This window comes from Aulonocara sp. 'chitande type north' Nkhata Bay, linkage group LG4, assembly GCF_057382095.1.
Source record: "Aulonocara sp. 'chitande type north' Nkhata Bay isolate Kocher_YH1m ecotype deep benthic linkage group LG4, A_spYH_male_GT1.1, whole genome shotgun sequence".
NCBI classification, from domain to species: domain Eukaryota; kingdom Metazoa; phylum Chordata; class Actinopteri; order Cichliformes; family Cichlidae; genus Aulonocara; species Aulonocara sp. 'chitande type north' Nkhata Bay.
Window position 1 is genome coordinate 37532643 of NC_141347.1, and position 137863 is coordinate 37670505.

Genomic DNA, 137863 nt, shown 5'->3' on the forward strand with positions numbered 1-137863 from the left:
ATCTTGGAGTGAGTGCACACACTCATGAAGTTTAGTAACTTCAGGTCACTGCAACAAGCCCAGGTACAGTTTACCGCCGGATGGGTGCAGGACCTTGAAATGCACCGTGTAGAAAGTAAAGACCATCGTACGTATCATAAGTTTACCAGTCTCACAAATCGTCTTCATAAATACACATTCCTTAACCGTTTATTAATATAATCTTTGAGCTCAACGGTAATTAATTAGTAGTGGAAATAATTTCTGGTTCATCACAGAAATGTAGCAGTGACAATAATACTGTATGCTGTAATCGTACTGGGCAATTAGTGAGCAGACTAACCTGTGAGCTGGAGGGTTCTAGGACGTTATATTTGATCTTTGAATGGCTGCAATCCAGACCATCCGTCGCCTCTTTGTTACTTCGGAAACATGGCTCGAACAATTTCTCTTCAACGACGTAATCCGATAACAACCGATCTCTTTACCCGTCGGCTTCCCGTGGCTGTCATGCGACCGGCTATTGCAGTTAATAATACAACAGCTTCTTGACATTTTTGTGTTTCTTTTTATCGCTGTGTGACTGATTTCAATTGAAAGCCTGCGTGCGCTAGTACCTCTTGCCACGAGTTCCCAGAATCCTTTGCAGTTTTACCCCTGAATGACGTCACATTTTCAATCTCTATAAGACGCCGCGCAAATTATGTGTCACTCCAAAAAGTAGTTCCTGTCCACCACAAGGCAGCGGGGCAGATCACAACCCTGAAACCTAAAGGTGTATCCCTCCTCCTGTCCTCTACCTGGACGCAACGTTTACATCTCATGTGCTTTTGGCGGCAAAATCACGAATCCCCCAAAACGCGCCCTCTCACGTCCTCACCAACTAATGCTACGTGGGGTTTTTTATATCGTGTTTTGATTGGTTCATCTCTTCCACAGCGTCTTTCTCCTGTCTTCCTTCTCTCACCCCAACCAATCACAGCAGATGGCCCCGCCCCTCCCTGAGCCTGGTTCTGCTGGAGGTTTCTTCCTGTTAAAAGGGAGTTTTTCCTTCCCACTGTCACCACAGTGCTGCTCACAGGGGGTCATATGATTGTTGGGTTTTTCTCTGTATGTGTTATTGTAGGGTCGACCTTACAACATAAAGAGCCTTGAGGCGACTGTTGTGCTTTTGCGCTATATAAATAAAGTTGGATTTGAGCGCTTGTCGTCATGAATCGATCATGTGATCGTGACCCCGTCCGTGAACAGCAGGAGGTAAAAGTTTAAAAACGGCAGTGTGGACTTTTCTGTGTGATCAGCTGTTAATACGACACAAAGTCAAACAGGAAACTGAGGGTGAAGTCACCGCCACCACATACAGGTCGCCTCAGCAGCAGTGTGACGTTTGGAGGCGGAGCTCTGATGCCATGTACGCGGTCTGCTGACCCCTAATCACATGACAGCTTTTACTTTGAAATCCAGTTTATCCTGTTTGGAGAGTCACAAAGTGAGCGAGTTCTTGGGGTGAAGAGCGCCCCCGTGTGGTAAAGAGCTGGAACAGCTGAGAGCGCACCAGAGCGAGTCTCACACACACATTTACATCCATGACACACTGACCTGGACACACTTAGGCTTCTGTGAGATGATTACGTGTGTGCGCGTGCGGCTCGCGTCACGTTCCCGTACATGCTAACGTTGACCCTGCTCTCTGTCTCCAGGTTGCTGCATTACAAAGAGTTCTGAGGGGCGGAGCTTCGAGCAGGAATCAGACTGTTTCTGTAAATACTGAAACCTGCAGAGGACCAATCAGCTGCAGGAGGCGGAGTTTGTTTTATTGTTTGTATGATGTGATTTCATAAAGACTCAAAGAGGATCCCTGCAGTTTCCTCCGTTTGTTCCAAACCAGTTTTATGAAACGCTGACGTCGTTCTGAACAGTTTCAAATGAAACTCACTAAAAATCATCAAAATACAAAAATGTCAAAGAAAAAACGTTTTGTGTGGATTTGACGAACTGTCATCGTAGAAATAATGTTTTTGTTTGTCTTAAAAAGTTTCATTTTGAGTTCAGATAAAATATTTTATTGATAAATAACATCGCAGTGAGCTTTAATTAAAGAGGAAGAATTTAAGCTGCAGGTTCGTAATGATTGTAAATAAAAGTCTTTTGTAGAATCTCATCACAGAAATCACTGATTAGCTCTCATCGTGTAATAAACACACACACACTGTATAATGGGTCATTATGACACATACAGGTCGATAATAATATTCTACAGTCTGTCTCATAATTCCTCGCACAGGTGACGTCTCCACTGATCGACTGGTTGGTTTGATTTGATTACATCAAGTGAATTTAGTGATTTTTGAGCTGTTTGGCATCATTGAGCTTCGGTACAGCAAACAGCTGTCTCATGATCAGTCAGCATTGAGGAAGTTGCAGAGGTGACCAATCAGATGACAGGAAGATAACCGTCAGACTGGATTTGCCAGCTCGCTCGCGCTGCTGCAGGAATGTCCTCGGTCCTGTCCGTCCGCCTCCTTCAGGCTGAAGCATGAAAAGCTCGCGTCCCTCCCAAAAACTCGTCAGCGCTCGCTTCCAACCGTCACGTTAACTTGGCCCTCGAGCCAGGCATCACCCAACCTGCTGCCATCACAGTTCCAGAGGTCAAAGGTCAAATTCTTGTCGAAAATAAAGTTTGAAAGATTTTTTCCTGTTTTATTTAAGCTTTTATTAAATGAATAAATAAATCTAATAATGTTTTCATTTCATGTTTATTTTATAACATTTATTAAATACGATTCTTTACTAATATTTGTTTCATCAGCTATAATTTAGATACATTTTTGTTGTCATTTCATTTAGTTTGGGTTTGTTTGAAGTCTGATGACATGATTGAAGTTATGAGAAGATCATTTTAATGTTTCTTTGTTTTTAAACTTCGGGACTGAAACATTTTTAAAAACCAATAAAAGGATTCGATCTGATCGATCGGATGTTAAAATGCGTCTGAAAGTGGGAGGAGCAACAATCTCACCCCCCAGCTGCATAAACATCCACCCACCAAACTAACCTGACCGCTTTCTGCACCTGTTGGCCCCGCCCACGCTGACATCACAGAGGAGCACTAACCAGAGTTTCAGGATCCAGAAACGCCTGACCTGACAGAGAGGAAGGTAAGAGCTTTTCCCTGTTTCACGTAGAATGATCTGGACTCACAGACTGATCTTAAATCACAGGAACAAAAACGTGCGGGTTTGGCGGTGTCTCTGATTGGTCAGGTGAGCACACCTGTGCAGGTGTTCCTGTGAGTTTGGCCTCCTGAGTCCGAGCTGCAGGTGGAGCCTGCTGTAGGTTTGATTCCAGACGTCTAACCTGACGTGAGACAACAAAATCTTTACAACCAAAGTCTCAACCTGTTTGTAATCGTGTGGCGTCTGAGCACCTGTGGAGAGGCTCACACCTGAGCGCCAGCTTTTACTTTCAGTCTGGACCAGGGCTGCCCAATCCCGGTCCTCGAGAGCTACCGTCCTGCAGCTTTTAGATGCATCCCTACTCCAACACAGCTGAATCAAATGGTGTGATTACCTCTTCAGCATGTCATCATGTTTGGCAAAGGCCTGATAACAAGCCATTCATTTGATTCAGCTGTGTGGGAACAAGGATGCATCTAAAAGCTGCAGGACGGTAGCTCTCGAGGACCGGGATTGGGCAGCCCTGGTCTGGACTAACACTGGGCTGCAGACACGCTGATGTCTGAAAGTTTGAAGTTTCTGGGTCATGGAGAGGATCTGATTGGCTGCTGTGACGAGGTGTTTCTCTGCTTCCTGTTCCACCTCGTCGCTCACTGGACACGAGCAGCTGTGGGAGGCAGAAGTGAAGCTGTGGTGCTGCCGGGTTAAATCCACACAGTTAGTCTGTGTGCTGGTGGAAGAGCGGCGCCTTTACACCGAAACCAACAGCTGCCGGTTTGTCCTGACTGAGTGGGACGCGTTGGTCCTAACCCACCGGTGGCGTGCAGACACCTGACGACGTCCCCCGCCCCAGTGGAGGCGGTGTCAGGCTGGGTGGCTGACCCGCACAGACGCCCCGAGGATGGACTCGGGTTCAGATTTAGCCCAAACCGACCGAGATGTGCAGAGATGCTCTGACGGCTGTCTCAGGATTCAGTTACATGAAGCATTTTTCACTCTCTGCTCGTTTTGACGCTTTGAAACAAACAAACCGAACTGATCACATTTTTACACTGTTTTCATTTCTCTGGCGTTCTGTCCGGTTACAGTCATTTAAAATGACTCTGACTTGTTTCCATGTGCTGATCTTATCCCAGCTCTGACTCACTGCGACGCAGAGCTGCTCGTGGTGAAACACGTAACAGGTGTTGATGCGTCTGAATTCTCCGATGTGCGTGCAGCACTCGGGGCACGCGCAGCCTTTTATCGGTCGCGTCCACGCTCCCACATGTTTTTACTCGGCTCTCACTTCCTGTTCTGGAAATAATGGAGGAAATTACATGGTCTCGAGTGGGGGGTTATTAAGTCGATTCGGCACAAACATGTAAACGCAGAGCGTGGCTCGTCCACAGACGCAGTTTCTGAGCTGCAGGTTTCATCACTCTGACCAACACTGACTGAACCAGCAGCAGAAGATCAAACTACCTTCATGTTTGATAAACATCATCATCATCACTTCCCTCTGACTCTGGCTGTTGCGTCCTGCACGGCTCTCTCTCTCTGCACTCAGAGACCATCAGATCTGCATTATTCTCTGCTGCTGTGTTCAGTGCTGTCGGCCTCTGACAGCAAAGCCTCATCTCTGCTGTTCACACTGAACAAATGTAAACTTCAACGATTGCTCAGCTGTGTCTGTGACTCTTCTTCACTTCCGCAGCATCAGCTCATCTTCACATGTTGATTCATGGTTTTATTTTAAATGGTAAATGGCCTGTGTTTGTATAGCACTTTACACCACATCCAGTCATCCACACATTCACACACTGGTGATGGAAAGCCACAGCCACCCTGGGGCGCACTGACAGAGGCGAGGCTGCACTGGCGCCACCGGGCCCTCTGACCACCACCAGTAGGCAACGGGTGAAGTGTCTTCGGGCCTCGAACCGGCAACCTTCCGAATACAAGGCGAACTCTCACCTCTTGAGCCACGATCGCCCCAGGTTTAAGGTTATCTGCTTTAAAAAGCCAGGCCAGGAAACTCTGCTTCATGTGTTTCTGCTTTAGCCTCAGTGACTTTGACACAAAGGCCTCTGCTGTGATGCTCACACCTCTGATCAAGTCTCACAGTGTCAGCTTGGTTTTATACACAGACACAAAATATGGAGATGAACTGATAACTGATCAGAATTAGAATATTTCTGACTGACTGAGTGAAAACTGAATCGAATCAAAGTGAATCGATACCCAGCCCTGGCCTCGAGGGTCAGCTGTGGTAAACAGCCCTGTGATTGGCTGGTGACCTGTGCAGGTGTGGCTAAGAACAGGTGGGCCGTTTAAGTCCATCCTGGTGCTGCTTCATCATCAGCCGTTTGTTTCTCTGAGGTGAGCAGGTGTGGGCTTTATACTTCACAGACGTCATGCGGACGATTCGGTTTTTATCAGGATTCCTCCGAAACTTGCCGATGGATTTGTTTTACATGTTCCGGAGACGATGAACTTTGTCTGGCTCTGGATCAGGGAATTTTTGGAAGCGTTCTTTCAGACAGAGACTGGACTTTTGGATCAGCTGCTCTCTGAATGTTTTACAGTGTAGATGTGCAGATGTTTCCAGATGTTGGCGGAGCGACGCTTTGATCCTGACGGGAATGAAATCAGCTGAAGCTCAGAGTGAAGATGAGATGAGTTTGTTTGAAATGATCTCATCACAGATGAATCGCCTCAGGCTCGCTGCTCGGCCTCTGATGAAGAGGAGTGGTGCGTCCTTGCTTTGAGAGTGATGAAGGTGAGAGGTCATCCTCTGGCTGAAGCCCCACCAACTTCTGCCTCTAGGGTGGAGCTGCTCGAACAAGCCGGAGGACCCGAACGGTTGATACTGTTCGTCTGGAAAAGGGCACATCCAGACGAGCAGCATCAACCTTTCGGGATTTCCTTACCTGGATGACTGAGCATGAACACAAACTGGAGGATCGCGGTGACGCTGCAGCTGAGGCGCTCGTGCTGCTATCAGAACCAGTTCCTCCAGCGCAGTGACGCTGAATAAACCTGCTGCCGATCTCCTGTGACCAATCCAAACTCAGACGTCACGGAGGAAACGGGCCGAGGCGCAGCAGCCCACCCGACTCGCTCGGCTGCCTCTCCATCAGCATCCAGAGCGTCCAGTTCAGTGGGAGCTCACGCAGCGTGATGCTGCAGGGCGCCGAGGCCATGCCTCTCCTCGCAGACACGCCTCTGCTTCACTCTGAACTGCAGTTTCACGTGTCGGCTTAAAAACACAGTTTTAATCTTTTAAGGCCTGGAAGCTTCACCTGTGACCTCACGGGAACACAAAGGAGCAGGTCCCTTTAAACAGCTGGCCCCGCCCTCTCCACCTGTCCAGGCCTGAGCAGGTGTGCCATGTCTGTCCCCGGGCTCTGACTTATTGCTGTTTTTTTTTCTGGGTCAGAGTTCAGTGCGGTTTGGCGTGGGCATCCTGCAGGTCTGAGCAGATAAACATCGCCTCCTCATCCTCCGCCCGCTCCACCATCGCTTCACCGCAACGCTGCTTCATGGCCACCAACCTGACACCACTGGAAAGCCGGGTTATTGATATGCAGCAGCATCTGTGGGTGGATTTGATGATTGAAGAGCGTCGAACACCAGCAGCCTGACACCACCTGCTCCGTGTCACAGCTGTGGGAGACGCCCACAGACTCGGGTCTGCTGCTGCGCCCACAGGTCTGGTTGGTGGCCATGAAGCATCGTCACGGTGAAGCGATGGTGAAGCAAACCCAGATGTTCTGACTGAAGTTTATCAGTCAGAACATCTGGGTCGCCGGGCGGTGACGCTCTGAAAGGTTACAGATGTTAAAGCGCCTGATCCTAAACCCCGCCTCCTCTGTGTCCTCCTCCAGGAGCAGCACGATGGCGGAGTCGACGGAGCTGTTCACAGAGCAGGAGCTCACCTGCTCCATCTGCCTCGACCTGTTCACCGACCCCGTCTCCACCCCCTGCGGACATAACTTCTGCCAGGTGAGTCCACCTGCAGGTGTGAGCACAGGGGGCGCTGTGCGTGGAAGCTGCTGCTGAAGGTTCACCCAGCTGTAATGATCAGGAAACGTAAACAAATCTGTGATCATTGACGTGTTTCTGCTGCTCGGCACGTCCTGAAATGCTTCATTTGTACAAGCTGCTCTCGATTCTGAGTGTTGTTGTTGTTACTATGACGACGATGGTGTTGATTAGCTGCTGTTTTTGGCAGGTCAGGTATTCGTCCTGCTTTACAGCCTTTTAAGAACTAACCAATCACAGGGTCTGCAGCAGTGTTAGTAATGCAAACAGAAAACTACCTGGGGGTGCGTTCAGGTGCAGTGGGTTACTGGTGCGTCCTGTGCCCGCAGGCGTGTATCGGTGGTTACTGGGCGTCCAGTGCCGTGTCCACCTGTCCACTGTGCAAACATCAGTTTGAAGGACGTCCTCAGCTCAGCATCAACAAAGTCTTCGCTCAGATCGCAGAAAAGTACAAACAGACTCACTATGCACCGTTACCGTCGCCCTTCGGTAATGGGGCGCCCGGCGCCGCGATGGCAGGCGCCATGAACACCAACCCCTTCCTGACGCCTGAGCCATCAGTAGCTCAGGCGAACGGGGACGTAGTGTGGTGCGACGTTTGTACGGGAATCAAACAGCCCGCCGTCAGCTCCTGTCTCACCTGCACCGCCTCCTACTGCACTGAGCACGTGCAGCCACATCACACCACGCCATTCTACGCCAAACACCCCCTGATGGACCCCCAGGAGGCCCTGAGGGGCCGCACCTGCTCCGTCCACCGGCGCCTGATGGAGGTATTTATTTTTCTCTATGATTGCTTGATTTGATGTTTATGTAACATTTAAATATTTGAATGTTTTTTTATTTTAAAATGGTCAGTTTCAGATGTTACAATAATTTTTTATATTTTGAACAAATTCAAAAATAATTAGTTTTATTTTAATAACTGGTTTTATTTTATCATGTAAGTAAAACTTTTTCATATCAGTTCATGTTCTGCATTGATGAGCGGCTCACCTGTGCAGGTGTACTGCAGGACGTGTGAGAGCTGCATCTGTGCCATCTGTGTGCTGGAGGAACATCGGATGCATAAAACTGTCTCCGTGCAAACTGAGAGGCTCAGCAAGCAGGTACAAATATCCCAGATTCTTCCCGGGAACGCCATTTATTAAAGTAATTTGATTCTGTTTTTTATTTCATCTCATTTTGGTTGACTGTTATGTTTGTTAATGCTGCTCATTACATTTCATTACAATTCATCATTTAATTTATTATTACATTTATTATTTGTTGTAAATTTGTAAATTTTATTTGAAATTAATGAATTTTTGCAATTTTTGCAAATTTTTTTTTTGTTTCTTTTTGATGAAAAACAAAGATTTTAAAATGATGAAAAAACATTCTGGAATGAAAATAAATCCTTGGAGATGGATACAAAAAGTAAATTCATCGTTTGGTCCAAAGTGATTTTTGTTGCGGCTCTTTGACTCGACCGTGTCCGCCTGCCTCTTCAGAAACAGGTGTCCAGGACGGAGCAGGAGATCCTGAACCGGATCAAGGAGAAGGAGATCCGTGTGACGGAGCTGAAGAAGAAGCTGGACAGCCTGCAGGTGACTCACCTGTTTGCTCCTTATGTAAAAACCTGGCGGGGCGGGTGGAGCCTGTGGAAGACGATGGCGTTGTCGCTCTCTTCTCACCAAACATCTGAACCCGTCTGTGTTTCAGAGCCATGCTGACAGAGAGCGCGGCGAGGTTGAACACCTGCTGAACGACCTGTCCGGCTCGTTGGACCAGATCCGGTCTCATGTGGTGGGCGGGATCGTGACCCAGCTGGATGCTGTGATGACAAAGGGGGACGGGATGGTGAACCGCCTGGAGGAGGAGCTTAGCCAGCTGACAGAGAGGAGAGCCGCGCTGGAGGCGCAGGCTACCAGTCAAGATCACATCGCCTTCCTGAAGGTGAGGACGCCTGCAGTCACCGATCCCAGAATCACAACAGAGGCCTGCTTCATCACCCCTCTTCATCACCCCTCTTCCTCCCTCAGACATACGAGGCGACCACGGCTCCTCTGGCCGAGGATCTGCAGGCCCAGGCGGATGACGACTCGCAGCTGGTGCTCCACTTCCATCTGGGCGAGGTGAAGCTCGCTTTGTCCGAGGTCAAGGAAAAGATGGAGGAGATCCGGACCGGGGAGATCCGCTCGCGAGGACTGCGAGGACCCCGAGGATCCCGAGCGGACTCCTGTGAGTTCCAGATGTTACAGCACAGTCTGCAGATGTTGGGTTCCAGATGTTTCCTCTGAGTCGTTTCTTTCACCTGTTTCAGTTTCAGCCGGTGACATGATGGCGGCCGAGAGCATGCTCAGTCTGAGAGCCAGCACGGCCAGTCTCAGGAAGAGCCAGTGGTCCCTGAAAGGTGAGAGGTCAGAGGTCACTTCCTGTATCTACCTGCAGGTGTGCCACAATCCGATCATTCCAAGCTCCTCTGTGGAGCCCTGCAATAAAGAGTGACTCTATTCTACTCTATTCTCCTTACTGAGGGAAGAATTTATCCAGTCAGAATAAGCCAGAGAAGCGAGCTCCGTCAGAGGCAGTTACGGCCACGGTGTTGGATGGAGCGCTGTTGCAGACACTCAAGACACCACCCACGAAAACACACGCTGATTATAAATGTACATTATCATCACCTCACTGCACTCTGTGTACATATGAAAAAGGAAACTATGGAGCGGTTCTTATATAGCCCTGGTCTACTCTGAGCACTCAGAGCTTCCCGTCCTCGTACGTGCACACATGTCCTCGCACGTGCACACATGTGGACATGAGTCCACACATGGACACTCTGATGGGGTCAGTATCATGCCCAGTGATATTTGGCACGATTGAACCACAAACCTTCAGATCAGCAGATGTGCATGCGCAGTATTTTGGCTCTTTTTGTACTTCACTTTTCTTCCTGTGCCCTGTGAATGTCCACAGTGTCTCTGCTGTGGGAACATGTTGCTTACCTCGACAGGTTGACTTGTTTAGGGAAGTGCTGCTCATCCCACAATTTCTTATGTTGAGGAAATGAGTTACAAGTTGTGGGGCTTTTATTGTGAAAGAATAACTGAGTGTTTTCCTGTCTACTTTCAGACCTAAAGAAGAGCAAGCAGGTGTCAGGTACGTACCTGTGTGAGTGTGCAGCAGACATGGATGCTCACCGTCAGCCTTTCAGACACCGATAACGAAATTATGACTCAAATCAAAGATGACAGATTTTTTTAAATGCTGGTCGTTTTTAAACGACACAAAGATGAAGTGAAAGGATAAAAACGCTGAGTTGTTAGAGAAGCTGTAGCGGTGGGAGGTTTGTGAAGAGATGAGAGCTTGTTTCTGATTGCTGATGAAATGTGTTCGTTTGTTGTTGCAGGATACAAGAAGGCCCGACTCTACATGGGTGAGGTTTTCAGCGTTTTGGTTTCTGGGTGATTCGGTTGATGCAGGTCGGGTTTGGTTATAACTGCATTCACACAGACAGACAGCTGCCAGCTAATGCTGGGCAACATCCAAGTAAAACACTCTGGCTCCGCCCCCCAGATGCTCTCTTACCATAGTAACCTCACAGCAGCCACGTTACCGGTCACATGATCTCATTAAACAGCCTAAACACGGTCCAGAGGTCCAGCTCAGGTGAAGCTAGCCACCTGTATCACCATCCACCTTTCAGTCACAGAGGCCACACCCCCTAATAAAGCACATTTTAAATGATACACAAACAGTTTCAGGCTGTAAACGTTTGTTTCTGCTGTAAGTTTGAACATGCGGGCTGACTCACTGCTGCCTCTACTGGAGGAACTGCAGGTTTAGCCTCATGGTGAGGTCTTCACATTATATATTTCTAAGCAAAGATACGTAATAGTGCTTCATTGGATTCAGCGTTGTTACATATATTTGATTTCTGGACTGTAGAGGAGCTTTGCATGATTCACAGTTCAAAATAATCCTCCTGTATCAGATACTGGGCCTCAGCGCAGGTCCTCTCTTCATCCTCTGAACGTTGTGATTGGCTGCCCTTCATAATCGTCAGATGGGTTCAGCTCATGTGGTAGAATCGACCGTAAAGGGGATGTGCCCTCGCTACCTTTAGATTCACAGGGTTACTGAAGCTGACTCTGAGATCACTGATATGAAACTCCAAGGCTCAAACAGGGGAAGTCCACCTTTACTCATCCTGTGGTGAGGTGTCGGGATCGTCCTGGATCGAGTTCTTCAGCCATTGTGATGACTATTTCAGCCTCCAGGGGACCTTGCTGTTATGTTTACCTGTGCTTGTTGCTTCCAGAGGACGTGACGCTGAACCCGGTGACGGCGTATCCCTTCCTGATCCTGTCCGAGGACCGTAAGCAGGTGAAGAGAGGAGAGAAGCTGCAGTTCTACAGAAACAGCCCGCACAGGTTCGACGTCTGGTCCTGCGTCCTCGCCAAGGAGGGATTCAGCTCCGGGCGCCACTACTGGGAGGTCAGGACCCAACCGGCCTTGGGACTGGGTTCAGTAATGGCTAGCAGGATCCAAGTCTGATCTCAGGTGTGTTTTTCAGGTGTGCGTCGGGGAGAATAAAGACTGGAAGCTGGGCGTGGTCAGCGAGTCGGCTCAGAGGAAGGGTCTGTTCGATATGTGCCCGTCTCACGGATACTACGCCATCTGGTGGAGCAGCAGCCAGCTGAGGGCGCTCACCACGCCGCCGCTCACCAAGGTCCAGTCCACGTTTCACATGCACTTATGTACGGAAGGCCACTGGTGCCGCAAGAAAGCAGCCACTCAGACTTAAACATTATTTTGGTCAGCGTGACTTTAACATAGAAAATCTCTAAATTTAATTGAAATAAGTTGGTGCAAAAAGTACCCAAAATCCATCATTTCCACACATTTAATAACTTTAAAATCTGATGAAATTAATTCTATTGTGTGTTAATGACAAAATTTTAAGGCAAGAAGGATGCAAACAAGCCCATCCTGTAAAGCTCAATAAAAAATACAAATTAAATTTATGTTTATTTATGTTTATGTCATTTATGTTTTTAATGCAACAGTTAAACTTTGAGTCCTTTCATGAATACAAAAACACCACAGTGTCTTTTTGGCACCAGTGGGCTTCCACACCTTGAGGCTTCTTGACAGTTTGCAACTTCTGTCGACTCGTCTTAATCGTATTCTGTTTGCGTCTCACCTGCAGGTCAAAGGTCACCACCCCAAGCTGCGACAGGTGGGCGTGTTCCTGGACATGGAGGAGGGTCAGGTGTCCCTTTACAATGTGAAGTCGGGCTCAGAGATCTACAGCTTCCACACATCCACTGAGTTCACCGAGAGGATGTTTCCTCTGCTGGGGACCGGAGACAAAGAAGTCCCCCTGATCCTCCTCACCACGCTGCAGCACCCGGCCTGAGGGACTGGGACCAGAACCGGAGGGTCAATGCTGAGCGAACTAAGAGCAGAGGAACTGCAGGTGGAGTCGAATCGTCCTCACGTTGATCTCCAGACTCTGCAGTGAGACTTGAAACAACAAAGGATGTTTGTCTCGTTTTGTCCCCGTTAGATCCTGACAGGCGATGGTTTTGTAATATCGATCACTGAAGAACGATGTGCTCTTACAGCCAGAGCTGCTTCTTAAATTTGTAAATATGGTCATAAAAATACATCAAATGAATCGAGGGAACCAACTTTTTTTTTTTTAACAATTAAAATGATATAAAGAAGTTTTCACTTTGTGTAACCAGTTTGTTTTTGTAACGCTGTGAAACTAAAAGATTAGTAACACTAAACCTTTACTGAGATTTTGTGAAACATAAAATTATTAAACTCAAAGCAAATAGTTGATGTCATGAATACGTCACGTTTAATGTAACAGCTTATCGAACAATAGTTAAATTCTGTTTTCATATTTTTTCTAAATGTGTTGCCTTTTTTTGGCAACATATTGGCAACCTTCTTTTCGGGGGGCGGGCGCAGCAGCTTCTAGTGGACGTCAGAGGAACTGCAGCCATGGTGATAGTTAATAACTGACAGTTAAATTATTTTATGAAAAACAAACGTTTCAGCGTGACCTCGGATTTTTGCCAGACGTCCGTGTACTGTAAAGCTTGTTTTTCCAGTAGATTCTGAGAAGTGTCGAATAATGTTGGAAATAAAAGTGAACTTGTTAAATAAAGAAAAGAAAAATTGAGGTTGTTGACGTGTTTTTTTTCTTCTTTTATTCATGTTGCTGAAACACAAACTTACTGTGATCAAAGGTCAAGGTTCAGATCTGGGATCACACCACAATCGCAAAATCCCTCCATGCGTCCAGACCCGACCCTCACATCACAGCTCGGATCAGAAACTCTTCGTTTCATTTCTTCATTTTCACCTTCTGATTGGTTTTACTTCCTGCTGCTCACTGCCATTGCTCCAGCTTGTTTCTCTGATGTGGGACGAGCTCAGGACCAGTCACATGCTTTTAAACAATGTATTCCTGACACTCGTTATTAGATTAAAAGAACCAGGTAACGCACGCTCGCTGCACGAGTCCATGGTTGTCATCGGTGACGCTGAAACAGAAATTATGTCCCTGTTTAAACCTTTCACATGTCAAACGTCTGCTGCGTGCTCTGACCTGCCAGGCAGTCCGACAACTTCCTAAAAGCAGGTTATTAGTTCAGTGCCCCCTACTGTCCCACCCATGTTACTACAGCTCCAGCTCCTGGTCGTAACGAGCTCACTGAAACTGAGCGTGGTGCTGAAACGGGACGCCAGGGCCGCTGTCTCTCCACGCTCAGCTGATTACCGTAGGGCAGGGTCTCAGGGTGCTGAGGCGTCTGCTCAGGTATTAACATCAGCACAGAAAATATGCACCACGAGCTTCATGCTTCATGTTATCCTTACACCACCGAGCACCGATGCGTAGAGCCCGCCGCAGAGCCTTACCCGACCATCTTTAAGCTCCTCCCCCCACACTGGTGATATCATCTGTGGCGATCGAGGACGGAAGTGACGTCAGCACAGCTCTACTCATTCAACTTCATATTTTATTTAACATAAATCATACTGCAGTCAGTGTGAACAGCCGGGGTTTCAATATACACAATAGAATCGTAACATTTTAACCCCCTCCCCCTTAACCCCACCCACAACCCCCCCAAATGAAAATCGACCCCCCCTCCCCCTGTAACCCCGCCCCCAGACCTACAAGCCTTTAAACATAACCCTCCCACCCTATAACAGCCCCACCCATCTCACACAGCTCCGCCCACCAACCCTGTCTTCATGTTTCCATCTAGCAGCGAACTCCAAACTTCTCCATCCGCCACACCTGCAGAGCGTCATGTGACCACCTTAAGCACAATGGCACTAACAAGCCCCTCACATAAAATCAAGCTCCACCTCCACACCACCTGCAGAGTAACAAGCCCCTCCCTCCAGTGTAGGCACACACAAAAATCAAAAACATGTAGCATCTCCTAGCATTGCTAACAGACTCCGCCCACTCCCACAAGCCACTCCCCCTTTGCTGGAGAAGAAAAAAAATTAAAAATGGAGCATGTGCTTAAGGCCCCTCTCCTACAAGCCCCTCCCCTTGTGCTGACATTATCATTACACCTGCAGGTGCAGCAGATGGCTTTAAGGCTCCGCCTACAGGTGGTCACAAGCGCCACCCACAAGTGTCCATACAACACTGAAGCTGCTAGGGTTTGGAGTTTGCTGCTAGTGGACTTGCATGTAACCAACAAGGGGGCGGGTCCATTCTAACCGCCCGTCTGATGTCAGGCTCCCTCGCCAAAAACTCGAAAACTAACAAAAAGAAAAAAACAAAATCACATGAGTATCATCATCACCAGCATCATGGCCATCACTGACCACCCTGCCCTCCCCCTCCCCCGTCCATCATCATCATCATCATCGGCGGCCGTCTGCTGGCAGCCATCTTTTTGAGTCCATTCAGGTGTGTGTTGTGTGTCGGCGTCCCGCGGCGGCATGTCGACGGTTCAATGCTGCGTCTCAGAAGTTAAACAGAGACAAACAGGAGGGGAGGGAGGAGGGCAGAGGGGGAGGATGAGGTTCTTCTTCTTTTGTTTTGAAACAGAAAAGCGTCTTCTGGTGTGCTGCTTCCTGTCGCTGCAGCTCCTGCTTCAGCCAACGAGCAGGACCGGGGAGGAGGGGGAGGAGAAGTAGTGAAGGTGGTGGGAGGGGGGAGGTGGGATGGGAGGGAGCTCAGAGGATGATGGGACGCTAAGTTATTTAAGACATCTCTCAAAGTAGGTGGCGCCCACGTAGCCGCCCCTCAGGGAGCGATGGACATTCTGCTCGAAGAGCCGCCGGTTCGTCTGCAGGACCTCCGCCGCCTCCTTGTTCAGCGGATCCTCTGGGTTTGGCTCCTGCGGGGGGAGACGGGGAAGCAAAAGGCGACAACGGTCGTTAAATGTCTCGTTACAAAACGTTCACCAGCTGAGGGCAGCACTGAGCCGCAGAAGAGAAAACATGCGCACTCACTAGAAATAGATACTGTAGGCCGTAGATGATGGAGTTTATTGTCAGCACGGGCTTCCAGTCCTCTCTGTGGAGAAGAAGGAACAGGTGAGCAGCAGAAGACCTCACCTGGAAACGCTCACCTGTCTGACCTCAGTGTGACCTCAAGTTTGATTTTAAGAACGCACACACCTTAGGATGTTTAGGCAGACGTTGCCCTCCAGGTCGATGTTGGGGTGATACACCATCGTCTCACATTTTACCTTTGGGGGGTCGTGGGGGTAACCCTGTCCTACCTGAAACACACACACACTGTCAGATCACCTGCTTCTTAACGAGCCCCCGGCGATGACCCTCGAAATGTCGCCGGACCCTCTGAGCTGAGATTAGCAGCCTCTACAGGTGAGGTCAGAAGTCTCCGCCAATCACAGGCGTGGATGTCAGGATGGAACGACTGTACAGCAAACATCAAAGGAGTTGGAAGAACAGGTCTGTGAAGACGTTTCATCCCAGAAGCTTCTCCGTCACAGACTTTAGTGGGAGTGGCCCTAAGAGTATTCATCATGTGACTCATGTGATTATCAGCAGATGTCTTGGAACCATTGTGAGACTTTGCCCCACCCCATCATGTGACCCACTGAGGTCACCTGATGCAGGTTGTGAGTGGGCGTCAGGGGTCTGGGAAGGATCTCAGACCAGTGTAGGTGGCGAATGTGAACACTGGCATCCTGGATAGAGTGACCTTTGACCTTTAGATGCAGATGAGTGTTTTGCTTTTAGAGCTGAAGAAGCTTGTTGGATGAGACGAAACGTCTTCAACAACCAAACACGTCTTTCTTCCCGAGCTCCTCGGACTTCCCTGAGCTGAATGATGTACAGCAAACTCCTTCAATGACTCTAAAGAACAAGTTTGCATTTGCTTTTCTCTGATCCACACAGGCCCAGATACACAGACATCTTTTATTAAGCGAGTTTTATTTTGACACGGTCAGGTTATTCAGATGTGTCACCACTTTGGCCTGGAAGAAGGCCCAAACTGCCCCCCTTCAGATGACACCACATTGGTTGGGATGTTCAGGAACCACCGAGACTCAAGCCTGCCATGACCCACAGCGAAGCCAGTTTCACATCGCCACGGACCGAGAGGGTCCCAACCAAGAAAGAAGCACCTGCTCCAAAATCAAAACCTTTAAAAACGTGTACCTGCCCACATGGATGAACCAAATGCCTCCAGGAGAAGAGTCTGATGGTCAGAGACAAAGACTGAGCTGTGTGGCCAAAGGTTAGTGGTGGTGTGTTCATTTATTGGCCCCGTGTGGAGCAGGGAAACGCCAACACTAATTCAAACCTGTTTTTTTAGAGTTTGCTGTACAGTCACTTCAGCCTGGAACAAGAACATCCAGGCCCATGACGACTGACCACAGCTACCAGTCGCCAATGGTGACGGTCCACCCCGATCCTGAAATATAAAAACTATCATTTAAACGCATTAAAATGAGCCACGCACTTATCAAAACGTCTCTTTGCCTTCCTGTAAATCATCAGCGACGAGCCTCCTCTCCTGACCCCCACCGGCGTTCCTACCGGCCTGCAGCAGCCACCGCAGGAAGTCTGCAGGCGGGCCAGCAGGAAGACCAGGTGGACTCAGGAGACCTGTAGGACCGTGGAACGTCACACAAGTCTGTCAGCGATTATGATGAATCCACCTGCTAGTCCTTTACGGGCTCACCTGCAGAAACCTCAGGACTTCTTACAGCTCAACCATGAGGACATCTAAACACTGCGTGAAAGGCAGCACCTGATTTATAACACCAGAGAAAATGAGAGCCTCGTGGAGAAAACGGAAGAAAAAAGTGATTTTATCATCGCTGCAAGCCAAATTCATAAATAAAGTGATAATTAAATAATGGAGCTACATTAGTGAGCCTCTTATTGATGTTCTCAGGGCGCTGTGGGCCGGACTTTACACAGGTGAGACCTGTTGTTAGACCAGTGGAGGCTGCTGAGGGTCAGACTGTTTCAGGATTATTTCAGCATGAAGAGCCGAGGGTGGAGCCGAGGGTGGAGCAGAGAGAGAGACGGCTGTTTCTCACCTTAAAGCTGAAGACAAACTTTCCTCCTTTGTAAAAACCCTGAGAGACAAAAAGACAAACAGAGGCAGACTCGTTAGCTCAGCATCATCTTCATCTCCCGATTCAGCCCCTCATCCTCACTCTGTACATCCTGAGGTTTCATACACCTGTGTGCCACATGAGTGGGAACAATCGGCTCTGGTGCAGCAGTGTCTGAAACTGGTCCTGCGCTCACAGGTGGAGGTGTTTCACTGCTTTTACAGACAGCACTGCTCGTGTTACTGACGCACACCTGCAGCTCTCACAGGTGTTTGTCCTCAAAGTCAGAGAGGAATAAAGTTTTTATGCAATCACGTCTCTGAATGAAACGCACACACGCACCTCGTCCGGTGAAATGATGAGTCTGAAGTTGAGGAGGTCGTCATCATCGGGGAAGTTGATCTCACACGTCTTTGGTAAGTTCAACTCATTGATGTCTGAAAAACAAACACAGGCAGGTGTTACTGATTCTGATTCGTCCTCGGGAATCAAAGACGTCCTTCATCTCTTCTTCTTTCACCTTTCAGAGGCTCATGAAAACATCTGGAGCTCTAAATACCTTGTCTGTATGCTAGGACCTGTGAAAAGCAGTGCTGACACGAAGGTCTCTGAACTGTCCCAAAAGACTTAAAAATCCAGAACAACATCTGGAACACTTTCAGCTAGAACTGGAACCTTCTCCAAGACCTCCTTCAGCATTTCTCAATCTCACCTTGGTATTTAAGGACTTCTAAAACCTCTGGACCTCTTTAAATATTCTTAAAAATCTCCACATATTGTGTTCTTTAGGACTTCAAAAATGTTATGTCATCATCTCCAAAATCTCAATAACCTCCAGAGAAGAACACAAACCTCCTTAATCAACTTAGACGAGCATCAATGAGAAATGACGGCCTAGACCCACGAGGTAAAGAAATAAAAGGACCATTATGAAACAAATCTAATCAACTTTTATGTGTCAAAACGTTTTTGCCAAAATGTGGAAGAACAACTTCCAAATGTAAAAAACCCTGATCTTGTCGCAGGTTTAGGGGGTGACTCTGAAACCACTGGATACCTTCTTGTTGTTTAAGGCACCAAAACATCTGGACCATCTTCAGAATTGCTTTGATCCCGTGTGGTGGGTCAGAGCGGGCCCAGGTGGTCACTCAGGTCTGCTAAACACAGGTTGGAACCCAGACCCACGGGCCTACAGATCCCCTGAGGACCCCAAACCTCTGCAACCCCATGAATCGCTGAGATTCAAATTGTCATTCATCAGGTGGGTGGAGGCAAGAAGAAGTAGGTGGTTGGTGTCAGGAACACGTGCTTTTTCTTGGACACTTGCTGGGGCATCACCGCCCAGCCTTTTGGCCTGTGTCACTCCTGCTCGGGTTATGCTCCAGATAAGAGACCAAAAGGTATGAAACCACCGACAACCAGCCAATCAGATCCATGGAAACCACAGAGCCCATTCCAGCAGATCACTTAGAAGTTGAGAAGGGTTTCAGACCTGTCCAGGTCAGATGCTGCAAAGTAGACAGATAGAGCTGATAATTCGGACAGGTGAGCTGGACTCTGAGAATAGGGACCTGAGGCTGTTCTCCTATTGGTCACCCACACCAGGTGACTCACAAGGCGTCTGACAGGCAGGCAGGACCCTCAGAGTCTACTGTGATCCACCACACAGGTTCAGCCTGGTTCTAACCCTGCAGTCTAAGCCGGGCTCTGATCTGCGTTCACCTGTCGCCCTGCAGCCCCTCGGGTCGACCTGCACTTGAGGAGGATAGAGGGTCAGGAAGGTGGGCGCTGTGCTCAGGTGTTCCACTGAGTCCCTGTGTTCCTAACTCACCTGGTGTTAGGTAGAAGTGGACCCCGCGGAACTGACACAGCAGTTAGAGGCTAGCTGCCGTTAGCCGTCAGTGTTTACGGCTATCCGGCGTTAGCTGTTAGCAGCTGTGTTCCGGGTTAGTGTTGTTAGCTGCTAGCTGCTGCTAACTGCGTGCTAACACCTTTAGCCTGCGTTTTGTTTTCATGTAGCACAGCCGGGCTAGCAGCCCTAGCTAACACCAGCTTCAGCCGCAGTTAGTCGGCCAGCCGTTAGCCCGAGTGAGCTACAGCAACACCGGGTCTGGGTTTGAGAGCCCTGGGTCCCGTGGGTTCGGTGTCGGCCGGTGGGTAACTCTCGGCTAACAGAGCCTACCTTTCTGTATTCGGAGCTGGGCCGCGCTGGCTTTCTTGCCCCCGGCTCCGGTTCTGTTTCCTCCAGCAGATTCCTCGTCTTTCTTCTGCTGCTTCAGGGAAAAGAGCTTAATCATCTTCAGTTATTTGACACACGAGGCGTCCCTTCTGTGAGCCGTCAGCGGGTCTGAGAGGGTCTGAGAGCGGGGTGGTTTCCCAACAGCACCGTGATGTGAATGGAGCCGGTGCGTCTGATCACGGAGGCAGGAGGAGCTAGCAGCGGAGCTAGCAGCGAGCTGGCTAGCGGGAGAGAGGGGAGGGGAGGAGAGGAGGGGGGTTGAGCGCGCGCGCGTGTGTGTTGGTCTGAAACACGTGAAAGTCCACTGGTGCCAGAAGAAAACAATCGCGAGATGGTCTGGGGGCTGCTGGAAAGAGTGAGGGGGCCACAGGCAGGTAAACCCAGCTTTAAAAACTCTGGGTTCAAGAAAAGTGATGAAAAGCACCTGAACGTGAGTTTGAAGGTGTTTGTGATGAACAGCTGTCTCTTCAGTGAGGGAGGAGAGTGTGCTCAGCACCTCCGGCCTCCGTGCTGGTGTTCCAGTTCAGCCCGATGCAGATGTGGAGTGTAGGCTTCCTGTCTCAGGACAGGTGCTCCATGCAGTTACCCTTTTCCTTCAGAAGCTGTAGGGGTCATGACCCAAAGCTGAAGCTGTTCAAGGCAGACAGGAATTCAGCTTTACAAAAATAAAACTTGTTTTTCGTGCAGTCTTCTCGTATTAAATCAGAGTCCCATAACTGTCTGCCTGTAAGTACAGGTGGGGTCTATATGGCAGCACAGGGCGCTGAAGGTGGAATTTAAAACATTGACCTTTAACCTTCTGCTGTGAAGACTGGTTTTTGCTGACAGTTTGGATCCAGGTGGATGTGACCAAGAAAGCGCAGGTAGACTAAAAACACTGCAAATAAAAAAACAGCAGTGTACTGATTCAGTGTAGTCTGCAGTTATCACAGCGAGGAGTCTCAGCATCCGTGAGTTATGCTTTACTATTATCCATCCCAGACTTCTACAAACTCGAGACCAAATAAACGCAGTCTGGTCAGCTTCAGCAAACATCAGCATAAATCCTATTTTTATGGCAGGAAACGTCCAGCTGGCCGTCACTCAGAACACCGTCAGCAGAGCTCGTCGTCACAGACGTGAACCTTCAGGTTTGAGCTGGAGCTCAGATCAAAGATCCACTTTCAGCAGAGCCACTGTGCCCTCTGAGGAAATGCTTATACCCAAGTGTCTGAACCCACAGAGGAAAGTCACTCACGTTTACAGAGGAGAACAGTACTCCACACATCACATGACTTTGTTCATACAGCAGACAGCGACCAAAGTCAAATGTAAAATTACATCAGTAAATAATAAAAACAGAAAACATGCACTGGGAGAAATGACACAGTAAATCAAATCAATGTAGATTAGATTAGATTAGATAGAACTTTATTAATCCCTCGGGTGGGTTCCTCTGGGAAATTCGATTTCCAAAAAAGCACAGCACCGACAGAAGTTACAGAGTTACAGAATATTATATATATATATATATATATATATATACACACACACATATATATAAATACAGAGACAATATAAATAAAATATACAAAGGGGATAAATAGAATAAATAGGAATAAAAATAAAAATACAAGTGAATTGCACATTTCAAGTATTGAGTCTATTGCACCGTTGACTATTTACAAAAGTATTGCACAAAAGGTATTGCACAGTGAGGTGCAGAGGCACTACAGCTTAGTTGTTCCCCCCTCCTTTGTCCTCCTGTTTCCCCTCCCTCTCCCCTCCAGAGAGGAGTTAAACAGTCTGATGGCGTGTGGGACAAAGGAGTTTTTAAGTCTGTTAGTTCTTGTCTTTGTAAAGCTGGAACGAAACAAAAAACGTGTTTTATGGAATAAAATATTTATAAGATATATTGTGAATAAACCCTGCGGTGAACTCAGGAGTCAGCACTGCTGTGTTTCTTTATAAAAATAAAAATCTCGGTTTTTATGAGCTGTAAAGTTATTCACCAGCATGTTTTAGTCGTTGATTGATTTCATTTTTATTGCACCAACATGTATTTGCATGTGTTTGCTGCATTTTTTAAATCTTTTTTTTTCTTACCTTGAATTTCATTTTTATCCGGATTCTACTGATCTCTATATTCTATTATATTTCAAATGTCTTGTGTGGGCTAAAAAACATTTTAGCTCAACGCTTTTTTGTGGAGAAGCGGGACAACTACAAGTCCCACAATGCCCTCCGCACTGTGACGTGACACGGAGAGGAGGAGCGTGCATATCGTTTGTGCCTATATTTTATTTAGCGGTTTATTTATTTATTTATTTATTTTATTTTCCGTCGCTGTCCGAGGCTGAAGCAGCGCGAGCTCTGCGGTCACCTGCATGATGTCATCAATGCGGGGTTAAACGTGCCGCGAGCCACCGGCCGATTCGCGACACTGAACCGAATCACGCGCAGCACCGCAGCCTCGCGCCACACAATAGAGTCGCAGAACAATAGCCGCGCGCGGCGCTGCTTTTCCAGCCTACGACGGCGAACGGGCCTAGTTCGTGCGGAGGAGTATCACCGGGAACGCGTTGAAAGCGCCGCGCTGCGGCGAGAACGGGCCGTTGTGTGTATTTTGGAGCCCCTCGGGAGGAAGAGCCGCGGAGCACGCGGAACGCGCTGCGGGGGGAGAGCGAGGCGGATCGAGTGCAGAGAGAGAGGCGGACAGAGAGGGGAGTGAATGGGCACGACTGCGCCCTCCGCCTCACCGATATCCATCCGTTCTCTACCGACACAGTTAGACCACCGCGGTCCTTCAGGCAGGCCAGCCTGGAGAACCGGAGCCAGCGGCAGCCAGCGGGATGGCATGCGCATGAAGCAGCGGCGGGCGAAGAAACAAGGAAGCGGACGGCTAGCTGCGCTCAGCACGGGCTAACGTGGGCTGATTGTTGGCGGATACCGATTCTAATGAGCGACCCAGGAGCATGCGAGCTGATTCAGAGAGGTGAGCGGGGAAGGGTTCGTGAGGGTCGGGTTTGTTCACCTACACCTGCCCGGCAGCTAGCTGCGGAGCGGGGACAGCGTGAAAGAGGAAGCTGCTGCAGGGGGCGGACGGGCTGCTAGCGTGCTAGCCTGTTAGCACGCCTAACGTTAATGTTTTAGGAGAGGCTGGGGAAGGGAAGGGGGGCTGCCCTCCTACATGTGATATTAGGTAATTAACAGGGCAGACGGTGTGTACAGGTGTGTTGTCCGGGCAGGTATGCCCAGGCTGGCTGTAGGTGACTGTGACGGGATAGCTGCTAGCTGTTAGCGGTTAGTCTCCAAACGGTGCCAGATGCGCATCTTCATTATTATTGCTGTTAGCTGCTGTTAGCTACAGCCAGCCTCTGTTTCCGTCACATGTTTAATGAGAAAATCGTGTTTCAGGTGATGTTCTCATACAGGTGTTTCTGTGGGCTCGTGCTGGCCTGGAAGGAGGAAGCTGGTGAAAACGATCCTGGGATGTTAGCTTCACACAGGAAGCAGGATTGCTTCACCCTCTCCGTTTTCATTCTTTAATGTCAGGAATATTATTCCCTTGATTACTGACAGGCACTGTGAGACTACAGCAGCCGCAAGAATACCCAGAAAATACAATAAATATTATAAGTAACGTGAAAGAAACAGAGTGAAGCTTCAGAGCATGCTCAGCAGCCCGTACAACCAAAACACCTGGATTTGAAAACACCTGGATTTGGACCAGATAATGAAGCAGATCCGGTCTGTTAGTGATTTCAGTATGTCGAGGTCCACCTAACAGGTTTAAATAATAATGTAGAATCTTTAAGCATGTGGCTGCTCTGCAGAGGACTGCTTGCTGTTTTTGGTTCTTTGACTTTGCATCTTTTTTGGAATAACACTGTGTCCCTGTTGGATTTATGCAACTGTAAACCTGCAAAGATGCACTGATACGGCTTTACACTCTCCCCCTCAAACTCCAGGAAGTTCTTGTCTCACTGGAACAAAATGAAGTGTCTGCAGGTGAGCTGCTGTGCACTCGCCTTTGCCTGATGGGAAAGCAGGTGCAGCAAATTTATATAAAACCGGTTTTGTCGAGTCCTTTCACTGCTCATACCGAGGCCGCTCACCATCAGCTTTGAGGGGGACTCTAGTGTCTGATTAGAGTTGTTGTGAGGAGCGTGTTCTTGGTCTCGCCGCAGTGAACTTTGAACTCTGACTCTAGAAAGTTTTATAGTTTTTACCAACAAACTGAACAGTTTGAAGTCGAGGATGAAGAGAACATAGCCTGAGACTTCCAGATGTTTACAGCTTAACACACACTCCAGTCCACAGGAAGTGGCCTCGGCACTGCTGACACAAGTGCGTGCAGCAGACCCTGAACTGATCATCGTTTACACAGAGGAAGCTTTTTGAAAGTAATTATCAGTTAGAGCAAATGTGTGTTTTAATGCTCTGCAGCCACTTTTTGTATGAATGGGTTTATACAATAAAATATCAAATTAATGTCACTTTAACAAAGTGTAAAGCTGAAAAGTTGTTTTAAAAATAAAAGGTACAGAGATCAATCGCGTCTGTCCACACAGTGAACCGTTGTTAACATCGACCACATAAGTGATGATTAGTTAATCGAGCAGCGCCGCGAGGCTGCTGCGAACAGCATGTCAGCTGCATGTTGGTGTTTTGGTTTTATTCTTACAAAATGTTTTTTGTGCCACGTGAGAAAAGGAAAAAACCCAACAACAGCCAACGGCTCCTTCTGGTTATCGATCAGCTGAACCTGATCAGTAGTCAGTATCAGTCAGGAGGAGAGGGAGGCGTGTTCTTCAGGTTTAAACTGCGTTGAATTGGCTCCGTAACCTGACGGGCGCCTTCTTACAGAGCGACTGTGATTGGCCGTTGAGGTCTGCCACTTCCCATCTGGCTGCTTCTGCTGCCATGTTTCGAGTCAGCTGGAGGGCCAACTCGTGTTTGGGTGGTGAAACTGCAGGGCGGTGCGGGCGGAGCACGCACATGCATAAATGGTGGCTGTGGTGGGCGGCTGCGCAGGCTGCGCCGCAGATTCAACACTGAGTGTGAGCTTTACCCCGTGCTGTGCGAAAGTCTTGAGTCACCCCTCATTAATCTGCTTCCGGGCAGCCAGACCTTGTTGTTCCTTCTAAAGCGCTCTTGAGCATTAGTCGCCCAGTTTCTGAAGTTGTTCTGTGGACACTGACTGCTTTTTCACTCCAGTGCTCGTACCTGACCGTTTCCTGTGAAGCACGGTGGAAGTTCTGTCATGGGTTGAGCTCATTTCCAGCGTGAGACGCTGCCAGTCCAGGGAGAGCACACCTGGATGGGCCTCGTCAGAGCCCGGACCTGCAGTGTGAGGTCATCCTGACAGAACACAGGCAGAAACATCCAAAAACTAATAAACATTCAAATACTGAAAACTCAGAGGGCGTTTTAAACCAGTCGTATTCAAATCACCAGTTAATTACATGACTTTCTGGGTCCTTATGATATGAAAAATGTTTTTCCTTTTGTTGAACCTCAGACGAGTTTCTGCTGATTGAATTTTCATTTTGTGAGACGCACATTCTGCTCCAGCCGTTTAAACGTCTTCAACAACACGTACGACGACTTCAGTCCACCTGTAACGTTTCAGGAATAAAACTAAGTGTTTGTTGGATTTAAAAAAGCGTCGTGATGAGTCCAGATGTTTGATCAGCACATTATTGGTGTGATGATGTCATTAAAAGGCTCGGACAGCACAAACATAGTTCAGAGGTCCAGTTCAGGTGAAGCTAGCAGACAGCCTGTCAGTCAAAGAGACCACGCCCCTAATAATGCAAACTTTCAGCCTTAATACGACTGAAACAGGTGTTGTGAGGGGTTTATCTACATGCTGTAAACGTCTTTACCTCCACAGGGATCGTCTGCTGCTGTCCCACATGCTCATATCTCTGTCCTCTCGCTCTCTCTGGTTCCAGCTGACTTGTTCGGTGATGTCGGGCAGTAAGGCGCTGGGCGGGGGGGCCGGCGGTGGGGCGAGGCGCAGGCGGACGCGGTGCCGGCGCTGCCAGGCCTGCATGAGGACGGAGTGCGGCGAGTGTCACTTCTGCAAGGACATGAAGAAGTTTGGCGGACCCGGCCGCATGAAGCAGTCCTGCCTCCTGAGACAGTGCACGGCGGTGAGACGCACACACGACATGACAGCAGACGCCGAGACTGTAACCTGAACATGAACCACACTGGCCTTAAAATGAACTGAGGTTAAAAATACATTACAGATCCTCATTGTTAGACTCTACACAGCAGCTTTGCATGATTCGGTTCAGAATCAGTCTTCTTTGTCTGACCTACATCCCTCGGAAAGCTCTTACACAGAGCTCTTGTTTAACCCTGACAGTGTTTGTGTAATATTCACAGCGAAGTGGACATGCTTCTGTCACACGGTCGCCGTTGGCTGATGTTTGCTGCGTGCCGTCCAGCAAAAACCTGCCGAGAAAGCAGGAATGTGTGTGGCTCGCAGACTGAAGGGTGACCTGTGCTTTTAGCTTTTGATCATCCAGCCCAAACATGTCAGTAACGCGTGACCTACGCAAACCAGCAGGAGACACGTCAAATCTCGCAGGGCTCGCTCAGCGGTCCTCGCCACTGCTGGCACACCGGCCAGCGAGAAAGCCCCTCCCACAGACTGTCAGATCAGGTTCAGTTCGTCTGCAGGTACGCCTCCGCGGTCGGACCTCAGGCTCTGTACACTCAGGTATCTCTGTGGCTTCAACTGATAAGAAGCAATGATTGATGAATATTATGCCCTTTGACCTCTGAAGCCTTCAGCTGGAGTCAAACCCAGCTCAGCGGTTTGCTTTCAGGACAAAGTGTCAGAAGCATGTGACTGAGCAGATCACGGAGGCGTGTTAGCTGCAGCGTACATGCAGCGCTCCATCATCCACAAACATTCAGCTCAAAAATCACACTGCACTTATTTATGCTCAGATCTGCAGTCTGAGTGAAACAGGTTTCCATGTCAACACGGTCCTCCATTACACCTGCTACTGTCCCTGACGGCAGGAACGCGACCCATGCACAGGTGTGTGCGTGCTGAAGATGTGCTGTATTCTTCTTTCTGTGTGTCGATTCTTCAAATGGCATCAACCAAGAGCCCAGCGGGCGACGATGCTGGGTTTCCGTGGCAACCAGTGATGGTTGCTGGCACTGTGAGTGAGAGCGAGTTGGCTTTGATCCATTGCCATTTCACAGAGCTGCTTAAAACACACACACAGTGAGACGGTCTACGGCTCACATGATGGAGATTTATTTATCTGTTGTTGGAGCTTTGTGTGGAGGAGGAGGGTGGTGCAGGTTAGGATGATGCTCCTTGCTTTGCTCCCTCAGCAGGAGCAGAGACGCCCCCTGGTGTCTGCTGAGAGGATGAGGAGCACCAGCTGCAGGTGTTCTGAGTGCTGCTGCCTCACTGAGGTCGAGCAGTGACCTGGCGACCTGCAGCTCATCGCCTCTTTAAGTCATTGCGAGCCGTTTGAGGCCTCAGACCGCAGGTTTGGGTCTGCGCGGGTGTTGGGGGGTCGACCACCCTCAGTGGGTTCGATGTGTGAATCTGGTGTTTCTGAGTACATGAAACACGAAAATAAAACCGGATCATGCGTCTGTGCTGTTGACCTTTTGGTGACCTGCTCGACTTTTAAAAGGTTGATGGGTGCATGATCATGTTTTTAAAAACGCAAAATGCAGCCAAGCGTCACTGCTCGACTAACGAGGCGAGATTGTAGAAACACACTCGGCTTCTGTTTGGATGACAACAGCACAGGTTACAGACCCAAACACAGCAGAGCTCCACGATTCTGCGCTCGGATCAATAACCGCACAGTGTTGGATGCCAGAGCAGCCAGGTGAACGCCGAGGGGAACGGCCCACCTGCAGGATGTGCAGGAGAAGAAGTCTTGATCGATCGATCAGATCCCGACTGAGCCCTGAGCAGGTCGGGAGGGTCCTAAAGTCACAGGAAGGAGTCCGCCCCTCACCTGTGGGCCTGATCGACCTGCTCTGAGATCCAGATGTTTCTCTGAGAGATGTTCAGTCCTACTGTTTGATTAGGAAGCAGGAGTAGACATTAGCGCTCTAAAGGTTTCAGCTTTGTGTGGTTCATTCAGGTACTCTCCTCCCACAACATCTGCATCCACGTCTTTAACTGTCAGCACGTTTCCGTTTTTACCCCCCTGTACACGTCTCACCTGTCTGTCTCACCTGTCTGTAGCCGGTGTTGCCTCACACAGCCGTGTGCTTTGCGTGTGGAGAGGCGGGGAAGGAGGACACGGTGGACTCAGAGGATGAGAAGTTCAGCCTCTCGCTGATGGAGTGCACCATCTGCAACGAGATCATCCACCCCAGCTGCCTCAAGGTCAGTTTGCCTGGAAAGGGCTTTTATTTTGAAATGCCGGTTTGTTTCCTGTGAATGAAAGTTTAATGATGCTGCTGGAGTGCAGACACGGGGCTTCATTCTGGCTTCTTACTGTCCTGAAAACAAAAACCTGGAAACGATCGCTCCTCATTTTATCTTTTGGTTTCACTCTGCTCGCCCTCTGTGGCTGCTGTGCGGGCCTGAGATTGATGGCCTTTCATCTGTGTGCGCGGCAGCATTAATCCACACTAAAAACCAAACAGAGGTGCTCCTCCTTGGTTTCAGGGAGCTGCTGTCACACACTTCCTGACTCAGAGCGAGTCCACTGAAAGCAGCAGGGACTCAGCAAAGTTTAATCTGTGTAACCTTGTAAGTTTTCAGCAGCTGCACACTGGTCACATGATCAGGTTAAATACATTCAAATAGCAAGCTAACGTTCCTTGGCTCGACCAGGACGTGAGTAACACGTGGCGCTCATAAATGTGCCTATAACAGTGTAATTCCAAAAACTCATTAAATGAATGATCAATAATCTGTCAGAGCCACCGACATCTTAAATGTCACATGACGGTGTCTGACGGCCACAGACAGGGAAACGCTCCGGGCGGATCTGGTCCACACGGGGTACGGTCTGAATTTGTATTTGGCCGACCAAGTTTGTCCAGCAGCAGCCACCGTAGCTCTGGTTACGCTAGAATTGGGAGAAGGAAAACAGACCTCAGCTCTCTGAGTCGGCTGACGTGGTGAAAAATTAGTTGCTGTAACTTCAAACTGAGAATATTTCCTCGCAGCGGCTCCATCACATGACCCGCAGTCGTGTCGAGCTGCTAGCATCTCCTCCTCTGCAGTCACTCGCTGCTCTTCCTGATGTTTCCAGATGTGCTGATGTGTGCTGCCTTTTGTCCTCAGATGGGCAAAGCTGAAGGAATCATCAACGACGAGATCCCGAACTGCTGGGAGTGTCCGAAGTGCCACAAGGAGGGCAAAACCAGTAAGGTGAGAGTGGGACCAGTACAGGGGACCGGTTCGGGGCAGTGGTGCGCTCGGATAGACTGAACCCTGCTTCTGTTTGTGTGCAGGACCAGGCGGACGGCTCGGGCAAACGCAGGCTGGATAATGGTGAGGTGGGCCGGTGGAAGCTCACCGATGACCCGCCTCCTAAAAAGAAAGCCCCACCCACCTCAGAGGAGGGCGGGCACAAGAGGAAAAAGGAGAAGGAGCTGCCTGCGGACAGCGGGCCCAAGAAGAAGGTGACCTTAAAGTCAGATTGAACGAGTCACAGAGTTGATTATAGATTATTGATCGGTGTTTAATGTGCTCAGATTTAAGACTGGAGGAGGAGCCAGTTCACAGCTCCCTCTCCAAACCGCTGTTAATGACACTAATGATGTTATCGATCTGCTTCCTGTTTGTTCCTCAGATGAAAGGAGGCCACGAAAAACGCCTGAAAAAGGTAAGACGTCCACCGCTAACCCACGTGATGTCCTCGAGCTCGGTTACCGCCCGCTTTCTCTGACATGTCGTCTTTTCTCTCGTCAGAAACCCAAACAGGAGGCGGCGGAGTCCAATGGCCCCTCCTCCTCTGGGGGCGGAGCCTCAGGGGTGCAGGGTTCCTCCACGTCATCTTCCTCGCAGCCCGGAGGAGGCGGTGGTGTGGGCGGGACGTCGAGCGCCGACCAGCGTTCCCATCACAGAGAGAAACTGGAACGATTCAAGAGGATGTGCATGCTGGAGCGCCGGCCCTCCTCGTCCTCGTCCTCGTCCTCCAGCTCAGAGTCTGACTCGGAGTCTGACTCCGACGACTCCCTGAGGGGGGAGCAGGGGAGAGTGTCTTCCCCGTCATCGTCCTCGCCAGCCCCACCCCCTCCCGTCGTCTACAGCAACAGCAGCGGCAGTCGTGCGGAGCGGGAGAGAAGGGAGAGGGAGCGGCGTCTGGCCGAGCTCGGCTTCAGTGCCAGCGAGGAGTCGGAGGGGGAGGGAGGGAGGGGCGAGGAGGACGAGCGGGAGGACGAGCAGGCCGGGGGAGACAAGTCCCGTCGGAGAGGGGAGGCGGGGCTGTCCCAGAGGGGACGCAAAGGTGGGCTGATGGATGTAGAGGATGACGACACGCCCACTTTGGACAGGACCAGGAAAAACTCCGCCTCCCTGCCCCCGCCCTCACCGTTGTCCTCCAGTCAGATGGCTCCGTCCTCGCAGCATGACAGCTTCACCGGGAAGCAGCGCAGCAACGGGCAGGAGGCACGCAACGGCCGGACACGTGGAGGCACGGGGGGAGGAGGGGGCGGGGAGAAGGAGAACGCGAGCGGAGCTCTGACCAATCACAGACACGGCGGGGGCGGAGCGGGTGGGACCAAAGGTAGCGGCAACCGTGGCAACAAGATCCGAAACAACAAGAACCAGACGTCTAGAAACAGCACCTCCTCCTCCTCCTCAATCCCCACCTCCAACGGCGGGGGGGGCGGGGCCAGCGGACTCATGATGTCAGCCATGGCGGCGTCGCCTTGCTCGCAGCCGTCCCGCCTCGGCCCTCGCTCTCAGATGATGAAGCGCAGCCCGCCGGCCGTACCCTCGCCTCCCCGCCCCGTGCAGATGGAGAGGCACCTGGTGCGTCCCCCGCCGGCGTGCCCCGAGCCCAGCTGCCTGCCGCTGGACTCTGGCACCGCCCACATCATGACACGGGACGTGTGGCTGCGAGTCTTCACCTTCCTGAGTCACAGAGAGCTCTGCGTCTGCATGAGGGTCTGCCGCACCTGGAGCCGCTGGTCAGTCGCTGTGAGGTCACGGGTGCGAGGGGGCGGGGTCTCGTACGATGGCCTATCAGAGTCGCTGTAGCTTTGGCTGAAGAGCCGAGCACGCCCCTTCTGCTGATTGGGTTTAAAACTTTGTTATTGGCTGGTTTTAATAATTATGAGGCTTCTGCAGGTCCTCAAAGGGTTAAAAAACTAATAACAATAAAATAAACGCTGTAAGAATAAGAAGCGTCCGACGAGTCGGGCAAACCGTCAAGACGACAGCGTGTTAGCCGACCCAGCAGGAGGTATGTCGGCGCCTCGACCTCCGCCTTTGTTGCAGCATTCGTGTCGCATACTCACTATGTCATGGGACCCTCGGCCGTGTTGCTATGACGACAGCCACACACATTAGGTGGTAGGGAGGGTTTTAATCATCGATTCATCGATTAAAATGATTCTGGATAATGTGATATCGATTCATTAAAATCCTGAATCGATTTTTAAATATAAATTTATTTTGCCCGAAACGCCAGAATCTCAGGTTAAACCTCACAAAACTTCAACAACCACCAAAGATGAAAACAGTAACTGAGAGCAGGAACAGGCTTCTGCACAGAGACGTGAACACAAAGCTCGACCCGCCGACGCATCAGGATCAGTGAGCTGTGACTTTCTCAGCGACGGCACGGACACGGTCGGGGCTGAAAGCCGACAGCTCGCTGACTCTGTCGGCGGGTCGAGCTTTGTGTTCACGCCCTTTTTGTGCTGATTCTGAAGCTGAAGGTTTGATCTCTCTCCAAACAACATTGATCCAAACTACGCTTCACATAAACATCGTCATGGATTCACTTCGTTTTTGATCGACTGCAGAATATTTTTATAAAATCCCAGAACAGGAAAATCTGCTTCATGTTTTTCTGTTTTATCTTCAGCTGCTGTGACACAAAGGCCTCTGCTGTGACGCTCACAGATACAAAAATATGTAAATGTACTGATCTGAATTATATTTCTGACTGTCTGAGGCAAAATTTCCCAGATTTAAATCGAATTGAATCGAATCGATTCTAGAAATCGGTGACGATACCCAGCCCTAGTACTCCAGTAGGGGGGCTACAGTTGCACTTTTACGAGACAAAAGTGGACTCGCTTCGATCAGAGCTGGAGAACAGCGGTAGGTCCGAGTTCATCCTGTCTGGTTTGGATTTCCAAGTCGATGCGTCTCGCTGTACACGTGACCTGTGCTTCTGCATCGTAGCTTACGCCATAAACGGAGCCCCGTTTGAATCCCACGCTGCAACCTTCCACCTAACCTGACGTGAGCCTCGCGGGTAACTACACGTTGGGTCGACATATACCGCCGTATCTCTAGTGGCGTGGAAGGCTGCGGTGCGGGGACTAAAGGAGTTTGCTGACCTCAGTGTAACCCCCACGGTCGTCAGCCCTGCGGACTAAAGCTGTGGTCTCTCCCTCCCCCAGGTGCTGCGATAAGAGGCTGTGGACTCAGATCGACCTGAGCCGGCAGCGCTCCATCACCCCCCCCATGCTGAGCGGCATCATCCGCCGGCAGCCCGTCTCCCTCAACCTGGGCTACACCAACATCTCCAAGAAACAGCTGATGTGGCTCATCAACCGCCTGCAAGGTGACGGTGCCGCCACCTCCACCCGCTGCACACACACACACACACATTAACCCCACTCGCAACACGAAGACTGAAGCGCGAGGGGAACTTGAATTATAAAAACGCTTTGATTCTGATAACTGCTGTGGATCCCCGTCTGACCGAATCAACTTCGTATTCATGTGCTCACGCTGTGGGGCGGCAGATGGAGCCGAATCTGAAGGCTTGTTTTCAAGGCCTCGCACAGGTGTAGCTCGCCTGCCCACACCCTGCTATAAGTTGCCGTGGTTTTCATTTTTTCACCTGATGGTGTAAGGCTTATTGGCCAAACCAGGTCACATGATACTCTTGAAACCTCCCACTGGAGCCGTTTCCCTCCTTCCTGTGAGGCAGCGAGTGGCTCCACCTCTCACCTGCGAGTCTCACCTGTGTCTTCTGTCCCGCTCAGGTCTGCTGGAGCTGAATGTGTCGGGCTGCCCGTGGGCGGCGGTCTCCGCTCTGTGTCAGGCCGTGTGCCCCTGCCTGAAGCTGCTGGACCTCAGCAGAGTTGAGGACCTCAAAGACTCTCACCTGAGAGAGCTGCTGGCGCCCCCACCTGATACCAGGACAGGTGAGACACCCACATCGGAACACCTCCGCCTGCACAAAGGCTCTGAGGTTATCACGTGTTTGATTCTCTGCTCTGATTGGGCCTGCAGCCCACGGGGAAACCAGAGCGGGGCGTTTCCAGAATGTGACAGAGCTGCGTTTGGCGGGTTTGGACCTGACGGACGCGTCGTCCCGCCTACTGATGCGTTACGTTCCTCACCTGGCCAAGTTGGACCTGAGCCACTGCGGGAACATCACCGACCAGACGGTGCACACGCTCACCTCCCACATCTCCCCCCTGAGAGAGAGCCTCACCCACATCAACCTGGCAGGTAAGCGACGCCTGAGCCTCACCGTTGTCCTGCTCCACCTGTGCCGCTGCTCCGCCTCACCCGTCTGTGTGTTTTCTAGGTTGTGTTAAGGTGACGGAGCAGTCCATCCCGCTGCTGCGCCGCTGCACCTCCCTGCAGACGGTCGACCTGCGCTCCTGCTCGCTCCTCTCCTCTGAGACCGGACAGCTGCTCTCCTTCCCCTCCAATGCCACCACCTCCTCCTCCTCATCTTCTTCCTCTGCTACCACCACCACCAGTGTCGCCGCTACATCCTCCTCCACGCCTGCCGCCTCCTCCTCCTGTCCTCCTGAAGACAGAACGCTGCTAAAGAACAGCTAAAGTCCGCCTTCATGTTATGTGACACTCAAGTCCAGGTGGCCTGTGAGCCCGGCCTCGCTCCTCATTACACTACAGACAGGTGAGGAGGAGGAGGAGGAGGAGTTGTGCAGCACTGCTCCTGACGCTGGAAGAGGAGGAGGGACGTATTTTGGGAAAAAGTTGTTGGTTATAGTTAAAAATAGAAACCCTGAGCATGTATATATTTGTTCTCTGTATAATTTGGGTGTGTGTATATATCTGTAGGTTACTGTAAATGACCCCTGACCTTTGAACCATCATCCCACACCTCCTTAAACTCCCCCATCTCCTTCCTTTCCGTCCTTCCACCCTGCGACCGATCATCACGCCGGTCAGCTGCTCGTCGAGCGAACTCGTCGAGCGAACTCGTCGAGCGAACGCGCCGCGCTCCGTCTGTGCAGGTCAAGCTTTCCCTCTGCTTCCTGTCTCACAGCATCGTCCGCCTTTTTCTCGTTTCTCACCTGAAGCGTCACTGACCTCACACTACACTTTCCATGTCCTCCTCTGCACAGACCACAAATGCATCGACCGTCAAAGTTCGTTCAGACTGACCTTTACTGAACTTGGTTTATTTAACGTGACGAACTCGTCACATCTCAGACGCTCGCGCTGCCAAGTGACTCAAATTCAGGCAGAAACCATCAATCGACTGTTTCTGGCACCTCTTGTGGTTTCTCTCTCCAAAAGTTTGCCGTGATTTGAGTAAAGACTTAAACATGCTCACAGCAGGTCATCGCTGATTTAGTTTCGTTTTCTCTGTTTGACCTCTGACCTCACCGATGACTCCCCTGTAAATACAAACAGCTGAGTGCGTATGAATCGATTAATTGCCCAAAAGATTAGAAAGAGTCACTGGAAAAACTTTAGTTTGGTTTGGTCCAGCACGCCGTCCACGACTCAGACGTCACCGTGACCGACCGACATCGGGAAGGAACCAGAGGGAAAATGGCGAGGGATGGATTCCTGCTGACGGGTCGCTCGTATTGGGTCGTTCACGTAGGCGAACCTCGAGTGTCGTTTTCGTAACACTGATTTCTTCTGCTGCTGCTCTGCAGCTTGCTTCAGGCAGCACAGGCACGTTTTCTATTGTGGAGCCCATTTCTTTTAACGAGACCATGATGAATGTACTACAAACACCACGATGGAGCAGAGGTCCGTGTTCGCTGGGCTCAGTTTAACCTGCAGTCTGAGCAGGCTGTGGAAGCGTGTTCATAAAACACAAGTGACAGACCAAAAGACCGCCGCACCACCCGAGGGGACTCGATTTCAGACTCAAATCGTGCTGTCAGAGTCCCATCACCGGCCGAAACATTGGCGCCAACTTCCTGTTACTCCCCGGCAGGTCCTCCAAGTTCCTAAACCGTGACGAAATCTTCTGCAGTCAAAACGGAGGCGTGGCTTCCCTTAGCGCGCAGGCGACCTCCGTCAGCTGACGACATAAGGACAGCCGTGTCTTAGCTGCTTTAAATGTACCGACGCGGTCCACAAGGGGCCGTCCTTCAGCTCCTAATATTTGATGGTCCGCTCCGAGACCTCATCTTAGGTCGCCCCGCAAACAACAGCTGTGGAAGAACGTGAAGGTGAAGCAGGGATCAGTGCTGATTTAAAAACCTCTCTGTAGCTCCGCCCGCTCAATCAGTCGCATGCTGTTGAGACTGGTGGGAGGCGGAGCAAGGCTAGTGGTCTCCCCACGCTTCCGGTGCTCGTGCCGAGCTAGGCTGCAAACTTCACATGCGGTACTATTAAAGCATCGCAGTCTTTGTTTCCTGTATCGCAGGTGACCTTTGGCCATGTGTGGGGTGTGTTCAGGTGTTCCTCCTCCCTCTGAGCGTGTGCGTGATCCGACTGATCACGCTGTTTGAAACTGAGCCTCAATCATCCCCCTTTGATTTTATACCCTGTGTCCATCACCTTCGATCAGCTTCCTCTGGTCAATCATCAGTTTTCTCAGGAGTATTTGTTGTCTTTGATTTTCTGTTTTCTATTTATTTTGTGCCACAGCAGCGCTTCCATCTGCTCCGATCGGAGACATTCCTGTTTTTGGCTGCTCGCGCTCCATTTGATCAGCTTCTGTCGTTGCATCGTTCAGATTACTTTGAGAAATACGAATCTGTTTGCTGAAGAAACCTATTTCTGCCAGGAAAAGAAAAACATGGATGAACAGTCCAAAATCGAGTTTGCGGAAGTACGTCTGGACTTGTTTTATAAATCGTGTGTGTGCGTGTGAGATCTTGCTTTTGTTTTAAGAATCTTAATTTAGCATAGACTTATTTTATCATATCCCTAATTTTTCTTGTGATTTGCCATCAGTTGATCTTGTTTCTTGTTGTGTTCTTGACTTGTCTCAGGTTATTTCTTAATTTTAGTCACTCTGTAGTTGCGACTGAGAAAATCAAGATGACGACTTTGGGTCTTAAGTTGTTTCATTCATGAAGCGTTTGTTTTCTTGGCTTAAATGGGCTTCGGTTGTTTCTTGTGGGCGTCAGTTATGAAAAAGCATTCAGTTGTATTTGAGCAAAGGTTTTTGTTTGTTTGTTTGTTTGTTTTTTCCCCCGTGTTTCCATGGATAAAAGCAGGGAATTTCAATTATAAAGTCGCACAGATGTTTCATAAATCACGTCCAGATACTCAGCTGTAAATGTTGGGTTTATTTTTCTTAATGTATGTGAACTGCCTGAGTTTCCTTTGGGTGGAGGGTGGTGTTAAAAATGTTTTTTTTATTTTATTTTATTATAATGTTTGTATTTTAAGATGTACACGTCTGCGACACATCAAATGGTCGATCAAATCACAGCGGTTTTAATGACTAAAACTTACTTTTCAGGGTAGACTAGAGTAAATGGATTGCCTTGAACCAGCTGGCAAGTTGGTTAGCTGCAGTCAGTGCTGCTTTACCTCCGCTGCTCAAATATCACTCAAACTATTAAAACTAGTGGACAACAATGTCAAATTAGTGAAAACGTCCTCTAGCTAGCCCACATTAGCGACAATACCCTTTTTAATTTAGGGATTTATTGTTGGTAGTCAGCTAACACGCTAACACTAGCTCTTTAAGGATTAAAAATAAAAACTAAAGAATAATTGAGTAAAGTGCATGGAGCAAATTAGCTAATAATATAACGTTGGAACTTACATGAGAATCTAGACCGGAATATTAAAAACAGGGCAGGAAATAATTTGTCAAGTTAATTTATAACCGCTAAAGATAACAGAATTAGTTTTAGCTAGCTAAATTATTACAGTATAAACTAAAAAATACAAACATACTTTTTAAGGGAGATTTTTATTTATCAATAAGCTAACAAGCTAATTCTGTTTAATTTTAGCTTTGAAAGTTGTCAGGAAAATTCCAAAACAAGCAGGAAAAGGGTCTGATTTATCAGGCTAGCTGAAGGTAACTGCAAAGGCTGTAGAGGTTCAGGGTTGGCTGGCTAAGAAGACCCGATACTGTTAAAGTTTAAAAAAAGAAAATGAGCGGGAAAATGGCTACGTTCTTTAGGCTAGCTCAGACGACCTAAAATACCCAGAGGTTTAGCTAACATTGATTCAGAACTTGGTCAGAAAAATAAACATGGAGGAAAAAATTAAACAGGTCTACAAGTTTGTTTGTTTGTTGTTGTTGTTTTTTTTGTTTTTTTTACATGATTACATTTTCAAGCTAATTGGTGTTAGCTTGTTGGTTTAGAATAAAGTGTTCACATATTTCTGGGGACATGATCATAACTGTTTACTGTCTGCTATTAGTCATTTTCTGCTGTTTGTTTTAAATATGTTAACCGTTACCCGTGTTCAATTCTTAGGAAAAAAATGCAGCGTCAGCACCTTCTGTTAGTTGGTATGAGTGAATATTGCAGCGCTGCAGCCGAGGTATCGCAGTGTTTCCTGCAGCAGTGCGTTGACTTTGGGCTGCTACCAGCTGTGAAATAAAAGTATTATGGGTAAATTTGAAATCGCCTGTGACGCCTTGTTGTGCCATAAACGCATCAGATCAACTGTCAGCATGTGAATGGGTCATTTTGTTTTTTTAATCTTTTATTTTTTTTCTATTTGTTGAGTTGTTTTCTTTTGTTTATTTGTTTTTTCCGTGGGGGTGGTGTGCTCTCTGCCGCTTCAGCTAGCAACAAATGAGGAGGTCAAATGTGATTGGACGATAATTGCTAAGTAATGGAAACTGTTTTCCAGTCGGACACCTGCGCTCTCCTCGGGATCTTAGTAAAAACTGAATCATGTGGTGTTTGATGTCTTTTTTTTGTTTTTGTTTTGTTTTTTTAAAGATGCACTGGATCATCATCTTCATCCTCACCTTTTGCCAAATGTAGTTTTTGTTGTGAAAAGGGGCATTTTATCCTGTTTTCCCTCTGTTGGGTTCTTTTTATACTTTGTCCATGACTCTTCCATTGTGTTGATGTTTTAAAAAAAGAAAAAAAAAAGAGGAAGATGTTGGAACAAACGGTAAATAGACACAAAAAGACCAACTCCAGGCAGCTACGTATGAGTGACTACTGTAAAATGACTAATAAAGAAGCAATGGGTTTGTTTTTCAGCTGCGTGTCTTTATTCAGCTCGACGTGTTTCATTCAGACAGACCTGCGTCACTTCACCTGCGCTCACCTGGCCGTGGCCTCTCTCCTCTAATTATATATTTAAAACATTTAATTATGAAGCACTTTTCTCAAAGTCCTAAAACAGATCAACACGGAGTCAGACACACAATCATAAATGTGTCAATATGAATGTCTGCAGCTGTTTTTAGTAAAAACCTCTGAATCAAAGTCGAGGAGTGACACCCAGCCTCTCTCATATATATATATATATATAAAATTTAAGCGCAGAACATTCTAAATATCCTGTCACTGACTGGAGCAGATTGGGATGAACGCAGGTTTTCTGGGTTTCCGGCTCATGCTCGAGTTCTCCAACATCGTGGCAGAATGTGTGACTCGGGTGTGATCTGTAACCCTCCTCACCAGAGCCATGTCTACAGCTGTCCATCACCCATCAGTGCGAGTCCAACTTATACTGGCAGCTGCAGGTCGGCCTGATGATGTGTCCATGCAGTGAGGTGATAGCTCCACCAGGGCCACAGAGCGCTGTCACAGTTCAGTTTTATTCATGTCGCTCCGAGTCATCACGGCGGTGTCCTGAGACCTTTTAATCGCGCCTGGTTTCAGAACTCTGAGATGATGATGGAGATGCTCGAGGCTTCCAGACAGGACCGACTAACGACAAGAGTCCGATCTCTCCTTCAGGAAGTCCTTTCCTTCAGCAGCACTTCCTGCTGCCCTCTGCGTGTTTGACCTGAACGATCACTTTCTGGTTCAGGCCTCACCACCTCCTCACAGCTCGGCCTCCCACCAGAGATGAGGAGCGGGGAGTCTAGGCAACAGAAAATAAAGTGAGCTCTCCTTTAATGGAGGCCACAGGCAGGAGGACGGAGGAGGAGCTTGAAGATCGAAAGGCTTTGACGACCTGAGGAGAAGCTGCTGACAGAACTGCTGACTTCCTGTAATTGCTTTTATACAGCGCTTTCATGTGACGTCATTGTTTATGTTTTTGTGTTTGGTGTCTTCTTCCTGTTTCACTCAGTCTGAGGACATAAAACATGACATAGTCCTGCAGCAGGTTCACCGACACACTCACAGACACGTGAATCCAGCACCAACCAGCAGCTGGAGCGCAGAGCAGCTACAAGTACAAGTACTTAGTTACTTTCACGAGAGACTCCGTACGCCGAAAAGATCCAAGAGGCGCGTGCTGCTGCTGCGTTCCTGTGTAGCTCGGAATCCACAGCGCCTAGAGCTTTTATTCAGTTCGTGTTGTTCAGGCTTACATTAAAAGGGATCTTTGAAGAATGATCCCTTTCTTTTAAGAAAGAAAACGTTTTCAGCTGAGCAAACTTTAACACAATGACTGCGCTCAGTGTACTTTTTCCTCCAAACGTCTCATTTTGTCAGCTTTGGGCTCCATCCACCTCCCATCGGAAGGAGGCCCCGGGGCAGACCCAGGACACTGCAGAGATTATATGCTGGCCTGAGAACGCCTTGGTGTTCCTCCGGATAAACTGCGAGACGGAAGTCTGGGCCTCTCTGCTTAGGCTGCAACCCCGCTCTGGATAAACGGAAAAGAGTGGATGGATGGGTTCTATTGGGGGGAAGGCTGGAGCATATCCCAGCTACCAATTCAATTTAATGGAAAGGTATTTATAACACTAACAGCTGTTAAGCTGCATTTTAAAAGAAAATATTTTCAACTACATGAATAAATACATAAAAAAAAATAAACTGTGTGATTCAAACTGCAGCAAAAATGTAATCATTCTTTTAGTGTTTTAATAACGAACATTAAAAACTAAGTAGAATAAGATATTATGTATTTGTGTAGTTTAAAAGTGATGTAATGATATCTATATTTTCAGTCATCAGCTCCTGCTCCTTTTCATGCATGGATGCAGTGTTGTTTTAATTCAAAGGAAGGTTTGTGTGTAGGAAATTAATTACTGTTGCACCATGTGTGAAAAATTACATGAAATGAAATCTCAGTGTACTGAGACAGAATGATATGGTGTCCGGCGGTCCCTGAAGGCAGCACGTTTTTTGGCGTCACTGCGTGATATCCCTCCGCGGGAGAGAAGCGCGCAGCCCTTTCCCTCCCTGTAGCACAGGATGCGAACGGGCGGCGGTGAAGCGACGAGACGTGACTCTGCGCCGACGCTGTCAACATTTCCCGCAACATCCGAGTGAAAATACGCCGAACGAAGACCGGGGAACCTCCGCCACCCGTATCACCGACTGAACCCGTCCTGTGCCTGACAACGACCGAGCTCCGTGGAAGAAATATAATCCGCTGTGGGCGCTGCGCGGCAACCGAAAGTGTCGGACTGAAGAGAGGCAGCCGGGGGAAGGAATGGAGCTCATCACGATTCTCGAAAAAACCGTCTCTCCGGGTGAGTCCCTGCATCACGCAGCGCACACAGCCGGCGGCCCGGGCCCGATGCCCGGCCGGGGGGTGCGGTGTTTGCGAGACGGCGGGCTGCCCGGAGCACCGGGGAAAGTTGGAAGCAGGGAGGAGGGAAACCATGCTAGCTCACTGTGCTAACCCGTTAGCGTTACGGCCTGACGCCGCTGGTGACTTAGCACTCTACCGGGCGTTTAAGCACACTTTAATGGCATTGGTAACCCTTTAGCCTGTCGACGGGAAACCAGAAGACGTTGTCATATCGCCATCACGCGGATTCGGGCCCACATAGGCCGTAATGCCGGCTGTGTCCCCCCGATCAGAAGCCGCGACCCTGCCCATGCCCGGGTTAGCCGTTAGCTTCTTCGCTAGCTCGGGCCATTCAAACTGTCGGCCGCTTTCTCGGCGTGTTCTCCTGGGTAACGCCGCTTTAGAGTCGCTGCGGGCACAGGCGAGCGCCCTGGTTGTGAGTTGACCTCTGCTCCGCTGCTTTAAGCGGAGTTGGCGCAGTTTTAGCGGCTCCGCTGTTTGCACATAAAACTTCATGCGCGTCTCTGGAAACGTGTCGGCTAGCGTTAGCCTGCTAGCACAGTGCAGGTGGCTAGCGCGCATGTTGTAGGGTCGGTGTGCTTCTCGGTACCACCGATGGCTCTCACCGGGGCGGGAGTTAAACTTTCTGAGTCTGAGGTGAATCTTTAGTGCGGGACATCCACCCCGGGGCCGGGTGCTTGTGTGTGAACGTCTGGTGAACACGTTTAACCACCGTGCGTTAGCCCGTCCGCTAACCAGCCCCCTCCTCTCTCCTCTGTCCGCAGACCGGAATGAGCTGGAGGCGGCGCAGAAGTTTCTGGAGCAGGCGGCCATAGAGAACCTGGTGAGTATGGAGGGAGAGCAGCTGGAGCTCAGGCTGCTGCAGGAGAGGAGCGGACAGGGACCGAGGACTGCTGGATCCCGCCGGCTTTTCCTCCTTCCTCCTCCCCTTCCTCCCTCTGCATTGGCACACACGCACGCACACTCTTCACATATGTGTCACAGTGAAAGCCTCCATTGGCTCCTGATATGACCGTGCCAGGGTCTGCATGCTTCAGCTACTTCAAGGTCTTCATCAGAGGGCGAAGCTGATGCTCCCACATTTCTACATACCCTTTGTGTGGTCCTGACCTTTGACCTTGCCCTCATATACTATTTAAGTACACATGCTAACTTCAACCAGAACAGGAAGTGGTTCATAGCGAGTGTCTGTGAAGGTTCATAGCGAGTATAAATATGTATGTTGAGCGAGTATATCTCTGTAAACGGGCTGTCTCTGCTGGTCACATGACTGCAGCTTTCTGTGACCAGGTGTGACCGGCAAGTGCGAGCAGGTGGGTCTCTGTGAAACATCAGTGTGAGGGTCACAGCTGTTCCAGGGTTTCTGTGAGGGTTGGATGCCGTCTCCACGGGTCGCCCTTCTTGACTGTGTGGTCAGGTTTGACTGATATTCTGTAGTGAGGGTGGGGCTTGATGAGTCAGGGTGTTGCGGTTACGTGGCTTACTTGTTACTCAGGGAAATGTTTAAATGTGTTGTCAGATGTGGTGACTGGCATGTAGAACTCCAACTAAAAGGTGCAGGTGGTGGGGGAGTCGGGGTAGGGCCGGTGGGGTTTGCAGTAAAGCCGCCATGGGGCTGTGGCGGTGTAGTTTGTGACCATGTGGGCGCTGTTGTCACGTGTCACTGGGAGACCAGGTGAGCCATCCTGAGCAGCAGGTTCACCTGAGGAAATGTTTCTTCCTGTTTATACACACAGACACTCCATACGATCGTCAGCTGTGTGAGGTGATGTCATCGTCGGCGGGAACCAATAAAATCAAAGATGACTTTCTGTAGTTTCTTATTTTGTAGTTTTTGCTGTGTCAGGAAGATAAATATCAGACTCTGTGGTCAAATGGTCTCTGTGTTAGAGACAAAGGTAAGAACAGTTACCGTTTATCTCGCAGTTATAAATTAAGCCCCACCCCTTCGCTTTACAGTGTGTTGACAATAAAACTGTAAACTCGGCAGAGTGTAACCCGACCGAGTCAATAACTCCTGCCAGACGCCGCCATCGTGGCCAGAAAGTCCACTGATCTGATATTTAAAACTGACTGTTCAAATCCAGATGTTTCTGCTGGATCGTGGTTTCTGCATGCTAAAGAATATCTGCACGCACACACACACACACACACACACACAGTGCTGCTGTGGTCGTCTGCTCACTGCAGAGAAACAGTTAGTTGTCTGTCCAGAGAAAAATAAAAGTTCTGGTTGGAGCTGATTGAGAGCACCTGGACACCTGCAGGAGGCGTGATGCTGATGGCGTCCTGCAAACAGAAGAAACGTAGTTGGCAGTTCTTTGCTGTTTGCCTCTGTCTGCGTGTGCTACTGCCACCTTCTGGCAGGAGGAGCACGCTGCGTCTTGTCAGGTGTGAGGGGAAAAGTATTTCAGTCCAAAAATATCTTCGGTCAGCTTTCTTCTCTGGTCTGACGTCAGTTGTAGCTCGCCGTCCTTCAGCCTGAAGCAGAGCGACGGGGTCAGGTGTGCCTCACCTGTGCAGACAGAATGAATGGAAGCAGAGCGAGCAATCAAATCACTAAGTCTGTTTAATGCTCCGCCCAGCAAACTGACAGCGACTTAATGTTGACAAGCTAAAGTAAGACTTGGTTCCAGGTCGGCGACCGATCTCTGGTTCCTGTTAGTGCTTCCTGTCTGTGATCGTACCTGCTGCCTTCTTGTTCACACGTTTACACCTGAAACCAGAGACGCAGAGCAGCTGTTGTAACGAGAAGCTGTGTTTCAGCTCCAGTAAAAATCCCAGCGTCGTCGCTTCTGCACAAAGCTTCCTTCACTCTCACTGTTTCACCGTAACTCAAACCAGATGTTTGACGTAATCAGTGACGCTCATCATGTGACCTTTGCTCCTCCTCCTTCAGCCCACATTCCTGGTGGAGTTGTCCAAAGTGTTGGCGAACCCGGGGAACACTCAGGTGGCTCGAGTTGCTGCCGGTCTGCAGGTGAAGAACTCGCTGACATCCAAAGACCCCGATGTCAAGGCGCAGTACCAGCAGAGATGGCTGGCCATCGACATCAACGCTCGCCGCGAGATCAAGAACTACGTAAGGGCCGAGCAAACCCCGCTCACCGTCCGCCACCGCCTCCACCTGTCTAACGGTTCCCGTGTCTCCGGCAGGTTCTACAGACTCTGGGCACGGAGACGTACCGGCCCAGCTCGGCCTCGCAGTGCGTCGCCGGCATCGCCTGCGCCGAGATTCCCGTGAACCAGTGGCCCGAGCTGATCCCGCAGCTCGTCGCCAACGTCACCGATCCGTCGAGCACGGAACACATGAAGGAGTCCACGCTGGAGGCCATCGGCTACATCTGCCAGGACATCGTGAGTCACGGCGAGCACGTTAAAGCACGCCGCCTGTTGTTACCCAAGTGTTCGCTCACCCAGCTGTTTTCCGCAGGACCCGGAGCAGCTGCAGGAGAACGCCAACCAGATCCTGACGGCCATCATCCAGGGCATGAGGAAGGAGGAGCCCAGCAACAACGTGAAGCTGGCCGCCACCAATGCGCTGCTCAACTCGCTCGAGTTCACTAAAGCCAATTTCGACAAGGACGTACGTTGCTTTCTCCTAACTCCTCCCCCTTTTAATGTAACTTTATTTGCAGGGAATCACGCTGACAAATGTGTACTTCCTGTTTCAGACGGAGCGACACTTCATCATGCAGGTCGTCTGTGAAGCCACGCAGTGTCCCGACACCAGAGTGAGTAACGCCAGCGTAATGCCCGTGACCTTTGACCCCTCAAATGCACTCACCTACTGCTCTTTCAGGTGCGCGTGGCGGCCCTGCAGAACCTGGTGAAGATCATGTCTCTGTATTATCAGTACATGGAGACGTACATGGGCCCCGCCCTGTTCGCGGTAAGACACCACAAACCTTTATTTAAACCCGAGAGTCAGTCGGAGTCGTCTCAGCAGCGCCGCTACTCTTGTCACTTCCTGTTTCAGATCACCATCGAGGCGATGAAGAGCGACATTGATGAGGTGGCGCTGCAGGGCATCGAGTTCTGGTCCAACGTCTGTGATGAGGAGATGGATCTGGCCATCGAGGCCTCAGAGGTCAGTGTGACGCTTCCTTTAACCAACAGGAAGTTGTTTTTTACTTCCTGTTTGTTCACGGTTCGCTCTTTCTGTCTCGTCCAATCGCAGGCCTCGGAGCAGGGACGCCCCCCCGAGCACACCAGTAAGTTCTATGCCAAAGGTGCGCTGCAGTACCTGGTCCCCATCCTCACCCAGACCCTCACCAAGCAGGTAGCTCAGCTGTCGGAGCCTCATCCCGTTTACCTGTCTGTGGCTTTGAGTCTACCTGTTTAGCTCCGCCTTCTCCTCTTCCTGCAGGACGAGAATGATGACGACGACGACTGGAACCCGTGTAAGGCGGCCGGCGTGTGCCTGATGCTGCTCGCCACCTGTTGCGAGGACGACGTGGTTCCCCACGTGCTGCCCTTCATCAAAGAGAACATCAAACATCCCGACTGGCGTTACCGCGACGCCTCCGTCATGGCCTTCGGCTCCATCTTGGAGGGACCCGAGCTAAACCAGCTCAAGCCGCTCGTCATACAGGTGAGACGCTCGAGCAGCTCGCCCAGCTCGCCCAGTCTTCTGTCTGTCACACAAATCCCTCTGTGTACTAAACTCCGCCCCCTCCTCCTGCAGGCGATGCCCACCCTGATCGAGCTGATGAAGGACCCCAGCGTGGTGGTGAGGGACACCACGGCGTGGACGGTGGGCAGGATCTGCGAGCTGCTGCCCGAAGCTGCCATCAACGAGGTCTACCTGGCCCCCCTGCTGCAGTGCCTGATCGAGGGCCTGGGGGCGGAGCCCAGAGTGGCCTCCAACGTCTGCTGGGTGAGTCGCCGGTCCGCGCTGGGCGTCATGTGGCCTTTGAGAGAGCTCTGTCAAAACGAACCCGACCTCAGATTTCGTTCTTCTTCGGTGGAAACCTTAACCTGTCGTCTCCTCCCTCAGGCCTTTTCGTCTCTCGCAGAGGCGGCGTACGAAGCCACGGATGCCGCCGAGGACCAGGAGGAGCCGAACACCTACTGCCTGTCCTCGTCCTTCGAGATCATCGTACAGAAGCTTCTGGAGACCACAGACAGGTATGACGATGCTCACACATGCGTCTGTGCCTCTGACGACCGCAGCCTGATGGCGGTGTGACCACTTCCTGGTTTCAGAGCGCAGAGTGAACTGCATAAAGAGCTGGCAGACGGCTTCCTGTCGGCTCGCCGATCGTGTCACAGCTGCTGTTTCCTTCACTTTAACACTTCGAGTTAACCGCTTAAATGATGATGTCATCACAGAGGTTTCTGTGATCGTGTCGACGTTTGTGGGCGGGGCTCGACAGCTGAATGCGCTCAGTCATCGGGCAGCCGTCGTGCCTCCTTGACAGCGCTCTGCGTACTCGTCTTTGATTGGTCTGTTCCTGTCTCTCAGGCCCGATGGTCACCAGAACAACCTGCGCTCTGCGGCGTACGAGGCTCTGATGGAGATCGTGAAGAACAGCGCCAAGGACTGCTACCCCGCCGTGCAGAAAACCACGCTGGTCATCATGGAGCGGCTGCAGCAGGTCCTGCAAATGGAGGTGAGGGCGCCGTCTTAGGGGCAGAGCGATATCGATGCCGTTGTGAGCATCGCTTGGATCTCAAAGTCATTCAAGAGAAAAAACATAGAGCTGAAATAAACTGGTTTAAGCAGACCAGGCAGCTTTTAATTTGAAAAGGCACTGGCTTCACGTCTCTTAACTTCCTGTCTTCCAGTCTCACATCCAGAGCACCTCAGATCGGATCCAGTTCAACGACCTGCAGTCGCTGCTGTGCGCCACTCTGCAGGTGAGACGGGACACCTGAGCCTTTCTGTGCTCATGCTCTTATTATGGCGGTTCTGAGTGTTTCCTGTGTGTGTGCAGAACGTCCTGCGTAAAGTGCAGCATCAGGATGCCCTGCAGATCTCAGACGTGGTGATGGCGTCCCTGCTGAGGATGTTTCAGAGCACTGCCGGCTCCGGAGGCGTGCAGGAGGACGCGCTGATGGCCGTGTCCACGCTCGTCGAAGGTACGCCACAGTTACTTGAGTGACTACACGGCGAGGGCAGTGACGTGTTGTGTTCAGAGGGCGCGGCTGTCCACGTGTCTCACTCTGCACATTTCTCTTGCAGTTCTGGGCAGCGACTTCCAGAAATACATGGAGGCCTTTAAGCCGTTCCTTGCCATCGGACTGAAGAACTACGCAGAGTATCAGGTAGGACTCGCACAGCTGATCACCACTTCCTGTTTCACAGTCGCGGTCTGACCTCGGAGCTGAGAGGCAAGTTTGCTGTTTATGGAGGAGGAGCTCTGATGTCATCACTGACTCAGACGTCACAGTGTTGATGATGTCATTGACGTGTTGCTGCAGGTGTGTCTGGCGGCCGTGGGTCTCGTGTGCGACCTGTGCAGAGCGCTGATGTCCAACATCCTGCCGTACTGTGACGAGATCATGCAGCTGCTGCTGGAGAACCTCGGGGTGAGGAGGGGGAGGAGCTACTTCGTCTTTATTGACATGCACCACACTGACCGTGATGTGAAAACCACGTTTATCTGAGACTTCCTCTCTCATCACTTCCTCGAGTTTTTCTGCACATGCTCAGTGGCAGGAGCACTTCCTGTGTGGCACAGATTTGGGCCACAGCGCCGTTAGCTGGCTGCTCTGACATCAGTGAAGCTGTAGAAATTCAGTTCCATTCCAGTCAACCTTTGACCCCCACACAGTCAGCTGGTTCAGTTTCCACATTAGCTCCCGTCTGCCCCTCACAGGGTCGGTCCAGATATTCCGACCCACAGTCACATGATGATCCAGGTGTAGCGAGCAGCCACCTGTTCACAGGTGTGGATTATTGATCCCAGACTTCACCTTCCTCTGGTGCTGTTTGATCACCTGATGGACATTTAACAGCTGCCGTGTTCCAAAGCAGTCTTTGTGCCGCTCACCTGTCTGACCCTCTCACAGGTGTGCAGATGTTAAACGTTGGTCTGTTTACAGAACGAGAATGTGCACCGGTCGGTGAAGCCTCAGATCCTCTCTGCGTTTGGCGACATCGCTTTGGCCATCGGGGGCGAGTTCAAGAAGTACCTGGACATCGTCCTGGACACCCTGCAGCAGGCATCGCAGGCTCAGGTGGACAAGGTAAAGCCCCGCCCCTTCAGATGTCTGAACACACACTGAATCTTGAACTTGGGCTTCGAGTGTAGAAATGCTCAGCTTAGATTCGGACGTCTGTGATGAAAACTCATGCACCACGCTGACCGTGATGTAAAACCAACCACGTGTATCTGAGACCTCTGACCTCACAGATTTACTTCCTGTCTGTCCGAGTTCACCTGACACATCTGAACCTGTGTTTCAGACGGACTACGACATGGTGGACTACCTGAACGAGCTGAGGGAGGGCTGCCTGGAGGCTTACACCGGCATCATCCAGGGCCTGAAGGGAGACCAGGAGAACGTCCACCGTAAGGACACACACACACACGGACAGACGGTCTCTCTGGCAGCGTCTGTCCTCAGGTGTCTGGGGCTACCTGGTTGTCTAAGTGCTAACGGTTATCGCTGTGATCGCATGACCACAGCTCCAGCGACGTCAGTTCCTCTTCCTGCTTGCAGTCAGCAGGAGGCTTTAGTGATGTCGCAGACAGACGTGGGTCCTTTTCACCCGGGAAGCTTTAGGCTGCCGCCGAACTCACAGCTTCCTGGTTTTGCGGGACCCAACAAATAAAAAAAACCTCCTGTTTGCTTTACTTGCTCTCTCACCCTCATCTCCTCTCCACCCCTGCAGCCGACGTGATGCTGGTGCAGCCTCGGGTGGAGTTCATCCTCTCCTTCATCCACCACATCGCCGAAGACGAGGACCACTCTGACGGCGTGGTGGCCAACGCTGCCGGACTCATCGGGTAAGCAGGGGGTGGAGCTGAAGCTCGACCATGTTGGTCCAACATGGAGATCTTATCAGGAGGTCACAGCCAATCAGAGGGTTCCTTTACCCCAGAACACTTCATGCTCAGATCAGATATCACAGAGCAGCTTTTATGGTTTTATTTTGAAGGAGCTAAACTTCCTGTGGTCTGCACCACAGCTGATCAGCGAGGGTCACATGGTTCAAAGTCTAAGGCGTTGTGGTCGGTGAAGAGAAATCATGCACCACGCTGATGGCGTGATGGAAAACAAACCGCATCCTCTGAGACCAGCACGGTTACCCTGGCGATGCTCCAGTGTCCAGCTTGAGAGCTCAGATTCTTTTCACATTAAAAGCCTCAGTTTGTTTGACGTGTGTGTTCTGTAGTGACCTGTGCACAGCATTTGGGAAAGATGTGATGAAGCTGGTGGAGGTTCGCCCGCTCATCAACGACCTGCTGACGGAAGGCCGGCGCTCCAAAACCACCAAGACCAAGACGCTCGCCACCTGGGCCACCAAGGAGCTCCGCAAGCTGAAGAGCCAGGCCTGGTGAGGGTGGAGGCATGCTTCTCGTGGCTTCTCTGCGTCACTTCCTCTCTAACCCCTCCTCTCTCTCTGTGTCTCCTGCAGATGGCGGGTGTCGTGTCAGGGCGAGATGAGACTTCGGATGACATCACTGAGGACAAATCGGCCGCTGGATTAAATCTTCTGTGTTTGTCGGCGTTTCGCTCGAAGCAGCAGAAGAAGAGATGAGTGTCTGTGTGTGAGCGCGAGAGAGAGACGTGTGAGCGAGCGAGAGATGATGACATCACACCACCTTCAGTTCCTGCAGGCGATGACCCCGCCCCCTCCCCCTCCCCTCTTGGATGGCCTGTGGACTGGACTGTGACTCCTCCCCCTTAAAGAAACCCCCTCTCCTTCCACTCCTCCCCCGCCTCTGCCCGCGATCCGCCTCTTTCGCTGTAGCTGGGCTCTCCTATGACATCGTGATGATGTCACCGACCTGCCGCCGCCACCCCCCCTGCTCAGGGGGAGGGGGAGGAGGGGAACTGTGTGGAATCAGCTGATCGAGTGACTGCGTGGACTACTTCTTCTGTGGAAAACTGGATTTTTGTTGCTCTTACGTTTCTTCTTCTGAGCACTAAACATGGCGGCGGAGCTGTGAGGGACGGATGCCTCCGCCCGCTCGGTCTCCTCCAAACAACGGCAGCACTAAATTCCTTCAAAATAAAAGCCGAAACGATGCTGAGAGGAGCGAGTGCCAAATGGGAATAGTTTAGCCCGGGCGTGAGCGAGTGCTGCGAGCTGCCTCGGGTTTCCTCGCCGCCGCGCCTGCTTTGGGAACGGGTCACTCACCTTTTTGCTTGTTAAGATTTCAGATGATTGAAGACGTTTGTATGAGGTTCTATTTTTCCATTGCTATGATGAAAATAAAGTTAAAGTGATACAAAACATTCCCCGAGCTCTTCTGTGCTTTCGCTCTTCTTCTTCTCGGACTCCTGGACTCAAACGTTTTGGACTCTGCTGATTGGACGCTGAGCTCTGGCTGTCTCCCACTGTTGGCTTGTTTATTCGACGCTACAAAGAACCATGATTTTTGTTTTTTGGAACTCACTCTATGGCTTGTTCAGTAGCAGTAAGGCGGTCGCTCCTCGCTACTGGGTGACTTCCTGTTGGGACGGTTTCAAGAAAAACAACAAAAAACCCCAACACTGACACGAAGCTTAAACGCTGCAGAGCGCGCTCATTGCCGCCTCTACGGCCGGAGAGCTTTGCTTTCAGTTGGTAAATATGATGGTCACTGAAAGCCAAGTGGCTCTGGCCTCGGAGGCTTTTATTTTGTAGAGGCGCGGCAGCTGTAGGGAGGAAGCACTTCCTGTGTTGACATGAACCTGAAAGTTTTATTTCTGAATTGTGAATCATTTGAAGCCGATCTGCTTTTTCTTTCATATTCAACTTTAGTGAACTAATAAAGTCTATATTGTACTGACCGTCTGCTGCTTCTTCACAACGCTACTGCTTCCTGCTGGAGTCTGACAAAATAAAAGCCTCTCACTGCTCTAAGTCGGGGCTCAGTCAAATCCTGATGCGATGGGTGAAGCAGTGTGTGGTGTCACGTGACCTCATGAGTGTTTTATTTTATCTGCTTTGCCTCAAAACAAACGCTCTTCCTCTGCACCAGACTGCATTCACAAAACTCCTGATTTTACCTGAGTACAGGTGAGCTGCGACAGTTGGGACTTCAGTTTAAAACATTAAAGTACAACACTGAGGATTCAGGTCCCAGCGGTGCTCAGACGTGCTGCTAAAGGCTGGCGCAAGCTCTGCAGCACCGCTATAAAATCGACATGAAAAGCTAGAGTATTGTAAAGCTCGTCGGGCCTGTGTGTGTGGAAACGGGTTATTCATAAGAATCTGCAGGTAAGGGGTGACGGGCTGGCTCAGCGTGCGTCACGTGTCGCCTCCACGGTTTCTGAGCAGCTCGTTATGCGCTCAGCATTACGGAATATCCTTTAAATCTTTCTAAATGTGTTCTGGATGGTTCAGTGTTTCCTGCAGCGCGTCCTTGCACTGCAGGGTTAAAAAAAAAAACAAAAACTGGTTTTGGCTGTCACAGAGCACCGGACTGGACCCCGGGCCACATGTTGGACACCCTGTCCTGCATATACACATAATGGAAATGATAAACCAGCTCTCTGTTGCTGTGGAAACAGCTGAAAAATGAGAAATGCACAATAATGGAAAGGTTTTCTGTTTCGCTCGCCAAAGCAGCACCTGTGGGCTCTAGAGGCTCACCTGTTGAGCTTTGAGTTTCCCTGCTCTCCGCTGTAGCTCAGGTCAGGTGTTCCTGCTACGAGCACAGGTGAGAGCAGCAGGGCCACCTCCTGTCGATGAGCCATACACTAATAATACAATGATGACCACCCACGGGCCTTACTTTGAGAACCTGACTTTCTCCTTCAGACCTCAGAGGGATTTTCGGGAATGATGATGTTTTCCATTGATCTGATTGGCCCGTAGGTTGTTCCTGATGAACCACCTTTGAGACCTCGAGAATCAATGATTCACTTTTTGTTTTTCTTTACGTGGTCATCGGACATCAGTTGTCGACTCGTCAGCCTCTCAGTCTGCGTTTCACATACAAGTTACTGACTGTTGGAGAAGCCTCTGACGTCACTCTTAGCTTCAGTTTCCCGGTCAACTCACTTGCTCTCCGGCTGCTGCGATGGCCGAGAGGTTAAGGCGTTGGACTTGAAATCCAATGGGGTCTCCCCGCGCAGGTTCGAACCCTGCTCGCAGCGACTTTTTAATAAAGTTCAAACACTCCCCTGAAAAAGCTGCACGAGCCGGAAACAGCCCAGAGAGTACGCGTCACACCAAAATAAAAAAGGAACTGTATGAGGATGAATTAAAACCAATGACTGTAGAAACCAGTCATTGATTAAAACACACAACACCGATAAGTAAAATAAGTATATTAATAATGTTTTGTAAACTCAAAGAAGAAATATAAAAAACAGAAACAATAAAAGAAATCATTAAAAAAAATCCAACCAACTGAAAAACAATAATTAAAAATAATACCTGTATATTACTGCATAATAATTAAATGAAATAAAACTTTACTACTGTTCGTAACATTAAAATTTTAAAGTGATCCACTAAAAGCGAATTTTTTTTTTTTCCATAAATCTTCATTTTCCCTCAATAAACGACAACAATCGTCATCATCATCATGAGGCTGTCAGATCCCGGCAGGTGTTCGGTTCCCTCCGTTAATCGTTTAGCTATGATCGGTGATCGATCCTGCGTGCGCAGCCCCGCCTCCCGCCGTGTTGTCTGACCGGAGGATGAGGAGTCTTTAGGAGGCTAACAGCTAACGTCACGGAGCGGCGGCACCGGGATCGTTTCTCTCGTTCCTTCATGTTCTGACGTCGTCCAGCGGAGCCTTCGCCGTCACGAACCGGACCGGACTTCACATGTCCGCGGCTGTGCGCTGCCGGCGGCCCGGGTAGCTCTGCCGGGAGATGCGGCAGCAGCTAGCCGTTAGCCCCGCAGCTGTTATGTAAGAGCGGAGCGACTAGCCGCGCAGCTAACGTTAGCCGCCGCCATGAATGACGCGCAGCAAGAAATGTCTCCGGACTTCGTGCTCATGCGGCTCGTGTCCGCCGCGGAGTACGACCGGCTGGACGACCCCGACGAGCTGATGTCCGGGGGCGGCGGGTTCGGCCCCGTCAAAGCCGTGCTGGGCCGCCGCGGCGGCGGGTTCGATGTGGACTCTGGCGGCCCTTCGGCAGGCCTCGGCTCGGCTTCCCCGCATTACAGCTCCCCGCTGCCCGGGAAAGGAGAGCTGAGCGGCGGGCTGGGGCTGACGCACGCCCCGTCGGGCTCCGAGGCGCCGTTGTCGCCCCCTCCGTCCGAAGACTTTGTGGACTTCCCGGTGCCGCGTGGGCACGGCTCTGCGGGGCACGGAGCGCAGCTAATGGTGCTCCAGAACTTGCTGCGGTCCGGAGACCGGATCCTGGAGTGCGGGCTGGAGCAGCCGCCCCCTGGCTTCCTGCAGGAGGAGGCAGAGCGACAGAGACAGCAGCTGGACCCGGTGCCGGGCACGGGTCCTGGCAGCGCGACAGCTGGTCCTGGGGGAGGAAAGGACCAGAACCCCCCTGCACAGGAAAACCTTCAGCCGCAGCAGCTGTTGCAATGGCACCCGGTCCTGAGGCTGGGCTCCCAGGCCCCCCAGCGGGGCGTCCCGGCTCTGGACTCGGAGTCCGGGTCAGTCCTGTGCCACACACACCACCTGCTGACAGACCGGCTGGCTAAGTGGCCCCCGGGCCTGCTGGACCAAGCCCTGCGGGCGGGGCTGCTGGAGCCCAGGAAGACCTGCCCCCCCAGGTGTCAAGACCCGGTCCTGGCTCCGGCCCAGAGGCCAGTACACCTGGGCGAGGTGAGGGAAGGAAGTGGCGGGCAGGAACTGGTGCTCTCGCTTCCTCGCTGTTCCTGCCATGGCGTCCTGGCCTCGGGGTCCGGGGGCATCGGGCCTGGCGAGGACCCCAGCGAGACGAGCGACGCCCTGCTGGTCCTGGAGGGTCTGGGGTCAGAGGAGGTGGGGGGACTCGCGGCAGAGTCCAGGGATGCGGAGGACACAGAGAAAACAGAGCGGGTGGTGGGTGCAGGGATGCCTGGGGGGGCGGGGACTGTGTTCTCCAGTGGGACTCTCAGCGGGCTGATGCGGCAGGTGCACAGACTGGCAGAGGAGGCGGGAGTGTGCACAGATCAGAGCTGCCGGTCCTCACTCGCCGTTCTCGGCGCCACCGTGTCCCTCCCCTCCTGCGTGGACCCCCAGCCCCTCATCGGCAGCACCGCCACCCCCTGCCCGTACCTGCCTGTCCGCCCGCCACTGTCCCAGGCTGCTGCGGTGCTCCCCGACCCCCTCCCATCCTCTGACCCTCGCTCTCGCCCACAGCATCAGCACCAGTCGCGCTCCCAGCCCCAGAGCCGTGCCGCTACCCCCAAACTGGGTGTGGCTTCTGGGGCAGCGGGTCGGTCAGCCTCCCCTCTGGTGGTCCTGGAGGGGGAAGGGGGTGCAGGAGGAAGGGAGGGGGAGAAGATGCCCCGGGGGAAGTCGAGGAAGGGGGGGTCACTGAAGGTCCGGCTCAGCAAGCTATTCAGAACCAAGAGCTCGAGTGGCGGCTCGGGGGGGCTGCTGGACAAGAGGCCGTCCCTAGCGTCGTCCACGTCGTCGGGGGGCAGCCTGTTGGACGTGTGGGGGTCCACCTGCAGCAACCCAGACCAGGATGGCAGGTGAGGTCCCAAACTGATCAGGTAGTATTGATTAATCAGCTGCTTAGTTTCTCTGACATCACAGAACGGATCAGAGCGAATCGGTGACCTTGTTTTTGTTCAGGGGCGACTCACTTCCTGTTTCCTCGAAGCGGGGGATTTCCTGACTGTCTCATTTTTCTTGCGGCCGATCGAGTAGACTTCATGTTTCGTATTCCTGTGCAGCTCACAGTGAAAGTGTCTCTGATCATGTGACACTGATTAGTGGGGTGTATTGTTGTAACCATGGATACTGAAAGCACCTGGGCAGGTGACACCAGGTGTTTGATTGGATCAGTTTTTATTGCCAGATAAACACTGACTTTACCTGTCGGCACACAGGAAGTGAAACTGCCCTCTCCTCAGGATGCTTCCTCGAGCAGCAGGTTAGTTTGTGTTGACACAACTAACCTGCTCACCTGCAGTCAGTGTGACGGTGTACACGTGACATTTCACCCCCACAGTCACACTGACTGTAGTGTGAAACAAAGCAGTCGCTGTCCACCAGACTCAGACCACAGCGAGCGGCTGTGCCTCTGTCGGCAGGTGTAGGGCGTGTTTTTGTGTCATGCTGGTGTTTGAAGGGGTCACTTTGGATCTGAACGAACTCCAGGCGTCGAGGGCCGGTGTCCTGCAGGTTTTAGATGTGTTCTTGAGCCAACACAGCTGCTTTAAATGACCTCCTCAGCATGCCGTAAAGTTCTCCAGAGGCCTGGTAATGAACTAATCATGTGATTCAGGTGTGTTGACCCAAGGTGAGATCCTAAACCTGCAGGACGCCGGCCCTCGAGGCCTGGAGTTCGACACCCCTGCTTTAAAGCATCAAAGTGTCCTGAAGCTTTTCTTTGAGCTGAAATGTTTATTCTGAGTGGAGTCGGGTGGTTGCTGATTCTCACTCAAGATCGCTCCCGTGGATACGAACATGTTGACGAGTTGCAGCGTTAAAACCTTCGTGCCTCGCTCTGCAGTCAGGATGAAGGTGATGGTGCTGATGGTGTTGTTTGTGTCTTCAGGCTGCAGGTATCCAGACCTCACAGTGCCTTCTCTCCGGTGCCCTTCACTCCGGCTTTCACCGGTGAGTCCACACAGCTGTGAGTGTGTGAGAGGTGAACAGGTGAGATGTTTTTACCTGAGTTTGTGTGACTGAGTGTTTTCAGCAGCTCTGAGTGGCCAGTTTATTAGGAACTCCTCTATAAGCTCGTTCACGCGTGCTCTGCAGCCACGAGAACGTTAAACGCTCTTTAATGTGCGAGACCAGGTGAGCAGAGGGCAGGTGAAACTCATGTGACCTGCCTCTGATCAGCAACCCAAAAATGTCACATTAAATACATCAAGTATGTTTTTAAAAAATATTTTTAATATTTAATTTATTTCTGAATTTGACAGTTGTGGTCCTCCCAAACTTGTGTGTGTGTGGGTGGAGCCAGGTGCTGGGGGCGGGGCGGTGTGGGTCTGTGCAGACCTGCCCGCGGTCACAGTCGGGCCGGGTCAGAGACTCCTCTGCTTCGCGGTGTCAAACATGCGGCCCGGGGACCAATCGGCTCTTCATCGATTATTATTTATGTTTTATTCCGAAAAACGAAACTTTTTTCCTGTTTTGCTCCTGACACGCCCCCCTCTCCTCTCAGCTCTGCTTCTGTCTGATCACATGACTCATCAGGTCAGCTGATCACTCTGCTCACTAATCTTTCCCTCTCTCCTCTAACCCCTCCCTCTCTCTGCTTTCACCTGTGTCCAGGTGAGACGGTCTCTCTGGTCGATGTGGATATTTCTCGGAGGGGGGGGAACTCTCTCCACCCCCCCACTCCTCCTCCCCCTCCCAGACGGAGCCTCAGTCTGCTTGGTACTTCCTCCTTCTTTCTGCTTCCTGTTTGCACTTCCTCCTTCTGTGTGTGTGTGTGTGTGTGTGTGCGCCGTGACTCTTAGGTGAGTTTCTGCTCTCACGGGTTTTCGTGGAATTGTTTTAATCGTCTCATTGAAGGATTTTAGTCCTCTGAGGACCAATCAGAGGCAGTTATTCTGTTTTAGAATTGTTACTTCGTATAAAGTTGCATTTTTTGGCTCTTTTATTATTTTAAATGGTTTTTTGCAGATGATTTTGGGGGTCCTCCTCAGCAGCACGGCCCCTTCATGGAGCGCAGCGCTGGGGCCTCCATGCAGTCGCTGCCCCCCCGACCGATGGCCCTGCCCCCCTCCCTCAACACCATCCAGCACAGCCTGAGCCTCAACGGTAGCGCGCGCGCACACACACACACACACACACACACACACACGTCATTAATGGCATGTGTGTTTATTTGCTGATGCGTTTCCTGTTCAGGTTTATTTTCTGTTTTTTACTGTGTTGATTTTTAGCTTTGACTCATGAGCACATTTGTCATTGTTTTGCTTTTCAATAATTAAACTTCAAACATCAGTTGTGACAGTTTGTTTTTACGTCCTGATTTTCGTTTTTATCTTTGTTCTGTAGCTGTATTTGTTTATGTAAACTCATGCCCCCCCCATCTCCTTCAGACACCTTCCTGCGAGGTTTACCTCGACCCGTCCCCCTGCGGCCCGACGGGCAGCACCCGCCCCCCCGGCTCGCCCCTCGCTGCCCGCTCAGTCGACCCGATGCCGGCAACTTCGCCACCAGCCTCAGGGAGCTGGAGAAGGTGGAGCTACTATCGCCTGCTTTTGTAGCCTGCTGTGCGAGTGGGCGGAGCTAACCTGTGCATCTGCTTTCAGTGCGGCTGGTACTGGGGGCCGATGAACTGGGAGGACGCTGAGATGAAGCTGAAGGGGAAACCGGACGGCTCGTTTCTGGTGCGGGACAGCTCAGACCCGCGCTACATCCTGAGTCTGAGCTTCAGGTCGCAGGGAATCACACACCACACACGCATGGAGCACTACAGAGGTAACGCACACACACCTGTGCAGCGCCACGCCTCGCCTGTGAGCCTGCGTCCCCGTCTCACGGTTTCTCGTCCTGCAGGGACGTTCAGCCTGTGGTGTCACCCAAAGTTTGAGGACCGCTGTCACTCGGTGGTGGAGTTCATCGAGCGAGCCATCATGCACTCCAAGAACGGAAAGTTCCTGTACTTCCTGCGCTCGCGAGTCCCAGGTACCAGCATCCAATCAGCTCCAGGATATCTGTGGCTGCACAAGCGCGTGACATAGCCTCGGACGCACCACAAACACGTGGCTGCAGCCGCTCGTCATTAGATTCTAACAGGGAGCCTCGTGGGTCACAGCCACACTACTCAACTACGCAGCCAGTGTGACCTCGATGTTTGTCCAACCCTGAAGCTGCGTCCATGTTTCGTGCTGTCAGTGATGCTCCGTGTATTATATTATATATGGGGGGGGGGGTTGATAGGTTTATAGGATCCAATGAAGACATTAGTTCATCTACATTACCTTCACAGACAGGACATTTTACAAGTACACTCAGTAAGTATCTGGACACATCAGCGTTAGTTACAAAGGCTGGCTGTCCACAAATATGTTCCTATAATAATTACTGGACTTTGAATTGATTCGCCTTTTGTCCGGTTCACTTTCCTTGATATAAAATCTTTATTTAATATATTTTGAGTTTCGTGTCCTTGTGTGTTCAGGTCTGCCGCCGACCCCAGTCCAGCTCCTGTACCCGGTCTCCAGGTTCAGCAGTGTTAAGTCTCTGCAGCATCTCTGTCGCTTCTGCATCAGACAGCTGGTCCGGATCGACCACATCCAGGAGCTGCCGCTGCCCACGTACGTACCCGCCTGAGCGCTCCCACGTCAGACACGGTCCTCCTGACCTTAGAGACGCAAAGCTGACGTTTATCTGTCCCGTGGATCTTTTTCATGACACGAGATCCCGCGGTCCTCGAAGGACGCCGGGCGAGGATTTAAAACAATGTTGAAAATAATCATATTGACCCAAAACAAAACGCATGAAGGGCTGCAGCGTGACTGAGACCAGTGGCGGGTTTCTCTTTAAAGCATCATTTGGTTTAGTTTCCTTGTGCAGCTTTTGTTTATTTGATCCTTCATGTCAGTTTCACATGTTTGGTTTGATCATGTGATGTAACTGCAGGTAGAGTCTCACCTGTGACTCATTACAGCCCGTTTCATGCGCTCTCACGGTGACCTGCTGTTAGCGAGCACACCAGAACATGACAAAAAGCTAAAGCTAGCTGAGAGCCTCGGTATGAGTAACGGATCGAAGGTGATCTAACGCCGTCGCTGTGATGGAGACGATCCAGAGCGGCGTCCTGTGATCTGCTGAATTGCTGTTACTAAAAAAATCAGTCGGTGCGTGTCTGCGTCGAGGTCCATGTTGTAAAAACGCGCCTGAATGTCGGAGAGTGTAAGCGAGCCGCTAACATCTGTCCTGGCTCCCCTCAGGCCTCTGATCGCCTACCTGAGGAAGTTTTATTACTACGACCCCGAAGAGGAGATCAGCCCCACGCTGAAGGAGGACAAGGAGCAGAAGGTGCGGGGGACGGAGGGCGGCGGCCAGCCGGGGGTCGAGTCACAAACGTAGCACCGGAGCCCGGAGCCGGCGTGAGTCATCTTCACGTTTCAGACACGCGCTCAGATCAAAGCTTTTATTTTTATTTATTTTTTAGCTGTTTCAGAGCAACTTGAAAGTGTCAGTTCCCAGTGATGATCACTGTGCTTTATTAATAACTGCTAACAGGACGCAGATGCTCTGTTAGCATGACGGTTTGTTTCTTTTAGTTTGTCACAGAATTTTATTATTTTTTCACCTTAAACAACTGATTTCCTTACAGACAGAAGTAATGAGATTACATTCATGATTAGGTTTTTGTGTTAGACTGTTGATGCTAAGCTAACACAGATAAGTGTGCACTGTAGTGATGACGGCGTCTCCTCTTCTTCTCTCTCTGCAGTTCTTTCCTTTTCTTTGTTTCTCGGACTCGAACACTGAAGGATGTTCAAAAATCAAGCTGAACTCTCAGACTTCAGCCAATCGGCTCCCTCCGCTCAGTCCCGCATCCGGGCGGGTTTCAGATGATCCACCCTCCTTTGAGCTCTCTGATCGGCTCACGGGGAGTCGACAGGGGAGGGGCCGGGGATGTGGAGACTCCGCCTCTCTTTTGATGTCATCGCTGAGCAGCCAGACGGCGATGTTAGCTAAAATCAGTAAAAGAGAAAGGAGCTGAGAAAGTGTCGGTCGCCTCTGGGGTCCTCTGACGATACGAGAGGGTCTCTGATCCCGAGAGCAGAAGGCGGTACAGATTTATCCCAGCTCAGAGCTCGGCGCAGCACAAAGTGTGAGAGCGTCCCCTGAATGCACCAAAAGGTCTTTAAATGAATAAAACATCACAGAAATAAACGAATGATTGTACGGAGCCCCGCAGGGGACACGGAGGAAGAAAAAAATTAAGACGGACTTTTGCGGGACCTCGCAAAAGTTTTAGCCGCATTCTTCGGAGGCCGCCGGCTCGAAGCCGACCAGGAGGTCGAGGCACGATGTGCCGGGAAAGCGGTGTTCCTCCCGGCCGTAGTAGGTCTCGACCTCCCGTCAGCTTCGAGATGGCGGGTGTCAGATCTCCGAAAACGTCGGAGCACTTTTGCAAATATGTGATGTCTTGTAAACCGAGCAGGTATCTGACGTTTACACAACTACATTCACGCCTCAAAATATCTTAAGTGTATTTTGTGACCCAGAAAGAGGAATATTACAACTAAGCAGCTGCCGCCATTGTTGGAATTCAACTTTTGCGCGATCTCACAAAAGCACGTCTTAATTTTTTTTCTCCCATGTCCCCTGCGGGGCTCCGTATGATTGAACCTTTTAAAGCTAAATTTAAGCAGCTTTGATTCGTCGGATCAGCTGATTCGTAGCTTGATTGATCATTAAGATTTGATCGGCTCTAACATGCAGAGCGGTCAGCATCAGCTGTGAGCTGGGAGTCTGATCCATAGATCCTCAAACGTCTGCCATCTGTAAGAATGTGGGAGACCTTTCTGGGTTGAGGATGACGTCCTTGTGATGTTCGCGCTGCCGCTGAAGCGTGAGCAGCTCTCGTCTGATTGGCTCGGAGACGTCCGCCGTCTGCTGCGCCGTCGTGTAAAGTTGTTTACTTTCATATTTGCACTGAGCGACTTTTGTGAGTTTGGCCCGATCCTGAAGATGAGTCCTCGCAAACCGCTCCCCGTTCGTCGATCTCGTGTACGCTGAAACCTTTGGTACGATTTTTGCACTGCAGGTGAGGAAAGGCGGAGTCTGAATGTAGGTGTGGAGCTCCAGGAAGAGGAGCGCGCTGTGAATGTCACTGAAATATTTCCTGAGTATGAGCCTAGGTCAGCTTCGGGGTTTTATCATTGAGCTAGTGGTACTTGGCCGTCCTTTAGTTCCCGCAGCGGCGTTTTCTCCACGGTCTCGAGCCGCGGGGAGTCAGCTGACCCTTCAGAGAGCGACAGGTGATCGTGGACGCTCGTTTTCTTCCTTCAGCTCGCTCAGATATGAGCAGACTTGGACGTTGAAGGCAGAAACTCTGAAAGTGATTCATTCACCTATAACACGTCCCAATGAGATCAAACCCCGCCCACTCGCACACCTTTGCACACCTGACCAACCACCGCACAAAACAGAATCGTTCAAAGTTACAGAGAAACGGACAGAAACGACCCGACTCCATTAAAAGTGTGGTGTGAGGTGGAGGGGTCGGGCGGTGTTTGAAGCTCAGTTTGAATATCGGAGTTGAATACGAACAGCACAAAGCGAGTGTTTCCTTCATGCATCTGGCCTGTAACGCGTCGGTGTGTGAGGCGGCGCGCTCAGTACGGCGGCCGGGATCCTGGAGGCGACCACCGCTCCGCCTGTCGGGGCGTCATTACCAAAAAATAAGAAAAGAAGAAGAAACAGGACGACTACTGTGACGACTACTGAACTACAGCTTCCCCAAGCTGCACTGGAACAAGCTGGCGTTCAGATGAACTGGACTTGAGTGCATTCAGACACTGGGAAGACTGGAACGCTGGAGCTGGGATGTGAGTGCCCTGCGGGCACTTCCATGATGTCAAACGGTGAACGTGGGGGTGAACCTGCACCTGCAGGTGTGCTTGTCTGTGGTGTGGGGGGCAGTAATCTGTGCTTGTCACCTGTTAATAAAACAGTGTGGGCGGGACCAAGGCGCTCTCCTTCTTTGATCTGTACACATGCTTCCAGGAATGACATGATACGGCAGCCTGGCTTCTGTCAGTCTGCCCCAGGGCAGCTGTGGCTGCAGCTGTGGCTCAGTGTGTGAATGAATAGTGGCATTGTAAAGCGCTTTATAAATCCAATCCATCATCGTCATTATTATTATTATTATTGTTATTGTTATTAATTCCAAAGGCAATCCTGAAAACCAGAGTCTGCTGTGCAAAAGTCTTGAGCCTCAGCTCATGTCTTTCTGTTTGCAAAGAGCCGACTCGGTGATTGTTTAAGTTGACCAATACTTCTTTAGCTGCTGAAGGCTTTCAGTCCAGTCCTTGGCCCTGACTGTTTTCAGACCAATGTTTTTGTTACGCTGAACTCTGACCTTTGAACCTTTCAAGCGTCATGAGGCTCCGAGGAGGTCCAACAGTGAGTCTGCAGCCGTCTGTGACGCATGGTGGAGGCGCGGTCATGGTTTCAGCTGCACGTCAGTGCTGTTCTTTGATAAACTGATGAGCTATGAGAAAGCGGAGTTGAGACTGTGCTCACACCAGCTCGTTCGTGTGATTCAAACTCTTCCTCACTGATATTCTGTATTTCATGAACACGGTTCACAAAATCACTGCAAAATATGAAAAAGTGAGGGAGGCTCGAGACTTTTGCACAGTAAAAAGTCTGTGGAAGTGACGGAAGTAAAAGTACATGTGTGTGTTCGGTGTTTTATTAATTCATAACAGCCCCTCGAGGTGCTTTATATAGAACTGAGAGATGATACAGCGTTAGGAGACCGAGCGGTCGGATGATTGCAGCACTCGGTGAAAGTAGGAAGGAAAAACTCCCTTTTAACAGAAACGGGCTCAGAGAGGGAGGATGAGAGAAAACAAGCTCTGGCAGAGAGCTGATGGATTTATAAAAGCATATTTTAAAGGACCTTCGTCCGGCCCTGAAAACGCTCCTCCTGCACAAAGAAGTCCGAGATCACAGCGAGAACTTCCAGCTGTGTTTCAGCTCCAGGCTGACAGTGCTGCTTCGCACAGATCTGAGAAGCAGAGCAGCTTCACCAACAGCTGCTGTTCATTCGACTCTTCCTCTGAACCAGCTTCAGTGTTTGCTTCCTCCCCCGAGGTCTTACCTATTATTACCTTGATGCAAACAAAGTGAATTGATGTGCTGATGCATGCTCAGGCATCCAGGTAAGGAAATCCCAAAATGATCAGAGGTTATGACAATTTGGATATTGATCATAAACGGACCTCCCAGCTTCATTCAGTGGGCGGGTTTCAGTCACTACTGCTTATAAGGTTGGAAACCTGCAGTCAGCTGAGACTGAAGGAGTCACCAGATGAACAGAATCAACAGTTTGAGTAAATTAATCTGTGTTGCCATCAGTGATCGTGCAGTTATTGGTGTTTTCGAGTCTGCTGTGATGAAAGTGCCCTTCTCTGTTGTCGTGGTTACAGTATCAATGAGCTGGATCCATTTGCAGCTCATCAGAGGATTCGATCCTCCGTCATGACTCAAAATGACCAAAATAGACTTGAAATCATTTAATGAACCAAAACTTTCAGCACAGGTAGAATGAGCCAACATTTCACAACAAAAGTTAGATTTGTGTGGCTGGATGTGTGCGTCTTTGCTCCCATCAGCCACCTGGGCCCCAGGCTGGAAACCATTACAATAACTATCATCATTACAAACACGCCGCTGAAGTTTTGACTTCACAGGTCAAATGTAATCTACGACATCATTCTAATAACAGCAGCACAAGCTCCGCCTGCAGTCAGACGTCTGGACTGTTGGTAATGTACGAGGTTAGGCACAGGCGGGGATGTTGATGCAGGACTCGCTCTGGTCCTGCTGCTCGCCGTCGGGCAACGGGCCGCAGTTGACATTTGGTGTCCCATAAAATGAAGCTTTCTCCGACGAACGAGGAGGGAAAAGGCTGCAAACACACAAACACACGTTGTAGTATTCGCAGAACGGCAGTTTGACACTAGTTTCACTAAAAAACCGTCGTACTTGGATTTATTTCACTTTCAAAGCAACTGACGACCTGAACCCGGATAAGCCGGAGACCACGGCTGCAGGGGCAAACCTGTATTTTATTCACAGTAACGTGCAGAAAACATGTCAAATGTTCGAATCATCCTATTTTAATGCGCTGCTGCCTGACGGCCTGCAGATCACAGGTTATTCCTCCAGATTAGCGGAGTTTGCAGAAATGTACTGCAGACGAGACATTCAGTTTTTTGCAGAAACTTTTTTCTGGGATATTTTGCTGACATTAATATTTGTCATGAAATTTTAAAAGGTTTGTGGTAAGTTTTGTGTTCTGCCGTGAGCATTGTTTGGGTTTGGATCTCATGTTCTTCCTTCACACAGTGAAGTCGAACCGCGGTTGGAATCAAAAGATGACCAAAGTGTGTAAACCTGCTTCTTCTGCCCTCACCTGTTTTTAACAGAGCCGAGTGAACACTGAAGCGGTGAAAGTGAGTTAGTCTGACCAGCTCACGTGTACTTCAACCACAGCCAGCTACCATCTGTGACGCTTTGGCTTTTTGTTATTGCTCTTTTTTTAAATCTGCGTTTTAACAGCGGCCTGTGCACAGGTGATATTAGCCCAGGTAGCATCTGTTACCTAACATCCAAGATGCCCTGGAGCTCACAGCTGGTTAAACTGTGGCTGTGACTATGAAACAAGGCTTCAGACTTTAAGGTTCTCACTGTGATGTTAGAATCTTAGCTCCCGACTGGATTTTTAACTGCACGACAGATTTGATTTGGTTTGCTGTGTCTTTGTTTTCCAGTCTGTAAACTGACTTGTAGCCGGTGTAATCAGGTTTGCAGATTCTCTTCCTGGACCGGACCGAGTTTTCGCCACAGGGTGGATCACAGAGACTCCACGGTGTCCAGGCCTCCCAGCGGCCGTTCACTGTAACACAAAAATGTGATGAGAAAGCAGCAACCTCCAAAAACTCCTGAAAACGAAGCCGGTGAGCCACCAGGACCTGCAGTTCCTCTACTGGCCAGCAGAGGCTCCAGCAGTGAGGCCACACCGGTCTCCCATGTTACTCTAACAGGTTCCGTTCGCCTTTCCAAACACGAGGTGTAGCTCATTCAGCCTTTCTTTAGAAAGTCAACATAATGTGTTGAAAGTTGAGGACAGACTCACTGTTGCAGCCTTTGATGTGGTAGCACACTCGTCTCTCAGTCAGGTTTTCACCTTCGCAGAGGGACCCGTTATGAGCCCGATGGAGACACTCGCGCACTCGTGAATGGCTGCCGTAAGTCTTCCTACAGCGGATGTCTCGCCCGCCCGGGTACTTACAGTCACTCCACTCGGACCACTCGGACCACACGCCGTCCACTGAAAACACAGAAGTTGGACATGAATCAGAAGCTTGTGCCGCAGTCTTTTCCTTTCACCTGCGCTGAGGTACCAAACCTGGACAGTGGCGTCTGGTTGAGCAGATCTTTGTTTGACGTGCTTCTCCCAGACATGGGCTACCACCATGTTGAGGGGAGGGGCTGTCACATCTCCTGGCTGATACATGAAGTCCTAGCCCGCAGGTAACAGGACAGGAACTGAAGGGCGACCATGACCCCCAACTTCCATTCACTGATGGAGAGATTTTTTTTTTAAAAAAAGTTGGGAAAACCGGTTATTGTCTTTGTGTTGACTCCAGGGGGCGCTACTGACTCCTTTTATTTACTGGGGAGTCATAAAGGACTTGTACAGGTAGGGAAACACACAGGTGTACCTGGGCAGAAGGGCAGGTGGTTGCAGCTCTCTGTCTGGTGCCTGTCACCTTGACAATTTTGACCAGGTGGGTTGGATGAAGGGGCGGGGTTAGAACAGGCGCGCTGGCGAGTCCTTCTAATGGCTCTGCCTTGTGGGATGCAGGAACCTGAACACTCGCCCCAACTCGACCAACCAGACCAGAACCCGTCAACTGTTAGAGACGCAGAGATCCCGCTAACACTAACTGTCATGTCACCTGACATGCGTACAAACTCCAGGAGAGGCGGCATGCGGAGTAAAACTTTAATAAAATAACTTTAATAAAAAGAAAATGACCTAATTTTGAATGTTTTCTGTTGTAAATAAAATGTGTGTTAATGATTTTTGTAAATCCTTCTGTTGTTATTTACATTTTACACAGCGTCAGCTTTAGTGTTTTAAAAGATCGATAAGGAGCATTAAACCACAGCATCACAACATCAGCAAACAGGGATCCTGCTCAGACGTCCAGGAAGCGTGGACGAGACGCAGCAGGGAGGCTTTCAGCAGTAACGTCACTGAGTGTGTTGCAGTCCAAGGCTCCAGGTGTTTGTCAGTGTGTGTGTTACCTGGACATGGACTCTCACAAATCTTGCTCTGAGTGCTCGGCCCTTCGCAGACTTTGCCTCCATATCGAGGGGCGGGGCTATCACATTTCCTTTCTGACAGCTGCAGCCCCTCCCCACAGGAGACTGAGCATGGCCTGAATGGAGACCACGCGCCCCAGCTGCCGTCCTCTGCAGAGACAGCCAATAAGAGCTCAGATAATTTGATAATTTTGACCTTTTTCGGATCACATCATGAGTTGGTTCCTCTCTCACCTGCACAGTTGGGAAGCTCGCTACAGTGCTGCACCTGTAAGGCGTCTCCAGGGCAACTGTTGCCAGGTGGCGATGTGTTGTCTGACGGGATGGGGTTAGAGCAGGCGCGATGTCGCACCCTGGAGGGAACGATGACATCGCCATCTGATTTAGCGATGCACGTAGCAGAACAATGAGACCAGCTAAACCAGCTGGACCAACCACCGTGGACTGAAACGCACAGGTGAGACAGAGAGACAGGTGACAGGTGGGAACTGAGTATCGGAAAGACTTTACTGAACCGCTTTAAAAGTAACACACACCACTTACCTTTGACCTTTATCAGAAACACACCTGTCCCCCCAAAACTCTCAACACAAATAAGCCTGTGAACCCTGAGAGCATGAATGACATCAATGTTACCTGGACAGGTGTTTTCAGCTGCACATCTCTCTGTTTCCTCTGAAGGACCGCTGCAAGCCATGCGACACTGAGGAGGACTGGAGCATTCTCGCTTTCGCTTCCTGACTCCGACGCCTCCACAGGTGACTGAGCATGGAGACCAGCCGAGCCACGAGCTCCACCCCTTATCTACACACACACACACAGGTAATTAGCACATTCAAACACAACGTGTACGTCTCTGTGTGTTTCTGTGTGTACCGTCGCAGCAGACGCCATTGCAGGGTTCAGTCTGCAGTTTTTCAGAAAGTGGAGCATTCTCGCACTCTGACTGGTCGATACCGAAACACTTCCTGCTTCTCTGCCTCACTCCCTGCCCACACAGCACGTTGCACAGTGACCATGACGACCAAGAAGACCACTTGAGGAGACTGAAAACACAACAGACACACAACACAGTGTTGGTGGAGGAGCAGTTATCAGCAGTTTTTACTGTGTGTGTGTGTGTCTGTGTCTGTGTACTCACCCACAGGACTCACACTGTCCGTCTGTTTCCATGTAACCATAGTTTGGGTTCTGACAGCAGTCGTCTTCGTCCACCTCACCGATCTCCTCATTACACTCACCTGTGTTCAGGTCGAAGCGTGTGAAACACCTCACACAGTCTGCAGAATCACACACACACAAGGGTGACAGGAAAGATGAATGACGGACACACCTTTGAGTTCTTAGCCATCTTTATAAGAGCATTTTTGCCTCATGCTCCATTATTATTGTGTAGAAAATATATTTTTTAAATATTTTAAAATCAACCACGAATCAGAGAAAACAGGAGAAACTTTGTGTCCATTCAGAACACATAACAATCCAACACTAGCATTACGTCTTATGGGTCATTCAGACTCAGTTATATTTGGATCTTACGGACTGGGGCCTCTGCTAGATGTTCCCAGCACACCCTCACTACGCGTTTAGGTGCACCGGGTCTGTCCAGCGTCCTCCCCCACCACCTGATCCAACTCACCACCAGGTGGTGATCAGTTGACAGCTCAGCCCCTCTCTTTACCCGAGTGTCCAGAACATATGGTCGCAGGTCTGGTGATACGATTACAAAATCGATCATCGACCTGCGGCCTAGAGCGTCCTGGTGCCACGTGCACTTATGGACACTCTTATGTTCGAACAGGGTGTTCGTTATGGCCAAACTGTGATTTGCACAGAAGTCCAATAACAAAACACCGCTCGGGTTCAGATCAGGGAGGCCGTTCCTCCCAATCACGCCCCTCCAGGTCTTGATGTCGTTACCCACGTGAGCATTGAAGTCTCCCAGCAGGACAACAGAGTCTCCAGGTGGAGCACCCTCCAGCACCCCCCCCAGGGACTCTAAGAAGGCTGGGTACTCTGAACTGCCACCCGGCGCATAAGCGCAGATGACAGTCAGGACCCGTTCCCCGACCCTAAGGCGCAGGGAACAAACCCTCTCATCCACCGGGAAGAACCCCAACGTACCGGCAGCAAGCTGAGGGGATATTAGGATACCCACCCCAGCCCGCCGCCTCTCACCAGGGGCAACTCCAGACTGGGACAGAGTCCAGCCCCTCTCCAGGAGGCTGGTTCCAGAGCCCAAGCCATGTGTAGAGGTGAGCCCGACTATATCTAGCCGGTACCTCTCAATCTCACGGACTAACTCAGGCTCCTTCCCCACCAGAGAGGTGACATTCCATGTCCCTATTGCCAGTGTTGGCAGCCGGGGGTCAGTCCGCCAGGGCCTCCGCTCCTGGCCGCCACCTGGCACACAATGCACCCGACCCCTATGGCGCCTCCTGCGGGTGGTGGGCCTGCGGGAGGATGGGCCCATGTCTCCTCTTTGGGCTGTGCCCGGCCGGGCCCCACGGACCAAGGCCCGGCCACCAGACGCTCGCCCTCGGGCATCCTCCCCGGGCCTGGCTCCAGGGCGGGGCCCCGGTAACCCTATCCCGGGCAGGGTAAACTGTTCCCTCGATGGTATTTTCATAAGGGTCTTCTGAATCGCTCTTTGTCTGGTCCCTCACCCAGGACCAATTTGCCATGGGAGACCCTACCAGGGGGCAAAAGCCCCCAGACAACATAGCCCCTGGGATCTCAGGGACACACAAACCCCTCCACGACGATAAGGTAGCGATTCCTCTCCATGAATCGCTACCTTTGTAGCTGCCCTTTGTCTCCGGTTCTGTTCAAAATTTTTATGGACAGGATTTCTAGGCGCAGCCAAGTGGCGGAGGGCTTTCACTTTGGTGGCCTCAGAATCTCATCTCTGCTTTTTGCGGATGATGTGGTTCTGTTGGCTTCATCGGGTGAGGGCCTCCAGCTCGCACTGGAACGGTTCGCAGCCAAGTGTGAAGCAGCGGGAATGAGGATCAGCACCTCCAAATCTGAGGCCATGGTTCTCAGCCGGAAAAGGGTGGAGTGCCCACTCCGGGTCAGAGACGAGTTCCTGCCCCAAGTGGAGGAGTTCAAGTATCTCGAGGTCTTGTTCGCGAGTGATGGGAGAAGGGAGCCGGAGATCGACAGACGGATTGGGGCTGCAGCTGCAGTAATGCAGACGCTGCACCGGTCCGTCGTGGTGAAGGGGGAGCTGAGTGTAAAAGCGAAGCTCTCAATTTACCGGTCGATCTACGTCCCTACCCTCACCTATGGCCACGAGCTGTGGGTAGTGACCGAAAGAAGAGATCGCGGATACAAGCGGCAGAAATGAGCTTCCTCCGAAGGGTGGCTGGCCTCTCCCTTAGAGATAGGGTGAGAAGTTTGGCCATCCGGGAGGGGCTCAGAGTAGAGCAGCTGCTGCTCCACATCGAAAGGAGCCAGCTGAGGTGGTTCGGGCATCTGACAAGGATGCCCCCTGGGCGCCTCCTGGGTGAGGTGTTCCGGGCATGTCCCACCGGGAGGAGGCCCCGGGGCAGACCCAGGACACGCTGGAGAGATTATATCTCTCGGCTGGCCTGGGAACGCCTTGGTGTTCCCCCGGACAAGCTGGAGGAGGTGGCTGGGGAGAGGGAGGTCTGGGCCTCTCTGCTTAGGCTGCTGCCCCCGCAACCCAGCCTCGGATAAAGCGGATGAAGATGGATGGATGGATGGATGGATGGTCTTTATGGTTTACGGGGACATTTTGTCCTCAAACCTTCAACAAAGGGTTTTGTGATTTATTCAGATCACATTTTTGGCTTCATTTTGGAATCAAGGTTAAGGGAGATTGAAAGCAATGCAAGCAGTGCTTGTGCTCACACCCTGCCAAAGTGAACGCGACCTCAGGCCCTTAAAGCTTCTCTCACTGCCTGTTTGCAGCCATCCTTTAGCTTACTGCCCTCTTGTGGCGTCAGTTGGAAACAGGCACGACTCTGCTTGACTGGTTGATGATTTCACTGGCGTGCTGGTGTAAACGGTGTCTGCAGCTGGTCAAGCTGAGCAGCTTTTTCTGATCGTTTAAACATACGTGATTAACTTCTGCTCTGCTTTCACTGCTCTGAGATCAGTTATAATCTGATTAATTAACTGATCTGTTATTGTATATTTCTCACATGTTTGTACGGGATACTGTATTTGTTTTAAATGTTATATACTTATGTGGTACATGCTCTCATGGAAATGAGACTTTTACCTGGATAAATAAAGGACTAATAATAATAACAAAAAAACAATCCAGCATCAGTGTTTATCATCAGATACATTTTCTCCTAATAACCAACCTGTGATGTAGAAGAGTGCAATGTTAGACAACATTAGTAAGGAAAGCCTGGGAGACTGCTGCACATGCTGCTGTGCACACGTGCAGGCAGCATCTCCGCTCGAGCCGTCTGCTTCATTTCATGCTTTATTTGATTAATCAGTCTTTGTTTGTCTTTGTGTGTGTGTGTGTGTGTGTGTGTGTGTGGGGGGGGGGGGATGTCGACATAGGGGAAAGTTCGTTTTTGCTTCTAGTGAAAGTTGCACAATTTTCAGGCTCACTTCCAAAAACAGAAGCAAACGAAGCACAAAGACAGTTTAATGTTCGTCTCACAGTCAGAATCATTGATGTCCGTCTAACTGCTAACCTGGAGGATTGTTGCTGAGTGAAAATCCGACAAAGTGACAATTAAAACACAGTGTGTGTGTGTGTGTGTGTGTGTGTGTGTGTGTGTGTGTGTGTGTGTGTGTGTGTTTGTTTGTTCAGGTTGATTATTTACAGATTTAGATCTGATCTCCTGAACCAACAACTCTACACTTTGAGTGTTTTCCACAGAAAACACCCGAACCCGTCACGCTACAAGCCGCTGTGGTCCTTTTGTGAAGTACTTCCACTTAAAGTACTTTTACTCTGTAGTGGAGTAAAAGTACTTCACTACAGAGTAAAGTTCTGCACTTAAAAACTTGATTCAGTAGAAGTGTGAAGCAGTAAGAGCAGTCACTGAGCACTGAAGGCCGTTTTTGGTGAAAGTTGAATGTTTTTTCTGTTTATTTCACTTAAAACCATCTCAGGCCTGTTCTGTTTTCAGCAGATCCAAGAAGTCCTCTCGACAGCTTCCAGACCCAGGAGAACGTCCTGTGGCCAGGCTGGAACAAACGTCACACGTGTGTTGTAGTACAACACTGAAATTGTCACACCAACTTTTACCATGACTCTGCTGTGAATGAACACGGGCTTCACGGTCGTGATTGTTTCAAGTTTTTATGATAAAATAAAAATGTGGGATGAAAGGTATAAAACACAATGTTAAGAACGTGATTCTGTTATTACGGCTTTCAGGTTTTTAGTCCCGCAGCTTCTCTACGAGCACCTCACAGCGTTGTGCGATTCACGTGCTGCTCACTTTAACGTCTTTACTCGTCATTCATGTCTGTTTGCAGCGCAAATCTTTGTGAGGGGGCAGAGTTCAGGTCTGACAGTTTCATTTCTTCTACCTTCTGTGGAGGAGCTGCGTCCACTGTGTGTGTGTGTGTGTGTGGAGGGGGGGGGGTTACGCTACACTGGCTGACACGTAACGAAGGCGTAAGCAACAGTCGCGTTAATTGTATGGAATTTCCCAGAGGAACCCACCCGAGGGATTAATAAAGTTCTATCTTAACACAGAAGGGACGATACTGATCTATGATATCGTTACTGTCTGTATTAACCACGTTCACACAGACTATAACAAAGTGGAACCCATGATGTGCCACAGTAGCCACCTAGGCTATGTGAGCTTAAACAGATTTATTCAGTGCATGTAGCTCGTCCATCATCTGCTTTGGCACCACAGGATTGGGAGTCTATCCAGTTCCCAGGTAGACGCCTAAATCCGAATCATCACTTGACCTGCAGGTGCACATGAACCCAGGACCCCGTTACTGTGAGGTGATGGCGCAGGTTAAGAGTCTTGGTGTCATCCTCGACAGCCCTCTGTCCTTCACAGCACAGATAAATAATATCACTAATATTAACCGCCTTCGTCCCTCACTCACCTCAAACAGTACCGCCATGCTCGTCACATCTCGTTTAGATTACTGTAATTCTCTTCTCTGTGCTCTGCCTCATAAATCCCTCCATAAACTGCAGTTGGTTCAAAACACAGCTGCTTTATTTCCAGAACTAGATCCACTGAACATATAACACCAGTTCTTAAACAGCTCCACTGGCTCCCAGTTCACCTCCGTGTCAATTTCAAGATCCTGCTTCTCACTTTCAAAGCACTTCATAACCTCGTTCCTCCATATTTACCTGATCTTCATACATACTCACTCCATCGTACGCTCCGCTCTTCTTCAGCTTCCCTTCTGTCTGCTCCACCTGCTCCCCTGACTACCACGAAACTCAGAGCCCATACTTTGGATGCACCTCCACCAGATCTCCAGACCACCAGCTCTCTCAATAAATTTTAAATCACATCTTAAAACCATCTAGAATTTCATACCCTTCATCGTGATTCCATAGTTGTTTTTATTTTGTTACACTAATGTGAGGAAACCTTGAGGATCTTTAAAGGCGCTTCTAAATAAAATGTATTAATATTATTACCATTATCACCTCCATGTTGTCAAATATGATTCACTGTCAGTTAAAATGATACAAAAGCATCACAGAGTGACGCAGACTCACATCTGCTGAGCAGGTTTAAAGGGAAAGCTCCACATCTGGACTCACCTGAACGCGGCACAGAGAGCAGCACCAGAACCAGAACCAGCAGACCCCTCAGACCCTCCATCGTCCTTCTTCTGCAGCACAGAAGTGACACTTAACTCTAACTGTGCCCATGTGACTGCTTCCAGCTCGGGTCCTCCCTCTGACCCTCCTCTGACTGGAACTGCAGGGCGCCGTACGATGAACCGTCACAGCTGCAGGCGGTGACATCAGCGCTGGTTAATGGGTACTCAAGTGTTTCAGGGTCTTCAAGATGTCAGTCAAAAGTCAGTGTAACGTCCTCGCAAAGGACAAAAACGTGTGCGTGTGTGCATGTGTGCGTGAGTAAATACAGATTTTCTCTTCACCAACCTAAAAAAGAAACTTGACATGAGGCAACTGCTTATCTGATGACACCACCCACACCACCCACCCCCACCCATGTTGGTGTTGGTCACTGAAAACCTAAAACCCTCAACAGACCTTTCAAACCTGTTCAGTGAAGCCAAATTTATGTATAAAAATGTAGATAAAAGTGATCTATAGAATTTTATAGTATATCAAATGTATTTCAAATGTCCACGACTGCAGCACACAGACACACAAATGTGTGTCTTTGATGTAAACACCAGCCGGGTCAGAGGTCGTGAGGGGAGGACCGACTCCCTGTGTGAAAGCAGTGGTTCACACTCAGCCAGAGCAGCGCAGCAGATCTGAGCTGATTTCATCCAACAAACATCTGCAACAAAGAAACTGACATTTGAAATGAGAGCAAGCACCAGAAACATTAGTGGTGCTGATGAAGTACTTTGTTCATCGTCGGTGTTATTGCTCTTTGAAAACAGTCAGATGGGATCATTTAACTTTCTTTTTGTCACTCAGATAAAAGGCTGAATAACTGGCGTTAAAATACAGTCGACTTCTACAGTGCTGTGAAACAGTAACTGCAGTTCTTTCATCGTTCCACAGTGAGGCGCTGCAGCCCACACACATAAAGTTACTACATGAAAAAATATACTTGGGTGGTCCTTTTTGGGCTCTCGTCTCTGAGGGGCCTCTAGATGCCTGGGCCCTGGATCGCCTCCATACCTGCTTCTAACCTCGGGGGCGGGGCTCCCCACACCTACTATTACACACTTAGGTGGAGAAACCTTTTGAATAGTACCGTGCTCACGCACACCTGTGTGCACCTAAGCATACCGTGTAGTATCAGTCCTGTGTGCTGCTCAGAAACATTCAATATTTATTATTTACTGTTATTGATGCTTATGTTGGTACATATTCTAACCTTAATTACTGGGGAGAATAATGAATGATGCTCATAGTGAGTAAGAAGTAAACTGAGTGGATTTTTTGGACAGAGATTCACATTTGTGAATGTGGTGGTCAGAGGGCCCGGTGACGCCAGTGTCCAGCACCAGTGTGTGAATGTGTGTGTGAATGGGTGGATGACTGGTTGTGTAAAGCGCTATACAGATACAGGCCAGTTACCATTTTAAAATATATAAAAATACACTCCAAAAACAGAGTCCTTGAAATGTACAAAATATTGATTAGAAAAATTATAAAAATGGAGGCAACTTTGCCTGTGGTACACCAAAAAAAGATCTTATTGCTACTATGGCTCTATAGACTTTTCCTTTTATTTTAACCTATGTGGCCTCACCTTGAGGTTGGCAAATCTGTCTCTCACTTGTTGGTGATCAACTCTCTCAAGCAGTTTAACAGTTTCTGCCTGTCACTGCTCCCTGTCTGTGTCCTCACCTGGTTCTTCCTGACCTTGTACTTTCTCCTCACGTTCCCTCTTTGGACTGACAATCATACACAAATAGATTGGATTCAATTAGATTAAAAAATACTATTAAGATCACCAACAAAAAGTCCTCTCAGTGTACTTTCAACCAAAAGGCAAATAACCAAACCACATGAACATCTAATAAAAGATATAAATATTGAAACTGATCCAACATTAATCTTTATTGACGGATGATTTGTTTTTACACTTTTACCTGACGTGGCTCCTTTTTTTGAAAAAACTTCCTCATATCCATTATGAACCTGACTGTCTCTGTACACACACACACACACACACACGCGCACACACACACACACACACACACACACACACACACACACACACACACGCGCGCACACACACACACACACACACACACACACAACAGCAGTTATAAGGTTAATGGGAATCCAGTCAGTTAGCTAGTTAGTACCTTGGGTTTAATATCGGCACATATGACAAAATAAGCAGCTTCTCTCATTCCTTTTCAAACAGGACAGTGGTAACAACAGCAGGCTACAGACAATGTTACGTTTTAGATTTTAAATAGGCTGTATACATTTCAATGGGAGCAACAGGGCGGTCAAATATCACTGATTTCACTACAGAGCAGGACGGATTGTAGGGCAGCAAACATCGTGGGGAAACACGTTTCCCACACTGCAGGTTACCTGGTGTCATGTTTTTCAGCTAAAAGAAACATGGTCTGACTCCTACCAACTGTACAAAGAGTAACGCAAGGTTAAAGGCAGCTAACATGTCCTGTTTTAAGCCAGGCTCTTCCACCTCCCTCTGCTGCGTCTCAGCCGCCATCGCTCTGGCAGCAACGGCGCCAGAGCCAGAGCAGGGGAGAGCTGGAACAAACCATTTTGGGAGGGGGGGGGGGTATCTATACTTTTGTTGTCCATCTCAATTAAGTACTGTATGCTTTTTGTATTTTTAGTAGTGTGTCCCACAAACAGCAAATATTGTCAAAGTAAGAACTCTTTGGGGTGCTTTGATTCAAATGGGCTGAAATCGCCCCTGCCCTCTCTCTCTTTATTCTGACGTTTAACTAATTCAAAATATATTTCAATATTTATTTATCTAAAACAAAACAAGTTTACACTAAATTTAGGTTTAACAGTAAAATGTTTTTATGTTTTCCCTAAAGTGTAAATATCTGGTTTAATATGAATATATATGTATCTGTGAATATACTGCTGTGTATTGAAGTTCCTCTTGTTTTGCAGAGAAATATACTGAACAACATACAAAGCATAATATATAAAATAACATCTACCTGAGTTTCTTCTTTGAAAGAAGCTCCTTATGTCCAGTGTTGTGTTCATCAGTACTTTACTGAAACCGGATGAGAGTTTGTTTAGCCGTGGAGGGAAACAACTGAAAATATGAAACAAACACACGTGTGAGCTGAGACTCTCTAAAAAACAGCTGTTGTTTCGCCATTTGTTGATTCACTCCAAGAGCGAATAACGTAATATGGGTCAAGTGATCAGTTTGATATCAATCTTTTGTGATACACCGTCATATCACAAAAGATCGATACGACAGGACCACCAGTGTGTCTGCAACTGGCCCACTAAAGGGGGTCAGAGGGCCCGGTGGCGCCTGTGTCCGGCAGCCTCGCCTCTGTCAGTGCGCCCCAGGGCAGCTGTGGCTACAATGTAGCTTGCCATCGCCAGTGTGTTGAAAGAGTAGTTGTCAAACAGCTAACAGATCATCTGCAGAGGAATGGTTTATTTGAAGAGTTTCAGTCAGGTTTCAGAGCTCAGCACAGCACAGAAACAGCTTTAGTGAAGGTTACAAATGATCTTCTTATGGCCTCTGACAGTGGACTCATCTCTGTGCTTGTCCTGCTAGACCTCAGTGCAGCGTTCGATACTGTCGACCATAATATCCTATTAGAGCGATTAGAACATGCTGTAGGTATTACAGGTACTGCACTGCAGTGGTTTGTATCATATCTATCTAATAGACTCCAATTCGTGCATGTAAATGGAGAGTCCTCTTCACACACTGAGGTTAATTATGGAGTTCCACAGGGTTCAGTGCTAGGACCAATTCTGTTTACATTATACATGCTTCCCTTAGGCAGCATCATTAGAAGACATAGCATACATTTTCACTGCTATGCAGATGACACCCAGCTCTATCTGTCCATGAAGCCAGATAACACACACCAATGAGTTAAACTGCAGGAATGTCTTAAAGACATAAAGACCTGGATGGCCGCTAACTTTCTGCTTCTTAATTCAGATAAAACTGAGGTTATTGTACTCGGCCCTGAAAATCTTAGAAATATGGTATCTAACCAGATTCTTACTCTGGATGGCATTACCTTGGCCTCCAGTAACGCTGTGAGGAACCTTGGAGTCATTTTTGACCAGGACATGTCCTTCAACGCACATATTAAACAAATATGTAAGACTGCTTTCTTCCATTTGCGCAACATCTCTAAAATTAGAAATATCCTGTCTCAGAGTGACGCTGAAAAACTAGTTCATGCATTTATTACTTCCAGGCTGGACGACTGTAATTCATTATTATCAGGATGTCCAAAAAACTCACTGAAAAGCCTTCAGCTGATCCAAAATGCTGCAGCAAGAGTCCTGACAGGGACTAGAAAGAGAGCAGATTTCTCCTGTTTTGGCTTCCCTTCATTGGCTTCCTGTTAAATCCAGAATTGAATTCAAAATCCTGCTCCTCACATACAAGGTCTTAAATAATCAGGCCCCATCTTATCTTAATGACCTTGTAGCACCATATCACCCTATTAGAGCGCTCCGCTCTCGCTCTGCAGGCCTACTTGTTGTTCCTAGAGTATTTAAAAGTAGAATGGGAGGGAGAGCCTTCAGTTTTCAGGCCCCTCTTCTGTGGAACCAGCTTCCAGTTTGGATTCGGGAGACAGACACTATCTCTACTTTTAAGATTAGGCTTAAAACTTTCCTTTTTGCTAAAGCATATAGTTAGGGCTGGACCAGGTGACCCTGAATCCTCCCTTAGTTATGCTGCAATAGATGTAGGCTGCCGGGGGATTCCCATGATGCATTGAGTTTTTCCTTTCCAGTCACCTTTCTCACTCACTATGTATTAATAGACCTCTCTGCATTGAATCATATCTGTTATTAACCTCTGTCTCTCTTCCACAGCATGTCTTTATCCTGTCTTCCTTCTCTCACCCCAACCGGTCGCAGCAGATGGCCGCCCCTCCCTGAGCCTGGTTCTGCCGGAGGTTTCTTCCTGTTAAAAGGGAGTTTTTCCTTCCCACTGTCGCCAAAGTGCTTGCTCATAGGGGGTCATATGATTGTTGGGTTTTTCTCTGTATCTATGAAGCGCCTTGAGGCGACTTTTGTTGTGATTTGGCGCTATATAAATAAAATTGAATTGAATTGAATTGAATTGAATTGAATTGAATTGAATTGAATGTGTGTGTGAATGGGTGAATGACTGAATGTAGTGTAAAGCGCTTTGGGGTCCTATGGACTAGAAAAGCGCTATACAAATGCAGGCCATTTACCATTTACCATTTAAAGGGCCGTCATTCTTTGTGGTGTATGGGCCATGTGTCAGCACATTGTGTGGGCAGATCTGGGCCATACCAATTTTGCTATCTGGGAGTGAGTAGCGGCAGCCAGATGTGCCAGTGTTCACTCAAGCCGGAAGTGGGTGTCTTCAGAGGAGTGTCTTCTCCCTCTCATCCTAACCAGCTGAGATGCCTCATAATGTATCAGAGGACACGAGCTTGCTGGATAATGCTGAAACCATCTGCCATTCTTGCTTTTACACACTTGGAGATCCAGCAGAGCTTAGCACAAAGACTGAAAACAGGATATCTGGAGGGAAGCTAAACTGTACAAATCCGCTCAGCCATTTTACATTGGCTTAGACAAATACCTGCTTAATCTGCTGACCTATGCATATAAGAGGATTTTATAAAATGTCAAACTAAAGAGGGATTCATCTGTGCAGGTTCTCAGTCATCCAGGTCTTGGTAACCTAAGGAACTAGTAAAGAAAAGCGACTGGACATTTCATCCTAGAAGCTTCTTCAGTCCTAAGACCAGATGGTGGAGAGTCCTAGGTATTTAAACTCTAGTGGGACTGTGCTTTAAGAGGGTAGCTGATCCATTATCAGTCACGTGACGCATCACATGAGCCAAGGTGTGAAAAGGGGTCATTATGAGCAGAGGTTTGGGGGGAAACCGTTGTGAGACCCTGCTTTTTATCTAAACCTTCATTGAAAAACATTATGCACCTTTCATCAAAACATACAAGACAAAACCAGTACTTTTCCTCCTCCGCAGATCAGATCAATGTTTTTAAGAGCAACAACGTTACTAATAATCCTTGGTTCAGTTTACCTCTCGTTTTCTTGATGTGAGTAGTAACTATGCACCAGCATATTCACCTTATTTCCTCAAACACTTTTTCCTTAATTGGAGATAAAGTATCTGAATTTCAGGAGTGGGACCACGCCTCAAAACATGCTCCTTCGGGTTACTATTTACTATAACATGCTTTCCCCCCTTTTTTAAAGTGCATTGTGTTCTGCGTACACTCAAAAAAATAATTCATTGGATGAACGTAATTTTATCTTGCCACTTATATTCCATCTAAACAAATCATGTTATATTAATCCATCTTGATTGTGTTGTGTCAACACGATATATGTGTGTAGGTTTAACATAATATTAACATTAACATTCAATTAATTTGACTTTTGTTCAATCAACATGTTTGCACCACGTTAGTCTAATTAAATGTATTTAAATCCGTCTTATCTTGTTTAAACACTTTGGCACATCAAAAGTCAGTCTTGTTACACGAACTAGTAAAATATTTGTTTGTTACACCAATGATAATCTTGTTGAATGAATGAAAGGTAACTTATGTCTGTAGTACATGTTGTATTCATATTACGTAATGTTCAACCAAAAGAAATCAATGGATTTACAGCAACTTCCAATCCACCCATCTTCTTAGCTTTATCTGGGCTGCGGAAGTGATAGGGCAAGAGGGACAGGGTACATCCTGGACAGGTCGCCAGTCAATCATACAGAGACAAACACCATTTGCACTTCAACACCTTTGGGTAATTTAGAATAACCAGTTACCCTTACAACTGCATGACTTTTAACTGTGGAGGAAACCAGAGTACACAGAGAGAACCCACTGCAAACTTCACCACACTGTGGATTTGAACCCAGGCTCTTCTTGCTCTGAGGCAACAGCACGAACCACCATGGCATTAATGTGTCAATGCAGACTTAACAAAAGTAGGAAAGCTATACTTGATGATGCTTTATGCCGTTGTCCTTGACAAGTTAAACCATAAGAAGTAGTAACAGCATACACGTGGTGTGGTTGTCTTCCTTTTGTAACCCCACTGATTGTCCTGTGGTTTGACATCTAATGTGATCTTGTGAATTTCGTGAGTCGACCTCCAAAATCAAATTGGGTGGTTGTTACATGCATAAGATCCAAACTTGTAATTTGAACTAAATAATTCCATGTTTCTATGGTGAATGTAATTAAATCATGTAGCATCTGCATGAAATTCAGCAACTTAATTTGTTCTTGTTGAGATGACATCATACAAACTAGTAAGAGCGGTTAGTTGCTTGGATCCAGCCAGTCTTACTAGTTTGTATGATGTCATCTCAACAATTTCAATGTTTCATTGAACAGCCCGAGTGCTGACTCTGTGGTCAGCTCGTTCACACATAAATCAAAGACAAAAGATTTTACTCATTGCTATTTGATGGAAATGAGAGACGTAAGTGTAAGAATATGCTCAGTCAAGGATGAGCTGTATTTCCGTGATCTCTGAATGATTCCCAGGTGGGAAGTTCTCCTGGCATGCGGCAAGATTCAGCAGGACTTTCTTTCCTTTGTTGCAGTGGGTGATTAGTCATGCAGTTATTAAATACAGTTGATGCATTACAGACTTGTCATCTTTGGGGATATGAGCTATATGTGTTCTTTTTTTAGGCGGTTCACTCCTTTCTCAGACAGTCTGCATTAGATTAGATTAGTCTGGGGCTTACTAAAGTAATTAAGGTTGAAACAAGTTCTTTTAGAGACAGAAATACTTCAGTTCAAAGATATGCAATCCTTTTGGAGTGTTATAATTCCCAAAGTTTCAAAAGAAATGGTGCAGTGAAGGGGATTTCCCCTCAGCTCAGTGTGTGCCAGCAATGACAATAAAATAAGGATCTACTCGTGATCCCTCTCAACTTAGTTTAAGTGTGTGAGCAAACTTAAGCGCAATTTACTCCAGGTTATTTAAACCATTTGTCCAGAAGTCTTTGGTAGCTTCTGTTTTCTTATTCTTTAATTTCCAACAACGTTCTGTAGAAAACTGGTGCCAGAATCGACCAGAATTCTTTGTAGAATTCTGCAGGAAAGCCATCTGGACCTGGAGCCTTATTATTGTGCATACTTATCAGGGCTTCCTGGAGTTCACCTGTTGTCAGTGGTGAATCCAGTGCCATTGCTTGAGTGTCCAATAATTTTGGAAGAGTTATGTTGTCCAAAAACTGATCAATTTCTTTTTTAGATGGGTTTATTTGTGGTGAATATAACGTTTTATAGAAATCCCTGAAAATGTTGTTTATTTGTATCGGTTCATATATTGTGTTCCCAGATGAATCTTGAACAGCACATATAGTTGTTTTTTCTTTATTTATTTTTAGCTGGTTTGCTAGAAATTGACCGGATTTATTACCATGTTCATAATTTTGTAGGCGTAGTCTTTGTACTAAGAATTTTGTTTTTTTATCAATTATCTCATTTAATTCTAGTTTTGTTTTGCGTATTTTGTTCAATGTTTCCTGATCTTGGTGGGACGCGTAGGCTTCTTCTAGTGATTTGATGTTTTTTTCTAATTCCTGAATATTTTTGTTTTCTTTTTTCTTTTTATGTGATGAGAAAGAAATTATTTTACCTCTCATCACAGCTTTCCCTGCTTCCCATAGAACAGAAGCTGATGTTTCGGGAATGTCATTATAGTTCAAATATGAAGTCCATTCCTTTTTAAAATATTTAATAAAGTCTTCATCTTTAAGTAGTGATATATTAAATCTCCAGTTTTTTCTTGGCGTAGTATTATTCTTGTGCATTAGTGTTAAAGATACAGGAGCATGATCGCTGACAGCTATAGGGTGAATCTCAGTGTCTGAAATGTCGTTCAGCAGTGAGCTGCTGACCAAAAAATAATCCAGACGAGAGTAGGAGTGATGGACATGTGAGAAAAAAGTATATTCCTTACTGGTGGGGTGAAGGGAGCGCCATGCATCGCAAAGACCAAAGTCGCTCATATACTGTTTGATTATATTTGTGGACTGCCAATTACGCTGAGTTCCTGCTGAACTGTATGCTGTATCCATGTCTTCATTTAATCCAAGGCTGAGGTCGCCTCCAAGAACAAGTGTGCCATCTAAGTGTTCAGAGCGTGCACTGAAAAACACGTGAAAGCACCATTTATGACGGTGGACCCGTGTCATCCTTCGCTGGATCGTCGAGCCATCAGCGTCAGTTCCCCTGAACCTGAACCTGTGAGTTTGAGACTGTGCCTGACCTGGACTTCTTTCTCTTTTAAATGCTCGTGCACAGCAGCAGTGCTGTTGTGCGTTGCAGAGTTTTCATTTAACTTGGTTTTCTGTGAAATGCTTCCATATTTTTTTAAATGTCCATTTCCGTTTTCTTCTGTCCTTCTGTTTCGTCATGCCCGCACACCAAGGGTTCATTTATCAGCAGTCGAGCGGTTTCACTTTCGTCATGAGCAGAAAGAGGACTCTTTAAAGGCTTCTGTGTGCGCTGTCATTACTGCTGTTTCACTTCTTTATCTCATTGTGCCACTTCCTGTTACACACAGTGGGGTTTGTGTAGCGCTTAATTGATTACAAACTTTTACATAGCAGCTAATATCTCTAACCAAGCAACACGGCCTATGCTTCTTTTAGCATTAATGGTTCTTTTAATAAATGTAGCCTGTAGGGAGGTATGGGGTCTTCACACACCCCCGTTCTCTGCTGGCCATCGGGGCGGGGGGGCTCAGAGGAGGTGTTGGCCATCCGATTGGGATCTGGGATGCGGGCCTCTCTGCTGCTGCGGAGTCGGGGCAGACTGCTTGCCTCCACCCCGGGGGAAAGGGTAACATCTCCTGGGTCTAGGTGCCGTTTCCCCCTCTGGGGGTGAGGGTACCTGGACCCGGGGTATAGAGTGTGTTTGGGGAGTGTGATTGTGTGAACATTTGTGTCTATCTTTATGTTGGGTGAGTGTTGAGTATTTGTATATGTGTGCATGAGGGTGGGAATGCATGTTTGTGTCTGTCTATATGTCAGGTCGGGTCTTAGACTCCACCTCTCTGGGAACTCCCAGGCCCTCCAAAGTGTGGAGGCCTATCTCTCCACACTCCCTGCTGGTGACTGATGCCCTCAGGGGTCGGTGCGTTGGTGGTTCTTGGTGTCCAGGGCTGGGCGCTCAGGTATGTACCAGCTCACTCCCGGTGGCTACTTGGTGGGGCCTGGTGCCTGTTGCTCGGTCAGGCCTATTCCGGGGCGTATGGGGCCCTCGGGCCTCCGGCCTCTGGGCCTGCGGCTCGGCTCACTCTGGCACAGCTGGCGGGCACGCCAGTGCAGCCCCTCTCTGGCTTCTGCTCCGTGGCTACTGGGTGACCCCTTGTCTGGGGCTCTCCTCAGCTCTTCCCAGGAGGGTGGCACGGATGCCCCCCTGGTGCTCCTCCTTGGGCTCTCGCACTCTGGGGCCTCTACATGTCTGGATCTCCTCCATGCCAGCTTCATGCCCTGGGGGCGGGGCTATGGCTCTCTACACCCTCTTGCAGACGATTACATGGGGAAACCTTTTGAATACAAGCGCGCTGATCCACACAGGTGTGCACACAGGTGTTCACTGTTCATAGACATAAACTACACCTTTCTTGGCTGCTACCTCAAAGCACATTGTGCGCTGTCGGTCCTGCGTGCTGCACAACAACATTCAATATTTAGTATTTACTGCAGTTTACACTTAGCTAGATTAACGTGATGGTGTTGTGTTTAGTATGTTGCTCTGGTTTTTTTGCTTGTTTTCTCTTCTTTTTCTCTCAACAGGTGATCAATATTGAATCGGTGTGCAACTTTGCCAAAACAATGTCGGACTCTGTAGTTTTCTCTGGTCCCCTCCCCAATCAGACCAGGAGTGACATGTTTAGCCGCATGTTCTCCTTAAATTGCTGGCTGTCTGAGTGGTGTCCCAGAAACGATGTGGGCTTCATAGAAAATTTGGAAAGCTTCTGGAGGAAACCTGGTCTTGTTAGGAGAGACGGCATCCATCCCACTTTGGATGGAGCAGCTCTCATTTCTAGAAATATGGACAAATGTATCAAACCTCTGTCGTGTTCAATATTTTCAGAAGGAATTACAGGAGAAAGTTCTGTCTGTTAAAAAGATTTAATTTGCGTTGGCAGTTGAAATTACAAGTTTCCACAGCTCTGGACGTCTGTGTGAAATCAGGCATTTGGTTCACAAAAAGGATGACCCTCAAACGGGCCGTATAACTTTATATAGTGAAACAAAAACAAAGATTATCATGGCTTTCTGGCTCCTGCACGGATATGGCAGTCCGGCTGTCTCCCTCCCCGTCCACGTCTGACCTCGTCCGGTATCTGCTCGCTCCTCTGCAAGAGGTAGAAGAGGAAAACACCTCCCGCCTAGCCTTGATAATCTCATTTTATTCTCCATTGTTCTTGTACTGATTCTACGTTCTGGTTCAGAATATCTTGCTCGGACTCTCTAACCCAAAGACTCATTCTAACCATTATCCGTGTGTCAGCGTGTTTGCCACCAACCGCCTGCACTCTGTGTCACTCCTACAATATATCAATCTGGACCGTCACGCCGAACGAAGCTTTCGACCTTCAAAGGAGTGCCAGCTCGTATGAGCACATTTGCAGTGTGTATACAAAAATGATTAAACCAGCTTTATTTATACTGAAAACAAACATTTTCAAATTTTCAACACCTCCCAAAATATGAGTATCCAGAGTTGGGACCAGGAAGCAGAGCTGCAGTCTTACACGCCTCTCTGCAGCTTCTCTCCATAGAGACTGTGTCAGCTCCCAAACAGACAAAAAACAAACTAAAAACCAGCAACAAACAACTTAAACATAAAAATATGATAAAATAACATAAGCTCTGTTATTGTAATCATACCAAACACATAATGAAACTGGAAGAACTGCTGAGCTTGTGTGTATAAAGACAAACTAACAGTCACACTACTTGAATGAAATGGCACCGTGAGTGGATCTGTGCAAACTGATGGGATCAAAGTCACAAGGAATGTGTGTTTCGTCTTCTGCCCTGAAGGCAGAGTTGCTGGCTGAACTTCACATATCATCCATGGTTTCTTGTTTGGATAAAACATAGATGTGTTTATCAGCTGTGACGTTGTCCATACATAACTGCAGGTCCTGGATTCTTAGGTATTCTGTACTCTGTGGCACTGAAGCAGTCCTGCAAACGAGTGACTGATCTTTCTGTGCAGGCTTCAACGCTCTTGAGTTTGATCTGATTAGTTTTTGTTTTTTAAATTTAAGTGTTTATTGAAGTTATGCATAAAATAAAACGTACAGTATTTGACGGCTTCCTTTGTTCTAAGACTCATAAGTACAGTAGTCTGGATCACTTCAAGTGCTTTTCCTTCACGCAGGTATGAAAAAAAAGAGAAAGAGAAGGAAAAAACAAAACAAACAACAAAACAAACACATGTAGAGACAGATACAGTTTGTAACTATATCCATGCAGAGAGAGGGCAGCTGAAAAGCCAACACACTCAGTAGCAGATGGTGACAGAGCATTAGTACATGTTATTATAAAAAGCAAACAAAAACTGAAACAACCGTTCCTTCGATGATGAATATCAGCGATATCAGGCCTTACAGGACTCACAGAGCAGTTTCCCCAGTGTTTTACAAATTTCTCACACTCAAAGTTCACAAAAAAAGTTTTTTTTCTTTTCTTATAAATCTCAAACGTTACATCAATCCAGCTGTTTAATGTTGGTGGATCCTGTGTTGGCCATCTTTTGGTCAGTGCCGTTTTACTTGCAGCCAGCTGCACACCAAGTATTTATCTATACTTCATGCCTGAGGGTTTGTATCCTAAAAATATGGGTTTGAAATCAAAATATGTACCAAATATGTTTTGCATCACTTTGTGGACTCCTCTCCAGTAGTTCTTAATATTCTTACAAAATATGTGGTAGTGGTGTGCTGTTTCGTAGCCACAGTTCCTCCAACATTCACAACTTCCATCATCATAATGTGCCTTTATAGCTGGGCTGATGAAAAACTTTTCCAGCAGAGCTTCCATATGTGTGATTTTGTACTTTTCCAATGAAAAGAACAAATGTTCTGCCATTCCTCTTTCTTCCATCGTTCTTTTATATACTTTGTTGAATAATCGCTGAGATCATGAAGACGATTGTATATTTATGAGATTACACCTTTCTTATAAGCATTTACAAAGAGTTGGATAAGTGGCCTCGCTGTAGTGGCTGTTTGGTTTTTAATGCTTCGAGTATAGAAGTTTCTTAACTGCAAGTATCTATCGTGGTCTCGGTTTTCTAAATGAAACGTTTGCTTTGAAGTTTGGAAACTCATAATTTCATCTTCCTTTACAATACCACACATCGATGTAATTCCTTTATCTCTCCAGTTTTTAAACTGGGTCTATTTGACCTGATTAGGTTGATTCTTCTTCTCAGGGGAGTATAGGCTGGGATGAGGATAAGTGGTGGTCAGATGTTCCCGGCTGTGGGAGGGGGACTCAAGTAGGAATAGACTCCATCCAGTGTGTTTCCTCTGATGGAAAATTGTCTGCCTATATCTATATTATCTATATTCGCACCAGTTGTTGTGAATATCGATACACAGTCCACCCCACCTGCTCCAACCCAAGTCTTCATTTCAATCATGGCGGGGAGTTGTGGGGCCCACTAGCTACACTGTAGCATCAGGATAAAACGATGTAGCCAGACCTGTGGGATGATCAGAAGCATGCTGGGCAGTGGTGGTTTGAATGATTGTTTTCTTAGCACACCATTTTTGTCTGCGCTCCACATATTACTTTCATCACTTGCCAAGGCCGACTGCACACCTGGGAGAATCTGGCAGTGTGCGAACGATTAAGATTGGCTCTGTGAACATGTTTTATTGTGTTTCTCCCCCTGCTGGCCCTGCTGCTGTCTTCTTAAAGGATTTTACAGATTTTTTATCTTCTATTATTATTTTGAGAACGTTCTGATTCTTGGGGATTTTTAACATGTTGATGAGGGAAGCATCAAACTCAACAGCTGAACTTTGATCTGTATCTGATTCCTTTTACTTTGTTGAACGTGTTTCTGGACCAAAACATCTGAAAGGCCGTACCTTGGACCTTGTGTTTGTCGAGGACGTACCTGTACTTAAGTCTAGCTCTAAATAAATACTCTTCATATTAAATCTCACAGAGGCATAATGAATTAAGAATTTTTTGTTGATAAGGTCAAAGAAATCAAGGCCAAGATCTCACCCCAAAGCTTTCTTGTTCTGCTAGCGAGGCAACCCCTTCTCACTCTTGGTCTCATATATATATATATATATATATATATATATATATATATATATAACTGCATTTAAAAAAAAAAACATACATGCATAGGTTGTGACCTGGTCTGAAAGTTTCCTGGGCGGAGCGTAGTCATGGCGACATGGTGGATGCTCCATGGATCCATACTTACTGAAGATTATGAAACACAACAGAAGCTGAAATACAGTTTTTACAGTCAATACACAAAAATATGAAGTCCATGACACCTGCTTGCATGCTTGTGTGTACTTCGCAGGAGAGGTAACAACACGTGATCAATGCTGTGAGGACTGCAGGATGATTATTTCTATGCGTGATGGACCTCTACGTTTTATTACCATACAAACAAACCCTTTTCCCCACATTCAGTCTTCAGTTTGTTTCCACAGATTTTAATGGATTTTGCTGTTTCCTGTGTTCTTAGGATGTTTCCTTGGCTTTATACAGCTGTGTTATAAGCCCTTGGTCAAGGATGGGCAAAGGGCTTATAACACAGCTGTATACTCTCTATTCCCAATATTGTGCATTACTCTGAGAAGAACTGGCAGTTTTTCCAACTCTTGTTAATCAGTAAAAAAACAAAAATGCATTACTATGATAAGGTGTTATTTGTTGTGTTTAAAGTGCACGAACTTGACTGATTCATACTCATCCTTTACACTCATCCTCCTACAGCTTGCACAGAGACACTGAGGACTGGATGTTAAACATCAGGTTAAAGCCCAGCCTGGAGTCACAGCCAAAGCCTGCATACAAAGGCTCGGTGAAGGTGGTGTTGAAGGTGTGAAGGTGGATCAGACTGTCACAGGAGACTCTGTAGAAGGACACAATGCCGGCAGGATAGTCTACATACACTGCTATTCTCTTAGAGAAAGAAGATGAGGATGAGGATGAGGAAGGGAAGTACATCTCTTTGCCTTGGTTGTTGTGGCAGACAGCGTAGCGGTCAAGAAAGCAGCTCAGACTCCAAGACTGATCATTTCCTCCAAACCTGCTTCGAGGGCTGTTGCCTTTTCTTTTGATTCCTCTGTAACTCACACATATGTCCACTAGTCCCCTCCACTCCACCTCCCAGTAACAGCGACCGCTCAGTTCATTTTCACACAGAAGCTGGGGCCAACTGTCGAACCTGTCTGGATGATTCGGATATAACTGAAAGTCTGACGCTGTCACCGTCATGTTGTTGTGGGACAATCTGAGGGCTCGGCTTACTGTGTTTGGGTCTATCTGCAGCTCGCAGGCATCTGATGGAGACAAAGAACACAGCAAATCACATTAACTGGTTTCGTTTCTGTTAACAGTGTGCGGGCAAATATTCCAAGATCTTTAAAAAACATACAGTTGATCATGAACTGTTAATTCATGAACCTGAGTGGCACGGGATCCCACGGAGGTTGTACCGCACCGGGTAAAAATTCAAGTATTCAAGTGACAGCAAACGGTTTGTGAGGTTAGGAGAATGTTCCTCATTATGCTTGGACATCAGGTATTCCACCAGGTTCTGTACTGGGTCCAAAACTACTCATTAGGTATCGATATATCAAAATTAGTTTTATTTGCAGATGGCACAAATAAAAACCTAATGGAGCTGCTGGAGACGGTGGCTTCAGAAATGTGCATCAAAAAAACTGGTGTGCCAGGAACAAAGTACCGTTGAATCAAAACGTCATTGCAGTGTTATTAGGGAGTTCTCAAACACACCCACGAGTGCAGATTCATATGAATGGATCCTTTTCCTGTAACAGGTGTAGGCTGCTGGGGGATTCCCATGATGCACTGGGTGTTTCATCTTCACTCACTGGGGGTGTCCAGATTCACGGGCTGCATCCTCCTGAGGCCGCATTTGTGGGCCGATTGCGTCACAGCAACGTGACGAAGGCTGTCCAAATTGTTGGACTCTTCCGAATGCAGCCAACAAATGCGTCCTCCTTTTCCCCGAATTTGAAGGATGGGTCGGGTGTGTCCTTCGTGGCCCACCATATCCCAGAATTCATAGCGCGGCCCAGCCGATTCAAGTTTCCGACAATGGCGGCCGCTACTAAGTTTTAAAATTACTCTTGTTATTCTTTCTGGGTCACAAAATAAACGTTTAACATATTTTCAGGCAGAAAGTAGCTGTGTAAACATCAAATATCTGTTCTGTTTATCAAGATGTCGCATATTTGCAAAAGTGCTCCGAGGTTTTCGGAGACGTCTGTTACCCACCAGCTCGATAGCTAGCTGGGATGGTCAATGGTCACTAGAGCCGCCGAGAATGGCAAACCCCCGGCACATCATTTTCAGATCACCGCGGTCTTTGGCTACTCAGGTTAAGCATGATATAAGAGTCACTTAGATAACTTAAACATGTTATTGTTTGGCTTTTTTCAGTGTTTCTTTTGTTTGTGAGTAAATCGGTTTGGCTGAGATCAAAGTTATGGTTTCCACACAGCTGAACATCAAACAGAAAACTGATTAAACAGACGTGTGAGATGGTCGAGAGTTTCCTCCAGTGTCCTGTTATATTTTAGCTAGCAAGGAGCAGACGGCCGAGTTTATTAACTCCACCCAGACAGCGGTGACGCTAATCTGAAGGCTAGACCGTCACATTTCACAGCTGTTTACTTCCAGCCTACCCGACCTCCTGAGGACCCGGCCCACGTAGACCGCGAAGGCCGGGTCCTCAGGAGGATGGAGCCCATGAATCTGGACACGACCACTATGTGTTCACAGACCTCTCTGCACTGAATCATATCTGTTATTAATCTCTGTCTCTCTTCCACAGCATGTCTTTATCCTGTCTTCCTTCTCTCACACCAACCAATCACAGCAGATGGCCCCGCCCCTCCCTGAGCCTGGTTCTGCCGGAGGTTTCTTCCTGTTAAAAGGGAGTTTTTCCTTCCCACTGTCGCCAAAGTGCTGCTCACAGGGCACTCTGTGATAGTTGGGTTTTCTCTGTTTTCTTTGTATTATTGTAGGGTTTTTTTTTAACATTACAGTATAAAGCACCTTGGGCATTTCCTGGTAGATAAATAAAATTGAATTCAATTGTTTTTTATATTTTTTCTGTGACATGTCAGAATAAGCTGAGTAAAATCACTTACACTTCTTTAAGCCCGGTTTCAGCCTCTGCTCTCCACCATGGTCCAATCTGCATAACAAAACAGCCATTTACAGATGCAGTTATGAACTGCTTCACACTTTAATCATTTGAAATGATTCAGGCTGGGAATCATAGAATAGCTCACAAAATAATGCTATCACAACATGCAATCGTGTAACTGAAAATGAAAATTTACCATCAAATGCAAAACGCATCATTATGCAGTGTAATGTTCCATGTTTGTCAGATTCATTGACTGCATTGTCTACTTGATGATAACATATCAGAACTCTTGGTTTCAATTTCAAGTTATTTATATATCACTCTTCACAGGATAGAAACCACAAAGTGCTTCACAGTGATATAAAAACAGATATACATAAAACAGCACCATCAAACGTTCAGCACAAATCTAATTAAAAGCCAAATGTAACATTATCTCATCACCGGGTTTTTAGTGCATGCTGGGTAACATGTGGGCAGGCTGCTGTTCTTGGGAACCTTTTTCCTCTTTCTTTCTCTCTAAAGACTGTCTCTGGGTTTCAAAGGGGAGAAGTAAACTCTCCACACCCACCACCAGACTGTTAAATGGAGAAACCTTTTGAATGCAAGCGCAATGACGCACACAGGTGTGCACACAGGTGTTCAGACACACTATCTTCCTTGGCTGCTGCCTCTAAGCATACCATGCGTGGTTGGTCTTGTGTGCTGGTCAGTAACATTCAATAGTTATTAGTTATTGTTACTTATACTTATCTAGATGTTGCTGTGGTCTCCCTGTTGTGTTGTTCTCTTCTTGCTTGTTTTCTTTTTTTCTTCCAGCTGATTTTTAGTCTTTTCTCTCTGCCCCTCTTCCTCTCGCCTTTTCTCGAACTTGCCTTGCATCTTTCCTTTTCCTATTATCCCCCATCATGTCTGTTCCGATTGTAATAACTAAATAACTAAACAACGAACTAAAAAAATAATAATATAATTAACCAATAATAATAAAGATCAATCACGTAGACCAGTATGGCGAAGCTGCAATGATCCACTTGGAAACATAAATCCGCTGGGCAATAATAATTCTGATTGCTGCCAAACGAGACAGGCACGAAGTACAAGTAATTTATTGTACCCAAGTACAATTTTCAGCTATCTGTTCTTTACTTGTTTGTTCATAAACCTGCTGCTAAACAAACTGGAGGTCAGAAGCAGGTCATGTGATCACAGCCTGTACAGTAAGAAAATCTACTCCAGCTCTATTTTCGCTGAACCTTGCAGCTGATTTTAGGTTCCTGCTGAATCCACTTTGACCCCTGACTGTGCGCATTTTCCTGTCAATATATAAAATAAAGATTGTTTTTCCTTCTTTAAACTAAAGTCAGACTAAAGTTTGTATTCCCCTCAACTAATATTACTTTATCTTTATGTTAACACTACACAGGGTTCAGTGAGCTTTGCACAAGAAAACAGAAATGTCCTCTAAAGACACTACTCTTCATTTCTCAGTCTGAGTACATTTTTACTTTTACTAGATGAAAGTAAAAATCAGTGTTTCCAGTTCTCCAAGCACTAAGGAAAGGAGTTTCAATGCTACCTTACTTGCTTCCTTTAGCAGAGGATACGCTGGTCCATCCTTTGCAATGGGCCATCTGACCATTCATGAAAGAAACAATTTAAAAGAGTGGCGCAGCTCGTATGTATATTAACTGTAGTTGGATGTCCATGCCATAACTTGATGAAAATTTTTGAATTTTGTTAAACTCACAGCTGAACATCACACTGCTGGAATAAAAATTACTTTTCTTTGAGCTGTTGCTGCATGAAGAACAAAGTTCTCCAGATTATATTAACTGATAAACGTTTACGCTTCTGTGGGGTCAGTTTGCATTGTTAATGTCTTTTGCAGTATTGCAGCCTTTAAGATTATCACAGATTCATGTTTACTTCGGGTTGGCTGGGATAAACGTGGAATAGAGCAAATTTCACTGCAGTCACAGGAATCGTTCTACGGGATGACAGCAGCTAATTATAAGAAAACAAGACGCATTTAATTTTATTGGCTGCGGCAGATTTATTAAGCAGGGCAAATTATTGTGATGCCACAGGTGATCTACTAACTTTCTCCTGAATTTCTCCGCAATTTAATGGCTCATAAATCCACAAACCAGAACAGGGAGAGTGTTGGGCCCATTAATCAAAAGAATAACTCAGGTTGTACACATGTGTTTCTCTCAAAAACAGTGCAGCAATTTAGATAAATGAGAGGAAGCCGAAGGAGAGTCAGCACGCTTTTAAGCAAGTTCTTCTGGCAGAACTCTCCGGGCATGTGCAGAGGGTCCTGAGGACTGAGACTCAGGTGGAGCTCAGAGATTATTCAGAGGAGAGCTGCATTAGTGCAAACTCTGTGTCAAACAGCTGACCTGCATGATGTGCAGAAGAAGAAAAGACTGCAGTCCCGTTACTGTTATGGTACCACAATTGTAAATGCGCAGATTGCTGTTCGGACTTGGCCAGGACTTGCATATTGCAATATTAAATCTAACACAGTAACATGAATTCATTAATAGCAGCTTTGTCACTGACATTTGTTATACTAGGGACCTTTGGCATCCAACGTATGTAAAGATTACATCAGGACACGTCTGCTTCTCGTTCTTTCCGAGCATACCTGAGAGTGTCCAGTCTCCAGTTTGGATCATTCAGTCGAGCAGACAGCACATCTGCTGCCGTGTCACCTGGATGATTGTAGCTCAGGTCCAGCTCTCTCATATGTGAAGGGTTGGTGCTCAGAGCCGAGGCCAGAGAAGCACAGCCTTCCTCTGTGACCATGCAGCCTGACAGCCTGAAAATCATGAATAACATTTCATTTTTAAGCTGAAGAATTAAAAAAAATGTATTATCAAAAATCTGCAAAGAATACTATGTTTTGTTTTTTAATGATAATGACTAACTTGAGAATCTCAAGTACACAGTGTGGACTCCGCAGTCCAGTGGACAGTAATGTCACTCCTGAATCCTGAAGATCGTTGTTACTCATATCCAGCTCTCTCAAACTAGAGGACTGGCAGCTGAGAGCTGAAGACAAAGCTTCACAGCTTCTCCATGACAGCTTGCAGCCACTCAGCCTGATGACAAACAGACAAAACTTAAACACTTAAAACATGCAAAGAATTTCTGCTTTTGTGACCACAAGTCACACTGCTTCATTTTAAAATAGTCCGACTAGGAGTAGCTGCATATGCATTTTTAAGAAATGGATATCTGCACTGTTGATGGTTCAATACACAAATCCAGCCTCACTGGGTCACAAGCTCGCACACTCATAGTGTTACTCTGTTCCCAAATGGGAACGTTCAATCTGGAAGAACCTTCAATATAAAATCTGTGCCAAATCAAACATGTAGGTCTGACCCACATATCTCCAACCTTCCTTTATATCAAACATCCTTGAAAGAGTAGTTGTCAAACAGCTAACAGATCATCTGCAGAGGTTTATTTGAAGAGTTTCAGTCAGGTTTCAGAGCTCATCACAGCACAGAAACAGCTTTAGTGAAGGTTACAAATGATCTTCTTATGGCCTCTGACAGTGGACTCATCTCTGTGCTTGTCCTGCTAGACCTCAGTGCAGCGTTCGATACTGTCGACCATAATATCCTATTAGAGCGATTAGAACATGCTGTAGGTATTACAGGTACTGCGCTGCAGTGGTTTGTATCATATCTATCTAATAGACTCCAGTTTGTGCATGTAAATGGAGAGTCCTCTTCACACACTGAGGTTAATTATGGAGTTCCACAGGGTTCAGTGCTAGGACCAATTCTGTTTACATTATACATGCTTCCCTTAGGCAGCATCATTAGAAGACATAGCATACATTTAGAGACCTGGATGGCCGCTAACTTTCTGCTTCTTAATTCAGATCAAACTGAGGTTATTGTACTCGGCCCTGAAAATCTTAGAAATATGGTATCTAAGCAGATTCTTACTCTGGATGGCATTACCTTGGCCTCCAGTAACGCTGTGAGGAACCTTGGAGTCATTTTTGACCAGGACATGTCCTTCAATGCACATATTAAACAAATATGTAAGACTGCTTTCTTCCATTTGTGCAACATCTCTAAAGTTAGAAATATCCTGTCTCAGAGTGACGCTGAAAAACTAGTTCATGCATTTATTACTTCCAGGCTGGACGACTGTAATTCATTATTATCAGGAAGTCCTAAAAACTCCCTGAAAAGCCTTCAGCTGATCCAAAATGCTGCAGCAAGAGTCCTGACAGGGACTAGAAAGAGAGAGCAGATTTCTCCTGTTTTGGCTTCCTGTTAAATCCAGAACTGAATTCAAAATCTTTAAAATGTTAAAGATTCCCATGATTCAGTGAGTGTTTCTTCTTGACTCACTATGTGTTAATAGACCTCTGGGGATCGTGGCTCAGAGTTGGGAGTTCGCCTTGTAATTGGAAGGTTGCCGGTTCGAGCCCCGGCTTGGACAGTCTCGTCGTTGTGTCCTTGGGCAAGACACTTCATCCGTTGCCTACTGGTGGTGGTCAGAGTGTCCGTCAGCCTCGCCTTTGTCAGTGCGCCCCAGGGTGGCTGTGCCATCACGTGAGGGTGGATGACTGGATGTGTAAAGCGCTATACAAATACAGGCCATTTACTCTCTGCACTGAATCGTACTTGTTATTAATCTCTGGCTCTCTTCCACAGCATGTGTTCATCATCTTACTTTATGTGAGCGAACACCCACTGTAGGTTTTCAGCAAGCTATAAAACTGACATATTCTGTATTTACAGCAGCGCAAAGATACCAAAAGCATGATGATAGAGAGGCAGAAACATATCTGTAGGCCTTTTTGTTATTGGACTAGTAAATAACATCATCTTGCTTGCTGTGACTTATAATGTCAACTCTGTAAGGCCTGTAAGCTGATTTGTTTGGGAGAAGTAACATTATATTTGGTTTCGTGGGTGACTCACTTATCCATGAACTTACAGAAGTTTTCTAGAGGTTCTGATCACTGGCAGCAGCCTCAGAAGAGCCTCCTCCGAAGCACAGTATTTCTGCAGGTCAAACACATCCAGATCTTTTTCTGAGGACAGTAAGATGAAGAGAAGTGTCGACCACTGAGTGGGAGACAGTTTATCTTTGCAGAGACTTCCTGAGCTCAGGTATCGTTGGATCTCCTCCACCAGAGAACGATCGTTCAGTTCATTCAGGCAGTGGAACAGGAGGATGCATTGTTCTGGACCAGGATTCTTCCTGATCCTCTTCTTCACATACAGGATTGCTTTTTGATTGTTATGTGAGCTACTTCTAGTTTGTGTCAGCAGGTCTTGTAGGAGAGTCTGATTGGTCTGCAGTGACAGACCGAGGAGAAAGCGAGCAAACAAATCCAGGTGACCGTTTGGGCTCTTTAACGCTGTCTTGACTGCATTTTTTTGGATATTCAGAGCCGTAGAAGAGTTTGATTTACTGAAACACGTGAACAGACTTTGCACGGTGAGTCGGGGGACAGGCATCACATTTCTGTTGTGGCTGAACAGTGATATGGTCACATAAACTGCAGCTAGAAACTGATGAATGCTTTGGTGAGTAAAGCTGAAGATATTCTTCTGGGCCTGTTCCTTCCTTTGTCCACAAACCTGCTTGAAGATCTTTGTGAACAGTCCTGCGTACTTTGACGCTGCTCTGACATGAATGCCACTGCAGCGCAGCTCCTCCTCAGTAAAGATGGCGTTTCCTCTCAGCAGCTGGTGAAAAGCCAGTTCAGCCAATGACATAATGTACCGAATGCACTTTTCTGGGACATGCTTCTGCTTTGTGTGGTTAATCTCAACCATCAGGAAGTGGATGTACATCTCAGTCAGGGTGTTGGGCAGCTCTCGTCCCTCGCTGGTTTTCAGCACATCCTCCAGAACTGCAGCTGTGATCCAGCAGAAGACTGGGATGTGGCACATGATGTGTAGTCCTTGGGATGTGTTGATGTGGGCCACCATCCTGTTGGCCTGCTCCGCATCTTGGAATCTCTTTCTGAAGTAGTCCTCCTTCTGAGGGTCAGTGAACCCTCTGACCTCCGTCACTCTGTGAACGTACTGAGGGGGAATTCGATTGGCTGCTGCAGGTCGTGTGGTTATCCAGAGGCGAGCAGAGGGAAGCAGTTTGCCCCTGATGAGGTTGGTCAGAAGCACTTCTACTCCGGCTGACTTTGTCACGTCAGTAGACTTCTCTGTTTTTCCTGTGAAGTCGAGCTGAAGGCGGCTTTGATCCAGTCCATCAAACACAAACAGAAGTCTGAACTCACTTGTGTCTCTGGAGTTCTGTGAACTTGTGAAAATGTCATTTAAAGTCTCTTCTTTGATACCACTGGCTGAAAAATATGGGATACATGTATGGATGAGCTCTGCCAGGCTAAATGTTTCTCCTTGCCATAAACCCATCTGCTGACAGTCAAAGGGGAAGATCAGATGTAAGTCTTGATTGGTTCTTTTTTCAGCCCAGTCCAACAAAAACTTCTTAACAAGGGATGATTTGCCAATTCCTGCTATCCCGCTGGTCAGCACTGTCCTCACAGCCGTGCCCTCACTAGAAAACAGTTGGAAGAGGTCACTGGGTTTAACCGCCCTCTCTGACTCGAGGTCAGCCAGTCTGACCTCTTGTTGTGAGTCTGTGGTCCGTCTCTCTGTAATAAACAGCTCTGGGGTCACGTCATACAAACGTTCCTCATTCTGCTTCTCGAGGGCCTCCTGAGCACACCTGAAGATGTTCTGGAGCTCAGACTGCAGCGCGACTTGGTACGATGTTTCAGGTTGTGGAGGCGGAGCTGCTGGCATGCATCTCACATCTGTGGGGAGCAAAGACACACCCATGAAAAGTCTGCTGTGGGAAATACCAACACAACAACCTGTTTGTGCGCATGCAGCCTCCTACAGTTTACAGTCATCCTTTAAACTTTGTTAAGCGTAGCTTTTTACTTCTTTGTTTGCGTTATTTAGTTATATTTTGTAACTTTGTAATAAATAGTATTGTTTATTTAGCTCAGTTAGCTACTCTTCTTACTGTCTCAGAGCAACGGAGACCCCATGATTTCCTCTTGGGCTCATTAAAGAGTTCTGATTCAGATATTTCCCTGTAACAGCATCATCTCTGTGGTGAGATGGGAGTCTGAGCTGAAAGATACTCTAGAACGAGTCTCCTGAAGACGGGTTGGACTCTGTGAGAGCTGCAGGGCACAGCTTGCTGTCTGTATGCTGTCTCCCCCCTGATGGTTCAGAGGGTTGTTTCATATTGTAAAGATCTCACAGTACTATACTGTACCAACAGGGCACTTCTCCCTCAGACTGCAGTCTCTCTGGTTCCAGAGTCTTCAGCTTTCCAAACCTGAAGCTCCTCTTCTGGTTCCACAGCACATAGTTGGGGCTGGATCAGGTGACCCTGAATCCTCTCTTAGTTATGCTGCAATAGCTCTAGACTAAGTATGTAGGTGTGTGTGAGTGTATGAGATATTTTAATGTGGAGTTCAGTTTGCCTCAACTGCTTCAGAAGCCGTGTCAGCTGACTGACCTGCTTCCATGACTCACCTTCAGGTCCTAAGTCAGTGCTGGATAAACTTTCCACCTGATCCTTTGTTTCCATCTCCTTAAAATCTTTGAGCTCGCTGTCTCCCAGCTCCTCCAGCGCTTCCACCAACTCTGTTGGTGTTGCCATCCTTGGTCCTGTCAGGAATCAGGAGATGTCTGTTTGTCTTCACATGTAACACATCTGTACATTTGGATCAATGAGAATAAAATAAACCCATGCGTTAGACACAGCCCACTTCAGACGGCTTTTACTTTACGGCTTTACGGTTTTTAAACTAGACTGTTCAGTGTAATAATGAACAATGCTTCCAAACCACTCGTGTGTCTCACATGTGGTTTTAGTGTCAGTTTCACAGAAGAAATGAAAAGTTTCACCTCTGTCGACGTCTTCTTCAGACGCTTAGTAATCCAGACAGATCAATGCCACATTGCATCAAATCGTTTGCATTCATTTGTTGCCAGTTGAACATCAGTTTAATAAGTTCTTTGAAGCAGTCGCAAAATCTGAACTTTCATTACCTGCCCGTGTTTCTGGTTTATATTGAGGATATGATGAAATAGACTATTGCACCTGAGAAATAACCTGAGGCAGCTGCGTGGGAGTCATGATAATAACAGGAAAGGTTCTTCCTTCATTACCTCCTTTAGTAAGGATACACTGCTGCCCCAATGTTGTGACACAATTTGATATTTCATCATTTGTACAAAAATTTTTTTTTAACATAACAGACAAAGTGATGTTAATCATATAAATGTTCAATAACAATGTTACGCTGTGCGGCAGGCAGGACGTAGGACCCAAATGCAGGACTCGAGCACGCAAAGGTCTCTTAAAGCTGCAGCTTTATTTGCTGCGAACACTTGAATGCAGGATATAAGAAACAAAACATAATGACCGAGAGCTGGGAAACCAGGAACTCAAGAGAACAGAAACTAGAAAACAAAGAAACTAGAAAACTAGGAACTGACGAGAAAACAAACAGACCGACAGCATGGAGGGAACATCCAGCACAGAGGGAACAGCTGGAAACACAGCTGGGACTAATCAGAGCCGGTTAATGAGATGGTGGGAAAGCAAAACACTGAACACAGGAAACACAGAGGAAAGGAGGAGCACAAAACAGAAACCAGGAGACTAAAACTGATAAAGAACAACACAGAAGCACTGGGTAAGCAACCCAGGACCAGGACACAAACACTGTGTTTCATGCTGTGACCTGTTGTTGAGTCACTGAATGTGAACATCGCTGTAAGAAATGACAGTAACCTGTAAGGTCTCCAAACCCAAATGATCTTAAATCAAAGGGAGTCTAAGCTTCTTTACAATTCAGTCTGCATCAGTCAGTTGTTGGAATTAATTGAAATGTTGATTTGAACCACAGCCAGCATCCAGCCACAGGCAGCTCATTCACAAGGAGACAACATAGAGCACACACCGAAACCCAGACTAAGACACATGAAACAGGACACAGGGATGATTACGAGAAGTGACAGACACAGGGCAAAGATGTCATTACAATAACTACAATAAGTGCACCTGTTATAAGTATAATAAGTATTAAATACATACACAAGAGAAGACAGGCAAACCAGACAGACATGGTGGCGTGGCTGGGGAGATAGAGAGGATAACAAAACATGAACGCAGGACACAGGACTGAGCCCAGAAGCTGAGGACGTCCCACAGAGATGAGACTGGGAACACACTGCAAATGTAAGGGAACTAAGGCAGCGGTCCCCAAGCCCCGGGCCTCGGACTCGTACCGGTCCGTGAGTCGTTTGGTACGGGGCCGCGAGAGTTGAGGCTCAGCACTGCTGCTGAGCACTGCTGCGCTGTTTCCTGCTTATTACACAGAAACTGCCACATGTAACTGAGTGGTAATAACATTCACTGTGCGTTTACACATCCCTCTGCGTTTGGTTGGGGTTATTGTAGGATTTTACAATAAAACGTGAGCAGAGGTGACTGTTGTTGTGATTTAAAACTGAATTGTGTAGATTTTTAACACCACTCCTTTATATAATATGCACGAATCACCAATGTAAGACTGCACTGAGGCGACATAACATGTGAATTTGTAGTCCATGTTGTTGAATTTCAATCCTGTCACACAGTCTAACATCAGAACAGTCAGACTCTCTGGCACACCCTTCCTTCATCTCATGACATTTTCTACCAAAGTCAAAGAAAAGTGTTTAAGAGGAGGTATGATTATTTGGATCTCACATGTCAGTGCTGAGGTCTTCCCGGTGTTGCATTCTACTGAGAGCAACTTTATACCTACATAAGAACAAAAACATCTCTTGGCCTGCAGATAATGACACGCAGCTCTGTGTTAGACAGTGAGTGTTAGTCACTCTGTGTCCACAGCACTGCAGCAAAAAACCTGACAGGCACTGATACACGTGGAAACGACCAGGCAGGTATACTCATCATATATGATGTTGTAATTGATATTAGTTGTTGTGCTGCTGGTTTATTGTGTTCTTACCTCCGTGCACGTGTTACACAGTGTGCCTGATGTGCATTAATGTTTCTCTAATGTAAAGACGTCGTAATGTTTAAAAATGATTTATGTTTGCAGATGACAGTAATATATTTTATGTTGACAGTAACCGCTTTGATAAATACTTGACTGTTGAATCTGACCAGACCTGTTCAGCCTTTTTAGGTCTACTGCAGACACAAAGCTATTTTTAAAACGCATGCAGTCATACTTCCTGAAAATAGTCGGAACGTCTCTGTCCATTTGATAAAAACTGTTACATTTTTTGTCAACGTTCGCTCCAATGTTACTCCAGTGTAATAATACATCTACACCTGTGGCGCACCCCAGGGATCCCTTTGAAGTCCCAAATTGTTGCTCATTCACATGAAATAACTCCGCGTCGCACAACAGCTTGCATGAGTGGTTTCCTGTACACTGTGGTTTTCACAGCGAGCCTGCACTGCAGCAGTTTACTGTGTGATTGAAGATTTTGTGAGAGAAAGAAAGACGTTCTTTTATCAGCTGACACTTTCATTACACTGAACGGCTTCATAAAAAAGAAAGAAAGAAACACGCAACTTCCAGGAAGCAGCAACAGTTTCCCTACTGACTGCAGATTTCACACCCATGTTGAATCCAAGGTCACTTCAGTTGGATTCAGGTTTAGAAACATCTGTAGCTCCAGTTTTATTGTTAAAAGAAATGTGAAAAAGACTTTACCTGTTTATTCGCTGGAAGTCTGGACTGATGCTCGCTGCTCTGTGAGGGGTACTTAGTTTCAGGAAGTTAACAGATGAAGTGGTTTGGTGTAACCACATCCTCTTACTGCAGCTTAAACTGCAGCCTGTGTCATCGTGGGAATTTTTATTATAGATAATAAAAATGAACATTAATAAATCTTTGACTGCACAGACAGCAGGTACCTACTAACCGAAGGGTTGGCGATTCGATCCCAGTCTGCTCCAGTCTGCATGCCACATATCCAAGATATGAACCCCATGTTGCTCTGTGACGCATCCATCGGCGTGTGAACGTGTGTGAATGTTGGATTGGAACCATCTAGAAACAGCATTGATGGAAGTGCGTGTGTGAATGGGTGAATGTACAAGTTGTGTAAAGTGCTTTGAGTGTTGAGAGTAGAAAAGCGTTATAGAAGAACCAGTCTGTTTACCACTTTGCACCAAAGTGCTGCATGGGATTTTGCCATTTTGTGTTTTTCACTGCAAATTAATTCAAACATATATCATAATATTAATGCATATCTACCTCTGACAACAGTTAACACGCAGCCAATGGGAAGCGCAGCTCAGGCTATGGAGGTTGTGCTGCTGACATCTTCACATCTGCAGAGAACAAAGATCAATCCATGGAGAGTCCACCTGAGGAGGGTGCTCAAGGTTTCCATACCTGCTAATCATTCTTTAGGCTCTCAAGACTGAAAGGCCTGAAATCAGACAGAACCACTTCTGAGTTTTAACCTTTATTTCTATACAGAAGCTCACTGTTTGATCTTTGATCAGTGTGAAACTGTGCTGCCACGATATATCAGCAGAGCCGAACAGCTGAAAGCAAACCGTGTCGTGTCAAAAAGAATAAAATAAAAAGGTCATCGGCCTTCATTAATCATCTTTAATGTTTCTTATTCTGACATTTGTTAAAGGTTGTGTGTCTTTAGCCTTCATGCAAAGTGTTTAGATCAGACTTTTTTGTAACTTTTTCAAGATCCACCTGTGCTTGGTTAAACCATACCCTTATTAATCATATATATATATACATATATATATATATATACATATATTAGGGGTGCAACGATACACAAAATTCACGGTTCGGTTCGGTACTTTGGTGTCACGGTTCGATATTTTTTCGATACAAAAAAAATGTTCATGCCTTTTTAATTTGTCATTTATTAAAATTATAAATATATATTTTAACTCAAAAGTACAGTTTTTAAATTTAACCCTAACCCTTGTGCGTGTTTTTTATTTTGACAGTGAATGCGCACCTGTGGACCACTTATGTGCAGCCCTGGTTATTTAGCTCGTCATATTGCAGCCACAGAAATTATTTTGTCCATGAAACCATAAAGCTGCACTTTCTTTTTGCCTTATAGTCTGATTTGTCATAACTTCTCCGTTTTGTGGTAAGCTTTTCTTTGGCTGTCACTTCTTCACACTGACCTGTCTTATTTGGCTCAGCAGAACTGAAATGCTTTTACACACGCACTCACATAAGCTCAGCGATTCTCTGCGCGATCAACCTCTCACATGTTTAAGCTGCGGGAGATTTCACTTGTCATGTTTGCATAGTAAGCTAACGATTAATAAGACGATGTCAGAGGAATTGGTGCACAAACTATCATCACTCACAGATCAGTGCTGTCGCTCTCTATACACAGTTCACACGATTGCAAAGTGAAAGCAAAAAAACAAGCGCAAATTCAAACGCGACTTCAATATGTCACATATTGACAGTGGCTCACCGATGCCAATGACATAATTACCCAGCTACATTTCTGAAAGAATGCAAAAGCATTGACATATATTTTTCCTACAATAGCCCGACGGGCAGGGAAGAGATAGATTTTGGTAGCCCGACTGAAAAAAAATCGCTAGCTCCGGGACGTCGGGCTAGCGATATTGCGAGCCCTGTATCTGATTGAGGAATCACTCATCTTTGGAAAAGAGAGTTTATTACAGAGAAATGTCTCTTTCCAAAATAAAAGCTATACTATCCGCTTCTTCTGGGCTATATTCTCAGCAGCATATTAAACAGCTGTCTAAATGACTCGGCTAAAGTTAGTAGCATGCTTGTTGTTTTTGTCTTTGCACTAGGATGATGTCGGCGTAAATGTGCAGTCATATTCGTTGTGTTCCCACTAGTGCTTTCAGGTTAATCTCGTTGAAATGACCTTAACGCCACAACACGGCAAATCTCCGTTAACGAGCTACCGCCGATCGCTCCGTGCATGGGGCTAGACGGCCAACACGTTAACGAGCTAACTGCGCTGACACACTAGTTCCCACCCATGTAATTGAGCATTGCATGGCACATCCAACATACTGTTTTACTTTAGTCCATGACTCGCTTACCTTCAGGGTCATACGTCACATGAAAACCAAAATAATTCCAAACGCCAGATCTGAATGAGGGTGGGGGAGGTCCATGTTGTAAGGAGAGCTTAACTTCTGTCTCGCTAGCTTGCCCTGCGCTCTTCCTTCTGACGATGCTGTCTGTGTTGAGCGCTCAGTGAATCTGTGTTCGACTACTCCGCCTAGGCTGCACTGTCGACCCTAGGCGGAGTAGTCGAACACAGATTCACTGAGCGCTCCACACAGACAGCATCGTCAGAAGGAAAGTTGATAAAATAAATTACAAATTTTGTATTGTTCGATACATATGCGTACCGAACCGAGAGCACTGTATCGAACGGTTCAATATCGATACGAATATCGTTGCACCCCTAATATACATATATACATGGTTCGATATTTTTTCGATACAAAAAAAATGTTCATGCTTTTTTAATTTGTCATTTATGGAAAATTATAAATATATATTTTAACTCAAAAGTACAGTTTTTAAGTTGCTGAAATAACAAAGAAATAATAATAATAACAGGGAGGCTGTAGCTCAGGTGGCAGAGCAAGTCAGCCACTAATCAGAAGGTCGGTGGTTCGATCCCAGGCTGCCTCCGGGCTGCATGTCAAATATCCTTGGGCAAGATACTAACCCCATGTTTGCCTACTGGTGGTGGTCAGAGGGCCCGGTGGCGCCTGTGTCCGGCAGCCTCGCCTCTGTCAGTGCGCCCCAGGGCAGCTGTGGCTACAATGTAGCTGCCATCACCAGTGTGTGAATGTGTGTGTGGATGGGTGGATGACTGAATGTAGTGTGAAGCGCTTTGGGGTCCTATGGACTAGAAAAGCGCTATACAAATGCAGGCCATTTACCATTTACCATTTAATAATAAATCTATCTGATGGAGAAATCCCTCATCTTTGGAAAACAGAGTTTATTACAGAGAAATGGCTCTTTCAAAATAAAAGCTATACTATACGCTTCTTCTGGGCTATATTCTCAGCAGCATATTAAACATATCAGGTCCCCATAAGGAGAATCATGTGCTAACGGCTGTCTAAATCAGCGGTCTCCAACCTTTTTTGCGCCACGGACCGGTTTATGCCCGACAATATTTTCAAAGACCGGCCTTTAAGGTGTCGCGGATAAATACAACAAGCTGAAAACTGATAAAAACCCTGAAAACCAAACATTTCACACCTGAGCCTCAACTCTCGCGGCCCGGTACCAAACGACTCACGGACCGGTACGAGTCCGAGGCCCGGGGGTTGGGGACCGCTGGTCTAAATGACTCGGGTAAAGTTTGTAGCATGCTTGCTTGTCTGCTTCCACTTGTCTTTGCACGAGGATGATGTCGGAGTAAATGTGCAGTCATATTCGTTGTGTTCTCACTAGTGCTGTCAGCGTTAATCTGAAATGACGTTAACGCCACAACACGGCAAATCTCCGTTAACGAGCTACCGCGGATCGCCCCGTGCGTGGGGCTGGACAGCGTCAACACGTTAACGAGCTAACTGCGCTAACGCACTAGTTCCCACCCATGTAATTGAGCATTGCATGGCACATCCGACATACTGTTTTACTTTAGTCCATGACTCGCTTACCTTCAGGGTCATACGTCACATGAAAACCAAAATAATTCCAAACGCCAGATCTGAATGAGGGTGGGGGAGGTTCAATTTGCCATGTTGCAACGAGCTTAGCTTCTGTCTTGCTAGCTTGCACTGCGCTCAGTGGATCTGCGCTCGACAGTGCAGCCTAGGCGGGCGGAGTAGTCGAGTGCAGATCCACTGAGCTCTCAACACAGACAGCATCGTCAGAAGGAAAGTTGATAAAACAAATTACAAATGTTGTATTGTTCGATACATATGCGTACCGAACCGAAAGCACTGTATCGAACGGTTCAATATCGATACGAGTATCGTTGCACCCCTAATATATATATATATATATGTATGTATGTATGTATGTATGTATGTATGTATGTATGTATATACTGCCATCTGCTGCGGAAACAGCAGATGGCAGCAGAGATCAGTGTCAGAGGTTCAGCCCATGTCCAAGTAATACGTCCTCTATCACCTGCACCTCAGTATTATATTAAATATCGAAATGTAAGAAGCTAAATGTAGTTTGTGCAGTCGGCTTTAAAAGGCTGTAAACACCAAACCAGACTAATCATTCTGACAGATCTTCCATTTCTCAGGATCCTTCAAGTTACATCATTGCAGCAACTTGTGTTTACTGGAGAGAAGAGAAGATTTCCACATCTGAAACATTGGTGCCTGCTGAATCTCCTACAATCTCATCTGAATATGAGAATAAAGTTCTACAGAATGTTTCCAATGCTGATTATAAAATACAACTCTAAGCATTTTAACCAAAGTGTTATTACATTAAGTATAAATGATCATTTGACTTTTAAAAAACTGTGCATACCTCTGGAAACGGTCATTTTGAAGACATTGAGGTGAATTTGACAGTATTGTCAGTAACTGGAGTTTTTATTGGTTGCTTTTGTAGCAGAGAAGTGAACCATGTGAAACCAAACCCATCCGTCCCTAAAACATTCACCACCAATGTTCCCTCTAAGCTGCGCGCGTGCATGATTGCGCACTGCTGGCACGGCCTCTGCGAAAAAAAGTGTGGACTTTATACCAGTTTTTAAATTGTGTTGATCGGCCGCGTAAAACCAGAGTTATGATAAAAATATGCAATGTTTGTTTTTCTTCCTGAATACTGTCGTTGTTTATATTTACTGCGGGAAGAAACGGTAAAAACGGCGTTTTATAAGGAAAACGCTCGAAAGCCTGTGAGCAAAAACAAAACCAAAAACACCCCCAGCCTTTCCTATTGGTGGAAAAATGTACCATGTGGACCAATCAAAAAATGATATGGCAACATGACATTTAGTTGTTTAGGACGGGGGAAGTTTTAGGAGTGACGGCGTGTTTGAGATGTGAGAGATCTGCGACGTTTAGCACAAATCTTGTGTAGTGAGTGTGTAGTTAGTGTGTAGTTAGTGTGTAGTTAGTGTGTAGTGAGTGTGTAGTGAGTGTGTAGTTAGTGTGTAGTTAGTGTGTAGTTAGTGTGTAGTTAGTGTGTAGTCAGTGTGTAGTGTAGTTTTGTTGTGTGTCAGAACAATGAGGCGCCTGCTGAGTGTTACAGGTGTTACAGCAGTGACACATCTGCTGCTGTCAGGCCTGCAGGTATCAGGCTGTTGTTCTCCTTCATCTCATAGTGGACAGAAATTATTTTTGGAGCGGCACAAATAATTTGTGTGGCATCAGATTAGATGCAGAACAGCTGATTGTTCTGTAAATAGTTTGAAATGTTTGTTTAAAAAACGCCTTGGCTGCATTTTTAGGTAAACAGCTGCAAAAAACCTTGTTGTTTGCATAACTCAGTTACTTTTTTGAAGAAGTAACTATATCATTACCTGCCCAACATTGGTCATTATTTACTGTATTTTGCAGAGTTACAGACTCTCTAACAGACCACAGACTCAGAAGTCAGAGCTTTATAAAAAGAAAAAAAAGAAAAGAAAGAAAGTTGTGTTTTCAAAATTGGAGTTCAAGTTATTTTTACTTCCAATATTGTTAACATGCTGCACAGGTCATAAGCAAGACGTTTTACATTTTCATTGTAAGTGGGCTAAAGCAGTTAATTAAAAGTAGTCTAACATAAATGTAAATGCTGTAATTTGATTATTTTAATGAACCATGCATGGATTCGATGCTGGCGTGACCGTGTGCTCACGTCTGCTGTTGCTCACTGTGGTCCAAGTGTCCGCTCAGGGTGTTTGTGTGTTCAGACACATGAAACATTAGAGGGAACATTGGTAGGGACATCCTGAGGCAGAAACATCCAAAGAAGAGCTCTGAACGTCCTTCAAGAAGCCTGGAGAAGAGATCCTCAGAGAGTCACAGAAGTTCCCACCTCCCACATGCAATCTTACCAATGTGCACTTTCTAAATACCAACAGTACTTTTTCTTTTACACCCAAAGCCAGTTTGTGCTGGGGCAACACAGGTTCTGCAGGTACACAGCCTGGATGCAGAGGGTGAGGTTCCCCTCGTGGTCCTGATCCACTCGCTGCACAGTCGATGTGTTAGACTTGATTTATCAACTTTGTCTGCAAACAGCAGAAGATTTGAAATCATCGATCATCTTTTTTATACTTTGATAAAAAGTTGTAGACACGCAAACTGCTTCATATTAAAACTTCACTGAAAGTCAATTTAAGTTTTCTTTAATTCCTGTGAAAACTTTCATTTTCTCAGATAAAACTAAAGCACCAGAAACACGTGCAGTAACTCCAACACTGTAATGAATGCGGTAAGCCTTACACCTTCCCTCCACGTCGTCCTTTCTCTTGCGTTTCTTTTGGAACCTTCTTGGTGTCTTTAAATTTTGCTGCTCGCTCCTGGATGAATCCTTTCTGATTCCAAAGATGCTGAGTTTGTTTATACTGCATTCAATGATCAGTTATTAGGACACTGATCGTGCTGCTGTGGTTGTTTCTGAGAAGCAGCTGCAATTATTCAGCATCATGAGCTGCTGTGTGAGTGCTTCGTGTCATAATAACCCAACAGTTATACAGACATTCACCGTTTTGTCCTTTTAAACACCGAGCCTTCCTGCTTCCACACACACCTGCAGGAGTGTGTGTGACGTCGTAGCGAGCAGTTCAGTGCTGCCTCGCTGGCTGCAGACGTTTCTCACTGACTGGGTTTCATTCATAAAACCAGAGGGAGTGAAGGAAGCTAACGTTCAAATTCAAACCAGAAATAACAAATCATTTTCCCACACTCACCCAGAGAGAGGGGCAGACACCAGGAAAGCATCGGCACTCCACAAGAAAAGTATTTGAATCAATGTTCATGATGCCCAAACCTGTAGATGCTGCTTTGTTCTATACACAGCCATCAGATCACTAATGTACCACAAATATGTGAGATTATGAGTGTGCTCTATTATTGGTGCTAGCAGCTGACAGTCTGGTCCTTGGTAAGGATCTTGGTTGGTTGCCCAGGTTCTCCACTGAAGGTCCTGCTGGGTCCACACTTGTTCCAGTTTACTTTTAAGGACCTCATCAGAATCAGGATCAGGGAGGAGCAGCCACCTCCGTGACACGGTGCAGGGTGACTCACAATTAAACTCACAGCAAAGGCAACAAAGATTTCACATCAAAAACTTTCTTTGGTCATAGAAACTGATTTCTGTTGTTTCAGTGCTGCTCTGTGTGCCGTGTCTCTGCAGTATGACTTCTGCTTTCTTTAGAGAGCCTCACAAGTCCAGCAGAAGTAAAACTGCTGACGTTGAGTTTTTCTGTGCTTGTATTCTGTGCTGCTACAAACTGCTTGTTTTAGCAGCACAGATTATTCCACCCACAGCAAGGTCAGTCTGGAGAGCTGAAGACGATGCTCACTGTGGATGGTGTTATGTTGGTGTCCAGGAACACTGAGAGGGGTCTTTTTTCACCTGGATATGTCCTTCAGTCAAGTACATTTGTTCATCTGCCTTCACACAGATATCACATCCCATTCTGAATCCATAGGATTTAACCGTCTGGGGAATGATTGGCCGTTTTCGACTACTTTTAATTTTACTCTATGTTTCACCTTTAAAAACTGTTTATCTTTGCCTTGTTTGTGTCATTCTTTTCAGCACAACCTCACCTGCCTGAATTTACAGGGTTTTTTTTTATTTTGACATACTGTATTAACACAATACGGCCCTGGATAAGCGGAAGAAGGTGGATGGATGGATGGATACAATGTTGTTCAGCAGCTTATTCAAATATAGATTTAACTTGAAAACACAGTAAGTAGGACTTTAATTGGTGTAACTCACCCAGTACTGTAATAATGGATGGATTGGATTTATATAGCGCTTTTCAAGGCACCCAAAGCGCTTTACAATGCCACTATTCATTCACTCTCACATTCACACACTGGTGGAGGCAGCTACAGTTGTAGCCACAGCTGCCCTGGGGCAGACTGACAGAGGCGAGGCTGCCATATCGCGCCATCGGCCCCTTTGGCCAACACCAGTAGGCAAGTAGGGTAAAGTGTCTTGCCCAAGGACACAACGACCAGGACAGAGAGCCCAGGGATCGAACCGGCGACCTTCCAGTTACAGATGCGATTCCCAACCCCCTGAGCCACGGTCGCCCAATGTGTTTTATGAGCAAGGAGGCTTTTTGTAAAATGGTTTCAGTACTTTCTTTCATTACAACTTAAAGCTTAAAGCTTAAAGCTTAAAGCATGCCATGAATGAATTTAATGATTTCTTTGTACATGTTGGCTTTAATTTAGCAATTAAATTCCAGAGTCAAGAAATAAAAACGATGTAAATAAACATCAGAAAGTGTCCTCCACGTTTACTGGTGCTGTGAGCCATAGAGAAACATTGTTAAAACATTTAAAAATAAAAAGTCCACTGACTGTTTGGGCATTGACATGATATTAGTTAAAAATGCTATAGAATATATAGCGCAACCTTTCGCATTTTAGAAAAGTTATTTGTTAATAGACTTGATAAATATATTGAGAAGCATAATCTCCTATGTGATAACCAATATGGCTTTAGAGCGAAAAGGCCCACGTTGATGGCAGTGATGGGATATCTAGAAGGGATATCTACTGCAATAGATAACAAGGAATGTACTGTTGGTGTTTTTATTAGAGATGGCACGATACCACTTTTTTATGTCCGATACCGATATCATAAATTTGGATATCTGCCGATACCGATATGAATCCGATATAGTGTTTTTTAATCAATAAAACTGTTTTTTAAATATCTTGCTGCATTTTGCAAGTCTGCAAGTTCATACTCAAGTTTAAAACAACAACTACACTAAAGCTATTCTGTTATACCTGTATGCAAAAAAATATTTCATAGTTCAGCAATACTGATCAATCTAATAAACTCAAACCTACACCATCCTCCCTATTCTGGTATTTTAAAGAGTACTTAGCATAAATATTAAGCAACCTAACTAATAGGGTTCCAACTCCCAGCAACAACAAAAATAAATAAATAAAAAATAGGGAACCACCCCTCACGCTCCACCTCATGATGCTTAATCGACGTAATCAACCTTAATTTGATGCAGTGTGAAAAAAATGCACAGAAATCAATTATTTTTCAAGAAATATTAAATAGATTCAACATCTTTCTTCAACAAAATTGCAGACTGCACAGATGGTACCTTCCCAAAGGAAAAAGTACTATAGCTTACTAGGGTATATATTAGACTTAATAGTCACTATATACAGTAATTGACTTCTATTCATTTTACATCAAATTAAAACTTTGGGTGTCAGATAATTATTTATTAAAAGCTCGACATTTTAAATGAGAATAAGAAAGAAAAGTATGTCTTTGTGCCCCCTTTTCCCTGTTCATGCCCTATCGGCCCCCCTGGCTAAACTTTGTTAGATCCGCCCCTGCACAGTTACCAGCGTCAGCTACGTAGAAAAAGATCCTGGTGTAGAAAGTAATATTAAATACATTCTAACAACAGCTGATCAAGCTTAAACGTGCTGCTGTTGTTCAGCCGCTGGTTTCCTCTTTCTGGTGCAAAGTGGGCCAAAAACAAACAAGAGACAGAAAAGCCGATCAGCTGATCATTAAGCAGTTTCATGATTGAAGTAGCAGCCGGAGAGCGAGAGGCAGTCGCTTGTTAAGCTTAACGCAGGAATGCTTTACAAACATTCAGAGATGGACTTACACACTTGCTTTACTTCTCTCGGGGATAACTTTGTCGGAGATGAAATGCCGGGTTGCTAGCGAAGCTCCAAATGCTATCCAGACCACCGACAGGTCCCGCATGCCACAGCTGCTCTATCACGTGATGCATACTGCTCCGACGTGCTAACGTTCTGAGGTGAGTTACGGCGCGTTGCAAGTTTTGTGAGATGCTTTCGTGATATTTAATGGATCGGATTACATTTTTTATTTTTCTCCGATATCCGATCCAGTAATTTAGGTCAGTATCGGACCGATACCGATACGTAATATCGGATCGGTCCATCTCTAGTTTTTATAGACTGTAAAAAGGCGTTTGATACAATTGATCATGCTATATAGGAAGTTCAGGGTCTCTCCAGTGATCCTCAGGACTTTCTATGCAGGCGCTGTGGAGAGCATCCTCACACAGAACATCACATCCTGGTATGGGAACAGCTGTGTCAAGGATAAAAAAGCTCTTCAGAGAGTGATCCGTACGGCAAAACGTTGCCGCAGGACTGCTCTCCCGTCCCTACAGGACATTTACGTCAGGAGATGCTGGACTAGAGCACTCCGATTTTGAAGGACCCGTCCCATCCCAGCAACGAGCTGTTCCAGCTTCTGAGATCAGGCAGAAGGTTCCACACCATCCGAACAAGAACAGAGAGGCTCAAGAGGAGTTTTTATCCTCGGGCCATTCGTGTGTTGAATCAGCCCCCCCCCCCCCCCCCATCATCGTTAAGCAGAGATGGGCAGTAGCGTTACTGTAATCCGATTACGCGTTACTGTAATCTGATTACTTTTTTCAAGTAACGAGTAAAGTAAGGGATTACTATTGCAAAAACGGTAATTAGATTACCGTTACTTTCCCGTAGGAACGCTGCGTTACTGTGTTACTAAAACCGTGATTTTTTGAGAATGTCTCATGACAGTGACGTAAGCGAGTGCGACGTTTGTGACAACAGCTGTGTGCAGATCAACAATGGATCATATATCGAGTGCAGAGAGAGTATGAGCGTGCAGCGTTTAAAGCGTGGAAGCACTGACCTTACTTTGAGTTTGATTCCATAAAAAGTGACAAAAACATTAGTGTCCGCTGTGCGTGGGAAGAAAACTTCTTTTTACAGCGAAAAAAAACCCCTAAACTTCCAACAAGCACCGAGTGGCTACGACGTGATGGGAAACTCACAGAGAAACTCGCGGATTCTTCCACTGACCGCTGCACACCTGCACCAGGGTAAACCTCCGCCTACCCCACTCCTGCTTTACAGGTGAAAATAGAGCAACAGGACCGCTGAGTCTTTGACTTTATTTATTTTCTGCTGTGTTTTACTTGCATCTATTTGAAAGACTGAGTGTAAACACAAAAAATATTTTATTTTATGAGCTGGAATGTGCAGAAAATAGGTTTAAATGTTAAACTAATTTCTTCCAGTCAGAGAATGTTGCAGATAATTACATTTTTGCTTGATGCATAAAGTTAAAAGATTAAAACTAATAAAACAAGTTTTAAAAAGAGACTTTTCCATTTGATTACATGTTGTATGATGGATTATGTAGAAAAAGTAGAATTGGGCTGAAAGATCTATCGCTTTATCACCTACTCAGGTTGTAAATCGTGTTTTTAAAAGTAACTAAGTGACTAAGTAACTAAGTAATTAATTACTTTTGAAAATAAGTAATCAGTAAAGTAAAGGGATTACTTTTTGGGGGAAGTAATCAGTAATTAGTTACTGATTACTTTTTTCTAGTAACTTGACCAACACTGTCGTTAAGTGACTGAGACAGGACTCGTTAGCACATTCTCATGTCCTGATCCTTCTGGCCTCGCTACAGCACAAGACACTTTAACACCCTCCTCATGCAGTGTACACAAGCTGTCACAATACGTCAAGATCAATAATGTAAAATCGAATCAGTTGAAGGTAGAGATGTGCAAAGCAGCCGGTATTTGTATCTGTATTTATATTTGTTGAGGGGTACCAATAATCAGAAAACATAAGTCAAACACAAAACACTGGGAAACACCCTGGACCATGGCATTCAGTCACATACTCAACCTCATGTTTCATTCAGTTTATGCAACTTTACTTTAATTAGATTTCATTGATACATTGTTGTCACTGAGGCAGTTAAACGAGGCCTTGGTGGCAGAGCCCCTGGGGTGGATGAGGTTTTCCCTGAGTTTCTGAAGGCTCTGGATGTTGAAGAGCTTTCTTGGTTGACACGCCTCTACAATGCTGCGTGGAGATCAGGGGCGTTACCTCTGTATTAGCAGACCGGGGTGGTGGTCCCCATCTTTACGAAGGGTGTGTTCCAAGTACAGGGGAATCACACTCCTCCGCCTCCCTGGGAAGGTCTATGACAGGGTGCTGGAGAGGAGAGTCCGTCCATTAGTCGAACATCGGATACAGTGTGCTTCAGGAGTATGGGCTGTCTGGCCCATTGCAACAGGACATTCAATCCTTATACAACCGTTGCAAGAGCTTGGTCCGCACAGCCGGCAATAAGTTGAACGCGTTCCCGGTGGGTGGGCTCTACCAGGGCTGCCCTTTGTCACCGTTTCTGTTCATAACTTTTTATGGACAGAATTTCTAGGTGTAGCCAAGTGTGGAAGGCTTTCAGTTGGGTGGTCTCTGCTTTTCGCGGATGATGTGGTTCTGTTGCTGGTTCTGATCCTTTTTAATGCATAAAGTTGGATGTTTAGACCTTTTTCCTGCTAAATGTGATGACGGGGGTGGCCGGGGGACGATCTCTCTCTGTCCCACGTCTCTTGACAAGGACAACATTCAGAAAATTGGTGCATAATTAATATTTGTGAAAATGATGAAAAATTAATTTAGGAATGAAATGAAAACATGATTCTGTAATTCGTTACTCTTCTGTGGCTCGTCAAGTTGACATCAGCACATCAATAACCTGCTGACAGTAGAGCTCAGTCCACTGATGAGGCCATCATTCAGGAATGAGCTCAGTGACTAAGCCCCCTTTCTATTTAGGGGGCTACTTGGATCAACTGGCCACGACTAGTTTTCCGTTACAACCCAGTGTGTGAGCTAGTTGTCATAGCAACATGTCCCGGGACGTGATTATTATGCAACGATAACAAAGGTGGACATCAAAGCGAACATAGTTTTGATTTTTGTAAATGAGATGGTCTCATGACTCATCGAGTGGCACTACTGACCAGCCAATCGGTTTCATGCAGTATGACAACGTCACATTTTAGTACCTGCTCGGATCGCTTGGAAGCCTGGCCGAGAAGGTGCTAAAAAGTACCTGGTACCCGGTACTATGACCTAATGGAAAACACTGAAAACCGCACCGAGTCTTTCCAAGTAGATACCAATGGGAAAGGGCCATTACATCTTAATGATGACATCATCATCATCATAACGATTTAGAGAATGCAGAGTCAGAGAGGCCACTAAACAGAAGATCTCATTGTACTAGCTTTGGAGGATCTTTATGAACTGCATCCTTCATCTGATTGGCCGGCTCAGTCTGACGTAGCACGAGGGAAACACCTGGAGCGTCACCAAGTGAAAGAGAAACTACGGCATGCACTGCTGGAGTCACAGGGGTGATTTCCAAACCATTTACAGGAACGCCTTCAGCAACAGCAGCTGTGTGAGTTTATCACGTTCATGTCACGTGTCTGTTTGGACCATGACACAGATCCCGATTCCTGTAAGTCACCTGATTTAATGATTCCTACATAATGCTTCTTTACTGATGCGTAACCACATCTTCACATCTGAATGCATCAGACGAGGCTCAGGCCGGGCCGTCAGTAGGGTTTGCAGTCCTCTATCACTCCTCAAGTGGAGATGTCTTTGAGGAAGATACTGAAGCACAACCTGCTCCTGGTGGCATTGCAACTCTGTTTTTGTGTGTATGCACGTGTGTGTTGTTCACTCAGCATTTATTGACATGTAACTACTATAAACTTCATGGGTTTGATCTGTAGAGTCTTTGTTTCAAACACTGCTGGGATTTCTTAAAGCCGCCACTTGTGGAGCTCCATGTATCTGCCATCAACATGTTCTTCCAGTGATCGAGGCACATTTTATATAAACGATATTGTTTTTAATGAGCAGCTTCAGGTTTTCATCCTGTTCTTCTTCATTTAAACAACATCATCTTCACATTTTCATGGTTTACAATAACAAAAGATCAGAAATAATTACCGAGTCTGCAGGCATGAAAATACAGACGTACAACTTGTAGACTTGTGTTACTTCTATGTTTGGTACGTGACAGACGGTTCAGAGTTAGAAAGCTGTGGCTCAGAACTTTTTGTTCTGGTACAGAATTTAAACCCTCACATGAAGCAATAAAAGACCCAAATATTACATAATACAAGATTCAAGATTCTCTATTCGTCACATGCATAGTTATACAAGTATAACACGCAGTGCAATGTAACCTGATGTACATAAATCAGTATCACGTCACCTGTGAGCAGCGAGAACAGGTGAGTCTGTTTATATTAATAACCTCCACAGAAGTTAGCAGATTATGAACAGGTGTCTGAACCACTTTAAACCCAAATATGCTTCTGATACACTGAATGAAGACGTCAGTTTAAACCTGGTGCTGGAACATTTCTAAATGATGATTCAAGTCCCTTCATCATGAAGCTGAGCCTCAAATATAGAAAAATTACTTTTATCATTTCATCTTCATCTTTACACTAAAATGTCCACAAACATGTCTAACACAAGCAGCACGTATCATCATCTGAAAGCTTCAGGTGAACATTTCATCCTGCTGTTGTCGATGGTGCAGGCGTACTGCTCCTGAAGATACTTCCTGTCAAATTTCGCTCCAGTAGAGCGATCACTGAGACAACCAGAGAAGTGAAGAGTGGCTTTAAACCTGGAGGAGAGGAGCACCAGGGACAGAGCCAAGGTCACCACAGAGAACGGGACGCTTTCATATTCCCGTCCTGGGAGGATGAACGGGATGACGATGCGGTTCCTTCCTGGTGGGCCGTGTTTAGCTGAGAGAGACTCAAAGCTTTTCCACACTCCATCATCATCTCGAAGAGGGCTAACCGTGATGTTTGGGACCATCTGTGCTCCAGCTTTCTTCAGTGAGTTCCAGTGATCTGGCAGGTTCACAGGTCGATGTTTGTCATCAGAAACTGTACAGCTTTCTTTATCGTTACAGTAAAAAACTCTGTGCTGAGGCCTCAGTTTTCCTGTAGCGATACCGTACGCTAAACCAGAAGTGACGCAGTTCCAGGGAGAATACAGGAGCACGTCAGTGATGGTGGGCAGAGGCAGGTAACAGCTGGCTGGGATCATGAAGTCTCCGATTGATCCATGAGCCATAAAGGTGATGTGAACATCATCGCTGTGGTTCTTCTTCTCCTCCTCATCAATGCGTTTCTTCAGGAAGTCAAACACGTCTGTGAGTTTGCTGAAGGCGTCAGACTCTGAGTTTTTTCTCAGCCACTGCAGGACGACTTCATCTGTGCAGCTTCTCATTGCCAGCTTTGTCAGCCTTTGCCTTTCATCACAGCTGCTCAGTCTGTCTGCTCTGTAGTGTTTAAATACGCGTAACCTCTGAAACAATCTTCTGAAACAGGAATTATGGAAAAAACATTTTAAGCACAACAAACATTTAATCTGTCCACAGATGGATCCCGAAACAAAATAAAGCCAAAATCTCCTCGTTTCATTTCACTCTTTGCTTCCAGACTTACTCCAGTTCCTCGTCTCTGTCCATCTCCTCAGAAGCTTGACTGTCTTTAGCGTTGTCCTTCAGGCGCTTGCTGTGGTTAAAAATCGACATCATGTTGGTCAGATCTCAGCTAAATAAATATAGACTCTTGGTTTATCTTCAGTATTTTAAAAAGTTTGCAGTGAAAATGATCAGAGTTCAGTTAAAGATAATTTCGTTGCTAGGCAACAAACACTCTTTGCACACCGGTGTCCTCAAACTGACCGAAGAACGTTGCTGCGTCATAGACGTCGTTTGTTTGTCTGATTCAAACCTCAATAAAATCCCAACAACAACTAGCTGCTGTTTGTATTCATACTTCATGTGCATCACCTGCTCTCAACGGCTGGTAAAAATGTTGATGACATTTACACCATAATGTATGAATGTCCAGTGATGGACCAGCCTGCTCATCATGTGGACAAACTAACAAAGGAACTTTTCAGAAAGACAAAATATCTGCTTACCTGCTCCAAAACGTCTGCTCTGACCCTGTGCAGTCTGTAGAATAGAATAGAATAGAATAGAATAGAATAGACCTTTGGTCAAGGCACGCCACTATGCTGCAGGTCTCTGATTGGCTGAAGTATGGTAAAGTACCTGGACAGGTACCAAATGAAAGTAAAAACTGAGTGGGGAATCCCCAAATGTGATACCAAAAGTAAAAACATGACTCAGAGTTTTAACACGATGAGATCAGCAGGACCTCAGAGCTGCCGTCACATTCATGAACACGAAGTCGGGCCTCTACACCAACGTGACCTTATGGGTTACATCTGCCCATCATTTAATAGCCCCTCCCACAGCCACAGGTGTCAGTGGCTCCAACCTTGGGCCCACACCGTTCTGATGAACCCACACCTGTTTGCTCCATCTTATTTCTGTTTCATGTGGTTCTTTGTTTTCTGCTTTGGCTGTGAGAAATACAGACTTCTGTTATGGATTTAAAAACATGATGTACAGATGCTGCTATAAGTTTGTTTACAACAACCACTGGCTCAGCAGATGGCCCCGCCCCTCCCTGAGCCTGGTTCTGCCGGAGGTTTCTTCCTGTTAAAAGGGAGTTTTTCCTTCCTGCTGTCGCCAAAGTGCTGCTCATAGGGGGTCATATGATTGTTGGATTTTTCTCTGTATGTATTATTGTAGGATCTACCTCATAGTATAAAGCACTTTGAGGCAACTGTTGTTGTGATTTGATGCTGTATAAATAAAACTGAATTACATCTTTATTCTTTCTTTTCATTTCTGTTTTTAAAAGGTTTTAAAAAACATGAAGCAATCAGCTATCGTCTCCATGTCCTGTTTTATGAGGAGCAATAAAAAAAGGTGAGACGTCGCCCTCAAGCCTGACCTTTGTATTTATTCATTTTTATTATTATATTCCATCCATCCATCTTCTTCATCTGCTTTATCCGGGGCCGGGTCGCGGGGGCAGCAGCCTAAGCAGAAGAGCCCAGACCTCCCTCTCCCCAGCCACCTCCTCCAGCTTATCGGGGGAACACCAAGGCGTTCCCAGGCCAGCCGAGAGATATAATCTCTCCAGCGTGTCCTGGGTCTGCCCCGGGGCCTCCTCCCGGTGGGATATGCCCCGAACACCTCACCCAGGAGGCGCCCAGGGGGCATCCTTGTCAGATGCCCGAACCACCTCAGCTGGCTCCTTTTTATTATTGTATCATTTATTATTTTGGAACAGCTGTAAATGATTTGCAGGTCTGTGGGTCTGCTTCATTAGTAAAAAATTTGTATGTCTTTGGTTCATAGCACCTCTGCAAGCACAGCTCAGGTTGACATAAGAGTCATGTCAAGACACAGAGGTCATGACCTCCCACCACCACCAGGTGTCACTGCAGCTGCTCTAACCTGGATCAGCAGGCAGAGCGAGTTTCTCATCTCAGCATCTCTGATGCAGGAATCCTGCTGACCCAAACAGCTGGAAATCAGCTGATTACTTCACTGTAACGACGTCACTCTGACCTTTCAGTTTGAAAAGAAAAACATCAGCACATCGTCAGACAGGAAACTTTATTTAAGACAAATATGAGGAGGAAAATCTGGACAAACTTTCTAAACTGGAGCAAAAAAACAAAACTGTTAAAATTCATAATTTCATCTCTTCATGTGTCCACGCGTTTAATCTCGGAGACGGCGTCTCACACGGATTCATCTCTACATGATGATAGATAAGGCACATGGTCGTCCAGACACACAGACCGTCCTCGGCTCGTCCTCGACTACACGAGCGGCAGTGGAGGTCAGAAAAGTTTCCACACTCATCACAACAAAACTCATAAAGTTTAAAAGGTTTGCAGCAGATTCTATAATCTCATGTTTGTGGGCGCAGCTCATCACTTGACCCTCAGCTTCTCTTTGAAGCCGAACAGCTGCAGCTTGTTGTCTGATGACCTTTGACCTCTGAGGTTCAACCTTTCTTCCTAAAGTGCTGAGAGGTTCACTTCAAACTACGAGACATTAAAGTATTGCACTGCGGATTACTCTTCATCATCACCGTGATCATCTTCTCATCTTCAGCAGCTCCTCACTCACTGGAAGACAAAGGTCAAAGGTCAGTTAAATGTGATGGTCATGAACGTAACGTTTTCAGTGAGAAATGTTTCCTTGTCATCATCAGCTGACTGACATGTTTACATAACGATGAAAGTAGCACCGCTGACTAACAACAGGCTGTCAGTTCCACCATCATTGATCATTAATCGTGTTGATCACTGATCAATGGCTACGAGCTGAAGAAAGGCTGCACTGTGAGATGGTGACAGGTGGAGGCTGTCTCCTCGGTTCAGAGATGGAAACGTTTCTCACTGCACTGGGCCCCGGTCTGGATGGGCCTGGGCCCCCTTTCCCTGGCGGGTCGCGGAGTGTGGGAGTGCCTACTGGGGTCAGCGGGGGAGCTGGCCCCAGGGAGGGGTCACTTGCCCCTCCCTTCCTTCCCTCCCCATCTCCAGCTGCCTCCCTCTTCCCGCTCCACCACAACCACCCACACATGCAGGGCCTTGGAGTAGGGGTATGTCACCAGGGTGCAGAGGAGGCTACCCCCCCCTCTGTCCCCTTCTGGCTGCCTCTGCCTCAATTTTATCCCACAACTTAGACATTCACATTACTCACACTCTCATTACACATACATATAGGATCTTGGGGGTGGGCACAATCACGGAGTCCAAATTACCATCAGGGTGTATACCTCACCCCTGACGTCGTTGCCCACCTCTCAGTGTTAAATACACGTAGACATTGAGGGCCAGCAGGAGGGACCATGCGCTTACCTGCTGCTCTCTGGCAGGTAGCTCCATGCCCTCCTGGGTTTTAATTGCACCTTAGAACACACATGCATCAACATTACAATGAGCGGGTGGAGGGAGGTTTGGAGTCTTCTCCCACCCCCATTCTCTGCGGCCTGCTAGAGCGGGGGGGCTAGGTGGAGTTGGCCGTCCGACTGCGGTCTGGAGTGTGGGGCCTCCCTGCTGCTGCGGAGTCAGGGTGGTCTGCCTCTCCCCACCGCAGGGAAAAGGGAAACACCACCTGGGTCTGGGTGCAGTTCCCCCCTCCAGGGGCGGGGGTACCTAGACCCGGTTTGTAGAGTACGCTTGGGGAGTGTGATCGTGTGTACAGCGTCTCTTTATGTCTGTCTCCACGTTGGTTGAGTGTGGAGTAAGTGCATATGAGAGCATGAGGGTGGGAATGGATGTTTGTATCTGTGTGTGCCTGTATGTCTGTGTCTATATGTCAGGTTGGGTATCAGACGCCACCTCTCTGGGGACATCTCAGGCCCTCCAAGGTTTGGAGGCCTATCTCCCCCTACCACCACTTCCCCTGCCGGTGGCGGACTCCCTCAGGTGTCGGTGCGTTGGTGGTTCTTTGTGTCTGGGGGTGGGCGTCCGGGTACACACCGGCTCACTCCTTGGCGGCCGCTTATCGGGGCCTGGAGCCTGGGGCTCGCTCGGGCCCCTTCGGGGGTGGGGTGCCCCCGGCCTCTCGGCCTGGGGCTCGGTCACTCAGGCACGGCTGGCGGCCGGCGGAGCTCACGGGCGCGTCACTGCAACTCCCCCTGGCTTCTGCTCCGCGGCTGCTGAGTGAGCCCTCATCTGGGACTCTCCTCAGCTCTTTCTGGGACAGTGGCGCAGCTGCCCCTCTGTTGGTCTTCCTTGGTCTCTTGTGTTCTGGGGGCCTCTGGATGTCTGGAGTTTTGATCTCCTCCATACCTGCTTCACACCCTGGAGGACGGGGCTGTGGCCCCCCCACACCCTCTAGCAGATCGTTACATGGAGAAACCTTTGGAATACAAGCGCGCTGATCCACACAGGTATGCACACAAGTGTTCACTGCTCGTAGACCCAAATTACACCTTTCTTGGCTGCTACTTCGAAGCACATCTGTCCTGCGTGCTGCACAACAACATTGAATATTTAGTATTTACTGCTGTTTACACTTAGCTAGATTAATGCGATGGTGTTGTGTTTAGTATGTTGCTTTGTTTTTTGGTTTTTTTTGTCTTTTTTTGCTTGTTTTCTATTCTTCTCTCAACAGGTGATCCAGGAGATTTTTTTTCTCCCCCTCTTTCTCACTGTCCCTCTCCCCTTCTGTTTTTCCTTTCCTTCCTCTTTCTTTCTCCCTTTCCTATCTCTCACTCATGTCTGTCCCGTCTGTAACATCTGAAAATAAAATATAATAAATAATAAAAACAAAGATCGACCAAATGGACCAATACGGCAATGCCACGATGATCCATTTGGCAAAGTAAATCCATTGGGTATCCTTGTTGGTCTTCAGACAACAATTCTGATGGCTAAAGAACCAAATGGGACAGGCGAAAAAAAAAAAAAAAAAAAAAAAGGAAACGTTTCTCACTGAAAACACGCCGTCCACATAAACAGAACCATCGTTAATGCGGACAAAGATGACCACATTCACTCTGATTGGTCCTTCAGACACCATGTGATCCTTCTCTGCGTTTGCTCTTCTTCTGTGATATTTTCTCTTCTTCCTGCTGATGAACACTCATCAGGTAAGCCGGTATGGATGATGATTATTTTTAAGAAAAGCTGTTAAAACGCGTCTTTTTAACTGTTAGCATTTTATTGGTCAGAGTCTAAGCTCCGCCTCTAAACCAGCCAGTCAGAGCTCACAGTTCCTCTACATGTTAGTGTGGCGTTCAAAGCACAAGGAGAGAATCTGGACACATCTCTTTTACGTTCTTCAGGAATCAGATTTACGTTGAAGCCTCCACCCAACACTCTGAAGTGGACTCTGCTGGTCTGTGGATTTCGCCTCTGGAGGCTAACAACACTGCAGTAAAACTTCCTGTGTGTAAAGAAGTGTTTTGCTGCAGTGGCGTCTGTGGCTCAGGACGTGGAAAGATACTGAACCAAGTTGTGCCGATGAATCCGTCAGAGTGATACAGTCAGGTTAGAGGTGTTTGTATGAATGTGTGTGTGGGAACAAAGTGTTACGTAAGGACAACAGTCAGCTGCTCATAACCGACTTCATGAGAGTGAAAATAAGACACGAAGCTCCAGATGTGACTTGAGCCTGATGGTAAAGTTTTAAAGACTAAAAACTAAAGTCCAGATTTACTGAACTCTTCCTGACTGTCTCAAACACTCACCATGCCGCCGTGCTCGGGGGCAAAGGTCACGCCTTTCCCTGCTCTCTCCTGAGATCCACTGCTGCTGCTGCTGATCGAGGTTCTCCTCATGATACCTACACACACACACACACACACACACACACACACACACACACACACACACACACACACAGATGATTCAGTATTAAATGACTTCCATTAGTCTGTTATTCTGCAGGCTGCCAGGAGTCCTCCCACCTGCAGGGGGCAGCATATCCAGCCTGCGAGAGGAGGGATTGTTTCCAGACATGGAGAGGCGCCGCTGCCGGCTGTTCAACATGGCGGCGGGAGGAACGATTCCAGGGGGCAGGACTTTCCCCTTCCTCCGGTACAGCTCCTCGATCTCTTGCTTCTGACTGACCTGCAGGTTCTGCACCTCCATCAGGTGTCTGGGAGAAAGAAGGAGGAGTTAGAAAAGGACTCAGGAGACATAAAGAACGATAAAGCAGATGTGTGTTGGAGACAGACTGGACACCATTTGTCTTATTTCTTTCTGTAACACTGAACCTGGCGAACGACGTCCATGTAGCAACGAGTCAACCGGAAAGAGCCCTTTCTGACTCACTTTTAAGTTTCAATGTTGAAATATGAGTCACCGTATGAAGGATGGTGACACCTGCTGGCCAAGTAACGTCACTGCATTTGTAGTGATGGAATAATAATAATAATGGAATAAATGGTAACCCCAGAGGTGAAGGGAGCCACCAGGCTGAAGAAGGAGTCCTATCGGGCTTGGTTAGCCTGTGGGACTCCGGAGGCAGCCGACAGGTATCGACAGGCCAAGCGGAATGCGGCTCGGGCAGTGGCTGAAGCAAAAACTCGGGTGTGGGAGGAGTTCGGAGAGGCCATGGAAAAAGACTTTCGGACCGCCTCGAAGAGATTCTGGCAAACCGTCAGGCGTCTCAGGAGGGGAAAGCGGTGCTCTACCTGCACTGTGTATAGTGCTGGCGGAGCGCTGCTTACGTCGACTGAGAAAATAGTCAGGCGGTGGAAGGAATACTTCGAGGACCTCCTTAATCTGACACGTCTTCCGAGGAGGAAGCAGAGTCTGGGGATGAGGGGAAAAGCAGAGTCTGGGGATGAGGGGAATAACCCGCCAATTTCCGGGGGCGAGGTCACTGAGGCAGTTAAACAACTCCTTGGTGGCAGAGCCCCTGGTGTGGACGAGGTCCGCCCCGAGTTCCTGAAGGCTCTGGACGTTGTAGGGCTGTCCTTGTTGACACGCCTCTGCAATGTTGCGTGGAGATCAGGGGCAGTACCTGTGGACTGGCAGACCTGGGTGGTGGTCCCCATCTTTAAGAAGGGGGACCGGAGGGTGTGTTCCAACTACAGGGGAATCACACTCCTCAGCCTCCCTGGGAAAGTCTATGCCAGGGTGCTGGAAAGGAGAGTTCGTCCGCTAGTCGAACCTCGGATACAGGAGGAACAATGTGGTTTTCGTCCTGGTCGCGGAACACTGGACCAGCTCTTTATCCTCTCGAGGATACTTGAGGGTGCATGGGAGTTTGCCCAACCAGTCTACATGTGTTTTGCGGACTTGGAGAAGGCATTCGACCGTGTCCCTCGGGGTGTCCTGTGGGAGGTGTTGCGGGAGTATGGGGTGTCTGGCCCATTGCTACGGGCCATTCGATCCCTATACAACCGTTGCAAGAGCTTGGTTCGCATTGCCGGCAATAAGTCGGACTCGTTCCCGGTGGGTGATGGGCTCCGCCAGGGCTGCCCTTTGTCTCCGATTCTGTTCATAATTTTTATGGACAGGATTTCTAGGTGCAGCCAAGTGGCGGAGGGCTTTCGCTTTGGTGGCCTCAGAATCTCATCTCTGATTTTTGCAGATGATGTGGTTCTGTTGGCTTCATCGGGTGAGGGCCTCCAGCTCACACTGGAGCGGTTCGCAGCCGAGTGTGAAGCAGCGGGAATGAGGATCAGCACCTCCAAATCTGAGGCCATGGTTCTCAGCCGGAAAAGGGTGGAGTGCCCACTCCGGGTCGGGAATGAGTTCCTGCCCCAAGTGGAGGAGTTCAAGTATCTCGGGGTCTTGTTCGCGAGTGATGGGAGAAGGGAGCCGGAGATCGACAGACGGATTGGGGCTGCAGCTGCAGTAATGCGGACGCTGCACCGGTCCGTCGTGGTGAAGAGGGAGCTGAGTGTAAAAGCGAAGCTCTCAATTTACCGGTCGATCTATGTCCCTACCCTCACCTATGGCCACGAGCTGTGGGTAGTGACCGAAAGAACGAGATCGCGGATACAAGCGGCAGAAATGAGCTTCCTCCGAAGGCTGGCTGGCCTCTCCCTTAGAGATAGGGTGAGAAGTTCGGCCATCTGGGAGGGGCTCAGAGTAGAGCCGCTGCTGCTCCACATCGAAAGGAGCCAGCTGAGGTGGTTCGGGCATCTGACAAGGATGCCCCCTGGGCGCCTCCTGGGTGAGGTGTTCGGGGCATGTCCCACTGGGAGGAGGCCCCGGGGCAGACCCAGGACACGCTGGAGAGATTATATCTCTCGGCTGGCCTGGGAACGCCTTGGTGTTCCCCCGGATAAGCTGGAGGAGGTGGCTGGGGAGAGGGAGGTCTGGGCCTCTTTGCTTAGGCTGCTGCCCCCGCGACCCAGCCTCGGATAAAGCGGATGAAGATGGATGGATGGATAAATGGTAACCATGGAGAACCAGAAACACTGCGGTGTGTTTGTATGTTGGTAAATAAAAGTAAGGAGTACTTATCGACTCGTTCATGTTTCAATGACTAAACATCCAGATCAGCAGAATCATGAACCACAAATGAAAAACAAATTCATTCATTCATTAAAAGAAGATTTACCAATCACCTTTCTCGTAGTTGCTGTAGCTCCTCCCACATCTCTCCATTCTCTCTGTCAGAATCGTCAGAGCTGTAGGTCGCAGAGCGACTCCGTGCTGTCCCCTCCCACAGACTGACGTTCAGCCTGCGGCCTCCTCTCCTCTTCCTCTCCTCCTCCTCCCTCCTTTTCTGGGTGCCCTCCTCCTCTCTGCTGCTCCTCTCCTCCTGACCTCCCGGGTTGGCGTTCTTGTTAATAACTGGGGCGAGGGTCACTGTGCTGATGCTGCTCTCTGATCCGCTGCTTTCTGTGCTGCTTTCCGTGTCACTCTCTGATTGGTTCTTCCTGGGAGGAGGCGGGGAGTGAGCAGTGGGCGTGGCCTGACTGATGGACCGTTGCTCCCGCTGGGTGGCAGCCTGACCATGTTTAGAGGGCGTGACCTGGAAACGACCAACGGTGAAAGCAGAAGGTTTCTCCGCTGCAGAAATGAGAGAAGAAGAAGAGTGAAAGGCAGCTCAAGACTCATCAGGTGTGCCGGTATGGATGATTTTTTTTTTATTTAAAAAGCTGTTAAAACGCATCTTTTTAACTGTTAGCATTTTATTGGTCAGAGTCTAAGCTCCGCCTCTAAACTAGCCAGTCAGATCTCACAGTTCCTCTACATGTTAGTGTGGCGTTCAAAGCACAAGGAGAGAATCTGGACACATCTCTTTTACGCTCTTTAGAAATCAGATTTACATTAGAACCCTTTGAAGCCTCCACCCAACACTCTGAAGTGGACTTTGCTGTGGATTTCGCCTCTGGAGGCTAACAACACTGCAGTAAAACCTCCTGTGTGTAAAGAAAAGTTTTGCTGCAGTGGCGTCTGTGGAAAGATACTAAACCGCGTTTCCCTCGGTTCCTGCAAGTACGACCATTAAATATTGGTATTTATGGCTCATATCTGGGATTTTTTTCTTTCATGTTTGCAGTAAGTAGAAGATCAGAAAGCGATGAAGACCACCAACATCATCCTGAGTGAAGCATTTACAGGTAATTTCATCTGTGCAGTTATTCTTGGTGGGATGAAGTGTCTGCTCGTCTCCATATTTTTATTCTCGGACTTCAGATCGAATCGTGTGCAGCCCCTCAGTTCATCGTCGGAAACCCTGGACTTTGTCCTCTCTGAAAGCACGGGGGCAGCACACAGCTGTGCTCACAGTACAGATGTGCAGTGGAATAATGTGGAAAGGATGCAGCTCAAAGTAAATGATCCTTTATTTTTAACACCCATGCAGACGGAGCGTGATGTTGTTGTTACGATTATGAAATCATTTCAGTGATAATGACCTGCGAGTGTCTCTGTATGCAGATGATGCTGTCTGAATATTTGCCTGTTTCTTGAACAGAGGTGGTTCATACCTTCGTGTATGGGCGACAGTCTGGGTGAAGGAGAATCAGGCGGGAGGAGCTGGGCAGGAGGAAGAACACGTTACTTTACTCTGATGTCTGTGGTTATGCATGTCGTTCACACATGAAAAATGAAACCATAAACACCATCAAACAGCACAAAATCCCGTCTTAAACGAAGCGTCTGACTGACAGAAACAGTCTCGTACTTTTTTGTTCAGAGTCGACTGAGGAGGGGACGAGTGACGGAGCTCTCCTCTGTGACTGGGAGCACTGGTCAAGCTGGGAGCAGAGGCAGTCACTGAACCTGAGGACCAGTTACATAAAACATCAGGTTTCAGGTTCAGTGTGGTCTGATGGCACTTTGTGACCTCATAAGTACTCACCATGAAGGGGCGGAGCTGAGCTGAGCTTCTGCTGGACTGGAGACTGAAAGCAATGACAGCATGTTTCAGGTTTTTGTGTTCCAGCAGATTCATCGTTCGTCTGCAGGTCGACATTTATGACTGCTGACCTCACTACTGCCTCACTGCCTCAGAAACCAGTAAACACAGATTACCTGCAGTGTTTCTATGAACTCAACAAACACCAGCAAACACACAAACTGTGTGTGTGCAGTTTGTCCCACAGTGTGCTGCCGCTAAAGTCCAGCTGCTTATTTGACAGGGACAGAAAAGACAGAGAGCTACGTTCACTCAGAGATGGAGACAGATAAGAAAGGAGGAGAGGAAGCAGAGAGCTTAGAGTCACAGGAAGGATGCTCGTTTAAAGCTCACATGGAAGTGTTGTTAAATCTGTACGTGTCACATGATGTTTGTTCATAAAGCTGCTGCTAAACAGACTGACTGTTATTTAAAGGCTGCAGGTTAGTGCAGGATGAACAGGTGAGTCTGCTGCACAGTGGCTGTCTAACATGAAGTTAACATAAACAGTGTGCTGTCAGTGCAGAGGATGAAATCAGCCTTGATAGCTGTGAGACATCTGGATGGATTCAGGTTTGTAAATCCACAGAGAGCAGCTGAAGGACATCTGCTGAAGCTCTCTGTAGAAATGATTGCGAGTTTGATTCTTTCCCCACACTGAGACACTACAGCTGATTTTACTTTCCCCACCTGCTGAACCTGAGGTTTCTTTAACCTCTTCCAGACTCATTTTCCTGTTTAGACACAAAGTCCACAAATCGAGGCAACAGAAAATAAAGATTTCTATTCTCCTTCTCTTTCTCTGCTCATGTTCTACTTAACTGATTCAAGCTGAGTACGTTCACTATAACAATAATTAGACTGAAAGTTTTCATTCCCACGTACTAATATTATTTTATTTTAACATATAATATAACACAGGGTTCAGTTAGCTTTGCATAAAACAGGTGGTAGAAACGTCCTCCTACTCTGAGCACATTTCTGAGCCGGTACTGTTTTTACTTTAAGTACAGAAGTTCAATCTGTACTTCTACTTTAGAGATGGCACGATACCACTTTTTTATGTCCGATACCGATATCATAAATTTGGATATTGGCCGATACCGATATAAATCCGATATAGCGTGTTTTTAATCAGTAAAACTGTTTTTTAATATCTTGCTGCTTTTTGTATAAGTTCATACTCAAGTTAAAAACAAAAAACACTAAAGCTATTCTGTTATACCTGTATGTAAAAAACACACTGCACCCAAAACATTTCATAGTTCAGCAAAACTGATGAATCTAATAAACTTAAACCTGCTCAATCCTCCCTATTCTGGTATTTTAAAGAGTAAGCAACCTAATTAATAGGCCTCTAAAACTCCCAGCAAAAAAATAAATAAATAGGGAACCACCCCCCACCCTCCACCTCATGATGCTTAATCGACGTAATCAACTTTAATTTGATGCAGTGTGAAAAAAATGCCCAGAAATCAATTATTTTACAAGAATAATTAAATATAGTCAACATCTTTCTTCAACAGAACTGCACAGATGGTTCCCAAAGGAAGAAGTACTATAGACTACTAGGGTATATTAGACTTATATTAGACGACCTCAGGGCCAGGATAAAGTTCCAGAGAGACATTCGGGACTGCAATCTCCTCTGCTTCACCGAGACATGGCTGAACCCAGCGGTGCCGGACCACGCCATCCAGCCGGCCGAGTTCTTCTCGGTTCACCGCATGGACAGGACACGGGACTCGGGGAAGTCAAGGGGAGGCGGCGTGTGTTTAATGGCGAACAACAACTGGTGCAACAGTGCGAACGTTGTTCCTCTCACACGCTCCTGCACACCAAATCTGGAACTACTGTCCATCATGTGCCGTCCTTTTTATCTACCTCGGGAATTTACATCGGTCATTGTAAGTGCCGTTTATATTCCACCACAAGCGGACACGGTCACCGCCTTATGCGAGCTGCATGAGGCACTCACACAGCACCAGACACAACACCGGGACGCTGCGCTTATTGTGACGGGGGACTTTAATAGCGCCAACCTCAAACGCGCAGCGCCGAACTTTTATCAACACATCACCTGCCCCACCAGGGGTGAAAGGACACTGGACCACTGCTACACTACGGTCAAGGACGGCTACAAGGCACAATCCCGCCCCCCGTTTGGCAAATCTGATCACGCCGCCATCTTCCTCATGCCAAAATACAAACAAAGGCTGAAACAGGAAGTTCCGGTTCAGAGGAAGGTCGCGCGCTGGACGGATCAATCGGTGGCCGCGTTACAGGACGCACTCGATGACGCAGACTGGGGCATGTTCAGAAACAGCTCCGACGATGATGTCAACGTGTTTACGGAAGCGGTTGTGGGATTCATCGGGAAACTAGCGGATGATACCGTGGAGACAAAGACTATCACAACGTTTCCCAACCAGAAGCCGTGGGTGGATAAAACCATCCGCGACGCTCTGAGATCCCGCACCGCTGCCTACAACACGGGACTCACAACGGGGGACATGGACCCGTACAAAGCCGCGTCATATAACGTGCGGAGGGCGGTGAAAGAGGCGAAGCAGAGCTACGGGAGGAAACTAGAGTCACAACTCCAACAGAGTGACTCTAGGAGCCTGTGGCGGGGACTAAGGACAATAACGGACTATAAAGCACCAACAACCGGTATGACGAACGCGGCCGTGACTCTGGCAGACGAGCTGAACACTTTCTATGCTCGCTTCGAGGCTGCAGCTAAGGTCTCCAACAATGCTAGTGTTGGCGGCGCTAACGGCTGCAGACAGGAAGATACTGCCAGCACCGGAAACGTGCTCGTCATCTCCGAGCATGAAGTAAGGAGAGCCTTCAAAAGAGTGAACACCAGGAAAGCAGCAGGACCAGACGGCATCCCAGGTCGTATCCTCAGAGACTGCGCATACCAGCTAGCTCCTGTGTTCACTGAGATATTCAACATCTCTTTATCTCAGTCGGTCATCCCCACATGCTTCAAAGAGTCCATCATTGTTCCTGTCCCGAAGAAACCCCACCCTGCTCCTCTCAATGACTATCGCCCTGTAGTCCTCACCTCAGTAGTGATGAAGTGCTTTGAACGCCTGGTCAGAGACTTCATCATTTCTTCACTACCAGACACACTGGACCCACTACAGTTCGCTTACCGTCCAAATCGTTCCACAGACGATGCCATCTCTCATCTCCTCCACACATCACTCACTCACTTGGACACTAGAAGGGGGAATTATGTTAAAATGCTCTTCATAGACTACAGCTCTGCATTTAACACCATAATTCCCTCCACACTCACCACCAAGCTGGAGCATCTGGGACTCAGCTCATCTATGTGTCAGTGGATCTCCAACTTCCTAACTGGCAGACCACAGGCAGTAAGGATGGGCGGACATGTCTCAGCCTCCACCACTCTCAGCACTGGAGCCCCCCAGGGGTGTGTTCTGAGCCCCCTGCTGTACTCTTTGTACACATATGACTGTGTGGCCACTACCAGCTCCACCACCATCATCAAGTTTGCTGACGACACCGTCGTGGTGGGCCTGATCTCTGATAACAACGAGACGGCCTACCTGAAGGAGATTAGGAATCTGGAGAACTGGTGCCAGAGGAACAACCTCCTTCTAAACGTCAGTAAGACAAAGGAGCTGATAGTGGACTTCAGCACTAAGCAGGAGAGGAACTACCAGACCCCCGTCATCAACGAGTGCCCAGTGGAGAGAGTGGACAGCTTCAAATACCTCGGAGTTCACATCACGCAGGACCTGTCATGGTCCTGTCACATCAACACCGTGGTGAAAAAGGCCCGACAGCGTCTCTACCACCTCAGACGCTTGAGAGACTTCCAACTGCCCTCCAAGGTGCTCAGGAACTTTTACTCGTGCACCATAGAGAGCATCCTGGCGGGAAACATCTTAACCTGGTTCGGGAACAGCACCATGCAGGACAGACGAGCTCTACAGAGGGTTGTGCGGTCAGCTGAGCGCACCATCCGCTCCGAGCTCCCTGACCTGCACTCAATCTACAGCAGGCGGTGCTGGACCAAGGCCAGGAAGATCGTGAAGGACCTCAGCCATCCCAACAACAGACTGTTCTCTCTGTTGAGGTCAGGAAAGCGATTCTGCTCCCTGAAGACCAACACAGAGAGACTGAGGAGGAGCTTCTTCCCGCAGGCGATACGGTCTCTCAATCACACCACCACACAGTACTGACCCACACATATGGTTCTTACACACACACTGGACTTTCTGGACTTTGGTTTTGCACAACACTGGTCACTATATTCTTCATTTCCGGTTAATACTTGTACAGCTGCTGTTATTGTGTATATATTTATTTATATTTATATTTCTTCATACATTCTTATATAGTTCTATATTGTGTATTTTGTTGTACAGTTATTTTATTTTCAACTTTAATTTATATATTTTATCTTATTCTTCCCAGTTAAATTTACCCTTCATTCTAATTTGTGTTGTACAGTTATTTCATTTTTAACCTTAATTTATATTTTATTCCTTCCTAGTTAAATTTACCCTTTTTAATTTTTCATATTTATTTCCTATCTTATTCATAGCCTTTTCCTTTTTTGTTCTCTTTAGGTCACGAGCAGTTGTCCAAGCATTTCACTACATATCGTACTGTGTATGACTGTGTACGTGACAAATAAAATTTGAATTTGAATTTTTAACAGTTACTATATACAGTAATGGACTTCTATATATTTTACATCAGATTAAAACTCCATATATCGGTTGTTAAGCTTAACGCTGGAAGTACACAATGTCTGGACTTTAGGTACTCTGGTACTCAGGTAAAGTCTTGTTTCACTACTCACCTGTCCTTGCTCCTTCTCTATCTGAGGTGAGTCTGGGATCCGACTGGGCGGTGCCACCACCTGCTGGCTGTCTGAGGCAGAGCTCCTCTGTGGTGTGGGTAGGGGATAGGCTGGTGGAGGGAAGAAAGGAGGGGAAAATGGTGTGTGACTTGGATGGTGGAGCTGGGGTCCAAAGGATGGAGATAGTGGAGGGGACTGTGTGGCCTGGGGGGTGGTAAATGGGGGGCGGGGTTGAAAGCCCTGGTTTGGGGCTCCAGGTGGGGGCATGAAGGTCTGGGCTACACTCATAGCCAGAGAGAGCACGTTGGCCAGAGAGAAGAGAGACTGCTCAGGTGAAGCCCACTGAGGAAGAGGAGCTGAGGAAGAGGAGGAGGGGGTGTGGAGCGAAGGGGTACTCTGGACTCTGTGGAGACTGGGGGCGGGGCTCTGGGTGGGGAGGGAAGCATTGTAGGTGTAGTAGGGGTGAGTTGGGAAGTGATAATGGGGACCAGGAGAGGGCTGTGGTGCAGAGGAGTCCAGGTGGGGGTGACTGAGGGGCTGATATGAGGAAGCTGGAAAGAGAGAGAAACAGAAGGAGCATTAGCTACGCAGCCCAGTCCAACCCAGTCCAACCCAGTCCACGCAGACTGGTGATGCTGGTTTTAGTCAAGTAAACTTTTTAATACTTTCATGTTCTGTGCTGGGGTGTGGATGCACTCAGCCTAGCATAGCACCAACAGTGAACCAACACCATCAAAAGAAGAAGAAACATTTCCAGACACCTTCAAAGCAACCTGGAAAGTTTCTTTGGTAAGTTAAGGTCTGAACTTGTAGTAATGCTCGTGTTCTCCCCTCAGAGACACACAGCAGATTTCCCTCTGACTCAGACACATTTCTAAATGTTTTAAAGGCTTGTTTGAAAGTTCAGAGGCTCTAAAACATTTCCCTGAGGAACCCCACGAAACACAACCAGAGGGCCTCTGTCAGTGTGGTGAGTTACTAATGTGCCATCTGCTATTTTAGCTAAATGTGTGTAGGGATCAGGTAATAATGTTTTTCTTGTACAGCTTTATTATTTTTATTTTTAAGCACATTATCGAGCAGATGTGCGATTAAGTAACTATGAACTAAAACATAATTTTTTCCCATTTTCCAGAAGAAGCATTCAACTTAATTAAAAACAGAAAACATGATGATTCAATCAGGTAACATCTAAATGAAGTGTTCAGAAGGCCCTGGACACTTCCCTGAGGGACTCCTTTAACCACTGGAAGGAAACACTGCATAGCCACAAAAATGCCTTAAAGTCACAATGAAGCATTTTTGTGAATGAATGATCTGATAACGTGCACACCTACCTGAAGACGTGTGAAAAGACTGTGACCTCAGTGATCTGACAGGGGGCGTGGCTTCAGGGTCAATGGAGAAGTCGGCTCCTTTTAAAGGAGGGGGTTCAACACTGTCGATATCTGATCGTGAAACAGATTTGTGGATTAGGGTGGGGTCAGTGAACATTAAGCGATGAGAGTTACAGCAGCGTTTACTTCATATTCTTCATGTTTTCCCTAATAATCCGTCTCCCGTTCTTCTTCCCATCGTCACCCCCCTCCCACACTTCTATCGGTCCCTTTTTACCGGTTAATGAGGACGAGGACAGAGTTCTGGAGAGGCCGCCTCCCAGCAGGTTCATCTGTAAAAACATTTTCATGCATTTAAACGTTTCACACACTAAACATGCAGACTGTGGGGATCATGTTTAACTTTGATGTGAAGCTCATCAACAGAACTTCACATACCGCACTTCCAGGCAGCGTGGAGGTGTTTAGGCGGGACAGCCTATCAGAGTCTGCCTGTGGACGATGATGCATCACCGACTCCGCCCTCTTGATGATCTCATACATGCGAACTATAAATCCGTCCCGCTCTGACGGCAGGATGAAGTCTCTGTGGAGCTGAGAGGACAGTGAGCACAGGTTCAGCCTACTTATCGTATCTGACAGTAATCATCTGAACCGACGCCAACGCTGTGCTCTGATTGGCTGACTGTCCTCACCATCACTGATGCGATGTCTTCTGGATTGTCTCCATCCAGGTCGAACTTAAACGTCACCATCTTACTGTCGTGAGTCTGCAGCTGACACTCCACCACTCGGTCCACCATGTCTGACACCTGTACACACACACACACAGACACACACAGACACACAGACACACACACACACACACACACACACACACACACACACACACACACAGACACACAGACACACACAGACAGACACACACACACACAGACACACACACACACACAGACACACAGACACACAGACACACACAGACACACACACACACACACACACACACACACACACACACAGACACACAGACACACACACACACACACACACACACACACACACACAGACACACAGACACACACAGACAGACACACACACACACAGACACACACACACAGACACACACACACAGACACACACAGAGACAAAAACACAAACACACACAGACACACACAGAGACAAAAACACAAACACACACAGACACACACACAGACACACACACAGACACACACACACACACACACACACACACACACAGACACACACACACACACACACACACACACACAGACACACACAGAGACAAAAACACAAACACACACACAGACACACAGACACACACAGTGTTTACACACCTCATGTTGTTCTTTAGAGGTTAAATGTTCGCACGGCGACTCACCCCTGTGATTCGCAGACGAGCTCGCGCTCTCCTCCTGAACTGTTTCGCAGCTGCTCTTTTTGCGATGTCCTGACTGCTCTTCTCTGATTGGCCGTCATTGCCGTCACTCAAACCCGAGGTCACGTCAGAAACGTAGCTGCAAAACAAATGTGCGTTTTTACCACCTCTGTGAGGACCAACCCTAGATTTAGGACACTTTGTTTTTCAGAGCAACATAAAGTATCTTAAATGTTCTTTAGGAGCATTTAATGTTACTGCAGGTCCTCGTATGTAAGCGTGTGCATTACCTGTCCGCAGGTGAGGAGAAGCCGCAGACTGATCCATGTGATGTTTGCTCGGCACTGTGGGACACAGCGATGCTCTGTGGGACACAAACACAGATCCAGACTGAAAAGAAGCTTCTCAGCCAGCTTAATCATGTGACGCCTTCTGTGACGTCCTCTAGAGGGCGACAGAGAAGCTCGTGTAAAACTAACCCATGACAAGAGTCACACAGACGTGTCTAAGATAATCTCATCGCTCTGTGCTGACAGCTGGCTGTACCCACTTTATCAAAGGTCAGTGAACAGTACCCTGCACCCCTGCTGGCAGGTCGTCTTAGCAACAACAAACCTTTGAAGAGATTTTACTAAATTTGATTGGTGGTTTAATACATGCAGTTTTTATTCCTGGTGACTGTTTAAAGTTATGACCCTCCCCGTTTAGGCTGCTTCAAGGAGGAGAAGACGTAACTTCTCTGGTTTCGTTCTAATGACATCATCAGGAAACAGCGGCCACACTAAATCTGAACGCGTGTGTTGCATGTGTGGTCGCTCAGATCTGAGAGTTGTGAAGGAGGGAGGAGCACAGCCGCGACAGGAGCTCCTCCTCCTCTGCTCACCTTTGGGAAACGCAGCACGGGGAGGGGCGGAGGTTTGGCTTTGGATAGGAGCCGAGTCACAGGGGGAGGAGCCTCAGGTCGAGGGGTTTCCTGGACCACGGGTGGAGGTGCAGGGTTTTTGACTGGAGGAGGCGGAGCTTCAACACCCGAGGAACTGAAGGAGAAGTCTGTGTCACAGTCGGCTGCAGTGAGAGGGCGGAGAAGCGTTAAAATCTGAAGGTGCAGAGAAACGTGAACTAAAACATTTAACGATCGACGATCACAAACGAACAAACGCCTCACAGGTAGCTGACGACCACGAGGCATGTCTGGTAGTCTTGTCGTCCTCGTCGCCGTCTCCTCCCATCCTGCTGGACATGCCGCTGTTCCCAGAATCCACCGGACTGCTGCTCAGCGACATCACCAACGACGTCATACCTGTGATGGGAGGGGCTTTTTTCAAGGCAGATGTGGTGGCTGAATCCTGCTGTGAAATTAAAATGGAGGAAGGTGAAGATCTTTAATCTTAAAATTACGTGTTATTGAAAAACATAAACTGTTCGATATTCAAAGATCCGGACTGCAGGTGTAATCTCTGCCAGCAGGAGGCGCTGTTTAAACACACCTTCCCATCAGCTGTGTTTGTGGCTGGCTTCTTATTGGACGTTTCAGATGCCTGGGGGTCAACCTCCTCTTCAATCACTTCTTTCTGGTGTTTGAGCTTTTCCTCCTCCAGGCGGCGCCGTTTCTCCCGCTGGCGCTTTATGGCCGTCACCCGGTATCTGATCGCCTTGGCAATCACCTTATAGTCTGCGTCGCACACGAACCCCAGCACCACCTGTGACACAGAGACACAGGTAAGACCACCTGCCAACTGGTGTCATGGTGTGATGCCACCTGTGCGGCGGTGCGGGTACCATCTCCTGAGCCACCTCCTCGGGGACGTCCTTGTACAGCTCGAACACGAACTCTATGGCGTTATGGTCTTTATATTTGCCACAAAGCTTCTTGTTGTCGTCCATCCGCAGCCAGAGTTTCAGCGACGTCTTCGAACCATCGTCTTCTTCTGCCAGTTCCACGTGGACGCCCAGCTTCTCCTGGAAGAACCGGTGATCCAGCAGGTCCTGAACTGTGAACCTGAAGGCCAGAAAGACAAACAAACACTGAGTTTTCCTGCTGTTACCACAGGCCGTGAACTGCCCACAAACTCGTGGCATTACCTCTCGCTGCTCTTGGTGCGGATGCAGCCCTCAATGATCTCCCTCAGCTCTGGGATGGTCACTTTGGAAAAACTCTCTGGTTTGATTCCCTGAGAGACAAACAGGAAGTCAAAAATCTGGGCATGAGGACATGAAGTAAAACGCGCTAAGCGAGGGCAGGGCCTTACACTGGTGACCTTGCGGTAGATCTGGCCAGCGTTCTGACACTCAGAGTATGGATACTCGGAGGTCGCCATCTCCAGGATGCACATGCCGAAGGCGTAAATGTCCACGGCCTCGTCGTACTTCTCCTCATACATCTCTGGAGCCATGAACTCTGGAGTTCCTGAATGCACCACCAGAAAAACCATGAAGCAGCTTTTTGGGCCCACTGACTTTCTGAGGTCATGGAGGGTTACAGACTGTCTCTTACCAATCACACTCTTAGCGAACGAGGCCTTCTTGAGTGTGGCGAGGCCCAGATCTCCGATCTTGACGGAGGCCGTGGGCCCGGTGATGAAGATGTTGTCACACTTGAGGTCTCGGTGAATGATCGGGGGGCAGCGTGAGTGCAGGAAGTGAAGCCCCTTTAGGATCTGGAGGCTCCAACGCTGCAGCAGCTTCAGTTTCATCTGACGGAACCTGCGCAGGTACCTGGACGAGTTTAAAGAAAGACAGACGAGATCCAAGAAGTCAAATTAGGATCAATAAATAATTAGAATAATAACTTTATCTAAATAGCACTTTTCAAAACACGGGGTTACAAAGCGCAGCTGGACACTGATGATAAGTGTACATGTTAAAACTTACAGACATTCATTCAACGCGTGGTTTCAAACTGCGTCAACAAATGAAGGGGAATGAACCTATATAAC

General features: G+C 47.6%; 10 protein-coding genes, 1 long non-coding RNA gene and 2 other non-coding genes across 20 annotated transcripts in view; 7 read left to right on the top strand and 6 right to left on the bottom strand.

Moving 5' to 3' along the window:
• The window catches only part of utp18 (UTP18 small subunit processome component), an 11881-nt gene extending 9212 nt beyond the window's left edge, over positions 1 to 2669 (top strand). For both annotated transcript variants that reach the window (XM_086290365.1, XM_086290366.1), the window contains exon 13: positions 1680 to 2669. In XM_086290365.1, coding sequence (XP_086146491.1) covers positions 1680 to 1704 — 25 coding nt within the window. In that variant the 3' untranslated portion in view covers positions 1705 to 2669. The remainder of the gene's footprint in view (positions 1 to 1679) is intronic.
• A 331-nt stretch (positions 2670 to 3000) lies between these two features.
• On the top strand, positions 3001 to 13357 carry btr30 (bloodthirsty-related gene family, member 30). Of its 3 annotated transcripts, none has more exons than XM_086290372.1 (13): positions 3001 to 3137; positions 7025 to 7142; positions 7511 to 7954; positions 8186 to 8290; positions 8675 to 8770; positions 8886 to 9119; positions 9206 to 9404; positions 9487 to 9576; positions 10296 to 10322; positions 10573 to 10599; positions 11485 to 11660; positions 11740 to 11895; positions 12376 to 13357. In XM_086290372.1, the coding sequence occupies exons 2-13, from the start codon at positions 7035 to 7037 to the stop codon at positions 12583 to 12585; spliced, it is 1872 nt and encodes a 623-aa protein (XP_086146498.1). In that variant the 5' UTR covers positions 3001 to 3137; positions 7025 to 7034; the 3' UTR covers positions 12586 to 13357. The 3 variants fall into 3 exon arrangements, with proteins under 3 accessions (XP_086146498.1, XP_086146499.1, XP_086146497.1); XM_086290373.1 differs by lacking the exon at positions 3001 to 3137 and adding an exon at positions 3138 to 3242; XM_086290371.1 differs by lacking the exon at positions 3001 to 3137 and having other exon boundaries at positions 6975 to 7142.
• A 1046-nt stretch (positions 13358 to 14403) lies between these two features.
• On the bottom strand, positions 14404 to 20248 carry ube2m (ubiquitin conjugating enzyme E2 M). The gene is made up of 6 exons (XM_086290381.1): positions 19935 to 20248; positions 18095 to 18189; positions 17735 to 17773; positions 15834 to 15937; positions 15666 to 15729; positions 14404 to 15550 (listed from the first exon to the last, which is right to left on the bottom strand). Exons 1-6 carry the CDS (start codon positions 20047 to 20049, stop codon positions 15410 to 15412), a joined length of 558 nt encoding a protein of 185 aa, XP_086146507.1. The 5' UTR covers positions 20050 to 20248; the 3' UTR covers positions 14404 to 15409.
• Positions 20249 to 22066: 1818 nt separating this feature from the next.
• On the top strand, positions 22067 to 38530 carry fbxl19 (F-box and leucine rich repeat protein 19). Its single transcript, XM_086290376.1, has 11 exons — positions 22067 to 22965; positions 25931 to 26131; positions 28216 to 28359; positions 29269 to 29355; positions 29439 to 29609; positions 29780 to 29812; positions 29899 to 31121; positions 32568 to 32731; positions 33159 to 33320; positions 33409 to 33630; positions 33710 to 38530. Exons 2-11 carry the CDS (start codon positions 25946 to 25948, stop codon positions 33967 to 33969), a joined length of 2652 nt encoding a protein of 883 aa, XP_086146502.1. The 5' UTR covers positions 22067 to 22965; positions 25931 to 25945; the 3' UTR covers positions 33970 to 38530.
• A 2070-nt stretch (positions 38531 to 40600) lies between these two features.
• Positions 40601 to 50943, top strand: kpnb1 (karyopherin (importin) beta 1). The gene is made up of 22 exons (XM_086290377.1): positions 40601 to 40930; positions 41757 to 41815; positions 43892 to 44074; positions 44149 to 44349; positions 44426 to 44578; positions 44667 to 44726; positions 44795 to 44884; positions 44972 to 45082; positions 45173 to 45274; positions 45362 to 45586; positions 45680 to 45871; positions 45992 to 46122; positions 46460 to 46607; positions 46783 to 46854; positions 46932 to 47076; positions 47180 to 47262; positions 47419 to 47526; positions 48043 to 48186; positions 48407 to 48512; positions 48836 to 48950; positions 49340 to 49501; positions 49583 to 50943. Coding segments are annotated over exons 1-22 (2631 nt in total). The 5' UTR covers positions 40601 to 40890; the 3' UTR covers positions 49584 to 50943.
• LOC147333292 (small nucleolar RNA SNORA79) lies at positions 48636 to 48773 on the top strand. Its single transcript, XR_015128968.1, has one exon. It is a non-coding gene; the product is annotated as a small nucleolar RNA SNORA79 (small nucleolar RNA).
• Positions 50944 to 52172: 1229 nt separating the features above from the next.
• On the top strand, positions 52173 to 52254 carry trnas-uga (transfer RNA serine (anticodon UGA)). Its single transcript has one exon. It is a non-coding gene; the product is annotated as a tRNA-Ser (tRNA).
• Positions 52255 to 52755: 501 nt separating this feature from the next.
• LOC147333294 (uncharacterized) lies at positions 52756 to 62065 on the top strand. Of its 2 annotated transcripts, XM_086290374.1 has the most exons (10): positions 52756 to 54754; positions 55786 to 55847; positions 56511 to 56615; positions 56865 to 57002; positions 57287 to 57426; positions 57500 to 57668; positions 57747 to 57875; positions 58372 to 58507; positions 59144 to 59302; positions 59653 to 62065. In XM_086290374.1, the coding sequence occupies exons 1-9, from the start codon at positions 53064 to 53066 to the stop codon at positions 59280 to 59282; spliced, it is 2709 nt and encodes a 902-aa protein (XP_086146500.1). In that variant the 5' UTR covers positions 52756 to 53063; the 3' UTR covers positions 59283 to 59302; positions 59653 to 62065. The 2 variants fall into 2 exon arrangements, with proteins under 2 accessions (XP_086146500.1, XP_086146501.1); XM_086290375.1 differs by lacking the exon at positions 56511 to 56615 and having other exon boundaries at positions 59653 to 62064.
• A 1374-nt stretch (positions 62066 to 63439) lies between these two features.
• LOC147333295 (properdin-like) lies at positions 63440 to 73182 on the bottom strand. Its single transcript, XM_086290380.1, has 11 exons — positions 73024 to 73182; positions 67417 to 67555; positions 67152 to 67321; positions 66912 to 67079; positions 66510 to 66719; positions 66258 to 66425; positions 65669 to 65860; positions 65353 to 65526; positions 65080 to 65274; positions 64728 to 64839; positions 63440 to 63849 (listed from the first exon to the last, which is right to left on the bottom strand). Exons 1-11 carry the CDS (start codon positions 73082 to 73084, stop codon positions 63720 to 63722), a joined length of 1719 nt encoding a protein of 572 aa, XP_086146506.1. The 5' UTR covers positions 73085 to 73182; the 3' UTR covers positions 63440 to 63719.
• A 1521-nt stretch (positions 73183 to 74703) lies between these two features.
• LOC147333296 (uncharacterized) lies at positions 74704 to 75616 on the bottom strand. The gene is made up of 3 exons (XR_015128949.1): positions 75466 to 75616; positions 75009 to 75067; positions 74704 to 74810 (listed from the first exon to the last, which is right to left on the bottom strand). It is a non-coding gene; the product is annotated as an uncharacterized LOC147333296 (long non-coding RNA).
• An 11877-nt stretch (positions 75617 to 87493) lies between these two features.
• On the bottom strand, positions 87494 to 101353 carry LOC147333297 (NLR family CARD domain-containing protein 3-like). Its single transcript, XM_086290770.1, has 7 exons — positions 101282 to 101353; positions 98073 to 98207; positions 95488 to 97336; positions 93447 to 93620; positions 93164 to 93337; positions 90512 to 90558; positions 87494 to 88672 (listed from the first exon to the last, which is right to left on the bottom strand). The coding sequence occupies exons 2-7, from the start codon at positions 98197 to 98199 to the stop codon at positions 88098 to 88100; spliced, it is 2946 nt and encodes a 981-aa protein (XP_086146896.1). The 5' UTR covers positions 98200 to 98207; positions 101282 to 101353; the 3' UTR covers positions 87494 to 88097.
• Positions 101354 to 115516: 14163 nt separating this feature from the next.
• LOC147333298 (uncharacterized) lies at positions 115517 to 117605 on the bottom strand. 2 transcript variants are annotated; one of them, XM_086290386.1, is made up of 3 exons: positions 117577 to 117605; positions 117093 to 117161; positions 115517 to 116965 (listed from the first exon to the last, which is right to left on the bottom strand). In XM_086290386.1, the coding sequence occupies exons 2-3, from the start codon at positions 117113 to 117115 to the stop codon at positions 116119 to 116121; spliced, it is 870 nt and encodes a 289-aa protein (XP_086146512.1). In that variant the 5' UTR covers positions 117116 to 117161; positions 117577 to 117605; the 3' UTR covers positions 115517 to 116118. The 2 variants fall into 2 exon arrangements, with proteins under 2 accessions (XP_086146512.1, XP_086146511.1); XM_086290385.1 differs by lacking the exon at positions 117577 to 117605 and having other exon boundaries at positions 117093 to 117545.
• LOC147333299 (serine/threonine-protein kinase WNK4-like) overlaps positions 116922 to 137863 on the bottom strand; it is a 31220-nt gene continuing 10278 nt past the window's right edge. For 2 of the 3 annotated variants that reach the window (XM_086290384.1, XM_086290382.1), the window contains 22 exons: positions 137422 to 137642; positions 137177 to 137334; positions 137010 to 137098; positions 136707 to 136926; positions 136415 to 136627; positions 136093 to 136276; positions 135811 to 135992; positions 135218 to 135291; positions 134931 to 135066; positions 134227 to 134343; positions 133970 to 134125; positions 133809 to 133863; positions 133532 to 133642; positions 132195 to 132745; positions 127310 to 127352; positions 127133 to 127230; positions 126936 to 126984; positions 125565 to 126012; positions 122946 to 123136; positions 122727 to 122821; positions 117577 to 117610; positions 116922 to 117161 (listed from right to left, as the gene is read on the bottom strand). In XM_086290384.1, the coding sequence (XP_086146510.1) occupies positions 117151 to 117161; positions 117577 to 117610; positions 122727 to 122821; positions 122946 to 123136; positions 125565 to 126012; positions 126936 to 126984; positions 127133 to 127230; positions 127310 to 127352; positions 132195 to 132745; positions 133532 to 133642; positions 133809 to 133863; positions 133970 to 134125; positions 134227 to 134343; positions 134931 to 135066; positions 135218 to 135291; positions 135811 to 135992; positions 136093 to 136276; positions 136415 to 136627; positions 136707 to 136926; positions 137010 to 137098; positions 137177 to 137334; positions 137422 to 137642 (3436 nt within the window). In that variant the 3' untranslated portion in view covers positions 116922 to 117150. Of the gene's footprint in view, positions 117162 to 117576; positions 117611 to 119114; positions 119653 to 122726; positions 122822 to 122945; positions 123137 to 125564; positions 126013 to 126935; positions 126985 to 127132; positions 127231 to 127309; positions 127353 to 132194; positions 132746 to 133531; positions 133643 to 133808; positions 133864 to 133969; positions 134126 to 134226; positions 134344 to 134930; positions 135067 to 135217; positions 135292 to 135810; positions 135993 to 136092; positions 136277 to 136414; positions 136628 to 136706; positions 136927 to 137009; positions 137099 to 137176; positions 137335 to 137421; positions 137643 to 137863 lie in introns of those variants that run through there. The other variant, XM_086290383.1, reaches the window with a different exon arrangement.

Bases quoted from the DNA above. Each gene is read 5' to 3' on its own strand.
- ube2m (XM_086290381.1), bottom strand. From the start codon at position 20,049: ATGATTAAGCTCTTTTCCCTGAAGCAGCAGAAGAAAGACGAGGAATCT. The intron at 15,938-17,734 runs GTGAGAAACAGC...TGTGTGTTTCAG, and splicing joins AGTTTGTCTTCAGCTTTAAG to GTAGGACAGGGTTACCCCCA. The intron at 15,551-15,665 runs GTGAGTGCGCAT...CTCCCCCCGCAG, and splicing joins GCCTACAGTATCTATTTCTA to GAGCCAAACCCAGAGGATCC.
- LOC147333297 (XM_086290770.1), bottom strand. From the start codon at position 98,199: ATGGCAACACCAACAGAGTTGGTGGAAGCGCTGGAGGAGCTGGGAGAC. The intron at 93,621-95,487 runs GTAAGTTCATGG...GTTTGTCATCAG, and splicing joins AGAACCTCTAGAAAACTTCT to GCTGAGTGGCTGCAAGCTGT. The intron at 88,673-90,511 runs GTAAGTGATTTT...TGTCTCCATCAG, and splicing joins GAAACCGGGCTTAAAGAAGT to ATGCCTGCGAGCTGCAGATA.
- fbxl19 (XM_086290376.1), top strand. From the start codon at position 25,946: ATGTCGGGCAGTAAGGCGCTGGGCGGGGGGGCCGGCGGTGGGGCGAGG. The intron at 29,610-29,779 runs GTGACCTTAAAG...TTTGTTCCTCAG, and splicing joins ACAGCGGGCCCAAGAAGAAG to ATGAAAGGAGGCCACGAAAA. The intron at 29,813-29,898 runs GTAAGACGTCCA...TTCTCTCGTCAG, and splicing joins ACGAAAAACGCCTGAAAAAG to AAACCCAAACAGGAGGCGGC.
- LOC147333298 (XM_086290385.1), bottom strand. From the start codon at position 117,184: ATGATGTCGATTTTTAACCACAGCAAGCGCCTGAAGGACAACGCTAAA. The intron at 116,966-117,092 runs GTAAGTCTGGAA...TTCCTGTTTCAG, and splicing joins GACAGAGACGAGGAACTGGA to AAGATTGTTTCAGAGGTTAC.
- kpnb1 (XM_086290377.1), top strand. From the start codon at position 40,891: ATGGAGCTCATCACGATTCTCGAAAAAACCGTCTCTCCGG. The intron at 44,727-44,794 runs GTGAGTAACGCC...CTGCTCTTTCAG, and splicing joins CGCAGTGTCCCGACACCAGA to GTGCGCGTGGCGGCCCTGCA. The intron at 48,951-49,339 runs GTAAGCAGGGGG...TGTGTTCTGTAG, and splicing joins AACGCTGCCGGACTCATCGG to TGACCTGTGCACAGCATTTG.
- btr30 (XM_086290371.1), top strand. From the start codon at position 6,975: ATGTTAAAGCGCCTGATCCTAAACCCCGCCTCCTCTGTGTCCTCCTCC. The intron at 9,405-9,486 runs GTGAGTTCCAGA...CACCTGTTTCAG, and splicing joins AGGATCCCGAGCGGACTCCT to TTTCAGCCGGTGACATGATG. The intron at 11,661-11,739 runs GTCAGGACCCAA...TGTGTTTTTCAG, and splicing joins CCGGGCGCCACTACTGGGAG to GTGTGCGTCGGGGAGAATAA.
- LOC147333295 (XM_086290380.1), bottom strand. From the start codon at position 73,084: ATGGAGGGTCTGAGGGGTCTGCTGGTTCTGGTTCTGGTGCTGCTCTCT. The intron at 66,720-66,911 runs GTAACATTGATG...TGTGCGTTTCAG, and splicing joins AGCTGAAAACACCTGTCCAG to TCCACGGTGGTTGGTCCAGC. The intron at 65,275-65,352 runs GTTTGGTACCTC...CTGTGTTTTCAG, and splicing joins AACCAGACGCCACTGTCCAG to TGGACGGCGTGTGGTCCGAG.
- LOC147333294 (XM_086290374.1), top strand. From the start codon at position 53,064: ATGAATGACGCGCAGCAAGAAATGTCTCCGGACTTCGTGCTCATGCGG. The intron at 54,755-55,785 runs GTGAGGTCCCAA...TTGTGTCTTCAG, and splicing joins AACCCAGACCAGGATGGCAG to GCTGCAGGTATCCAGACCTC. The intron at 56,616-56,864 runs GTACTTCCTCCT...GGTTTTTTGCAG, and splicing joins ACGGAGCCTCAGTCTGCTTG to ATGATTTTGGGGGTCCTCCT.